At 36.1% G+C, this 144179-nt stretch overlaps 4 protein-coding genes across 6 annotated transcripts; 1 reads left to right on the top strand and 3 right to left on the bottom strand.

Annotated features, from left to right (window-relative positions):
• Positions 1–20298: 20298 nt before the first annotated feature.
• On the bottom strand, positions 20299–54997 carry NHLRC2 (NHL repeat containing 2). Of its 2 annotated transcripts, XM_081329546.1 has the most exons (11): positions 54605–54997; positions 50318–50470; positions 44188–44643; positions 43305–43426; positions 40182–40311; positions 31046–31139; positions 30033–30264; positions 28041–28163; positions 25188–25397; positions 21294–21519; positions 20299–20561 (listed from the first exon to the last, which is right to left on the bottom strand). In XM_081329546.1, exons 1-11 carry the CDS (start codon positions 54771–54773, stop codon positions 20305–20307), a joined length of 2172 nt encoding a protein of 723 aa, XP_081185672.1. In that variant the 5' UTR covers positions 54774–54997; the 3' UTR covers positions 20299–20304. The 2 variants fall into 2 exon arrangements, with proteins under 2 accessions (XP_081185672.1, XP_081185673.1); XM_081329547.1 differs by lacking the exons at positions 40182–40311; positions 43305–43426.
• A 255-nt stretch (positions 54998–55252) lies between these two features.
• Positions 55253–70353, top strand: DCLRE1A (DNA cross-link repair 1A). The gene is made up of 10 exons (XM_081328763.1): positions 55253–55357; positions 57233–57999; positions 58812–60356; positions 61575–61708; positions 62205–62323; positions 62457–62600; positions 63993–64138; positions 65107–65261; positions 68752–68893; positions 69849–70353. The coding sequence occupies exons 2-10, from the start codon at positions 57540–57542 to the stop codon at positions 70013–70015; spliced, it is 3012 nt and encodes a 1003-aa protein (XP_081184889.1). The 5' UTR covers positions 55253–55357; positions 57233–57539; the 3' UTR covers positions 70016–70353.
• Positions 70354–78110: 7757 nt separating this feature from the next.
• Positions 78111–116759, bottom strand: PLEKHS1 (pleckstrin homology domain containing S1). 2 transcript variants are annotated; one of them, XM_081328855.1, is made up of 16 exons: positions 116576–116759; positions 105775–105842; positions 102262–102308; positions 100050–100123; positions 99838–99944; positions 98026–98160; positions 94809–94863; positions 92803–92898; positions 91474–91584; positions 90529–90609; positions 88694–88794; positions 85646–85837; positions 84817–84918; positions 81649–81781; positions 80612–80698; positions 78111–80047 (listed from the first exon to the last, which is right to left on the bottom strand). In XM_081328855.1, the coding sequence occupies exons 3-15, from the start codon at positions 102287–102289 to the stop codon at positions 80630–80632; spliced, it is 1284 nt and encodes a 427-aa protein (XP_081184981.1). In that variant the 5' UTR covers positions 102290–102308; positions 105775–105842; positions 116576–116759; the 3' UTR covers positions 78111–80047; positions 80612–80629. The 2 variants fall into 2 exon arrangements, with proteins under 2 accessions (XP_081184981.1, XP_081184982.1); XM_081328856.1 differs by lacking the exon at positions 116576–116759 and adding an exon at positions 106258–106311.
• A 1773-nt stretch (positions 116760–118532) lies between these two features.
• On the bottom strand, positions 118533–139427 carry CASP7 (caspase 7; the record flags this gene model as incomplete). Its single annotated transcript, XM_081328865.1, has 6 exons — positions 139136–139427; positions 129735–129883; positions 127715–127843; positions 127082–127257; positions 125926–126064; positions 118533–118786 (listed from the first exon to the last, which is right to left on the bottom strand). The coding sequence occupies exons 1-6, from the start codon at positions 139300–139302 to the stop codon at positions 118533–118535; spliced, it is 1014 nt and encodes a 337-aa protein (XP_081184991.1). The 5' UTR covers positions 139303–139427.
• Between the last annotated feature and the right edge of the window lie 4752 nt (positions 139428–144179).

The raw sequence follows: 144179 nt of genomic DNA, 5'->3' as shown, positions 1-144179 counted from the left end.
CCCTGGGTTGGCAAGGCAAGGGAGCCCCTTGGCAGTTCACTCCCAGCACTGACACTGTTATATTATTATTTTTCTCCTAAGATATGTCACTTTGTTTTTCAGTTGAATTGTACAGCTTATATGTTATATTAAAGATGGAAAAAAATCAGAAGTGATTAATCTTAGTCTGATTTTTTTACATCTCAAAACCCTGACATTTTAATTATATTTTATATTTATATTTATATTTATTATATTTTTATACCGCCCTTCTCCCGAAGGACTCAGGGCAGTGTACAGGGCAATAAATATAAAAACAGAATACAAAAGTTAAAAAACGATTAAATATAATGCCCAAATTTAAAACAATAATTAAAAACATATTAAAACCCCTGCCCTAACCCATCAAACCAGGTCAGGGTTGTGTAGTAATAGGGGTGTGTAGAACTTTTTATATCCACTCTAGATTCGTAGATAGTCAATCTAACTATTATCTAGCCCTTCCTGAAGTTAATGTGACATTTCTTTATTACTGAAAAGTGAAGTATCTTACAAAGAAGGATCAGGGCATTACATTTATTTCTGTTTCTATGAGCAACCACTTAGGTTTTCCAGTGAGTGGGCGCTCTCTATATGACAAGAACATGCTAATATTTCATCTAGCAAAGAGAGACAATGATATGACAGATCTATTCCAAAATTATTCCTGGAACTCTTCCATATACTAATACTTGCCACATCATTAGAAAACAAGTATCACAGCTTTGAAGCATTCATAATTCTTGTCTGTATTAAAAGACAATTAATGTACTGTTCATAAGGTACTGGTCCCCAAATGTATGCTAAACCTGGTCATCAGAAACCCTGTATTTTTATGGTGTTTTGATTAATTTTAATGCACAATGTTACAATGCTGATTTTCCAATTTGTTGTGCGTAGGATTTTATCCTGCTTTTTATGTTATTACTCAGATATCTAACTATGATGTTTTTATATATTTGCTTCTGTGACCAGTCTTGTAAAACTGATTATAAAATATTAGAAGCTCACTGGTCTGTAAGAAAATAGAATAAAATATATTCCAGTTAAGCAATCAAAATTGTCTGTCTCTGGATTGTAGTCTTGCAGGATTCTTCACTAGGCTAAGTCGGTGTTCCTCAGCCTTGCCACTCTGATGCCATGCCTGCTGGGGAATCCTGGAGTTGAAGTCTATGCATCTTAAATGTGAGAAGGCTGAGAAACACTGGGATAGGTGGTATAAGAAGTGAAAATGGGAGGGGAAAAAACTCCTCAAGTTAGGGCAGATCTCTAAGTCTTTTCTCTTCCCCTCTTTTTCTTAATAAATTTGAACCTTGAACCCTTTTCTATGATCTTTAGTCATAGATCTTTAGTCATTACAAAAATCAGTAATAAAGGAATTTATTAAATTTTTTCTTTTGCATTATGAGTTGAAACTGAAAAGCAAGTGTAGTAATACTGAGACCTCTCCATCTAGTCCAGGGGTGTCAAACTCAATTTCATTGAGGGCCGCATCAGCATTGCGGTTGCCCTCAGGGGGCCGGGTGGGTGTGGCCTGGGTGGGCGTGGCCTACTGGGTGGGCGTGGCTAAAGTGCGTATGGCCTACGGGGTGGGCATGGCCAGCTTTACATCGTTCGCATTTAGGGTGCCTATGGGGGCCTGGGCAGGAGTGGGACAGATCTGAGGGTCTCTGGCAGGAGGAGGGTCTCTGGGCCAGGGCCAAGGCAGTGGGGGCCGTTCCCTCACTGTTTCCAGGATGGCTTCGTGGGCCGCATGAAACCACTTCACGGGCCGGATCTGGCCCCCGGGCCTTGTGTTTGACATATCTGATCTAGTCCATCCTTGAATTAGCTTTTATAGGATAAATTATGTAGAACATATCAAAACAACCACTTTAATGGGCTTTCCTCTAGTCTTTAAAGTGGCACAGAATTGTGCTAGCACAGTTTGTTCTGTCTAAGTTGTTGGTCTCTAGTCTATTCCCATAAAAGACAGGGTATGATATTTTTGTGTTTATTGCAAATGAAGACAGGTTTCTGTATCAGGAAGCGTACCTTGAAGTGATATTTTGTTATTCAAGCTCCCCAAAATATTACAATGAAATTAAAATCCAAAACATACAATATAAACACTTCAAGAATTTAATATTTAACAAAAATTTAAATATTTAATTAATATTTAAAATTAAATATTTAATTTCCCAAACTCTTTTTTTCCTGGTTTATACTCTCAAATGATAAAGGTTTAACACAAAAGATGGGTTAGGAACACCTAAAATATCCTGTTGCCAGCATTTCCAAATAGCAAGAAGATTGTCCTTTCCAAGTAACCCAGCTGATTATAACTAACACAAACTGTAAATCTTCTTCTGATCATTTAAATGAACATTTCAGTCTATCCTGGAGTAGGTAGTTCCCATGTAGAACTGGGTAATCTGGAGTAAATTTATTTACAGCTTTATACATTTACATTAATACTTTGAACCGCATTCAAAAATTAAAGAATGAGTTAGTTGCTTTGAGTATATAATGTTTGCATAAACATCTGCCCTGTTTAGGATCCTGCTAATTTCTGAATCATTTACAAGAAGTAGCATTCTGGCACACGCCTGAGAATTTTATCTAGTAAATATCTAGCCTTCTTATTATCAATGGGGTGAAGTAGAGTTTTCAGGCTATCTTTGACCTACAAATGCTTAGAAGAGAAAACTCTGACCGCAGAAGTCAGCTATGTTTCTAATGATGATGCATCAGGAGTAGTAAACTAGCACACTTTTTCTATATTATTTGAATGTGTTGTTGGTAGTGGCTCATCTTTTTATCAAAATCTTACATAATACAAAGCTGTTCTTAAAAATTATTTCAGCAGCAGCTAGTCATTCAGTATTTCCTCTGAAAAGCATGAAAATGTAACTATTATTTATATTTCATCAGTTTGAGAGTAGGCACAAGTGGATACAGCTTTGTACATTCAAAAGTATGCCCAGCTGCAAATATACAAAAACAAAAAACCTTATTCAAACTTGTGATGAAGTGGGCAATCTTCCATCTTCACAATTTGTCCAGCGAGCTGGGAAAATATGTTCAACATTAGATCTGCTGTGAAAAGTGCTAATGGAAACCCATTGTGCTTGAGTGAAAGAGAAGATGATAATTTATAAATATAATTGCTCTGGGGAATTTTTTTTACTGCAGCAGCATCATATTAAATAACACTATTAATTTATTTCCTTTGGGAAATTTATGTTTAAAGTGAGGACAAATGGGAGAAACATATTAAGCGATACAGATTCAGTGTCTCAAAACTGAGAAGCCTGTTTATTTAATATACGCCATACTATCTAATATGTATTTATGGCTTTATTGATTTCCAACAATAATCTGAGCATTTTTTCACATTTTCTGTATTTATACGTCAATTTTAAAAAATGAAACCCCTTGTCAAAATGCAGTGCCTTCTTTATATTTAACATGAAGATATGTACTACAGATACAAGAAAAGATGAAATACAGGTAGTCCTTGATTTAAAACAGTTCATTTACTGACTGTTTAAAGTTACAATGGCAATGAAAAAAGTGACTTATGACCATTTTTCAAACTTATGACCAATGCAGCTGTCCCATGGCCATGCGATTTACATTTGGATGCTTGACGACTGGCTCACATTTATAACAGTTGCAGTGGGACACTGGGCTCAATTATGGTCTTAAGTTGAGGACTACCTGTACCAATCCTGGGTGCTCAATACTGAGGCCATGAATTGTGGCTCTACAGATCAGGGCCAATGCCTCTGCCTTTAACCAAAATGGTCACTAAGTGGGAAATCACATGACCATGACTGTCCTTCCCCTTGTCCACACACACATCTCGTTTTTTTGAATTCTCACACTGGTACTGGTACAATTAGCAAGAAGGAATGATTGATTGTAAGTAATAGTTGTAACGGAGAATATACACCAAAAAGTAGGCAGCGGTACAGCTGTCCTGACTGCTATTCAAACATCCCGGTGTATTCTGCTTTCTATGCCATTTGCAAATAAGTTGTTGGCAACAGACTAGCAGGGCAGAAATGAGCTATGGCATTCACTCTTCTTCCTTTTTTTAAAAAAATGAATTGCTCAATTAAGTTGAAATACGTCAAGGAATCACCACCACAGAGATCTGCTTAATGGGACACATGCTACTTTACAGGGCATTTCCAACAAAACCTATGGTAAGGGATTTAGAAATGTGTTTGTTTTTCAATATCAAACCCACTTATTTATATTTACTGAAAGCTAATTTGGAGGCATTATTAAACTGAAAGGTAGAATATAAAAAAATTCTGCATAACAAAAAACTGAATAGCAAGCAAGTAGTGAGAAGAAATTAATTTATGCAAGTTGTCAGAACAATTTTAATTGTGTGAACAGAACAGAAAAGAACAGAACACAAAAACAGAGAGTTGAAAGAGACCTTGGAGGTCTTCTAGTCTTCTAGTCACCCCCTGCTCAGGCAGGAAATCCTATACCATTTCAGACAATGATTGTCCAATCTCTTCTTAAAAATGCCCAGTGTTGGAGTATCCACAACTACTGGAGGCAAGTTGTTCCACTGATTAATTGTTCTAACTGTCAGGAAATTTCTCTTTACTTCTAGGTTGCTTCTCTCCTTGATTAGTTTTCACCCATTGCTTCTTGTTCTGTCCTCAGGTGCTTTGGAGAATAACTTGACCTCCCTGTTCTTTGTGGTAACCCCTGAGATATTGGAACACTGCTATCATGTCATTCTTAGTCCTTCTCTTCATTAAACTAGGCATAACCAATTCCAGCAACCGTTCTTTATATGTTTGAGCTTCCAGTCCCCTAATAATCTTTGTTGCTTTTCTCTGCATTCTTTCTAGAGTCTGAACATCTTTTTGTATGCCTTTTTAAAGGAATTTTACTGAAGTTTATTATTATTAGTTAAACAATAACTTTGAAGGTCAAAATGAATGAATAATTCAAAGTATAATCCTAGTTAAAGAAATATTACTACTAAGGTTTAATGCAGAGAAAGAGTATTGGATTAATCTTACAGATTGCATAAAATTCTTACTGTGTTACTTTATGAAGACATAGAAAACTAGTAGGTTCTAAGACCCAGTTATTATAGGTTTACATGTTTAGGTTGTGATCCCATGCATTCTGTTTGTGGGATTAACTCTATTAAACATTATGTTTGACTATGATATATACATTGCACCTATTCAAAGTGATAAAATCTATTTGAAGAAATGAACTGGTGTATATTCTTTAGGGATTGACCAAGACATTATGCATTTCTGATCATGAAAATAATCTGATATGGAGATTTTGTGTTGCCTTAATATCTCATAGCATTTTGCCCTATTGAAGCTAATATTAATTCGGAAATGTGACTTAAAAAGAACACTAGTGTGTAGGAAAACAAAAAAATGCTAAATTATACATCTCTCCCCCCTCCCCCCATACACACACTTTTTTTTTGCTTGACAGTAAGGTGTAACATCTATTTTTTCAAGCATATTTTATTGTGATTAGTCAAGATTCAATTTATTGGGTCATAAAACAGAAGACCAATGACCAAATTATTTTTAGCATCTGCTATTTCATTGACATAATGTTTATTTTCAGCTATTGTGCGATATTAAGCATTTGGTTTATTGAAAGGTTGCGCTGAAATAGACATAAACAGCTTTGCTGCAAAGTATACACCTGGGGATTTTTGGTATAACTGTTGAAAACAAAGAACTGCTAAAAAGCTGTCAGGTACAAGCTCTATAGTTCATTGTTTTTATTTACTACATAAGCAGAAAATAGCCGTGTTTTTCCCAAGAGACTTCAAAGTCCTCTATGTTAGGGGAAAAAAACTACTACTATGCTAGATAAGGGTGAGCCAAAATACTGAAGTTCTTTCCAAAATTAATAAATTAACACATCAATTTTGCATAAATTGAAAGCAGATGGAAGACAGGAGAAAATGCTCTAGAGAGTAAAATCATCTGTTTATTCTCAAACCATATTTTGAATCTTATCAATGCTTCTCTAGCAATAATGTACTGATGTTGCAGATAGAACAACATTTTAAAGTTTACTCATACCTCAATTAAGGTGGAAATCCAGTGCATATCATAATTAATTATGCTTTGCATAATTACATATGAATGCAAAATGTGGAAATGTGCAAGAAAAATGTTACCAATATTTATTACAATTTTTACTAATCTTAGGGAAAGCTGATATAATTTCTTTATGTCACTGAATGTCAGAGACCACAACATAGAGTTCATCTTCAATCTTCTTCTGAAGTGTCTTCTAGTTATTTGGAGGACTAACCCAAAAGTGCACCTTAGATTTAATAGCCAGTTGCTAAACTTTTAAGAATAATTTTTTGCTCTACATAATTATCAGACTCTGTTTTATGAACACAGCTTGTATTGTGAGGAATCCTGAGACTTCACAAACAAGCCAATAGAGATAAGAAGGTCATTTGCTTGTATGAAAGCAGTAAACATTTTATTTTCTCTGTCATATTACTTTTCAATACAAATTGAAAGACAAGAGCATGCTTTAAGCAGGTCCTTATTGTTAAGAAGTATAATTATAACAAGTATTTGAGCTGTATCTCAAATACTTGTGCACCTAAGTATTTCTTCATTCCAGGGTTAAGAGGGACCTTGTTAGCTATTGCCACAAAAGGCTCTAGGAAGGTGTACTAGAAACTGACTCAATACTCCTGATGGGTAATGTGCAAAAAGAGAAATAGTTTTAATCAGCCTGCTCAATATAACGCATTCTTGGTAACTAAAACTGTATGTCATAAACACTAGATATTTTGTTTGATATAATAGTTCCCTCCTAAAGAATTGATAAATTATTCCAGTGCCATAGATCTGAATGAATGAAATGCATTGTTAAGACGTATCTAAAGGTCCGCTGAAGGAAAAAAAGTACTGTATGTCCCATTTTTCTTGGTTGGCCAGTCAAGTCCAAATCGAACTGAAAATAAGAATATAAGAAATGAGACTACTGGGGTGATTTTGGAATTGTCCATAAATTGCCCAAGCACAGTGTTCTCAATTTTTTTCAGACTAGAAAGACACATGCTCTTTTAATCCAAATTTAACTAACCACTTCTAATTTACGCACACATATGCAAGCATCTGTGCATGCCCGCAGGGGAACAAACACACTCATACACGTGTTTTATGCAGAAATCTGTTCTTTTTAAAATAGTTTATTTATTTATTTAATAAATTTATATGATGGCCCAACTCATTCTCAGTGATACAGCTTACAACAATAAAAAACCAATATAAAAACAATAAAAAAACCAGTAACCTCCACCCCACTCTCACTTTGGCTGAGAAATAGTTAAGGATCAGAATTTATAGGCATTGGTAATGTTTGTAATTATTTCCATTGACCGCTGTGTGTTTAGCACTGGTATAGGTTTGTCCGTGTGAGTGGAAGTAAAGAAGGGTAACATCAGGGCTTTTTTTGTCATAGAACGCTCAGAACGGAGTTCCGGCACCTTTTTTGGATGGAACCTTGTAGGGTAGGCAAGGCGGGTTGTATGACATGTGTGAGTGGAAGTAAAGAGGGGTAACATCAGGGCTTTTTTTGTCATAGAACGCTCAGAACGGAGTTCCGGCACCTTTTTTGGATGGAACCTTGTGGCACCTTTTTCATTTACAAAAAAAGCACTGGGTAACATAATCTGGAAAATTTTACAAGTTTACTCTTGTTTTACCTCCACTTCACATCAGAAGCTGCCCTTGGAAAAGCTGACAGAAGATAACTGATCTTCAGTTTCTATAAATTAATACCAGCTCTGGAACTAAAAGCCTTTGTCCTTCACTTTCCATTTTCCTCATGTTGGTATCCTTGACATTTATTACCATAGTTCCAAACCAAGTAGCCCTCTCAAGATTATTTTGGTGCCACACCATCTGTTCCATTTCTTCTGACTTTAATTTGGGGCCTGCAGAACTGCCTAAAACATTTTCAGTACAATATTGTAGGTCAAAGAAAATGGGTTTACATTACCAAAAGCAATTATCATGCATGGCTAAAGGGTAGCCAAATGGAAACATTGCAAATAGTTGGGAGCATGTAGAAAATCTGAATGCATAAGAAGAACTCTTAATAAGATGGGCCATCATGCTGAGATTTTTTAAAAAGAAAAACAGGTTCATAAAGTGACAAAAAATTTTAAACTCACATGTAAACTCAGTTCTTTTTGCATTGAAAAGTTTCCCTGCTGCTGTAAAAGGAATTATGAATCATCACTGTTCCACAAATCAGCTTCAAAATCATTAGGTCAAATTTTGGTGACTAATCAACAATCTAATTTATTGCATTGTTTCAGTAAAACATCATTTTCTTAAAGCTTTATTTTTTGGGGAGGCGGAGGGATATAATTTCTCTGGATAAGCTAAGAAGGAATCAATCACATTATTAGTGAAATGTTGACCTTGAACATGTGTCAGTATATGCTTATCAAGGCAAATGCATTTAAAAAATGTGTATTGTCCTATTTTATATCACTGTGGCATTTACAATATTGTGTGGTGAAAAAAAATATTTGTAAGGTTCAACAAATGTGTAGATAGTCCTTGACTTACGACCACAGTAGAGCCCAAGATTTCTGTTGTTAAATGAGACATTTCTTAAGTGACTTGGTCCCATTTTACAACCTTCCTTGCCACTGCAGTTGTTAAAGTAGCAACTCAGTTGTTAAGTGAATCTGGCTTCCCCATTGATTTGCTTGTCAGATGGTCGCAAAAGCTGATCACATGACCCCGGGACACTGCAACTGTCATAATATGAGTCAAATTTCCAAGCATCCAAATTTTGATCACATGACCATGGGCATGCTGCAATGACCATAAGTGTGAAAAATGGTCATGAGTCATTTTTTTCAGTGCTGTTGTAATTTTGAACGGTCACTAAATTAACTGTTGTAAATTGAGGATTACCTGTAATTGTAAGGTTCATTTGTTATCCTTCTTCATGTTACCATTAAGTCTGTATGTGTGTATACATATATAAATATCCCAGAAGGAAATGGCTACTAAATCCCATATTACACCCCTCCTGCGTGAGCTGCATTGGCTACTGGTTGCCCTCCGGGTGAAATTTAAGGTGCTGGTACTTACCTTTAAAGCCCTACATGGCTTAGGCCCAGGATACTTGCAGGACCATCTGCTGCCGGGAACGAATTCCCATCGCCTAGTACGCTCACACAGAGAAGGCCTCCTCAGGGTACCGTCAGCTAGGCAATGTCGGATGGCGAACCCCAGGGGAAGGGCCTTCTCTGTGGGAGCGCCAGTCCTATGGAATCAGCTCCCCCCTGAGCTTCGGATGGCCCAAGATCTCCAGTCCTTTCGCCGCGGCCTCAAAACACTCCTTTTCCACCTGGCTGACCTGGACTGACAGGCATTTTAATTATATTTACAATTTTTAATTTATTTTTAATTTTTAATTTTAATTTATTGCACAGATGATTTTAATTTTATTCTTATCTTAATTTCTGTACTTATTATATGTTTTGTTGTTAGCCGCCCTGAGTCCTTCGGGAGATAGGGCGGGATATAAATCCCATAAATAAATAAATAAATAAATAAATAAATAAATAAATAAATAAATAAATAAATAAATAAATAAATATATAAATAAAATCCTGGAATTAGTTTAATTATTTTACATCCTATTTTACATCAAAAAGGGCCAGCACTGTAGTTAGTGAAAAGAGTATTAAGTAGAAAGCAAGACTATCTCATAAGATTTATGTCTTTATTTATTCTGCATCTGTACATGTAGCAAAGCAGGCTTCATTCTCTTACTACATCTACAGACATCTGTAGAATGTCAACCCACTACATTATCTAGAATATCCCATATCATATTAAGGAAGGGTGGACTGTGTAGTTATACTGTAATAATCCCATCGAACATTTCATGGATAAAATCACTAGGTAATAACTGACCTACCTCCAGTACAGGATACTTTAGAGGATATGGAGCAATGGAGCTCATATCAATCTGCATTCAGGTCTGGAAAATATATAAGCCACATTGGTCATTCTAAAGGATAACCTGTGGAAAGACTTGGATGATGGAATCATGATTACCCTTAATTGTTAAGTGTCAACCACAATACCCCTCTATGAAGGTTAGGAATTGGAGGTGCTGTTCTGCTATGATTCTTACCTGAATGATGAGTCAGTAGTAGTCTCAGAAAGAGAGGATTGGTCCCTGGTCATTCCATTCTGGAATACTCAAAGGCTTTTTTTATTATTATTATTCTGGTTAGTTATTTTCATGTAGCCACTGGGACAGATTATTGACAGTTTGGGATGAGTTATCAGCCACATACAGATGATGCCCCTTATATATATCAGCTGGCCCACTGAAAATGCAGACATCTGTATGCCTACTTGGCAGTCTTGGTACGCTATATTATATTACTGCTGCAAGAAATATATTGATTACCAATGTGCTTCCGAGTGTAATTCAAAATGTTTGTCACTACAAGAGCTTGGGCCTCAGCCCGTCATTGAAACATTCTGCCCACCCAGTCTAGATGACTAGGCCATGTTGAGAAATCCTTTTTATCAAAAAGTCCAACAGGAAGTGACTCGAAGTGAGTATTCGTTACGGGAGCTGCCCTCCTTTGGAATAGTCCAAGGCAAGGGGAGCTCCCATTCTCAATGTGTTCTGTAAAAACATGGAGAATGATTACTGTGGAACTACTTACAAGGACACTACATTATTAATTTTGGATGACAGACGAAGCTTAATCAGAATTGACAGTGAGTATATCAATGTGGTGAGTATTTTCTGCCTTTTAGGATCAACCATCAACAGTTAAGGGACCAGCAGTCAAGAAATTTGCTGCAGACTAGCACAAATGCCTTGAAAAAGGTATTCAAATGCCATGATGTGTCTATAACTGTAAAGATCAGAACTGGGCAAGCCACAATAATACTTCTGACACTCTATGGAAATGAATATTGGACTTGAAGAATCAAGTTAGGAAGAATACTAGTGCTTTTCAACTTTGGTGTTAGAGAAGACTCCTGAAAATACTATCCATAGCCAAGAAAACAAACAAATCGATCATTGAACAAATCAACCTGAGGCACAAATTATTCTACTTTGGACACAAAGTAGAAAACCCAGCTTTCTGGATATGGATATAATGCTGAAAAGGTGAAAAGAAAGAGAGAAAATGGATGACCAGCAGCACGGTGGATGGATTCAGTTATAGTGGTACCGAGTGCACCATTTGAGAACCTGAAAAACCAGCTTAGGGTAGACCATCATGGAGAAAATCTACGTGGTTGCTAGGGATAGAAAATGACTGCTTAATGTCCTAATTAATACCTCCTGAAATAAATAAAGAACCTTAAAAAATCAGATGGAGACCATGCAGGAGAGTATTTTGTGTGTAAATTTTAGTACGCTTTTTCCTTTCCCGTACTTCAAGTGGCTAAGAATTTTTTTACTAGGTCTAGATACGGTCATGTTTAAGGCCTGTCAAAGAATTAAACTGCTCATATTTAGTTAGTCTGCAATAAATTGTTTGGGAATCAATAGCCTGAAACTGAAAAGTTAAATTGAAATTCACTGTACACAAATTATTATTTTTTTTATTTTAATTCCATTTATATCCCGCCCTTCTCCGAAGACTCAGGGCGGCTTACAAGCTTAGCAGTAGCCTTCATTCTATGTATATGCCTGCTTATTAGGGCTTTCATACACACCCCCAGCGGCATTATTACAAAGGCAGCTTAATTGCCCCCGACAATCTGGGTCCTCATTTTACCTACCTCGGAAGGATGGAAGGCTGAGTCAACCTTGAGCCTGGTGGGACTCGAACCTGCACTAATTGCAGGCAGCTGGTGTTACTTAAGGAGGCATTAGCCCACTGCTCCACCAAGGCTCTTTTAATCTATTAATCTATTAAATTAATCTATTATTAATGCCATTCATTTTATTTCTATTGTAATTGCATCTTAAAAGCTTACTTCTTTAGACTGAGTGGCATAAATTGTCATTAAATAAATATATTTTACCAGACCCCAATTGTATTGCTTTCTTTTTATTGAATAGTGTGATATTATAATGGGAAGGCAAATTGGATAGATATAAAATGGGTATGATCTGGTGTGCTGCTACTACATATTTTAATAATAACTACAAATTGATCCTCTCCTGTAATTCTTTATCCAAAACATTTACTGCATACAGAATCCTTCTACAGAATGGACTGCTGTGATGATTTTCCCAGGTGTAGCTATGCTATTTTTTATCAACAATTAATGGATCAAGAGCTGAGCACACGCCAGCTTAAAGGGAACCTTGGTGGCTGAATGGCAGGGTCAGGTCATGAACATCATGATCTGACCCTGTCATGATATATTAGGCACTCTTAGAGCAAACCACAACTTTGCCTACTTAAATTTATGTAACACATATTTTGAGCTGGAAGGTGTGGGGCAATGCTGCAGCCAATATTTAGAGCAATGTTTTTCAAGCTTGGCAACTTTAATATGCCTGGACTTCCAAGTCCCAGAATTCTCCATCCATCCATCCATCCATCCATCCATCCATCCATCCATCCATCCATCCATCCAGTAATACTAGTATGATCTGGTGTGCTGCTACTAAATATTTTAATAATAACTACAAATTGATCATCTCCTGTAATTCTTTATCCAAAACATTTACTGCATACAGAATCCTTCTAAAGAATGGACTGCTGCGATGATTTTCCCAGGTGTAGCTATGCTATTTTTTTATCAACAATTAATGGATCAAGAGCTGAGCACACACCAGCTTAAAGGAAACCTTGGTGGCTGAATGGCAGGGTCAGGTCATGAACATCATGATCTGACCGTGTCATGATATATTAGGCACTCTTAGAGCAAACCACAACTTTGCCTACATAAATTTATGTAACATCATATTTTGAGCTGGAATGTGTGGGGCAATGCTGCAGCCAATATTTAGAGCAATGTTTTTCAAGCTTGGCAACTTTAATATGCCTGGACTTCCAAGTCCCAGAATTCTCCATCCATCCATCCATCCATCCATCCATCCATCCATCCATCCATCCATCCATCCATCCATCCAGTAATACTAGTATAATATGTATTGTATAAAATATGGCAGTTAGGCTGCTAATCAATGGTAGTGCATTATGATTAGTATGCCCATGTTAAGATTTGCATTGCTTGCTGATAGCTTATTGCATACAATTTAAAATGTTTATGTTGGCATCTTAGGGCCTGAGAAACATATCCCCTGCTACAAAACTAGCCCAGGTACTTGGATCATTAGGAAATGTTCTGTGGGAGATGTTCCTGCTGCCAGCTATGGTTTATTTTCAGGATATCTAATGCTATTTTGGCACCCAGTCTCCAGTATTAAGAAAATGATAAATATCTTTTTCCAAACTTTATCTTAATTGGCTTTAAGAATGGTTATTTTAATCTTGATTTGGATTGTATTGATTTTATTGTTTTCTCTCTTTTTTTGTAATAAGCTTTTTATTGTTTCCCCCCCCTCTACATATATATGTTAATTTTTCAATCAGCGTGTGGTCTGGGTTCGTAAAATGCTAATACATAATCAAATCCTACTCTTTGGTTCTCTCCTCTAGCCATTTGTAAAATAAATTCCAGCTTTGGTAATATTCTGTTTCTTCTTTGTCTTTCAGTCTCATAGTTAATCTGTCCATCTCAGCACATTCCAATATTTTTTTAATTACTTCTTCCTCTGAAGGTATTCGTTCATTCTTCCAACATTGCGCATAGCTTATTCTTGCTGCTGTTGTAATATGTAGAACCAAATATAAGTTTTGCTTATTAATCTTTTCTGGTACTATACCTAATAAAAAAAATTCAGGATTAAATACTACATGTTCTCCTAATATTTTTTCTAACCAAGCATGTATTTTTTCCCAATAGGCCTTTACTTTGTCACATGTCCACCGAATATGATAATACGTACCTAAATTATGTTTACATTTCCAACATTTACCTGACACATTTTTAAACATTTTTGCTAATCTTGATGGTGGCTGATTTTATTGTTTTATTTTATATTTAGTTGGATTGCTATGAATCATCTTTAGTGCTTATATAAGATGGGCTGTACATTTAATATAAATAAATCTAATGGAAAATAAGAAACATTACAGGAAGCCTTGGCTATGAGTTACACATTTTTAAATGATTTGGTTTTCATACAGGAACAGATTTTAAACTAACCAGCCAAAAATAGTTATGCAAATTAAAAACTCATGAAATATTTTTGTTTGGTGAAGTGAGATAGAAATGAATAATGGGAAGAAATGAATAATCTTTATATTGCACTGGCATATAAAACACTAGCTCCAAGAACAGCATATCCCTGTCCATCAATTTAGCAAATTGATTCTATTTTGTACTGCCCTAGAAATTATAACTTATAAATAATATTCTGTATTTCATGCAGTTTCAAATTCTCTGCCTGTGAAATTCTCCTTGAGAATTTTAAGGTTCAGGACAAAGATACACATAAGCAGCCACTTTGCATTGGAAACACTGTCCTTCAGAAAAAGGGCATGAAGATAAAATGATTAACAAATGACAACACTGGAAAAAAATACAGTTGCTTAAGTATAGTGAACATCACTCAAATCTATTATGATAGATCTGTCTTTCATGTTTACCTCGGTAAATAGTTACCACTGCCAGATTTACTGTTTTTCTTTTAAATTTGTTTTAGAGCTTTTTGAAATTTATTCTAAATGATATTGAAATACAAAGCACATGGATATTTCTCCACTGATTTCTAATTCCATATTACATCACTTCAGAGTGATGTATGCAGTCTGGTTGTTTTTCCTAAGGTCATCCAGTATTTGTGTGGGCATGCCACGATTTTAACCCATGATTTTAGAATTCCAAGGTATAGCTTGAAATTAAATGCATATCTTCAAAATGGAAGTACCTATCCATGATAACTGAATTAGGACTATAATCCTTTACATTTAGTAGACATTTCTGGTTAAGAATGCTTAACAGTGCAAGGATAAAAATTAATTGGATTGCACACTGATGCCAAATTTGCAATGTAGTTTAAAAGTGGAGATTTTGTTGCCACACATTTCTTGATATAACAGACTACGGTAGCATTGTCTGATACAAACTGGACAATTTGATATAGGAATAGGTCCTGCAAGATGCAAAGTGCTTCCCAAACTGGTAATAGCTCCAGTCTATTTATATGTTATGAATGCCTCCAATATGAATCAAGCATAGAGGACTAAGAGCATTCCTCATCTGCAAAAGAATCAAAGATGCAGTTTCAATTCAAACCATGGGCACGTCAATAGTTAGGGAAAAAAACTGTGGAAGAAAAATAAAAGCAGCCTCTGGAGAGGTTTCCAGCAGTGATTTTTCAGCAGAAGAACCCACAGATATGCAGCGAGATAATGATGCAGAACTAAAGGATCTGAACATGTTGGATAAAGTGAAATGGAATAAACTTAAGAAAAAGGATAACTTCCACAGAAATTGAAGAGTTCCAAGAACAAATGTTTGATCTGTGTGAAGGAATTCATGCCAGTGATTTTGCTATTCTTGGGGAAGGTCTCTTTAGAAAATTTAGAATGAGCTTTGTATACAACTCATATGTATAAACTACAGAAAGCATGATTATCTTTATTTACAAAGACAACAGGTTTTAAACAAACATAAGAATAGAATGAAGATCTAAGTTTAGATAAAATACGTATTTGATAAAACACCACCAAAAATATGAAGTAACAGATAATAACAATAAGAACAACAATAATAAAGTTGGAAGGGTCTCGGAGGTTATCTAGTCCAGCCCCCTGCTCAGGCAGGAAACCCAATACCATTTCAAATGGCTGTCCAATCTCTTCTTAAAGACTTCCAGTGTTGGAGCATTCACCACTTCTGGAGGCAGGTTGTTCCACTGATTAATTGTTCTAACTGTCAGGAAGTTTCTCCTTAGTTCTAGGTTGCTTCTCTCCTTGATTAGTTTCCATTGGTTGCTTCTTGTCCTGCTTTCAGGTGCTTTGGAGAATAGCTTGACTCCCTCTTCTTTGTGGCAGCCCCTGAGATATTGGAACGCTGCTATCATGTCACCCCTCATCCTTCTCTTTATTAAATTAGACGTACCCAATTCCAGCAACCGTTCCTTGTAAGTTTTAGCCTCCAGTCCCCTAATCAAAGGCAACTGAGCAAAATTTGATTACCTTTTGGGAAGCTAGGAAAGAGCTGCTATTTAAAAGGGAGTATTTTCTTCTGAAATATCATGGTAAGTGCAGTAGAATGATCATGAAGTCTGTGAAATCTATGAACATGTTAACTGAATACGGTAATTATCCTATAAAAAAGAACATGCACTTTGATCTGCTTAGAGATTATTGTCAAAGATCCATTGCTATAGTTCCAGCAAGTCCTTTTTGAGGCCAAGTGGATATTTTGGGTCAAATCTATGTGCACTAATATGTAGTTATCCTGTAAGATCAAGGAAGCTACAGTTTTCAGTAAAGACTAAGACTAATGTAAACCAGAATTTGAGGTGCCCGAGATTCATGTAAGCCCTTGAGTCCAGTTACTAGATATGAGGAAAAAAAGGGAGACATTATTCCTGGATTCACAACATCATAATGAGAATTGCCTGTAACAGTTTTATAAACTAGCCTATAATTTAGAAACAAATGATTGTGAAATATCTAAGAAAGTAGGCTAAGTTACTGAAAACATTGTGCATCCAGATTAAGTACACTAACCTAGTAGACAAAGACCATGTCTTACAAGTAAAAATAATTACCGGATCCAAATACTTATGTATCATTTATTCAGTTTTATAAAGTGAAGAATAGAAGAGAGAGCAAGTGACAAAATGTAGTTTCACCTTTGCTTTCTCATTATTTTGAGGCACAATTTATTCACTTCTAATTCTGGCATAACAAAAACATTGAAAGAAACCACCTAAACTCTGTATACATAGTATTCATTAAAAAGCTTTGTCTTTGAATATGTGTTTAAAGTTTTCCTATCTTGGACCTGAGCCTATATTATCCTGTCTTGGAAAAGTTTCCAAGATAACATCATTAAACATTTAAAAGATTTCCAAGCTGCTTCGTCAGTGTCTAAATACAGATGTTATAACAATAATATATATATAGTGTGTTGACATCAAATATAAAATCTAACTTTAACTTTTAAAGGTTATCATGTAGTAACTTCCATTCTGCTCGACAGTCAGTGAAACATTTTAAAATGAATTCAAAGCATAGGTTAAATCAACATCTTTATCCTCAGTCTGGTGGGAATGGAGAAAGACTATTAATTTCCTTACCTAAAAGAGTGGAAGAGTGCAAAATAAGTTTTTTTTTTAAAAAGTCAGTGATTGATAATGTATGAGTTCCTGGTTTTTATCCAAGGTGACATTAAAAATAATCTTAAAGAGCATTATTTGAAGAGATGCCATTGATTACTTGGATGTTATATTATACTGGAATTTTTCTTTTTAACTGTATAAAACATCTATGAGGGGAAAACACTGGAGAATATTGATGCTGGCATCAAAGTAAACTGTGTTTGAATCAACAATTTAAGATATGCTGATGATACAGTTCTACTTGCCAACAGCTCCTCATCAACAGTCACAGAAATATCTGAAAGATACGGCTTGAAGCTTAACACCTCAAAAACCAAGATCATCGTCATCAGCAAACAACCCATTAATTTACCACCAATAAATTCAGAAGGAATATTTTTTATTTTATTTATTTATTTTTATTTTAATTCCATTTATATCCCGCCCTTCTCCAAAGACTCAGGGCGGCTTACAAGCTTAGCAGTAGCCTTCATTCTATGTATATGCCTGCTTATTAGGGCTTTCACACACACCCCCCAAGCGGCATTATTACAAAGTCAGCTTAATTTCCCCCAACAATCTGGGTCCTCATTTTACCTACCTCGGAAGGATGGAAGGCTGAGTCAACCTTGAGCCTGGTGGGATGCGAACCTGCACTAATTGCAGGCAGCTGGTGTTACTTAAGGAGGCATTAGCCCACTGCTCCACCAAGGCTCTTTTTGCTCCACCAAGGCTCCACCAAGAATACCATTAGAAAAAGTTGAAAGGATCACGCACCTCGGTTCTAACTTACATGAAAGCTGGGACATGACAATTGAAGTAAAGACAAGGATAGAGAAAGCTTGAACAGCTTTCTTCAAAATGAAAAAGGTCTTCTGCAGTCATGACATAAGCCTAAGATTGAAAATCAGGCTTGTCAGATGTTATACTTTTTCTGTCCTGCTCTATGGAGGCCATCTGAAGAGACCAGAAGCATTTGAAATGTGCATTTACAGGCGGCTGTTGCATATAAGCTGGGTTGACAAGATCAGAAATGAGGAGGTTATAAGCCACTTGGGAAAGCCAAGGGAAATCATCAAAACAATTAAAAAAACGAAAGTTAGAATATTTTGGACATGTGATGTGACACCCAGAAAAATACGGCATATTCCATTTAATCCTCCAGGGAAGGATTGAAGGCAAACGAGGTCCAGGCAGAAGAAAAACATCATGGCTTCAAAATCTAAGGCACTGATTTGGACAAAACTCAGCAGCACTTTTTTGTGTGGCTGCTGATAAAAACAGGATCGCCAACATAATCACCAACATCTGATAACAGATATGTCACAAGAAGAAGAGGGGAATAAATCTTTCAAAAAACAAAGAATAAGACCATGCCTATTTCTTTATCCCACGCACAAATGCACTTAAAAGTGTTCTTAAAATAGTTTGCATGATAGGACAGATTGCTGGTGAAATATTAAATTCTAGATAATGTTGATGAGAATAGTATTTTTTTGGAAAGTGATCTGTTTTGTATCTTTTCCTTATGCTGATAAATATTATTTATACCATACCCCACATACCATACCACATACCACACCATACCCTACACCCCGAATACCATTCTCTCCTTCAAAACAAGTCTTGACAAGCAGTTTAAGGTTGTAGATAATTTAAAAAAAACTAATTATTTCAGACTTTTAATTTTTCAGATTTTATTAAAAATGCTATATCAAATCACTTAGCTTTTGCATAGACGTTGTATACGTCATTAACAAATATATGTAGAATGAGCTGTTTAAATATCATTTATATTTAAAAAAGTAATTTAGTTTCTGTTAAAAACTATTTTTCACCGCCTATTTTACTTTTCATTATTTTGCTTTTATTTGAAACAAAAGATTGATGTTTTATTTATAAAGTGTATAAGGCCATCTTTCTTACGCATAAAAATTCTAGGTGACTCACAGTAATATTTAATACAACATAAAAAAAACCAACCATTCCCCACACCACCATATAGTCCAAGCACAAGGCTGCAATATGTCACAAACCTACATTTGCTGGGCTCACTTCTATCCTAGCCCGAAGTCTGAATGAAGAGTAGGTCTTCACTGCCCTTCAGAAGTCAAAGTGTGGGCTAGGGGCAGGCTGTTCCAAAGGGTCAGGGCAGCTACTGGAAAAGCGTGTCTTAAAGGTCCCACCAGAAGTAACATTTAAGGAAAGGGATCTAGACCGACCATGTTATCTGATCTGGCAGGATGGACAGAAACCTTGAGGTGGTCCTGCAGCCATTTAAGGCTGGAAAGTAGTAACCAACATTGAATTGCACCTAGAAAACAAGTAAAAGCTAGTACAGCTTGCGCAGCAATGGTTGAACACAGGCAAACCTTGAAGCACACACTGATGCATGCTGGACCAGTTGTAACTTTGGGGTTATCTTCAAGGACAGGCCCATGTAGAGCACACTGCAGTAATCCAACAGATAGGTGATCAAGACATGAGTGACAGTGAGCAAGGCCTCCTGGTCCAGAAAACATGTGATGACAAATGTTTATATACTGTAACACAGGGAAAAAAATCAAACAAATACCAATTTCCAACATTAAGATTGTGCTCCGAAGATAGAAATTGATCTTTTCTATATTTAGCTTTGTTTTGTTTATTCACAGTGATCCCAATCCTTTAGTCTTTATTGCTTATACAACAGGTTAATAAGGAACTAAGATTTAGATACATGTTCATGATTTCTCACATTTCATTTATGCAAACATATATTTTTGCAAGTTTGCTTTAAGTTCAAACATGAAGTAACATATATAATAATACAAAAGTTCAGTTAGCTTTGTGACAAAAATTAGGCAGAAGTAAATAAGACTATATACATGGTTTTCTGCTTTGCTGTGCTTAAAATTAAAATGTATACATGAGCTCGATTGGAGCTATGTTTTTTTGGTTTACATTTGCTATATGGAAAGGCTGGTTGAATGAGATTCCTTTCATCATGCAGGCATTACTGTCCTTACTACAGTAATAGAGGCACACATTGATTGACAATAAAGCTTCAGATGCCAGGCAGCTAGTGGGTAACTGAAATGGGATTATAGGCTGTTCAAATAAGTCTGCAATTGTCCCAGATCTATGTGGATGACAAAGTAGCCATTCATTACCTAGAAAAGAAAAGGTGTTCTATTACAATTTGATGATTTTATCTAATGATAAAACATTATTATTATGGCTTGTACTCAGTGCTTTTTTTGTAAAAGAAAAAGGTGCCGGAACTCACACATGTCATACAACCACCTTGCCTATCCTACAAGGTTCCATCCAAAAAAGGTGCCGGAACTCCGTTCTGAGCGTTCTATGACAAAAAAAGCCCTGCTTGTACTAAAATAACTATGGAAGAATTAGTAGAAGACTTTCACAGGGCAGAATCAGATTAATGCAAGAACTAAATCACAATATAGGAAATGCAAACTGAAGTATATAATTATCCAAGTGCTCTAAAGTTTTATAGAAAAGTATATGTAAATGAAAGAACTCAGTATTTATGTACAGGTCATGTTTTTTTTACTTAACCCTTTTCTATTACCCTAGAAGGAGCCTCTTTGTGAATGAGATAAACATTTCACTAGTTTAACCAGCTCCATTATTTCCAGTTGAGTAAAGGATTATAGTGAAATGTAGGCCATATAAATTGTTATAATAAAATGTGATTTAATAATTATGGGTTGTATATTTAATTTGAAATTGCTATTAGAAACTCAGGAATAGGTTTAAATGAAAACTCTGTAAAATAATAAGGATATATCTGCTCTACCATCTAAATCAATGTATTTTGATAACAGAGAAACAGAGATTTAGCATATATCCCCTATAAACAGAAACATGGACTCATTTACCTTCTGCAGTAAAAAACCAGGAGCTAGGTGCTTCTTCAGTCAGGTTAGTATTTGGAGGCAACTTGAGCATCAGCACAAACTGAAGTGCTTGGCCTGGACTTACAGTCAACGAAGGTAGCTGAAAATGTGGAGCCGATTTAGGGAGCTTTGGTAGTTCTGCTTGATCACTCATTTTAATACTCCCTCTATTTATAGAATCTACTGTGTCAACATGCTGAAGAGGAAGCTATCAAAGGAATAGAAAGCATGTAAATTTTTGAGATATAATTTCATATTCTAAAGCAGACATGTCAAACACAAGGCCCGGGGGCCAGATCTGGCCCGCGAAGTGGTTTCATGTGGCCCCCGAAGCCATCCTGGAAACAGTGAGGAAACGGCCCCCACTGCCTTGGCCCTGGCCCAAAGACCCTCCTCCTGCCAGGGAACCTCAGATCTGTCCCACTCCTGCCCAGGCCCCCATAGGCACCCTTGATGCAAACGATGTAGAGCTGGCCACGCCCACCCAGTAGGCCAGACACACTCGACACGCCCACCCAGTAAGCCACGCCCACCCTGGCCATACCCACCCAGCCCTTGAGGGCAACCACAATGCTGATACGGCCCTCAATGAAATTGAGTTTGACACCCCTGTTCTAAAGTTTGAAAAAACAAATGTCATTTTCAGACTGATTGAGATGGATTTCCAGGGCAAGTATTGCAAACTCAATTACAGCAAAGACCAAGGAATTGATGCATAGGCTGGTTCCGTGGAACCTTTACAGATAAAGAAAGGAAGGGAAATCCCCCACAGGTGTTCCAAATGGCTGCTCCTCGTGAGGCAATGCAGGACAGTGGTGATGGTTGTGATCTGATCCTCCCCACTATGGTGATACATTTTAGACCCCTGTTGATAAGTCTCCAATTCCTGAAGGCCTTCTTGGTATGAATGATGAAAAAAAAAGCTTCCCCCCACTTTCCTCACATTTTTTAATGAATATATTTTGTGTTGAATAAAATTTACTGTATGTATGTATATTAGTTTATGCTGTTGTAATATAGAATTTTATTATGTACTCATTTATGTTTTTATTGTAAATTGCTTCAAGATGCTTTGGCACTGCAAGCCCTATTCAAATACATTTAAGTAAATTTCTTTTAAAAATTGATTTCAATACAAAACTCATTAAATTCAATGCTGGTTAGTCCAGATCACATGAACAGGAAATTGTGGTGTTATAAATATTAAGCTTATACAGAACGATAATGTACATCCAACTCCTTTTGAACAGGTGGGGCTGTTGCCTTTTATTGTCACTTGAGTTAATTTGCTCAATTCTTGTAAAACAGAATTTAAATCAAGTATAAACACTCCTTTTTTGTGGGAAGGAGAACAAACTCCCTACATACACAGTGGTATTATATTCAAAACTGGATGCCTAATGTATCACTGGATGCAGAAGAAACTCCCTATTGAAAAGAAGTATGCCTGGAATTAGGCTGTTTATTTGTTCAGTAAGCATTATGATCATTCCCTCTACTTTTGCAAATTCAAATTTTAAATTGTCTGAATAACTGTATAGAAACATACAAAAGTAAAACAATTTGTGTTATTTATGGTTTATTACAATGAAAGGTTATTAATTTTTACAACTGCTCCTCTCCCAATATCACCAAGACATGGTATTTCTCTCAAGTTGTGAAAACTGTGGATTTCCAATTTAATAACCGAATGAATATATTGTGTCAATTAATTTTATATGATGAATTGTAAAACATGTTTGATTAAAAAAATTACTTGAGTTTATTGAGAAAGCAGCAGACATATCCTTTGACAAATACATTTCTTTAAGTAATTATACATTCCTTTAAGTAATTTTGCAATGTGTGTTAAGACAAAACCAAGATCTGAAGACAAGTATAGAATTAATTGTACTTCTACCTTTGAAGTAAAAGGAACAGAATGGTTTGCTCACACTATGTTAAAATAACCTTTAAATTTTTTTTACATACATACATGCACATACACTTTGCCCATGTATCTTTATAAACCAGGCATGTCAAATTCACGATGTCACATGATGTTGCACGACTTCTTCGGACTTTTTCCCCATTGCCGGCAATGAGGTGGGTGCGGTTTTGGCATGATGCATCTGGCCCATGGGCCAGCAGTTTGACATGCCTGATATAAAGTTTTCAACACATTCAAAGCTATAAAGGAAAATCTGATCCTGATTTATTTTCTTCAGGGTATAACACTAATCTGCCCAATCTGGCCTTCATTGTTGATGTTGCAGATATAGATACAATATAGACAATACTTGATCAGTGGGAATCTTTGTAAGAAGGACCTGAGTGTCCTGGTAAACCACAGATTAAGCATCTGCCAAAACAGCCAGTACAATCTTGACCTATATCTCCAGAGGCATAAGTGTTAGATCATAGGAGTGATTGTTACACTCCATGTTGCACTGGTGAGACTGCACTAGAATATTATGTTCCATTTTGGGCTACCAAATTATAAGAAAGATGCTGACAAATTGGATAGTGTGAGCTAACAACTAAAAGAGGACGATAGGGTTGGAGTCCAAATACTATGAACAACTAGTCCAGAGTGCAGTGCAATAGGCCCTCATAACATTTGTGCCTCACAAGCACTGGTTAAAATCAAGTAGCGCCTAAACTAAAATTATTAAATTATTAAAAAACTGGGGATGTTTGGTCTGAAAAAAGCCAATAGCTGTCTTTTCAATACTTGAAAGTGTGTCACAGAAGAGAATATGGATTTATTCTTCAAAGCACTGAATAGTACAATAAGAATGAGACGGAGATCCAAACACAAATAAGAAGGAATTTCTTTGCTGTGAGAATTCAAATAAAGATTGCAGAGCCATTTGCTTGAGATGGTATGAAAATTCCTGCCTGGCCAAATAGTAGGACTAGAGGATGTCCAAGAGTCTTTCCAACAATAGGAGTCTATGATAAAACAGACTCTGAGTATGATATTGTAGCTTCTAATTTCATATGATAAATAAAAGAATATTTTATCATTTTTTTATTCTTTTATAAGTCAAATGTGTGATTTTATGACATTTTAATGCATAACTATTTGTTTATGAATTTATTATATTGACAGTTTTATTGTCTGGCCTGAGTACAGCAAAGGGAAATAATGTTGTTCATGATAATGAAGTACTTTTGTTTCTAAATGCCATGAAAGGTGGCTTCCATGACAGGGCCAAAGCTACAGAAGCAACACTGTAGAACATTCTTTGAAGTACACTGGGAATATGCAGTGCTGTAATACTTTCTGAACACCATACAAGCAAGTCTTAGAGGTGGTATTGATAATATGACTTGAAATAGTTATATCTACTGAATAACATTGTCTGCTCCACCCCTTCTCATTTTTTTCTAATGGTCTATTTCAGCTCCAGAGGTTCTTAATTTAGTAAAGATGTGATCCAAGGAACCTTTTTAATAAGTCCAGACTGATTTTAATAAGTCCAAATATTTACTTCATTTGTCTCCAAATGATTCAATAATATGGACCTTATTTCCAGTTTATGGGAAAATGGACTGAAGAAACACATGGTTCTTAAAGCAGCTCATTACAGCAAGATGAGATTAAATCATATCCCCAATATCTATGTCAAAATGTGTTCTGAAGGCTGAGGTTCTTCTATCTCAGCTTATTCTAATGGCGCTAGTGTCCTTTCTAACCTCTTAAAACAGATGGAACATTTATTTTAAGCTTAACAGGATATCCTTAATACAAAAGCAATTCTGTTTGCCAGGCCATTATAAACATGGCAATAATGCATGTATAATGCAATAAAGGTAGTAGAATTAAATTTAGCTCTAATTATTTATCTCAAATAGAAAGATCTATCCATACTTTTTTATATAGTAACTTACCAGTGAAACAGTACGGGTTTCTAAATCTATCACTTTAATTTGATGATTGTTGGTATCTGCAATATAAAGGAATCGCCCTCCATCTTCAACACATAGGCCTCCTGGTTCATTAAAAGTTGATGTGGTAATGCTGGAACCAATTACATTGCTTGCTTCTCCTGTACCTGCTAAAGTGGCACAATTCTTCATTTTGGGATCTACAAATTTAATCTAAAACAAAACAAACAAGACACCTTGTAGAACATGTTGAACTATTTCTTGAATTTTATGAAGAATGTCCTAATAAATCATATTCCTATTCCTATTTAAAATGACAATAAAGAAGTTATATTGTTAGTTTGATCTAGAAATTTACAATTTAAAAAGAACATATAAGAACAAAGATTGATGAATATCAAAATAATTATCAATGGCAATGCAGTGATATTAACCTTAGTGCTGCTTCATGACAAATTAATAACAGCTCCCACTTTTTTTGTACAAACATAATCACCACACTACTGTATTCTGTTTTGGGATAAGTAACTTTATAATATACAGAAAAATAGTAAAAAGTAGTGAATAAAATAAAGGCACAGAACAATAAAAAATAAAAGGAAATTTAAACTCAGTTTTCACCAACAATATTCATTATCCTGTTTAGCATATTCCTGTTCTTAAAAACCACGCTAATTTCCATATCCATGCACTGATTCATACATTGCTTCAGTATTTTACTTTTAAATATTTCTATTACTTATCATTTAAGTTCTACTTTAAATATCCTGCTATATGAACTTACTCTACTATAGAAAATGTCATAGCATTACTATGATATCTTAGAAATTGTTTAGAGTTTAAGGTGTTTTATTGTCCTTTCCAGATAATGTATTTCCTTTCCTTCCTATGCTTTATCCTTTTATTCTTTTTATGAAGCTGATTGTTTTTTTCAAGGTCAGTGATCACAGTAAAGATCGTCAACCAACTATCAATCATATATGCTTTTGTTTTTTAATGATAGGCAAGATAGGCTGTGGGAGATGGGGATGAAGAGATGCTATCTAGGAAACCATCAGATAAGAGAGTGCATAGCCCACAGCTGGACAATGGAGGGTAAGAGGTTTAGAAGAGATCCTCCCTAGTTTCTTGCCTGCAAAGGAAGATCTGTACTTTCATGCTTGTAAGATTCTGTTAAGGTGGCCTTACAAGTAGAATTGCCTCATCAAGTAGTGTTTCCTGTCTGGTCTACCTGGTAAGGCTGGTATAATCCTCTCTTTTTAAGGATTCCATCAATTCTATTCAAAAATAATTTTCTCAGTTTCATCCTTTCTCTTAACTATTGTTTTTCTGTCATATATATTTTGAGATTCCAATAAAGGAGAATATTTGCAGTTCCGGGCTAAAATGAAGGATTTTTTTCCTTGCAGACATCTCATTGCCCAAATTAGGTAACATTATTAGTCCTAGTGCTGATGATGTTACCTAGTTTGGATAATGAAATGTCTGCAAGAAAAGAACTAAGGTCAGAGAGCTCTAAGGACCCTTCAGTTCTGAGACTGCATCATATCAGTTTAACATGTTCCTTTGGTGGAAGTCTCATTTCTATGGTCAATCCACACTGATTCAGCACCTACACATTAACTATCTTATCCTTTCTTGTTTTACCACACATGCTTCTTAAATAACTCATTCCCATTGTATTCAGCGTTTATTTCTTCTCATACCAAACTCTCACTTCTGTATTATAAAGTAGGCAGAAGAACATCCTTATGTACAGTCTTTTTGCTTATTTTGGATAAACATATATTTCTTTTGACAGATCACATATTATCCTCTTTTTTTCTAGCATTATTTTGACATCTTAAAGTATCTCCATCTATTTCCATAAATTTAATATACATTTTAGCAAGGAACACGAATTCATCAACTTGCTGTAATGTTTATGGATTATATTCATAAACATGACTAGTATAAAATTTACAAAGCGGGGATTAAATCATATAGTAATGGTGACTTTAACCTCTAAGGGTAGGAGCTAGGTTTAGGAGGCTAGATTTTTGCAAGTCAGAAAATGGTGGCTATTTCAACAATCAGCAGCTGCCAAGATCCAAGGCTGCAAAAAACAAGGTTGCAGGAAAGGTGGAAAAAAGAAACACAGACATTAACCATTGTGGTATAAGAACAGTCTTCGTCTCAAGCTGATCAACTATTTATAGTCATTCCATCCTAGTACGCAATAAAGATTCTTGTCTAGATTCATGTTTACCTGATATTGAGTAATTGCTAGAACTCATTTGTTCAATTTTAATCTAAGAAACTCTCCTGAGGTACTTTATACAAGTTCAAAACTTGCCTAAAACATAATTTGAAATATGAAATATAAAAAACAACTGCAATAATACATGCAAATATACAAAGAGATGTACCTTTGTGTTCTGCAATACAGGTAGTCCTCAAGTGACAATTATAATTAAGTCCAAAATTTATGATGCTAAGTGAAACATTTATTGAGTTTTGCCCCATTTTACGACTTTTCTTGCCACAGTTAACTGAATCATTGCATTTGTAAAGTTATTAACATGCTTGTTAAGTGAATCTAATTTTCCATTGACCTTGCTTGTCAGGACACAAGCCCAGGACACTGCAACTGTCATAAATATGAACCGGTTGCCAAGCATCTGAATTTTGATTCTGTGACCACGGGGATGCTACAATGGTCATGTGAAAAATGATGACGTCACGTTTTTTTAGTGCTGTTGTAACTCTGAATGGTCACTAAGTGAATTGTTGTAAGTTGAGGACTACCTGCACAAAATTTTGTGTTACTGAACAATCAACTAGATTTTGTAGTGAAAATGGAGCCTGTAACCTCACCTTATGATTATAGGAATCTGCAACATAAAGGAGACTTCTTTTCTTGTCCCAAGTTAGTCCTAATGGGTGCTGTAGTTTTGCATTCATCCCAGCTCCATCAACATCACCAAAAGCAAATAAATTCTTTTAAAAAATATTTGGAAAGTAACATGATGATTAAATTACATTTTTAAATTAAAGTTAGCAATAATGAGTATGACTTGCTAAAACATTAACTTGAATTCAAAGTAGATTCATAAAAACAATTATTGACAAGAAGTGATAATTTGGCATTAATCTCAGAACTAACGTATGTATAACTATTGGGTTATCACCAGGGCTTTTTTTCTCATAGAACGCTCAGAACGGAGTTCCGGCACCTTTTTTTGGATGGAACCTTGTAGCATAGGCAAGGTGGGTTGTATGACATGTGTGAGTTCCGGCACCTTTTTCTTTTACAAAAAAAGCACTGGTTATCACTCTAACCATGAAAAGTGTTACTATTTTGGACCGGAAGGCTGTGCACTGTGTGGTGAGGATGGCAGAAAAGATTACTGGAAATTCATTTTGTTCTATCCGGGACATAGGACATAAGTGCTGCTTGACCAGGTCTGCAGTATTGTCAGAGATTCTACATATCTCTCCATGACTGGTTTTTCTTTTTAGCTACTGGGAGGCTTTGTGGTATCTGAAGCAGAACCACCAGATTCTGTAATAGCTTTGCACCATATAGTATCAACCTTGTGAACTCTCACGACAGACTCTTTTTTCCTCTATGTATTCAAAATCGACTGTGATTTACATATACACACACAGACACACTTACGTTTTGGTGTTATTTTTGTATAATTTGGCATTTTTTGATGCTGCTATTATATTATTTTTTTCGAGACCAGTGCATAGGAATTTTATTTTAATGTTTATCATTGTGTATACAGGAAAATGAAAATAAAGGTATTTCAACTCACTTCAATTCAAAATTTGTCTCCTGCCATTTCATAGTATCAGTTCAGATATCTAAAATAAGAATTCTTACATAGACTGAATTCTGTTTCAAAGGTTTTTTTTGTTGATCTTAAAATTTGGAATATTCCTTAGCTATCTATAAATGGTAATGTATCTGTTTTTATGCAACAGAATTATAAAAGTGGGGAACTCTTTCAATACCTGTGTTTTTTATTGATGTAGTGAGTTGTGCCCTTAATCATGGTTTTCTGTTTTTTAAATTATTGTGATTAGTTTGTAAGGTTTTTATATTCATAATAATAATGATGATGACGATGATGATGATGGAAGGGACCTTGAAAGTCATCTAGTCCTACCACCTGCTCAGACAGGAAGCCCTATGTGTTTCCATTGGATTGTTTTTACCTGTTATGAGCTGCCCAGAATCTTTTAGATAAGATGGGCATCCAATCAAATCAAAACAAATAAAATCAATCAAATCTCAAAGAAATAATGAGAATTAGTAAGTGATGCAATGACATAAGGTTATGTATTAAACACTCTGATGAAGCATTCAGACTGGCCTTTTGGTTCATCTTCATGATTACAAAACATTGAGACTATTTTTTTGATTAAGTTTATTTTTTTTACTTATGCCTGCCTTTTTATTTAAAAATGTTAACGGCTATTTTAAAATATTGTGCTTCAAGATATGAATGGCAAAATCCAACTTTTTGTTAACCATTAATAAGAGAAGATTGTTTATTATTTAATATAGCAACTATTTTTCCTAAGACAAAATTTGAAAACAAATCTTCATTGTCCCTTCTGGTTTCACAGCAGATATATCTGCTTGCTGGCATGAATCTGGTGATTATTAGCAGACTAATACAATTGTACTGAAAGTTAATCTTTTTTTAATGATCTCAATTAAATATTGTAATAACTAACAAATAAAATGTGACCAATTGGCATTTAAAATAAGCTTTCATCCATAGGGATCAGAGATGCTCTAATCTGGATGCATAAGATCAATGGGAAACAGAGAGAGATATAGATTTAGTTTACCATTGGATCTCTCTCGCCTCCTACCAGGTGTTTCACAGCGCCATCTTTTAGAGAAATTGTTCGCACAGTACTACTCTCACTATCTGCCACAAAAAGGCAACTCCAGGGATCTTCAGCAGCAACAGAGAGACCAGAAGGCTGAGCAAAGCCAGCTTTGTGGGGATATGCATTGTTTCGGTTTTCTTCGTTTCCACTTCCAGCAAATCGAAGACAAGTTCCTTTCTTTAAATCACTTTAAAAAAAGGAGGGGTGGTGAGATTTACATAGGCTCTACGTGCACTTGAACTTATAATTTGTACAATGTTACATTCATTTTTTTCATGCTGTGATCAAAAATAAGCTTTCTTTTCCATACGTTTTAAACTATGAAACAATTCAAAACGTATTTTATGCAGAGTTCAGTGAGTATAATATAGGGAGAGAGAGAAAGAGAGGAAGATGGAAAGATGGGAGGAGGAGTAGGGAGAGATTTCTATAGTGTATGTAACGCTAATTTTTTAAAAAGTTATTTCTTTTATATCCTATTTTTCTCCAAGAACTCAGCTTACAAAATAGATTTAGTTCATTTTATCTCCATAATAGCAGCCCTTTCCTTGCAACCCTAATCAAGAAGACAACTTGATTACAGCAATGATAGATGTACTGTTGGAAGATCTGAAGACACAGGTCAGGGCACAACATCCAGGATAATATGGTCCACGTATGTGGTCATTAAGAGTTGACACCAAGTTGTTGGTGCATCGTCATCAATGAATCAATCAACCATTGTTTTAATGAAAACAGAATGTGCCCATTCAAATACTCATTATCCCAAATAGTTTGCATTTCTTCCTGAATATACTAAACTAAACTAAATCTAGACTGAGAAAGTATGTATAACAATATTTAGTAGGGCTGTACAATCAAATTATTATCACTTATTTCTAGGCGGCAAACAAATCTAATAAATAAATAGCGTAAACAACTAATATGATCATAGGGTGCTGGCAAAGCAGTTTAATATTCTAACTTACCTTCCTTTAGGTAGTTTTCCACTTTCCAACAGGAGTGCCCAGATTTGATGTATACCTGCCATGGCAATCCAGAGAACACTATCTTCATGTGTTGCTGAAGCAATAAGAACACATAGTAAAAATGATAATAAATGATCTTTTGGTAGCAAATTGCTTCATTATTTATATATAAAAATAATTTCAAATTGCTCTGTAGACATGTTTTCATTTTCAATTTGGATAATTAACATGTTCAACGAATATAATTCCATTTTTATTATACTGTATAAAATGTATACCCACCAATTGTGCATGCATATTGTAATCTAAATTAATCTAGGCTTTAAATACTTGCTAGGTGCTTACGAAACTACTGCATTCTAAGTATTTTTGAAAAATAAAATCTAGAGCAATCAATGCCATAAAATATGTACCATTTCCTAAAATAGGAAATGTCTATAATAACTGTGTAATAAATGATAGATCAGTGGTGACTCGACAGGAACTGAAGCTCGTTAACAATCTCAACTGATACGAAAGCTAGCAAAGGACTAATATTAATTTTAACTATGATCTGATACATTTTGTGGCACTGGACTGCTTAACATTGTAGCAGTTTACAATAGTACATAATTGTATTTACTGTTCTTCTGAGGATCTAATTCAGCAAAGGATTCTATACTGGAAAAATAAAAACGTTTTATTTCTACCTCGTTGATTCAGAATTTTGTGGAAATCTCAGAAAAAATTAAGGATCACTTTGAGCTCCAAGATGGGTTGCAAATAAATCTGTTATCAACATCATCATAATCAAACATCAACATCTACCTATCCTAGGTCCTTGAGAATTATTCACGATATAGATAAAAATGTCAAGTCCAGTCCAGTTTGACTGCAACAAATAACAACAACAACTACAACAACAACAACAACAACAGAGTTAGCATGGGGACATAGAAAAGAATAAAAAAATAGCAAAAATCGATTTCATCTAGTACCGTAGGGTATCTCCAGTGGAGGAAGTTGTTTGTTATGAGGAGAAAACTCCAACTCTACAAAAGTGGTTTAATGAGAAATGTACTTCGGTCTCTTCTTGTTTAAACAAAGATGGTTATCAAGAAACTGTTAATATCAATAAATAAAAGCAAAAAGAGGAAGATATGGCAAGGAGAGCCTTGACCAATTTTGACTGGTAATTGTTATGCCCCTACCTGAACAAGGATGACTTGGGCACAATAATTCATACTTTCATTACTAACTGGTTGGATTACTGCACAGTTAGACTGCACTTAAGGACTGTCCTGTTTAGCAACCATTCAAAGTTACAATAATCTTGAAAAAGTAACTTTATGATCAGTGCTTGTGTTTAGAACTATTCATATGATCAACTTTCAGACACTTTGCAACTGGTGGGCATTTACAACTGTTGAAGTGTCCCATGGTCAAGTGATCACCATTTGCACTCTACACTGGCTTTCAAAGAGTCAATGGAGACGCTGGCAGTAAAATTGCAAGTTGCTATCTCATTATGTCTCGCTTAATGCATCACTATGACTCATTTAACAACCGAATGGAAGTTTTGCTTAGCAATCACATTACTTAGCAACAAAACTGCTGATCCCAATTATGGTCCCTAAATGAGGACTACCTGTAATGACCACCACATAATGCAGCTCTTGGATTCAACCCAGAAGCTTCAGCTGGGGCAAAATGCAGTGGATAGATTATTAATACTGGAATTCCATTTTAATAGAATCATATACGTAAGTACTAATGTCATTGTAAAGAGTACCCAAATCAAAGAGCTAGTGAGGCCTATATTATGAAGTATTAGGTTACACTAGACACTTCCTTGAATTAGTTCAATCCAGTAAGAAGGTCATGAGAAGGCCTGCTTAGACTTCTCACTCTTGAGATGAGAGGTAAAGATCAACAGACATTCTCTGCTGTTTCTCCTGTATTTCAGAACATCTTGCTTCCAGAGGTTTGTGAAGACCCTCCCTCTAGGCATTTTATGAAGGTGTTAAAGTACAATTCCACCTTGTTTTTAACTACTATAAATAATTCTCAATTTATGGCCACAATTGGGACCAGAACTTCCATAGCTAAACAGTTGTTAAAGGAGTCACTCCTGATTTTATCTTTTTGCCATAGTCATTAAGTGAATAACCATGGTCATTAATTGAATCATGTAGCTGTTAAGTGAACCTGGCTTCTCCCAGTGACTTTGCTTGTTGGAAGCTCAATTGGTAATCATGTGATCTTAGGATGCTGTAACCATCAAAAATACTTCCTGGTTGCCAAATGCTTGAATTTTGAACATGTGACTACAGAGATGCTGTGATAGTTATTAAGTGTGAAGACCAGTCATAAAATCACCTTTTTCAGTGCATTGTAACTTTGAACAGTCATTAAAGAAATGATTACTGAACATGGTTGCTATTTTGATGATTTCTATAACTGTATGCTTTTATTTTGATTCAGAAATCCTTGCTGTCCTGCAGTACATTTCAGCAACTTAAGTTTTTGATTATATCTTATCAATTCCAAAAAATTCCAAAAAGATAAAAAACAACTTTGATCAGAAATGGCCTACTCTATTGAGGTGGCCAAGTTTGTGTTTTTAAAATCAGAATAAAGTATATTTCTAAGCAGAAAGCTAGTTCTTAGAAATACAATTTCCTATTTGCTTTTCCCATGTGATGAGTACAGCAAAGGAAAGGAAAGAAATCATTGTAATTTCTTTTGTGGAAATAGCCTTAATTTCCAAAGGCTTTGTTGTCCAATAAAAGCAACAAGATTAAGAGTGTGGATGGGAAATGATACTGTATTGACGCAATACCATTGTGTGCGTGACTTGAATCTTTTAAGAGTTGATAGGTTTCCCTTGTTCGTCCTAAATTATTATAGAGGAAAATATGTATTAATTATATAACACCACACATATGAGCTTCTAAGTTTCCTTTTGGAATTTATTTACACTGTACAATTAATAGCTCTGAAAAACCTTTATGACCTCAGTGCTTCCCAAGGGATTCATCATTTCCTGAAAAATAATAATTCCTTTTCTGGGAAAATATTTTAATACATTTAATATATATAGCAAAAAGTAGAGCGCATCCTGGTGGACACTATTACAAACTGGTACTTGGTCATATAGCTAAAAACTATAATGAAAAGTCCTTACTATGATACAAACATTGTGGATTTTCAAGTTAGCTGGTGAATTTTTGTCATTAACAGAGGCATTCCTTAAAGACAAAACAAAATACACGAACTAATCAATAATGAAATAATAAAATGGCGATTCTAACAGAAATGCCATTATCATCCAATCCAGCCTCCAACACATCACATATCATGACCCAAAGCTCAAGGAAAGAGCCATATCCTGAAAGGCTTTCTGAAACCTATCAGAAAAGTCAGGGTTACCTTTGTGGTCATAAGAACTATCACTGAAAATGCATGGCTGCTGGAAAGACCTGGAATATACCTTCCCTCTCAGAATATGTGGGACAGGCAGATACCATAGGGAGAAGGCAATCCTATAAGTCAGAGGTCCTCAACCTTTGGGGCACCAGGGACCAGTTCCATGGAGAGAGGTTTTCCCACGGACTGGAAGGTGCGTGGTTTTGTATGCTGCCTGCATCCCACAGATGGGGCTTTGCTTATCTGTGCGGACCAGCTGCTGACGTGTTGCGGCCCGGTACCAGTCCATGGACCAGGGGTTGGGGAACCCTGCTATAAGTAACCCAGTTGTGTGCCATGTAAGGCTTTTAAAGATGATATATAGTCCTCAATTAACAACTGTGTGGTCCTGAAGTTACAACAGCAAATAGGACTGCTGGGCTTGCCATTGCTACTTGATGAGGTCATGTGGTGTCACACTTTATGAACGCATCGTTTATCAATAGAAATTAGACTCCGAATTGCCATTATAACCTGAGAATTATGAAATGGTACCGTCAGAGAAGAAAAAAAATATTGCTACTGGATTCCTCTGGGTATTCAAAGGAAGTGGCAGTGTATGTCCCTTTCAGAAATATTACTGCATAATCCCAGTTAAGGAAGTAGGAACCTGCTGTATTTTTTAAAATTCTTCACAAAATATATTACCATAGCTAGCTTGTAATGAGCTTTTCTTACCGTTCTAAAACCAATTACAGTTTGCAATAATATTACCACATTATCTGCAGAATAAGAGCCAGTTTGGTATAATGGAAAAGGCATCATTAGAAACTGTGAGACTGTGAGCCTTAGGCACAAAACCAATTTAGTGATTTGGGCCAGTCATTTTCTCTGAGTCCTAAGAAGGAAGCAATGGCACTTGTGAAAAACCTTGCCAAGAACAGACAGCAAGAACTGAATATATGGAATATAATATATACCGGTCCACTGGCCAATGTTGGTTGCTAGAAGTCTTCCTACTTTAAATAATACTAATACATTAGCTTGAACAATCACTTACCTAAGATATATCTATATTAAACTCCTTAATGGTTTGTACTGTATCTGATGGTTTCTACTATGGAACATCTTCATTATCAAGCTATCATATTTTTAAATAAAAATGAGAAACTCATGCCAATAAACCACTGTTATAAGCAATCGTAAAAGATTCTACAATAATATCTATTTATTTTCGGAGAATAAGAAGCAGAAAATTATAGAAAGTAAAAAAGCATTTATTAGGAAAGCACAAGAAGAAGCAAAATTTTTGTGGTGGCTGAACAGCTTTCTTATCTAAGAAGCAAAAGGGCCAAATAATGATTAACAAATGAAGCTGCAGCTTTGGAAATTTTACAGAACAATATATTCCTCAATTCTGAGCCCAATCTATTTTAACAATATAATTGCTTGTACAACTTGAGTAAACAATAGATTCAATGTGTTCACGAGCCTCAACAAGACAATGAAAGAATGTTTTCTCAAAATTAACTATCTCATATTCTGGAAAAATAAAATTTTTGCAATGGTAGCCTCTAAGTAATAGTTCAGGTTGATTAGACAAGTTCTCACTGAAATCTCAAACCTGGCTTTGAACTCTTATCACATCAAACTATTATATATAACGGAGTGTGTCAAAATGTCTTGATGCCAAAACCATAAAATGCCTTTTATTCGGGACCTAGCTTGCCCCATTGCAAATAACTGTACCATGCCATAGATTAATAACTCAATACTGTAATGTCTAATAATCTATGTCTGTAAATAAGATAGATCCACCAATACCTTAGTCCTAAATAATGATCTCCATAATGATTTAGGTTTATCTGCTGTTCAAACACATATGAAAAAAATGAAATCTACTTCATTTCTACTTCAAACAAACAAACCACATTACGGCAGAGCATTATTTGTGAGTGAAGCACACGATCTTTTTATTGAAAATTATACATTAAAAAACTGAGCCAAAACTTTCTAGAAATTATTTTGATGGGTGGATTGGAGAAATTCATTTTATTACGCAATTTTGAAAATTGGAAAATTAAGAAGAGAATTTAAAGAATTTAAGAATTTAAACATGAAATTTCCTGTGGAATTTGTTTAGAATCCAGAATATATTTAATTTATTATATAATAGTGTGTATAAATATGTTATACATCATTTAAATTTTGAAAACCATATGCCACTGATAATCTTTTTATTTTAGTAATGTCAATACCAAAGATATAACTTTTAATATATCAAATAATAATAAAATAACCATTTTCATTTAACTGCAGTATTTAATTATAGAAAGACCATAAAAAAACACAGGCACAAGAAAATTGATGTTAATCCATCCATTTATAATGTTTTAAAATGCATGGGAAAGAAGAGTCAAATCCTAAAAGATATTGTCAAATAGCAGGGTCTGCCAAAACTGCTGAGGAAATGACTTTTGTCTGTTCTTTAAGTCATTTTTCAGTTTACACAGAATAAACCCTCGATAAACAATCAGCCTAAACCTGATTTTTAAAAATTTAATTTTATTTTCCTTCAAAACCTCACTCTAAAGCTGCAGAAGTGCAGAGTTGCAGAATCAGGCATATTATGCATCAAAGTCCATGAACGTGAAGAGTGATGCTTTCAATCACAAACTGTCTTTTAAAGACACTTATCTACATTAAAGACAAATTTACATTAATTTTTTTTACAAAGCATTTAAATACTGTCATATGTTGTGTATTATATACACTTGCCCCTTTACCAGGATGTTTCCTCATATACAGTATGCATATATGCTGCATATTTCAATATTGTTTATTTAAAATCCTGCATGTTTTGTAGCATTATAGTAACTTTTGCTAGCTATGCACACAAAAGCTTGAATCATAGCTACACTTATAGATCGTAACACCAAGGTCTTAGATCTGTGTCTTTCAGAAAGAATGCAGCTATCAAGAACACTTCACACTTCAACCAAAAATGCGTTTAGCACTGCTTGATTTCAATAGCACTGAATAAAAATAGATGAGAATGGAAAGAACATCCTCTGCATGTACATGTTGAAAACCCCATGGTCCTTAATAAAGTGGTAAGATGCCAATGCTATTCAAAAGCACTAAAGCTGGAATATTTATTATTTTAAAAATTAAAATATAAGTATTATTAAATTCAGAAAAATATTAAACTGTATACTATATATGTTTAAATTGTCTTTGTTGTTACAAAATGAATGCATGTTCCTAAGAAACATATGCTTGTCTTAATGTCTTAAATGAATATACACGTTGTGATGTCCTAATATAATTGGAGGTAGACTTTTGGCCTTATGACCATGTACTTTATAGTTTGTACTACCATTCTGTTTAATCTTGCTGAAAAATGCAATGTAAATATATATATTTGATTGACGGCAATTCTGCCATTCAGGTTTTACATATTTACTATTGAAAAGAGCTGTTTTCTATATACAATACTTCCAAATCCAGAAAACACCCTCCTAAAAGTTTCCTTGATTTTGGAACAGCGACTATCAATATACTTAGTCTACTATGTTTCTTCCTTAACTAAAAATACAAATTAAAAATATAATTTTTCTAAATTTAATATGCATAATCACATTTAATTTATCACTTGTTAAAACTTAGTTTTTTTCATAACATGAAAATCTACAGGTAAATTTTATGTTACCTAAAACAACTATAAAAGGATAGAAGAGGATATCTATGGAGGATTTCAGTCCTCCAGGCCATAGTTATATCTGAAAGATGCTTTTTCACGAGGCAACTGTCTGAAGAGCTGAAGAAGCTTCTTGGATGACAAGCAAAACGTCTTCAAAGAAATACAAGAAAAAGATGCCTGGTGAAAAAGCATCTTTGAGACAGAAGATTTACTTCTCCAATAAAATAGTTTGTAAGGAAGATATGTAAGTTATTTACTCACTACTTACATACACTTAACCACATTGTTGAAAATTAGATTAAAATATTAATTAGGGAAAATTAGTTTTTGTAATTATACAAATAGTTGTGAAAATAATTTAGTTCCCATTTATTTATTCTCTGTACTTCTAAACAGCCCCAATACAGTTCTTTTGACAATAGAACAATTAAATATATGAAAATATGAAAACATAGAAAAATATTACTATTGTAACCTGTATTTCTTAAAACTAATAACTAAAAAGACTCTTGATCATACTGGTAAATATATAAACCATACATGCAATAAGCACAAGATTATTACAGGGGAAGTTGGATGGAAGTATGAGAATAAATAAAGATATTTTGTAAAGTGTTGCCTTTTTTCCTAGACTCCTTAAAGAAACACTGTTCATTGTGTCTATTTTTGTTGTGTTTTAGCAGCTATAAATCATACTGGGTTTTATTCTTAAATAAGTAAATAAACATTCCTAAATGTTTTGAAAAAAAATTATAAATATAAAGCATTTAACAGCATTTTATTCTTTAGGATTAAGTTCTATTAAATAAAATGGGTCTGTAACCTTTCTCAAACTTTTCTCCCCTTTCACTTATATATCTGATAAAAAATATTTTGCATTAATATACATGAATCAAATGAGTAGTAAACCATTTTAGAACAGTAATCTTAAACAGCAACCCTCATGACTATACTTTATTAGTATTAAAACATGAAAAAATATTCCACATTTTTAACTTTATAATAAATGTAGCAAAATTACTTTAGAATCCAATCTGAATTGGTTACTGGGACCAAAGGTTCTTCCAAGCTTTTGGACTCGTGTTGGAGCCCATCTTCGGGGAACTTCTCAATCTCCAGGATGTGTGCACTGGGCTGTTCTATGTGTAGTATTTGTGTGTGCCTGTGTGATACAAAGATCGTCTGGAGGTAAGAGAAATTACTAATGTAATTTACCAGATTCCCTGCATGGATTGCCCCTGTGACTATGTAGGACAGACGGGGAGAAAGGTAACCATCAAATCACAAGCATATGAGTGAGCGATTAGACAAGAAGAACTCAATGGTAGCCTTACATTGCTATGAACAAGGACATGCATTCAATTTCACAGCTACTAAGATTGTTGGCTAAGCAGGAACAAAAATAGCCAAAGAAATGATTGAAGCCTGGGAAACAAGCCTCTTGTCTGTCAACAGAAGTGCTGATTTACCACCAGTTTACCAGGTACTTAGAAGCTGAGACCCCAGCAGCACAAGGAAACAACAATGAATGACTTAATAGCCGGCCATCAACACCCCAATCAATAACTAAAAGCCATATAAACAACTAGGGTACCATATAAATACTATGCATAGAACAGCCTATTGCACACATCCTGGAGATTGACAAGTTCCCTGAAGATGGGCTCCAATGTGAGTCCAAAAGCTGGGAAGAACAAACCTCTGGTCCCGGTGACCAACTCAGATTGGATCCTGCAACATTATCCAGGGACATGTATATTTGCCTTCATTCGCAAAATTATTTCACTACAAGATACAAAATTCTATTTTCCATACGCAGGTTTTATATCTGGGCAAATAAGTGAACACATGAATAAAAAAGAATTGCAATTACCTTCAACATATACAAATTATTGTAAATGCTGATCAGTCATAATCTTTTGTGCTCATGAGATAAGGGAAGGGATAAGTAGAAGAGACAAATTAGATAACTGGCAATGGCATTAAGACTACAATCTTTGAAAAAGCATCATAAGTAAAAAGTAAATAAAAACATCATAAAAATACCTAAGCTTCCCAAAGTTATATCCCATGGTGAACTAATAGGCTGCTCATCTCCTTTGGCTCCTCCTTCCTTATCAGTGCCTTGTATTCCAACTCCTGCAACAGTGCTCACTAACTCCAACCGCAGGTCAATCTAGAATCAATTGTTGATTTATTTTAATAAAAGAGAATATGTGTAACTCAGGGTTGATCTGTGGAATTCCTGGCACTCCCTCAGCTTGGTTGTTACTAATTACAAACGAACAAGCTCATAGAGCACCAAGGATTCACATTTATTTTTGCAGTAAACTTTTAGAATGGCACATCTTTTTATACTGTTAACCGTTTTTAGCAAAATATATTTAGTACTGTAATATTTATTTTGAATATACTACAATTGTGCAAACAGGGAGAGCTTGTTTGTGCCCTGCTTTATAGTTAGCTACCCGAGTATCACATATCTTTAATTTTGAAATATTTTGTATCTTTGGTGAAGACTTTATATCTGTCTGCTAGGGATAACAATAGTTTTCTTCAGTTACAACATTGGTTTTGTTCATTAATTGAAATAAAATTTATCTTGCTAATTCACTATCTATACGACTAATCCACAATATAAATTAATGACAAAAAAAGTTAATGTAAAAAAAAGGAGAGCAGTATAAATGAAAACCTGTTTTTTTAAATCTTAACTCTAAGACTAGTGAGTAGACATGGCAACCATTTCAGGTCTTACAACTCAATAACAAATACTAACATGGAAAGTTTGGATGTTATTACTAACACTACATGACAATTAGGATGATTTCATATATGCAGGATCTAAGTTGGTGGGAGATGATTATTAGCACCAAAATACCAATATTTTGCGATGCTAATGAACTAAGGTTTGATATGCAAATGTTTACCAAATGGTTTCCAATGGACAGAATATGAATGAGGTACAATGCATATACCGTATTTTCCGGCGTATAAGACGACTGGGCATATAAGACGACCCCCCAACTTTTGAGATGATTTTCAAGATTTTTCGTCTTATACGCCGGAAAATCAGCGAGCCCGGGAAGGCACGCCCTCCCCTCTCACTGTGGAGGAAGCAGGGCAGGCTGGCGTCTGGCGGGAACCGGCAGTCCTGCGCACGCGCGCACTCCCCGGCTGCTAAGGAGTCCTCGGGGAGCCATGGCAGGCGCCTCACGCTCTTCCCTCTTGAGGCAGCATCGGCGGAGCCGTCCGGCGTCGGGCGTGAGCCGGCAGGGCAGTCCTGCGCGCACGCGCGCTCCCCGGCTGTTAAGGAGCACTTCTTAGCAGCTGGGGAGTGTGCGCGTGTGCAGGACTGCCCTGCCGGCTCCCGCCTGACACCAGCCTGCCCTGCTTCCTCCACAGTGAGAGGGGAGGGCGTGCCTTCCCGGGCTCGCTGACTTGCAGCCAAGCCAGAGCCAAAAGGGGCTTTTCCTTCCACCCACCCTTTGGAATAGACGCAAGAGCTCCTGGGGTCTGGCGTTTGCAAGGGGGAGGGGAAGGGGCTGAGAGGCTCTTGGGGGTGGGAAGGGAGAGTCACGTTGGAGGGGGGACTGGACTATGGAGGCTTGAAGTTGTTTTGCAAGAATGGGGGCGCTCGATTGATTTATGTACTATTTTCCGGCGTATAAGACGACTGGGCGTATAAGAGGACCCCCCCAACTTTTGAGATGATTTTCATGGGTTAAAAAGTCGTCTTATACGCCGGAAAATACGGTATGTTCTATGCAGAGAACAACTGGTTTCTAATGACCTTGTTTAACAACTGCCTCAGACAGTAACTGTTCAGTTATGACAGTGATAAAAAAGTAACTTTGTGACCAATGTCTTCATCTATGAACAAAAATATATGAAAAAGAGACTTTGCAGCATCCATGATGTGTTTGTCATTAAAATTGGCTCAGATGTGTTGTCCTATGCCTGACCTGTTTTCTTTCCCCATCCCACCACTTCGAAGAGATTGCCTAAAAATGCTCCTTCTTCTTATGTTGTTTTTCTCTGCAGTGCAGCTCTTTCCTGAAAAGTGCTAACTGCAAATTAATAAACTCAGCTCTGTTACCTTAATTAGTTGATTAGAACCCTCCTGCTGCCTGTCTCTAACAAGAATGTAATCAATTTCACAATGAAGGCTTTTTGGCTCCTAAGCAGCTCACAGTCGCAAGTGTGCAGCAGGCGCTTACTCACTAATAATTTTTTCTTCTCCACTGAATGTAAATGTAAACATTAATTTCCTTCTTGCTAATTATTCTAGCACTGGAATATTCCAAAGGGTGGAGGATTGGAAAAAAAACCCTATTAGATTTGCCATTTTACTCAGCTTCTTTGTGTGTGAACATTGTTCACTATTGGGACTTGCCCCATCATTTGGAGCCATATCCGTCTGATGCCGTAAAGCAGGGGTGTCAAACTCAATTTCATTGAGGGCCGCATCAGCATTGCGGTTGCCCTCAGGAGGCCGGGTGGGTATGGTCAGGGTGGGCGTGGCCTACTGGGTAGGCGTGGCTAGAGTGCATATGGCCTACTGGGTGGGCATGGCCAGCTCTACATCGTTCCCATCAAGGGTGCCTATGGGGGCCTGGGCAGGAGTGGGACAGATCTGAGGGTCTCTGGCAGAAGGAGGATCTCTGGGTCAGGGCCAAGGCAGTGGGGGCCGTTCCCTGTTTCCAGGATGGCTTTGCGGGCCACATGAAACCACTTCGTGGTCCGGATCCGGCCCCCAGGCCTTGTGTTTGACATGTCTGCCGTAAAGCAACAGAAAGCTGGAGTAATATCATAAGCACAGTTGCAGTCATGTGATTTTTCATTTAGTGAGCACTTTGTGTAATGGACAAGTTGTTTATCCCAACTGCAATTGCTAAATGAGGATTACTTGCATTTGATAAATTGCTTTAAAAGTTTATAGAAAAAGAAAAAATAATACTTTTTTTCTATATACTTGGAATATTTTTAGGAATACTTTAGGAATATTTAGGAATACTACTGCTGATCACATTGCTTAGCCCTTGAATAATTGTGTCAGCATTGTTTTCTATCATTTAAAAAATCAAGGTAAGGACCAGGTTAGGGCCAGATTGTCTACGTTGTTGCTAAATTGGTACTGACATGATAGAACATAATGAATCAATTTACCTTTCTGATTAGATGGTTTTCTGTATCTGCTACATAAATAATATTGTCCTTTATGGCAACTCCTTGTGGAGAATTGAATGATGCTTCTGAAAAATTTCCATCATTTCTTCCTCTGTCTGATCCTTGAGCAAAAATAACATCAAACAAGAGTATAACTTTTGCTAGAGGTCGACAATGGATACACAGTCATGTCAGATATAGGATGCAAAGGATTTTATATTATATTAATAAAAATAGCAGTACAGGTGTGGGTCTAATCAAATCAAATTTAATAAATGTATTTAATATGTTTCCACAGAAAACTGTGGAGATTGTCTTACAAAAGTAGAATGTTTAAATTTATACAATGCCTGGTAATATAATCTGTTAATCTTTAAACATTAATAGACAAACACATTCATTTTATCTACAATAATTTCCTTTAAAGATTCAGCTTTCAAAACAAGGAATTGTATAAATGCAATGCAAAATGGAATGGAATGCCTAGGAAAACATGCAGCTAGCTCTGTGCTAGAAGAAGTAATTGAATTTCATAGATTCTATTGTTCATATTATTTGCAGTATACCAGCTTCAAGTCTGAAAAATGTGGTATCATTTCCATGATTTTGTGGGGTTATTAGATCTCAGAATTAGACAATCATTTATTTGGAGCTCGATCCATATACATTCAAAGAAGCACTTTGTAGGACAGGAAACTAATTTTAAAATAGTTTATTATGCAATATTAAAGAGTTGTAGAAGACAGAATTCAGGATTTGCCATGAGAGCTGTCAAGATGAAATGCAAGGTTTTAAAATAATTATTTTATTTCAATCCAATCATTAATCAACAGAACAAAACAATAAAGTGTGAGATTTTAAAATATATTTAGATGACCCTTACCTCCAATGATGTGCAGAATGTGACCATTTTTTTTCACAACTAAAATCCTATGATGTCCAGTATCTGCTATTACCAATGTATTTTCAGAACTATCTACTGCAATTTTCCCAGGGAACAGCAAAGGTGAAGAAGACAAAGAGTCTCTATACAGCTGTGTTCTAATTCTATTACTATTAATTTGTCCTTGTTCCTTGTAGTATTTTAAGGCTATAGTTGTAAATAGAAATAGCTTGTCCTTGTGCCCTTCGCCAACCAGACTGAACAAGATATTGCCACGAGGTCCAACAATTACCAAGGTTGGCCAGCAGGACACTTCTAGCTCATGCCAGAGGGTTGCATTAACATCATTTACCACAGGATGAGTGATGTTATATCTAAGAACAGCACTTTTGATGTTATCCAAAACTTTTTCGTTTGGAAATTTTGCTGAGTGAACACCTATAATAAGGACACCATCTGAAAGCATAGATAAGAAACAAACAATGAGATTTATGGCATTAACAATGAAACATTTAAACATCATATATACAAAGCCACATTCAATAAACCTAGTTGGAATGCTGTTCTGTTCTGGGATAAGCTAAATAGTTATACTATGCATGTGGTCTTCAGCAAGAGTGAACATGTAGAACTTCACTGTAAAAAAATATAAGACTGTAATGCCAAGGTATAAAATATGGTAGATCAAAATGGATCAAAATGCAGTTCTTCCCTGTTGGACTGACTCCTCTAATTCTAATAGATAACTCTTCCTCACCCTCCAAACAAGGTGATATACCATAAGCTGACTTCATATTGGTTGTCTCTACTACAGTATTCTTAATATGTTATAATCAAAGTAAGCAATTAATTATTCAAAGAATAAGGGACATGGAATTCCAGATGGAAGTTAATAGGCTATTCCATCATAACAGAATTTAAAGCGAGACTCAACATACTTACATCTGCATTTGTATAAGACAGGTACAGTAAAATCCCTGTAGCTAACTAAGCGTATTTGCCCATGTGGGGATGGTGACTGTAATTTTCTCATTATTACATTGTAAATTGTATAGGATCAACATATATTTGTAAATGGAAAGACAAAACTGTCCATTTTTTCATAGAAGAATATGAAAACGTTCTTTAAAATACTTTAGAATATTTAGGAGAGGCAAGTACCACTTTGATATTTTCATATGAACTGTCAAGAAAGGCATCCAATACTTTAGAATAAATTTCTTGAGTTAAATTGACTTATAACACCATTTTATCCAGCTCAATGCTGTCTATCTTGAAGGCAATGAAAACTTTAAGTTTCATACAAAGGTTTTTTCTACTCATACTCAGGAATTAAACATGGTGTTTTTGCATGTAAAACAAAGAGCTTACCAATGGTATTCACAGAGGTTGGTGGTGTCAAAAGAGTGAGATGAAAGCATTCTCTTCAAAGTGCTGCCTTTGTTGTATATTTTGATGTTGCATACACATACCAAGGAATAGGGCCGTAACTTTGATGCCTCAGCTGCCACTCTGCCCCATCCTGCCTCTCAAACCCATTGCTCTATTACTGAGCTATCACTTTTCCCTTCATCACAGAAACAGTACTGTAGTGATGTTCTGTGAGATGAACAATGAAATCTATAGAGACAGATTTTTGTAATGGAAACAAAAGACAAATTGACTTAGCCAAGATTTAGCGCCTATAATTGTTTTGGTTCTGTTTAATTATGATTCTGGGTTTTTTAAATCTTTATTTTTATTATTGCTAGCTGCCTCGAATAATTTGGAAGAAAAACCTGGATGTTCCTCTAACAAACAAATGTTGTCAAAGCATTGAAAGTTCTTTGAAGTGTTTTGTTAGTCAGAACCATGACATCTGTATCTTTTCCTGGTTTTTCTTTAAATATGTAACAGCACTTAGGGTCGGATTGCCCCCCCTCCCCCGGCATATTCTGCAGGTAATACAGAAGAGATAAAGGACTGTTGTAACAGATTTCTAAAATTCATAATAAAGCATTAAAATGAGAAAGCCCAAACCTACCGCATCAAAATCAAGAAAGGAAGCAGCCTCAATCAGGAAAAAGCAACGAATAAAACTTGGAGTCTGGCTTAAACACTGAACATATTATAACACACCTTTATGGTGATTAACACACTGGACAGCTTATGCAATCAACTTCAAAATGACCCCCTACTGTACTTTTTTAAATTAAATTTTGCAAACCAGAAGACTGGATAGCAAAACTGGACAATTCAGCAGGACGTCTGAGGCTATGGTTCTTTGTCTTGTCTCTCAAGGTTATTTTCGCAGCCCACTTTACAAGACAGGATAAGACAGATACAGAGAGGAACTATTATAATGCCCTTCTGAGAAAAAGAAGTCACAAAAATCTTGTTCATCTTTCTATTATGCAGAGTTGACACAATATCACCATAAATAGCTTTGTGTTCTGTTAAGAGACAGAATCCTAGATCAAAAGAACTGAGGAAATAATAGGTCTGATTTCAGTATCCTTTCCCACATACTTAAGTGACTTTTATATTGTATTTAATTTAATTTATTACCCAGTAGAACAAATGCTTTTAATAGTTTATTTGGTTTGAATTCAATTGCATTTTTCTGCTATAAAAATGATCTGATAAAGAGAGCATCAAGGGTACTGCAATAAGTAATAAAACATTCATTCAATATCTTTACATTTAAGTTCAAAAAGTTATACAAGGATTTAATAGGAATAAGGATAATGTTGCACTCTGCTTATCATTTTGAAGACATGCAGAAGTCTGCAAGAGTTTCTAAATTATTCTTCCTTCCTCTCCCTATTTTAAGAATTGAAGATAAGTAGCATAATTAATGCAGAGACTGGACTCCTAGAACTGCTACTATCTGTACTGTATAAGTAGAATTTAGTCTTACTGCACAAGTGAGAGTTGTTATTATATTAGTTTCCTTTTGCTTGTTGTTGTTAGTTGTGAAGTCGTATCCGACCCATTGCGCCCACATGGACAACGTTCCTCCAGGTCTTCCTGTCCTCTACCATCTTCTGCAGTCCATTTAAGCTCACGCCTACTGCTTCAGTGACTCCATCCAGCCACCTCATTCTCTGTCGTCCCCTTCTTCTATTGCCCTCAATCTTTCCCAGCATTAGGCTCTTCTCCAGTGAGTCCTTCCTTCTCATTAGGTGGCCAAAATATTTGAGTTTTAGCTTCAGGATCTGGCCTTCTAAAGAGCAGTCAGGATTGATTCAACTGGTGCAGAATGCAGCCGCGCGAGTTGTGTTGGGAGTCTCCCGATACTCCCATGTTACACCTTTGCTCCGCGAGCTGCATTGGCTGCCGGTTGCCCTCCGGGTGAGATTCAAGGTGCTGGTAATGACCTACAAAGCCCTACACGGCATGGGTCCGGATTACCTACGGCAGCACCTGCGGCCGGCGTCGACTTCCCTCCATCCAGTGCGCTCCCACAGAGAGGGCCTCCTCAGGGTGCCTCCGATCAGAGAATGTCGACTGGTGGCCCCCAGGGGCAGGGCGTTCTCTGTGGGCACGCCAGACCTGTGGAACCGCTTGCCGGTTGAGCTCCGGATTGCCCCTGACCTTCGCTCCTTCCGGCGGGATCTAAAAACCTATTTATTTGAGCAAGCTGGCCTGGTCTGATGGGTTTGGGGTTGGGTTTTAATATGGTTTTAACTATTGTATATATCGGGCATAAATCATTTAATTGTTTTTAACTTTTGTACTTTGTTTTTTAATGTTTATTGCCCTGTACACCGCCCTGAGTCCTTCGGGAGAAGGGTGGTATAAAAATTTAATAAATATATAAATATAAATATATATCTCCTCTAGGACTGACCGGTTTGATCGCCTTGCAGTCCAAGGGACTCGCAGGAGTCTTCTCCAGCACCATAGTTCAAAGGCTTCAATTCTTTGGCGCTCAGCCTTTCTTATGGTCCAACTTTCACAACCATACATTGCAAGTGGGAAGACCACAGCCTTGACTATACGCACTTTTGTTGGCAGGGTGATGATGTCCTTGCTTTTTAGTGTGCTGTCTAGATTTGCCATGGCTTTCCTCCCTAGGAGCAAGCATCTTTTAATGTCTTGGCTGTAGTCCCTGTCTGCGGTGATCTTGGAGCCCAGGAAAATAAAATCTGTCACTACCCCCATTTCTTCCCCATCTATTTGCCAGGAATTGAGAGGGCCGGATGCCATGATCTTGGTTTTCTTAATGTTTAGTTTCAACCCAACTTTTGCACTCTACTTCTTCACTCATAACATGAGGCTCTTTAGTTTCTCTTCACTTTCTGCCATTAGAGTGGTATCATCTGCATATCTTAGGTTGTTGATATTTCTCCTGGCAATTTCAATTCCAACTTTTGATTCATCTAGCCCTGCCTTTCTCATGATGTGCTCTGCATATAAGTTAAACAGGCAGGGTGACAGTATACAGCCTTGCCGGACTCCTTTCCCAATTTTGAACCAATCCTTTTGCTAAAAATAGCCAAAATTGATGCTATTTGATTATGAGTACATATGCACTGAAATGAAGAAATAATAGCAATAGCACTTAAGACTTATATATTGCTTCATAAATATTTACAGCCCTCTGTTAAGAGGTTTACAGAGTCAGCATATTGTCTCCAACAATCTGGCTCCTCATTTTATCAACCTCGGAAGGACGAAAGGCTGAGTCAACCATGAGCAGGTCAGAATTGAACTGCTGGCAGTCGGCAGTTAGCCTGAAATACTGCATTGTAATCACTGCACCACCATAATAACATAATAACAATGACACTAAATTTATCAATTAAAATCTGCAACAGAAATGGCAATATCACAAAACACCAAATTTTATCATTTCTATGAAGAAGAATGCAACAGAAAACACAGCATGACATTAATCAATATGCAATACATTCATGTCTTAAACTGCTACCATATTAATATAATTTTGCTACTGAAATGTAATCTGTTAGATCTATCCCTTTTTTTCCTGCTCATAATTTCATCTGAAAGGTAAGGAAAACTTCACAATTGTTTTAATGCATAGTGAAGCAATAGACCAAAAAAGAGAATGAAGGAAAAATCATGTAGTGTGTTCTGATTTTGTATAGGCAATAATCCAGACACTAACAAGTTGTATTTAGGCAAATCAATTTGAGTAAAATAATATGTTTTCTATTTAAAAAGAAAAGTAAGCTATACTTTAAGACAATTTCATTGACAACAGAGAGAAAAGAATAAAATACTACGCAGTAAAATTCTAGGATCAAGCTAGATTTAAAACTGCATTGAAAAAGAACTGGCTCTATCCCAAAGTATTTCTGTCAAGAAGCATTTCTTCATACAGCAGTCCAACAGGTCATTTCCAGACTATCAATGTGATAAGAATGTGCATTAGGTTTTAAAATAACCTTGTGAATACCATTATGAACACAGAAATAGCCCTAGCAAGGATAAGACAGGAAAGCATTAGACAAATGTTGTTGGCATTAATTCCTGTGGATTTGATGCATATATCAATATAGACTTACAGTTTTTAGGTATGCATAATAGTTAAAAAATATGCACTAACGTTGACAATGCCATGAAACAATTCTTTGCATTTTTTAATCATCTTCTATAATATTGGTATTGAATTTGAAAAGAACTATATTTGGAAAAACAATGTGTCATTTTGTAAAATGTGTACTTCAGGGCATTGTAATTTGTGCTTGTTCTCTTAAGACATTTTTCAAACTTTCTGCAATAACAAAGTGCTAGATAATAGTAGAATAGTAGAATGCACAAGCCACCCAATGAAATTTCCATGTACTGCCTAATTTTTCATCTTTAAAAGGAAAGGATTTTTTTTTGCAAATAGAATACTATTATGTTTATGTATAGTTCCCATCTTCATTGTTAAAGGATTTAGAAAGGAAGGACCGGCTAAGGAAGGAAGGATAAATTTTCACTAGCTGATTGTTGGTACATGAAGGAAGATAAGGTTGAGGCATCAAGCAGGCTCTAGCTCATGAATGTAGTGTAGTAAAATGAGAGGCAGAGCCTAAAGAAGGGAATCAGCCTAGAGTTGTTTTGTTCCCACTGTCAAAGTCCAACCCCTCTTGAAATCTGTTATCGATCTTTGAACAAAGTATTGACTGGTTAATACCTTTATCAGAGTACTTCTCCTCTAAATCATGAAGATCAGGCAAAATATGGATGCAATTGATGCAGCAGTAGGTGAAGAAATCTAATACCACTACTTTTCCACAAAGATGTTTGTGTAAAGAAAGCGAACCTTCAGTATTCAGCCATTGTAAATCTGAAATCAAAGCTCTAATTAATACATTGTTTTAAGACATTAAAATAATTAAGCATATTCTGAAATAACAATTGATGATCGTATTTCTTTTTAAAAAAACCATGATTTCCAACACAAAAATATTCTTAATATTCAAAACCTGTAATTCTTCATAACTCTCAAACAGTTAATCTAAAAATATACTGTTTATCATTCTGTCCATTTACTAGATAACAAAGGATAAAATAAAACTATTCAATTTAATGTTAAAATAGTATAATTTTTTGAAGAGAAACAAGAATCCACTTACAAAGTTTATAATTACCAAATTTCTAATTATAAAGCATAGCAGAGATGACATATGTTACAACAATATCAATGTTTTGTTTTCCTATCTGCTTCATCAACTATTATTCAGTATTTGAGATTAGGCACAGAACTATTATTAGCACCTTTGTTGAAACAACAAAAGAAGTCTCAAGCGTTTTCAAAAACATTTTTTTTGAAATACATGCAATAAGCTCTTTTCAATACAAAGGAAATACACTGAAATGATTTTAATGTTTAGGGGGAAAATTGAGGAGTGAATTACAAAACAATATATGAAAGAAGAGTAAATGATTGAGATGAAGGGGGAGACTTTAAAAAAAGGTGTCTTGATGGAGTTGATGCATTATTCAGAGAAATATAGTAGAAAAATTTAAAGCACAGGTAATGTGTAAAGCAATAAAACAGAAGCAAGGATGGTCTGTGAGTAGAAATTTTTATGCAAATAGTAAATTACATCTCCTTTGCTTGACCCTTTCCTACTGCTGAAACTATTGCTTTGCTCTCAATGTGTAGAAGATCAAACAGCTAACTCTCTTGAAATTTCCTTTCTCTCCAATCTCTCCATCCGGTAATGGGGGTGGGGAGAAAAAAACCAAGCAATTTCTGTAGGCAATCTCTCCTTTGCTTGACCCTTTCCTGCTGCAGGTGCAATTACATTACTCTTGATGTATAGAAAATCAAACATCTTACACATAATTCTTAATTTATGACAGCCATTATGATTGCCTTTACTAAGTGATGTGATCAAAAAGCGGAACATTACATGACTGCATTGCTTACTGATGGCAATCCAGGCAGTTGCAGTTATCATAATATCAAAACATCAAGACTAGCTTACCCCCTGACTTTGCTTGAGAGAAACCAGACCAAATGTAAGTGTAAGCTGCTTGCCAACACCCAATTTTTTTTCACATGACTGCAGGGTGCTGCTACAGCTGCAACTTTGAGGAACGGTCATAAGTCTCTTCATTCAGTACCGTCAAAATTTCAAACAGTCATTGAATGCATGGTCATAACTTGAGCACTACTTGTACTCTCTTAAAATCTCTTCCTCTCTAATCTCTCCTTTCTGGGGAAGGGGACAAGGATGGGCCAGGCAAAGAATAAATTTTCTACACAAATTGCTTTGTTTCTGCCTCTTCTTGCAGAGTGAAGAGATTAAAGAGATTTCAAGAGAGTACTATAATCTATTTCCATAATGCACCTGTGGGTCTCAGGGTGATGGTGCGATTGCATTGATTTCACTATGTATAAAAGCAAACATTTTACTCTCTTGAAATCTCTTTCTCTCCTATCTCTGCTTGGTGTGTGTGTCAAAAGTGATTTCAATAAGAAATCTCTCCTTTACCTGACCTTTACCCCATCCAAGAAGAGCAGAGAGATTGGAGAGGAAGAGAATAGGTATCTGAAATGGTATAGGGTTTCCTATGGTATAGGGTTGGACTAGATGACCTCCAAGGTCCCTCCCAATTATTATTACTATTATTATTATTATTATTATTATTATTATTATTATTATTATTATTATTATTATTATTATTATTATTGCCAGTGGGCTAATGCCTCCTTAAGTAACACCAGCTGCCTGCAATTAGTGCAGGTTCGCATCCCACCAGGCTCAAGGTTGACTCAGCCTTCCATCCTTCCGAGGTAGGTAAAATGAGGACCCAGATTGTTGGGGGCAATTAAGCTGACTTTGTAATAATAATGCCGCTTGGGGTGTGTGTGAAAGCCCTAATAAGCAGGCATATACATAGAATGAAGGCTATTGCTAAGCTTGTAAGCCGCCCTGAGTCTTCGGAGAAGGGCGGGATATAAATGGAATTAAAATAAAAAATAAAAAAATAAGATTACAAGAGAGAAAGTTGTTTGCTCACACACACATTTGAAGCAATCAAGAAATAACATTCCCCCCCCTCACCTGCAGAGCTTAGAAATTAAAAAGAAAGGGATATCAAAGAATATGATGTCTGTGAGCCCTTGGCTCCCAGCCCAGGCTGCTAACTTGATCGCATTGCTTTTTATGTGCACAAGACACTAAACAGGTACTCAATATTCCAAAGGGTGGGGGAATGGTTAGGAGGCAACAAAAGACAAAGGTGTAAAACTCAGTAGTCTTTTCTCTTTCCAGCCCATAAAACATAGTTTGTCAAATCATCTATGGCAGAGGTCCCCAACCTTTTGGGCACCAGGGACTGGTTCCACGAAGGGAGGTTTTTCCGCAGACCAGAGGGGGCATGGTTTTGTGTGCTGCTTGCATCTCGCGGATGGGGCTTTGATGGTTTGTGCGGACTGGTTGTTGGCATACTGCAGCCCAGTACTGGTCCACGGACCGGGGGTTTAGGACCTCTGATCTATGGCATAGATCAGTAGTTCTCAACCTGTGGTCTGCAGACCCCTGGAGGGGGGCGTGCAATGTCATCACATAGGGTCTGTGAAGACTTGAAGAAATTTATGATTTAACTCTTGGTTAAATCTTGGGGGTCAAGCCCATGGTCTGTGGCCAAAAAAGGTATTTAAAAGGGGTCCGTAGTGAAGAAAAGGTTGAGAACCACTAGGATGGATGATATGATAAAAGGGTCACATACATGGATCCTACATGTAAAATGTTAAATTTATTTGATCACATTTTTCTCTTTTTTTGTACAGTTTTTTCTTTTTGTTGTTGTTGCTAGTGTTGAATGTATATTTGTTTTGTTTCATTTTGTTTTTTCTGTTTTGTATTTTACTTTTTATGATAAAACAATAAATATATAAAAACATTTTATTAATCATTTGTATGATGAAACTGAGAGAATGCTTATGATACACATTGTGTATAAGACCACCAGTGCTGTAGAAGAAGAAAAAAACTGAAATTCAAAACAGTAGTCATAGGCTGCCAAAATAGGCTTAAAAATAACTCAACGAAAATTAATAAGAGAACAAGCTAATACACTATATGAAGGAAACATACACCAAACGCCAAAGTACAATTTTGAGGCCTTGTGTAAAAGTATAGCAATGGTAGATCATTACAAAGCAAATATGAGCCAATGGTGAGATATGACTGAATAAAAAAAAAGCATATACAATTTCAGACTACACCAACAGACGACGTTTCCAAATTGTGGTAAATAACACTTTTATGCTGCTTAGTAAACATAATTCTGAAGGATCCATGGTACTCTCTGAGTTGGTTGCTTTCTTGTAGACATTTCATTACCCAAACTAGATAACATCATCAGTGCTAGTAAGAAATAGGGTTTGCTTTTTATTTATATTCTACCTAGTCAGTGGCTAAGATGGTAGAGGACAGGAAGGCCTGGAGGAACATTGTCCATAGGGTCGCGATGGGTCGGACACGACTTCGCAGCTAACAACAACAGTCAGTGGCTTGCCCTGTCAAGTGTTGGTGGGGTTGGTCTTAGAGGTTCTTTGGTTGAGCTGTTTACTGTTGCTTGGATACTGTTTACTTCTTGATTATTGGGACCATTCCTTACTAGCACTGATGTTACCTAATTTGGGTAATGAAACGTCTGCAAGAAAACAACCAAGCTGCTCAGCTGCCCTCCTTTCAACCCTGACCTACGAATATTCTCCTTTGACAAACACAATTCTTTAAAAAGGATTCAGAGAAATCAGAATGAGAGCAACCAGAAGATCAGGGGATATGACGCCGACTACAAAACATGCTTTTTAAAAATCATAATAAACTCGCCCAGGAGGAGAGCAAAGCTATAAGTTGACAAACCAGGAGCAAACTAAAGACTGGGAAAAAAGTTCGACGGCTCCCGCCAAAGAGATCAAACACCAGTGGACGCCGGTTTAAAAGCTCTGGCTCACCTGCTCCAAACTCGGGAACTTTCAAATCCCGCTCCCATCCGTCCACCTTCTTCACGTGCTGATACACCAAGTTCTCCTTCTCCTGAAGCGTGTTCGCATCCTCCAGCGCGTAGTCCAGCTGGCTCTGCGAAGGCGAAAGACCGGGCAAGCCGCCCGTCATCGCCGCCATCGCTCTCCCCTCCCTACCCTGCAGAGGACACAAGAAAGCGGGCGTGATTTTTACCACCCTTCCCTTTGGCTCCCGGCACTTTCCAAACTCAAGTCTGTCCAGCCATGTTGCAAAACCAAACCAAACCAAACCAAACCAAACCCCCCACACCCTGAATGTTTATATCCTGTCGCCCTCGTGCCAAATAAAACTTTGGACCAAAGATGGGTTATTACTCCCTTTCCAAAAACAACGCTTTCCAAAAAGTACAAGAAATCGCATATTCGACAACAGACACCCAGCGGTCTGTGGGGGGGGGGTTGTTTCACTTTCGCAGATTCGCCAGAAACAAATCTGAATCTGCTGGCTAAATGAGTGTAGGACTGTTTTTCTGTTTCTGAAAGATATTAAAACAGTATTTTTTTAAAAAAATATTTTGGCGAAAAGGCAGGGGGGGGTGTTATTTGTGGTGAAAGTGCGGAACTTATCGGAACGATACAGGAGAAGGAAGGGAAAGGGCCGCCAAGAAGGAATGAGATCGGTGGTGGCGGCGGCTGAGAGATTTGGGAATGGGGCTGCTTCATAAGTGGAAGAAACCTGCTGAGGTAACGTGGGTGCCGTTATTACTCTGATTTCGGGGAGGATAGCTCTTCTTGGATGGAGAGGCCATTCATTTCTATGCCAGTATAGTCCAAAGGTCATGACCATACACCGATTACCGAAATGTGACCCATCTAATCCTTGAGACTGAAATTTTGCCCACATATCCTGGGGTCAAAACTAAACAGACTAAACTAATGACTTATGGGAACACACCGCAGGGCTAAACGTTTTGCTGAATGCAATGCGATTTAGTTACAAGTTAAGATTTGCAGGGAACTCCGAGAAACTTGGGAGACGGCCGCCTTTGCTCTAGTATGGCCTGGTAAGCAGTCGCCAAAGACATGTCCTCACACCAGAATCTGGATCAAAGAGATTGAGCAGGAAAGTAGTGTTTGCCCGTGCAAAAATGTAAGTTTCTTCCATATAAATCATCTGATCAGTATGGAGGCAGAGCTGGAGACAGGTCGGCACTGCAGGAATTTAGCTGCTCCACTGCAGGACTAACCACTGCCCTTCCAGCCACAGGGATTGTTACATCTCTTTTCCCTGCTGGAGAGCAGAGAGATTTATTTGGCAGTGAACTGATTCTTTTCTCCACGCACTGAAGTATTCCACATAGTTCTTCTTACTAAGGCTTTATTAGTATCACTTTATAAAGCCTTAGTAAGACCACACCCAGAATACTGCATCCAGTTTTGGTCACCAGATTACAAAAAAGATGCTGAGACTTCGGAAAAAGTGCAAAGAAGAGCAAGTAAGATGATTAAAAGTCTGGAGACTAAAACATATGAAGAACGGTTGCCGGATTTGGGTTTGGCTAGTGTAGAGCCAAAGGGGAACATGATAGCAGTATTCCAGTATTTAAGAGGTTGTTGCAAAGAGAAGGGCATCAACTTATTTACCAAAGCACCTGTAGGCAGGACAAGAAACAATGGATGGAAACTAATCAAGGAGAGAAGCAACCTGGAATTGAGAAACTTCCTAACAGGATAATTAACCATGGAACAGCTTGCCATCCGAAGTTGTAGGTGCTTCATCACTAGAGGTTTTTAAGAAAAGACTGGACAGTCACTTGTCTGAAATGGTATTCGGTCTCCTGCTTGAGCAGGGGGTTTCCATTGTAACATCTGACATCTTCCACAATGGCAACTGGATGTGCCAGTGCAGGGATTCCTATGGCGAAGCATGAAAGAGGCAAGCAGCAGAAAAGGGGAAGATTTCACTCCTTTCCTGCATCTTATTTCCCCAGCACAACAGAGGAAACTTTTCCCTTGCAGCAACATGTGCAGCCTTGTTTTCAAGGCAAGACAAGGCAGAACCGTTGGGATATCAGCTGTTTTCCACTTTCTTTCTGCCTTTAAGGGAGGGGAAGAGCCCTTGGTGTTCTCCCCAGCACGAAGAAGTTTTTCAAAGCAAAGATACTGTAGACCAGGTGTGTCAAACTGCCGGCCCGCGGGCCAGATGTGTCACGCTGAAACCGCACCCACCCCATTGCCGGTAATGGCACAACAGTCACGATACCTTGCGTGACATCACGTGACATCGCAAGTTTGACATGTCTGCTGTAGGTATTAACATTTATGACATGGCTTGTATTGAGAATATGGAGAGAAAGCAGAGAAGAGGGAAAATACTGTTTTGCTTTTCTGAGACCAACCCTTAAAGCTTAAAGTGTGCTTGGAGATATTATCTGTTGGAAGATGTTATAAAATGAAGTAACAATGCAGTTTTTATTGAAAAGCATTTGAAATTTAGCTACTGTTTTTCAGTTTGGAGAATCAATAGGAAACATGATTCTTTGTGATTTTAGAATATTTAGAATATTTTTTAAATGAACTGTTGAAGGAATTTTGTTTTATTTATTATTTGTATTTCAGGACCACAGAGGAAGAAGAGAAGTCAGTGGAACACTTCTAAGTTTTTCTAGTCAAATTTCTCAAAAATAAGACAGTTAAAAACTGGCCTCATAGCTAGAATTGTAGATTCTTATCTAAGTGCACTTTAATATTTGAAATGTCAATCATTGCACTTGAACGTTAAACTGTATCTGCTTTTGTAACATTTATATGAAAGGAACAGCATGATGTTTAATATGGCAATTGATACTTGTATAGTAAAATAATACAACTGAATTAAAGGAAGTATTTTTCCTAAAGAAGGTATTTCCTTCATAGATGGATTGTCATGTCTGAAGATGACCTTTTGGAGAAAGACATTTGGAAATATAAATCTATTAGGAAGCAAAAGCCCACAAGCCAACATTCAGAAGTAATTGCTACCAAAGTACAAAAAGCAACGATTGAAAATGGTAAATCACAAAGAAATGACAATAGAAATGGTGGGAAACCACCCAAAGGAAAAGGTGTCCCTAAGAAGAAAAAGCAAAGTCCAAGACAAAGAGGTAACCAGACCCCCTTAAAGCCAGGGGTTTCCATTGATGATCCTATTGAACCATCACAGGAAGGTCTGTCAACAACTTTGGCAAAAGAAACAAAAATCTGCGAGAGGCAAAACACTGCAAAAGCTAGACCAATTTTCGAAGGGTACTGCCCAAGTTGCCAAATGCCATTTTCTTTATTGTTGATACAGACACCTCAGTGGCATGTTACAGAATGTTTGGATGCCTCAGGGACTGCGGAGAAAGGTACAGTTTTAATGGGAAGCAAGGACTCTTCTGCTTTAATTTTGAAAACAGACTATGTTCCTTTAAGAATTGTAAATAATACATTCTTGTCTTGCAATTCAGTATCTGAAAAACATTAATTAGCTAGTTTTCAGTCTTTTGATTAACCAGAGGCTGGGGCTAAGAAATGGCAACCATATACAAACAAATCTTGCTAGTCTTTGAATTAATTCTAAAAACAAGCTAGATTTTTGAAATTGTAGTTAAACTATATAGTTTTAAGGCATGAATTAAAAAACTACCAAACTTTAAAGAATGAAATCCTGTACAAGAGATCTGGTGAGTAAAGAAAGGCTATGATGCAATTATTATTGTTTTTTTAAAGAGAATAGCTTACCAAATTAAAAATAATTGCAGATAATTTTCAGTAAAATAAAACTATTTGGTTCCAACTGCCTTATTTGAATTTGAAAACTTTCATTTAACACCCCCTCCCCTCCCCTAGCCTATTGAAGTTTATTAGCAAAGACTGGCTAAACATGATGTTTGTATCTGGTCAAGTAATTCAGAAAAAGTAAACATACCTATACTGAACTCTTTTTTTTGCTACAAATCGTGTTATGTTTCTGTCAGACATTGTATTAGAAGTTTTGCATTCTAATATATAAATTCAATTTGAGGAAATACAGGTACAATATAAAAAGTTGTCTGCATTAGCCATGTTTTTTTAAAGTATAACTGTCAGGATTTCAATGTTTTTTCAGTAAATCTTGTTTTTGCGTTCATGCTATATTCAAAACATTTTCCTAATACTTTTTTTCCTCTTTTGTTAGAATGTCCTGACGGCATTTTGTGCTCTTCAATCATTCCTTCTCATTACAAATGCTATAGCCATTTCCAACTTGCAGCAAGCAGAGCACAGGAATCTATCTTTGCATACTCCTTATCTAGTGCAGAAAATAATTCCCTTACACCTGGTGCTGCTTTACATAATGAATTCAGTTGTAGAGTATTACAAGATGTGAAGGTTCTTCAGCATATGGAAAAATCAAAACAGTTTCTTCTGTCACCACAGTTGAGTTCAATGACTATGGATTCCATAAATATAACCAATATCATGTCTTCATTTTTGGGAAATATTAACGAATCTGAACATACAATACAGCATATAGATGAAACAAAGCAATCTGAACACTTTAATCCTTTTTCTGAAGAAACTGAAATAACTGAGAAGTTAAACAGTCAACTTTGCTCTTTTCAACAGAATACCTCTCTCTCAGATGCTGATATGAATGATAGTGACATTTCCTATTCCCCACTTTATACTGATGAAAATGCAGAATTAGGTGCAGATACGGAAGAAGTGGAGAGAAAGGTAGAGAGAACATGTAAAAAAAATCTATTTGATACCAGAAATTTGGAAAGCCAAAGTAGAATTGTTGGAAGCTTATCTAATAGATCACAGCAGATACAATTTCAACATAAGAGTGTTAAAATGGTGCAAGCTGGAACAACGATCAACGAATCCTCTAAAATTTTACCAGCAAGTGTGAATGGAATATCTAAGGCTCTCCCACAAGAAAGCGTGCATAATAGCATTGACTGTTCAGCAAGGTTTCTTGATCAGACGAAATGTCCCATGGGAGATTTCAATTCAAGAGAAACTAAGGATAAGCTTGACTGGCTTAAAGTGAACTCTTCTCATTTTAATGCAGATGACTGTGCGCAGGGCAATTCTAATGATAGTTACTGGTTTTCTGCAGATTCTGCTATTAAGGATCTCACGCTTTCTTCAAAATCTGAAAAAGAGCCTCTGCAATCATTCCAGTTAGGTCAAAGTGAAGTAGTAGGAAAGTTCAATAACTTAGATGTTAAAGCTAGGACTATTATTAACACATGCGGAAATAGAGCACTTCAGAACAATTGGTGTTCAATGAAAGAAAAAAAGGAAATAGTTTGTAAGAGTACAGCTATGCCTGTTTTACCCAGCACAGGGTCTAAAACAGAGTCGGTTCCTGCTACAAACACTAAGATCCAAATCACTCCTCCCAAACGCCTAAAACAAATGGACATTGGTGTTTTCTTTGGGTTGCAACCCAAAGCAAAAAGCGAGACTACCCCAAAGAAAAATATTTCTGAAGAAAGGGGGATTGTGAATCCATCAGCTGCAAATGGGAGCAAGCTCGTATCTCGAAAGAGGAAGGCTGAAGGATCAATAGGAGATTTTGATACAATCACAAAAAGTTCAAGCATTAAGTATGACACCAGAGCAGATAATATTTCTGGTGGTCAGAGAAGATATAAAAAAAGACACAGAGAGTCATATCCTGGTGAAGATGGGAAAAAAAAGCAGTGTCCTTTTTATAAGAAGATACCAGGTAGTGCTCTATTTATTTTGTAAGAAAACAATTTAGGATTGTTGGGGTTTATTTTTATTTTATTTTATTTTATTTTAATTCCATTTATATCCCGCCCTTCTCCGAAGACTCAGGGCGGCTTACAAGCTTAGCAGTAGCCTTCATTCTATGTATATGCCTGCTTATTAGGGCTTTCATACACCCCCCCAAGCGGCATTATTATAAAGTCAGCTTAATTGCCCCCAACAATCTGGGTCCTCATTTTACCTACCTCGGAAGGATGGAAGGCTGAGTCAACCTTGAGCCTGGTGGGATGCGAACCTGCACTAATTGCAGGCAGCTGGTGTTACTTAAGGAGGCATTAGCCCACTGCTCCACCAAGGCTCTGTTTATTCCCTTGCGTTGTTAGTTTCTCCTAAAGAATGTGAAAATACTCTTTCAATATATAAGTAAAATAACATTTTTTTTACTCAAAGCCCTGAAGTTGTTCTTTATTTAGCTCTCCAATGAAATGATCTTGTACAAAAGTATTCACAAGTAAATTATATTGCATTCAGTAGGAATTATTCATTGTTAGGGTACTTCGCAATCTATTCATTAAAATATGATCAATATAAATCTTACTTGTAAAGAAATATGTAACTAAACAGTAGAAAGGAACAATTATTATATTTTTGGCAGACAGGTCTAAAATTACAGAAAAATGTTTAAAGATGTAGGAAGATATTTAGGTTGTGCTAGCATCAGTGAAATTTATTAAGGCTGCAATCCTGCACGTACTTTGGAGTGAGTTCCACTAAATTCAATGAAGGTTGCTTCTGAGACAACAAGCATAAGACTGGTGTAAGTTCTTTGATTATTTATTTCTAGTAATTATAGCTTTAAAAAAAGCATTTCCATATTTTTGGCTGTTCAGATAAGTATAATTACAATTTTCTGAATGCCCATTAAGTGTATTAGGTAACCCTCCTTTTTTTTTCTTCACTAAAACTTAAGGAAACAAACATGGTTAGTACTACTTTTATGAGTGTAAACTCAAGAAAGAATCCTCAGGTAACTAAAGATTTAACATTTATTCTGGAATGAGCTTTTGTGATTAACACAGATGCATTGGCACTTAGTTCACAAAAGCTTATGCCCTAATGAGTCTTTAAGAGGATTCTATTATTCTAATTGTACTAGTCAGCTTTGGCAGTTGCATTAAGTAAAAAATGACTGTTTTTTATTAATTTGTTTCAGGCACAGGTTTTGTAGTAGATGCATTCCAGTATGGAAAGATTGAAGATTGCAGTGCTTATTTCCTTACCCACTTCCATTCTGATCATTATGGTGGCCTAACTAAAAAGTTTACATTTCCAATATACTGCAATAAGGTATGCCTGTTGTGGATTCATTAGTGACATACAAAACGAGTAAAATACATCTTGTATATGCATATAATAATAATCCTATGGAATTTTGGAACTAATTCCAATTAATTTTGAAATTTATCAAACATATCTAACAATTCTAAAGCATATCAATTAAATTATGGATTGCATAAGTGTATTAGTTTTGTGTTATTCCTTGTAAAGTTATTACTGCCACTGCTAAATTACTATACTTTTTTCTCCATCTGACCAATGCTTTGTACTTCAGGATCTGAATATAATAATGAAGTAGAGACTCCAAGTGTGGAAACTATTATCTGTCTTCAGTCCCTATAGACTGCAACTAAATGCAAATTATATGTTCAATAACTACTTTCCCCTTTTTTTTCTTCTCTCGTGTGTTCATTTACCATCTTGCCTAATTAAGACATTGTAATTAGGTCCAAATGAAAATGGTGCATCAGGTGTAAGTAGCTGCAAAACATTTTTTGTATTTTAGATAACTGGAAACTTGGTAAAGAATAAACTGGGAGTGCAAGAACAATATGTCCATATCCTGCCAATGGATAGAGAATGTATAATAGATGGCATCAAAGTAGTGTTGGTTGATGCTAATCAGTAAGTATTTTTGATAAATGTACTGTAAATTAAAATTATATGACTAATTTATGTTAATTTTATTTTGGATTTGAATTCAAAATGCGTTTTTTCCTTCCCTTTCTCTCTTCCACTCTGCTCATTCTTCTGGCAGTTGTCCTGGTGCTGCAATGATTCTTTTCTGTCTTCCAAATGGGACTGTAATATTGCATACAGGCGACTTTAGGGCAGATCCTTCTATGGAACGCTGTCCTTTCCTAAATGGTTGGAGAGTTCATACTGTTTACTTGGACACAACGTAAGTTTTTGCTTAAACATTTAGAATATTGGAAAAGGGGGAGAGCATTTTTTAAACTACCAAAATGTGCCAGGGTAGAATCATGGAATTGGAAGGGATTATCAAAGTTATCTAAATCAAACTCCTGCTCACTACTAGGTTATGTCTAACATACAACCATCTCCCTCTTAAGTAAAAACCTCATGTAGCAGTCTGTTCTGCTAGTCAGAGCATTCTTCATGTCTAGCCTGAACATCTAGCCTTTGGCACTGGACCTTTCTATTGTGGGACAATAGAATACAAGTCCATGTTTTCTTCTGTGTGACAATCCTTGAGATAACAACAACAACCACATTAATAATAATAAGTTGGATGGGACCTTGAGGTTTTCTAGTCCAACCCTGTCTTAGGCAGGAAACCCTATACCATTTCAGACAAACGGTTGTCCAGTCTCTTCTTAAAAACTTCCAGTGTTGGAGCATTCACCACTTCTGGAGGCAGGTTGTTCCACTGATTAATTGTTCTAACTGTCAGGAAATTTCTCCTTAGTTCTAGGTTGTTGTTGATGATGATTGTTTAAGATCCCTTTGACATTGCAAGTCAAATTTCCGCTGAGCTAATCAGTACCAATAGGATTGAGTGATAAGGTTTAAAATTAAGAAAATATCCTCAATGAGCTTACCTTACATTTTCATTAGACTATATTGTGTTTAATAGTATTGTACCAGAGCATATGGTTGCTTTGTTAAGAAAAAAAGATATTTATGATCTTTATTTCCTAAATCTGCATGATTGGTCACCATACAGATAAGTTCTGCTCATCTCCCTCTAATCACAGGGAGTGAGGTATAAGGAACAATTGTTACTTGTCTATGTATTTTTCATTCATCCTGAGATGTGAGCTTTATTATCTCTCTATTCATTTTAGATTACAAAATACAGGGCCATAATTCTGTAGGATAACAAAATATAGAGGTTTATATACACAGCCTCCCCTATCACTCTTGATATTCCTGGATCATCGTATGATTAGTTGTCATCCTTCTAATTGTTTGCAGTGTTCCTAACATTTTTTTTGCTGCAGATTACGTCACTGAAAGCAGTATCATCCTGCTTTGTCAATTATATAAAGAAATACCTTTCATTTCTTATGCATAAATCAATCGCGTCCTACTAATTGAGACAACAGCATATTTTTGTCAACAGATGTGGCAAAAAAAGAGACATTGAACGAATTATGGACTGATTTAAATTTTTCACTTTTGAGTTTGATACTTTTCACTGAATTATACTTGAGATACTGTACATCTGTTCCTGTAAATAGAACAAACATAAATTATTGACTAAAGGTGTCGCTTCCTTTTTTCCATCAAAGCTGAATTTTCTAACATGTATTTTTTTACTGTTTCTTAGGTATTGTAGTCCTGAATATACTTTTCCTTCCCAGCAAGAAGTGATTCAGTTTGCTGTCAATACTGCATTTGAACGAGTGACTTTAAATCCACGAACATTAGTTGTTTGTGGAACATATTCTGTTGGAAAAGAAAAAGTCTTTCTAGGTAAGGGAGGGACTCTTCTGGTAAAAGCAACAGAGATACTATATTCTAGATATTTGAGCTAAACCTAATACTCAGCACAATCTAATTCGATGTTTCTACTGCTAATGTTACTTTCACAAAAATATCACAGCTCTAAAATAGTTAAAACCATGTCCTACTGGACTCCTTGGCAAATACTTCAGAGACAAGTCAGTGTGTGTCATGAACGATTGGTGATGCCCCATTTTAGTAATGCTATAGTTTACAAAAGCTTTGGAGATATTAATAGCGTTGTAAATGTAAGGGATTTTTTCAACTTTTAACTCAGCTTCTTGGTATGTGGGATAACTTTCCAAATGCAATGTAATTTATTTCAATGCTAAGTTGGAAAGTGTTGAAACACGCATGTCGGCCTTCCAAAAAATGATTATCTGGACCCAAATGAATCTTTTATCCACTTTTGGAACTCTTCATAGTCTATCATATTACTATTTTTAAGCTGGCAAGCAGATACAAATGCTTATTGTTAAACAAGAAAAAATAAATTTGAATGGTTTTTTTAAAAATACTTTAATGAAAAATTTGGTTTCTTTGTTAAAAATAACATAAATGGTACCAGCTTCTATCTGAACCTTTCACTTATATTTGAGCTATTTTTTCTTAAAAACATGAAGGTGAATCCTGAAACCTCAATATGAAAAAAAAACCTGATTTTGTTTCATAGTTTGTGTATTGCCCATCTTCAAAGAATTAGATGGACTGGCAGGCAAGAAGAGAAGATTGTCAGACTGGAGGAAGATTTTACTAGATTAGTCAAATTCCCTGTGAATCCTCTATATCTCTATTGTATTGTTTTTATGAGTAATCAGCAGATGTATTCAAAACAAACATAGGCAAATACTACTTTTAGGGAATTATCCATGAAAGCAATACAAAAAGTGACCTTACATTTTTTCCCCAATTCCATTTTCATGGTGTTACTCCTGCAGCTATCGCTGAAGTTCTGTGCTCGAAAGTAAGCATGTCTCAAGAGAAATACAAAACACTTCAGTGCTTAGAATCGGCAATGATAAATTCCCTCATCACTTTGAACTGGAATAATACTTTCCTGCATCTTCTGCCCATGATGCAGATTAATTTTAAGGTAAGATTGAAAGCCGAATCCCAGAGTAAGAAAAGTCACAGTCTTCTACTTAAGATACTAATTCTTCCTTATAATTACAGTAAATAAGATCCAGTTGTAAATTAATAGCTGAAAGCATAATTTATACGATCTACATAATATCTATATAATAAAGCTTTATGGTGCAAGTAAGATGGCATTTGTCCAAAGACTTTGGGGTCAATGTAATTATTTCTTCTATTATTACGTATGCTGTTACTATGTTCATTTTGGTTCTTTTGCTTCCAAGGAATTTCATATCTTCCAGAAGCTAAATTGTGAATTTATTTAAAGCAAAGTTTTCACTATATCATTAGATTTATATAAAATATACCATTAATAACTTTCAGAAGCTTGGTGGTTGCAAGATCCCAGCTGATGATCTTTTAATTGATTATGCCAGTTTATTATTAGGTTATTATTTTTTATCTTTCCCAAATCTGCTACACTGAAAATACTGTTTTGCTATATCTATAATGGAAGATACAATTTTACTTTATTGTCATAGGCCCTGCAGCAGCCCAGAATGGAAATGGTTAAAGCAAAAGAAAGGCTCCCAGTTGCTTTTTGTTCTATATCCCAGCAACATGTTAGATGCAAAACGTAATTTGGGGAAAAAGAAAAAAAATGATTTATTATGTTTTGCTGTTTAACTTTTGTCATGGTTTAAGAAGTTGCATAGAACGTCTTACTTTTATCATGTAAATCTAAAGCAAACCACGACTGTTCTGAAACAGTGTATCCCTCAGATTTTTGCAATTTGATATCTTTTTTTGGTATCCTTTTGCCCTCTGATTGAGAAATGTCCTGTTGCCTTTAAAACAAATATCAGTGGAATCTGTTGTGACCTCTAGATTGGAAGTGTTGAACTTCAGCTCTCATAATCTCTAAACAAATGGCTGTTGGACATAAAGATTGAGAATTTTGAGACTTAAAAGTCAAATATATTTACAAAGCACCAGAGTGGGAAGGCTGCTATAGACAAACATTAATTCCATTGCCATACTGTACTGAAGTTTTAAAAAAATGTAGTTAAGAATATATCTTTTTAAAGAACTAAGATATGTCTCTATTGAAGCTACTTTCAGAGACTAAAAATAAAGAAAAGATGGGTTAAATTAAAAAGCCATCTTTGTGTTTTTAAGATTGTTACAAAAGAAGTTTGATTTATATCACTTGCATCTAAAATATTTTGATAGTTAATATGCATTGATTCTTGTCTTTCCCACTTTGGTATTTTCCTGATATTTGTTCCCAGAATTCTCAACCAGCCTGAGAATTAAAATCTACCTCATCTGGAGTATATCAGATTGGTTGAAATTGGAATTAATGAAATGGCAACAGTTTAGGGATGTGGAAAATTTGGCAGTTCAGGAACAGAACACTCTGGAGAACTCTAGAATTTTCCGCTTTCTGTCTGAACCATGCTGTTTCAAGAGCAGTATCTGGAAGATGGAAGGAGGCTAAAAAAGTATTGGGTGAAGCAGAAGGAGAACAGAATGTTTTGGAGTTCTCCAAAATGTTACAAAATCACATTTTGTATACTCCCATAAAACTTTAGGGTTTCAGGGGTCTTTACAAATGCTATCTAGCGATGCCAATGTTTAAGTTGTGAATCTTACATTCAGAACATTTATTTAATTGTACAATAATCTTCCCAATGTATCAAAGAACACATAGTATGTTGAGATCTATTGAATATCTGACTTGGATTATTTGTGGCAATGTACTCCAAAATTCTCCATTTATTTGGAATATTTTTCCAAAATTTCTTTGAGTTTAATGATTTTCAGATTATTTTGAGCAGTCCTATATCTATTAACTCTGCTTTTTTGGAGTTGGGGAGGTGGGGGAATCCATATGTTTTCTATTGCTAAGCAAGACAGTTAAGTGACTTTTGCTCCATTTTGTGACTTTTCTTGCCATAGTTGTTAAGTCAATCACTGCAGTTACATCCCAATTCTTAAGTGAATCTGGTTGCTCCATTGACTTTACCTTCAGAAGGTCACAAAAGGTGATCTGATCATATGAACCTGGGACACAGCAACCATTATAAACATATGCCAGTTGCCAAGTATCCAAATTTTGATCGTGTGACTTTGGGGTGCTGCAATGATCATAAGTGTGAAAAATGATCCTAAGTCACTTTTTTAATGCTATTGTAACTTTGAATGGTCACTAAACAAATAGTTGTAAATCAACAACTACCTGTACTTTTTTCCATTTCAGTAGTTTCATGTGGAATGAATAATTATAGCCAATTAAAATTTTTCCAAAAAAAGTATTTGTCACAGAAGCATTTTTAGGATTGAATCATTTTACATATGTTTATTCCGAAGGCTCAGTAGTCTCACTAATTTAAGTGGTAAAATCAAAGTTAAATATATTGCAGTTTGAACAGTTTAATCATGTAGAGTTTGTTCTTTATAAGTTAAAACAGACATGTCAAACCTGCGACGTCATGTGACTTCATGCAACGTATCGGAGCTTTTTCCTCATTGCAGGCAATGGGGTGGGCGCAGTTTCATCGGGAAGCGTCCAGTCACAGGACGGCCGTTTGACACCCCTGAGTTAAAGTGTATCGATAAGCATGGCATAAAACAGTAATAAAATTACAGGTAGTCCTCTACTTACAATCACAGTTGAAGCCAGAATCTCGGACATTGAACAAAATAGTAATTAAGCTATACATCGTGTGACTGCTTTGCTTAATGATCACAAGCTGAGCACTCCAGTTATGGTTGTTAAGTAGAAGGAGATAAAGAATGTGGGGTGCCTTGGGGAAAGGAGACCCTGGGAAGCTCTGTTAAGGAGTGACAATCTTCCCTGCTGAAATTCAAACCAGATTTTTAGGCTCTGTGAAGAAAAAAAATTCTTTCTGAGGCCATTTTGTCTTCCAACACTCATTAAACAACCAATCTTGAGTTGAAGACTACCTTTAAACATTGCAGCTAAATAGCAAATGTATTGCTTTGTATTGGCTTAATAAATATTTCGAATAGCAGTGAAGTCTCTGTACTAAATACCATAATCTGGTTTCCTTTTTATCCTTCTTCATGGATATTGCTGTTTTAATAGTATTTACTGGTCAATTAGTGTCACTGTAGGGTTTTTTTTATTGCTGCATATTTTTTTGCAACTTGTTTCACCATTTTCAAACTGTCTTAATAATTGAACTAATAATAGGAAAGTCCTGAATTAATATTCTGACCCTTTATCATGAATTTCCTCCAAATGGTAACTGAGAATAAATAGATAAAACTTTGACCATTATTTGGAATTTATGTGCATAGCAGGGATGCTGAAAATTTATAAAATTATAAAATTTATAAAACTGTAATAACCTTTTCTTGTAAATATTTTTATCTCTGCATATTAACAAAATCCACAACATGTGTTGCCATTATCTAATAATCTGTTATCTAAAAACTATTTTCAGTTGAAATAACCAGGTATTATTTTTTGTCTATAGAATTTGCAGAATCATTTGAATAAGTTCTCTGAGCAATTTGATCATATTTTGGCTTTTAAGCCCACCGGGTGGACATATTCAGATGGATGTTGTTCTTTGACTGATATCCAACCTCAGACAAGAGGAAATATCACTATATATGGTAACATAATTTCAAATTATTAATATGCTTAATTATCTTCTCTCAAGTTTTCCATTACAGGTTGGAACCAAATAAGCCATGAGCTGGAGGGATACAAAATAAATAGCGGGTGTTGTATTTGACCTTTAAAAAGACAACTTACATTTGTCAGGCATTGTTGTAAAATGTTTAGAAGCCATATACATTTTTGGAAGGAAGAGCCCTTTTTTCTTTTCCAGCTATATGCTTGCATTCAGACTTTTGTAACAGCCGTACCAACAGGCTGAAAAATAGCTTTTATCCGTGGGCTGTTAGGCTTTTAAATGGGACATAATCTTATGCAGAATTGACTTGGGAGGCCGGTGTGTGGTGTAGTTGGTTCACATAGTGTGGTGGGATGGAGGGTTTGTGGTCACTGTGTGTTGGGGGGAGAGAGCACGGGGGGAGGCTCAGCTAATCTCAATGTACACATGTTGTACTTTGACAATAAAGGTTTATTATTATTATTACATGCTTGCATTCAGACTTTTGTAACAGGATTAAATGTATGTAATCCAGAACATCTCTTTACATTGATCAGAGACAGACCCATGTTACTTCTAATACATATTTTGATAATGGAGTAGATAGGCAAATGTTTTGAATTTTCCACATTAAATAACCAATAACCTTTCTTGAGGAAACAGTATTTCTTTCATGGCTTCACTATTTATGCTTTTGGCATTTTCAGTCATTCTCTTTCAGCATTTTGTAGGGGCATTAAGTTATTAAACCACAAAATAATTTAATGGGAGCAGCTTAATGAATGAACAGTGAGGATAGAAGCTATGTAATTTTGTCCAGAATTTAGCTGGATACTCAGTATTTGAATTACATTGAAATTTAGTTAAAACATCAGTTTCAGGTTTTATAAAGCATGTTATGCTAAATGTCAGCTATTAATATTGACTATTGGTTTTTGTTGTTTTATATGCAGGGATTCCTTACAGTGAGCACAGCAGTTTCCTTGAAATGAAACGATTTATTCAGTGGCTGAAACCTCAGAAAATCATTCCTACTGTAAATGTAGGAAATTGGAAAGTTAGACATGAAATGGAAAGGTATTTCAGGGCCTGGAAGATGGAAGTTGCAGAATGGAATTAGGAAAGTAGGATTTTTATTACAATAATTATATGCCTTAACTTCTGATCAATTTTTCTGCATTGTTCTTTGACTCTGATTTACATAGAAACAAACATCTTCTATGTTAACAGAAGATGCTGTATTTCCAGAATGTACAGCATCCAGAAGAAATGAAAAATGAAATTAAGTAATATAAAGTTATTAATGTTTTTACATTTTTATTTATTGTACTTAAAACTAAATAAACAACCTGAAACATAATTCTAGATAAGTGTTTCAGTCTTTTAATAATTTACAAAGCAAGCATTAATATTTTCAAGATGCCATATTGCCTTTGGTCTCATATGTCTCCTGTTGAAGTACTGGTATAATGTTTTTATCTGTGTGTTGATCTAAATTTTGCCAGCTGGCATCAGTAGTTGTATCATTCACATAATTACTAATAACTGATGTCTCATTCCTGTAAGGTTAATGGCCATCAACCTTTCTCAGTGCATACCAACACCAACTTTCATCTTTTAATCAATTTTAGTTCTCCTTTTCTGCAACTTTTTGATTTCTGGAGTAGGAGAATCTGATCACAGGACAGTATTAAATGCATTTATAAATAATACATATATTTATAAATGTGCACAACATTTTATTTTAAATCCCTTTCATAGGTTCTAACCATGGATCAGACAAAATGCACTATGCAAGATCCTTCTTATGAATCATTTCAATTTTTTTCCATTATTTTTAGCGTGAAGATAGAGAGACATCATTCTTACTTTTGCATTCAGAATTTAAGCAACCAGAATTTAGCTAATGCGTACAAAAACATAGATAAGCTTCTACCATTTGGATCTACTTTTTAAGGTGGTTGAAATTTAATAAATGATTACCTCTTCTGCAATTCAGAAATTAATTCTCTCTCTGATAACAGGACTAATAATAATTGTTATTAGTAATAATAATTATTGTATGCTGCCAAAATTACAATAATCCTGGGTGGGTTACAAATTGTTAAAGACTTAAAAACAGGGAACGATACAAAAAAATACAAAAACAACATAAAAGAAAAATGATGAGACAACAAAACGAAATGGGAACAAAGAAAACAGAAATGGGTTTCAATGCATTCTTGTCAAAGAACTGGGTGAAGAACCACATCTTCAGGAACCTTTAAAATACATGGAATCATGAGAAATATTCCGGAGATTCCCATTTTGCCCAACCTAGAAGGTAGCTGCAATTAATTCCCCAAAATTAAATAAAATATCTTGTTAGAATTTAGCTGGAAACATTAACTAGCAGTATTTGGATCTTCTTTCTTTACTGTTTATACACTTCTCTTGGATATTTGTATTGAATAGACAGGATCCCACACTGCATTCTCCTCTGCATATTGACTCATGCCAACTCCTCTGTATTGATCTAGTGCAGGGGTGTCAAACTTCATTGAGGACCGCATCAGCATTGCGGTTGCCCTCAGGGGGCCGGGTGGGTATGGCCAGAGTGGGCGTGGCCTACTGGGTGGGTGTGGCTAGAGTGCGTATGGCCTACTGGGTGGGCGTGGCCAGCTCTACATGGTTCGCATCAAGGGTGCCTATGGGGTCTGGGCAGGAGTGGGACAGATCTGAGGGTCTCTGGGCCAGGGCCAAGGCAGTGGGGGCCGTTCCCTCACTGTTTCCAGGATGGCTTCGCGGGCCACATGAAACCACTTCGCGGGCCGGATCCGGCCCCCGGGCCTTGTGTTTGACATGTCTGATCTAGTGTCACCATGAAATGTAGACTTCTTCAAAAGCCCAAGACAACGTACATTGTTACACCTTAGCTTATAAACCAAATTTCTTATTTCCCTGCCAGCTTCTTAACTTGCTCTCCTCTGTAAACTGTATTGTGTGTATGAAAATCTTGATTCTTTTGCACTCAGATTGTCACCCACAAACAAGAATTTGTAAGTCTGGAATGACAAGATGGCTAGCTATGTTTACTTCTGATGGAATTCCTTTTCCCTAATAAAACCCTAAATGGGCTTGTCTATTCACAGTTAACTATTTTTAAAAAAAACATTTTATGGGTATGGGTGAGGCGCCATTATTTTTCTTTCCCAGTTAACTTTTTGTATGAGAGAGAATGCTTACTCTAGTTGTTTTCAATCAGACTACTACCATCAATCAGACTACTACCACAAGTTAGACTAAATGGGTCCATCAAATAGCTAACCACCTATAAATCTTGGAAAACTTAGCAAGAATAAGACCACTCAATCTTTTCCTTCCTTCCTTCCTTCCTTCCTTCCTTCCTTCCTTCCTTCCTTCCTTCCTTCCTTCCTTCCTTCCTTCCATCCATCCATCCCTCTAATTAGGAAGTCACAAAAGCTGTAAGAGGATCATTATTCACGCATTAGGGGAGTTCAGTTTTTATTTCAAGTGCTCCAGGTATGAATTACCGTATTTTTCGGACCATAAGACGCACCTGACCATAAGACGCACCCAGTTTTTAGAGCAGGAAAACAAGAAAAAAATATTCTGAACCAAATAGTACCAGTATACTAAAACAGGGCTTTTCAACCTTGTCATCCATTGTACCACTTTTAGGACAAGGCAATGCACCCAGCAACATGTCAAAAACTTGACACCCCCCCTAAAAAAGGAAAAAAATGATAAAGTACAGGTAGTCCTCGACTTACAATGATTCACTTAGTGACCGTTCAAAGTAACAACACTGAAAAAAGGGACTTATGACCATTTTTCACACTTATGACCGTTGCAGCATCCCCAGGGTCATGTGATTTACATTCGGATGCTTGGCAATCGATTCATATTTATGATGGTCACATTGTTCCAGGTTCATGTGATTGCCTTTTGCAACCTTCTGACAAAGTTAGTGGGAAACCAGATTCACTTAACAATCATGTTACTAATTTAATTTCTCTCCCTCCTTCTCTTTCTCTCCCTCTCTCCCCCTCCCTCTTTTTTTCTCCTCTCCTTTTCTCTCTCTCCCTTTCCTTCTTTCCCTATTTTTCTCTTTCCCTCTATTTCTCCCTGTTTCCCTCCCTTTCTTTCTCCTTCTCCCTCTCTATTTTTCTCTTTCCCTCTATTTCTCCCTCTTCCTCTATTTCCCTCCCTCTTTCTTTCTCCTTGTCTCTCCCTTTCTTTCTCTCCCTCTTTCTCTCCCTCTATTTCCCTCCCTTTCTCCTTCTCTCTCCCTTTCTCTCCCTCTTTTTCTCTTTCCCTCTATTTCTCCCTTCCTCTATTTCCCTCCCTTTTTTTCTCCTTGTCTCTCTCCCTTTCTTTCTCTCCCTCTTTCCCTCTCCCTCTTTCTCTCTCTCCCTCTATTTCCCTCCCTTTCTTTCTGCTTCTTTCTCTCCCTCTCTATTTTTCTCTTTCCCTCTATTTCTCCCTCTTCCTGTTTCCCTCCCTCTTTCTTTCTCCTTCTCTCTCCCTCTTTTTCTCTATTTTTCTCTTTCTCCCTCCCTCTCTCCCTCCCTCTCCCATTGTCCCTTCCTTCTTTCCTTCCTTCCTTTCTTCCTTCCCTCCCTCTTTGTCCTTCCCTCTCCGCGTTAGAGCAGTACCTACGTAGGCAGCCCTGCGGCCCGGCTTTCTCTTGCAGAAGGCAGGCTGAAATGGAGCAAGGAATGCGAATCGGCCGATCTCGCGCTCCTGCAATCTCTTCCGCTCGGTTTCAGCTTCTCTTGCTACAAGAGAAAGCAGGCTGAAACGGAGCGAGGGAATCTCCCTTGCTTTGTTTCAGCCTGCTTTCTCTTGTAGCAAGAGAAGCTGAAACCGAGCGAAGGAGATTGCAGGAGTGATTCGCATTCCTTGCTCCGTTTCAGCTTGCCTTCTGCAAGAGAAAGCCGGGCCGCAGGGAGATTGCAGGAGCCAATTGCAATCTCCCTTGCTTTCACTTGCGGAGGTTGGGGCTGGCCATACGGATCACCTTCGGACCATAAGATGCACCCTTGTTTTTCCCCCCACTTTGGGGGGGGAAAGTGCGTCATGGTCCGAAAAATACGGTACATGTTATCTGTTTTTAATCCCTAATTCCATTGAGTAGGTAGGTTAGTTGTCATATTTCAGGCCATCTTCTGTCTATTTAGTTCACAGTTTTCTTTTTAATTTGGGTACATACTTCAGGAAAGAAATAGTTCTTATGATGAAATCTGAGTAAGATGTTGCATGTTATTTGGAATGTGAAAACTGATTAATAACAGAAATCATACGTTTGATTACTCAACAGGAATTGTCAAAATTATGGAAAACAATATTATTACTAAGACAATTCTACTTATAATTATTATAATTATAATTGAACATTCACATGAATGGGACTATAAAATACATGTTTACAAAAGTATTGAAATATTGGAAAATTGAAATAGAACATACAGTATTATGAATAGAACACATATACTGTGAGATATATGAAATCATATTTAATCATCTGTCCCTTATATCAAAAGAAGTTTGAGTCTCGGTTTCTTTGTTTGTTTTTTAAAAAACAGGGTAGTAATTCCCTCCCTCTTTTCCAGAAGTAATCTTTTTGTTTTAAAGCTAAAAAATACAGAATAAAAATCATCAGTCAGAGCTGAAGAACCTTCTTGAATGAGAAGCAAAACATCAAAGAAAAACAAAGTCCAGTTGCCTCTTGAAAAAGCACCTTTGGGACAACCATGATCTGGATGACTGAGAATCTCCATAGACAACAGAATACAAAAATACAATTTGATGCACTATTAAAGTTTTCATTTTGAACATATAATTTGGATTTTAGCACAAAGGCAGCTCTCTTTAACTGGATCAAGACTAAATACATGCTAAAGTCTTATTTATTCACCAGGCTTTTTTTTTTAACTAGGCTTGGAAGGTGCCAAGAATTTAATTGGCAGAATGACATGATTCTTACATAACTTAACTAAGCACGCTGCAGGTCCAAGGTTTTAGCTGTTAGCTATTTCACTGAAAGCTCAAAATTAGAAACATTTGAAATCTCTTTGAATCTATTTTTTTTTTCTTTTAAGCTCACTTTATTAATTATAGATATGGTTCAAAATACATATTACAAATGTGTAAATGCCAATTTGTAAAGAAGTAAGACTACAGTGCTTCTCTTGATTTAATGATCAGATAAGACTGTGTCAGCCTGATACCTTTAAGGTGGGCTGGACAATTCTAGTGGCCATGTTGGCTAAAAATGAATGTTCAACACATCTAGAAGATGTCAGATTATAGAAGATTGCTGGGGTAATGGGGCAAATGTTCTTATCCCTTAGTTAAATTTGTGAGCTGAATATTTTCTAGAAAGCTTTATAAAACATTCTTTAAAATCTCAGTATTTTGGAAGTAAATCCTCTTGCCTGAAAGTGGCTATAAAGGTTATTCTTTCAATAAAATAGTATAATAAGATGACATGAAGTCATATCTTAGCATTTTTTTTAATTTCTGCATTGAACCTTTGATAGATTTGCAAATAGCCATCTCTGGAAATATAATAAGTAATTAAATATTTATATAAGAATTCCAAACTATACACAGAAGAAATTATACAATTTTTTAGAGTACTTTGGACAAACTTGGATTTTCTATTCATAATTATTTGATCTTGGTTACATTTTGACAGCAGCAGTCTGTATTTACGGACCATTACAGGCTAGGTAACATGGATTAACTTTGCATTTTACATCAAAATAGCTTATAATATTTTCCTATAGTATGAAGATAAGAGTGCAAAGCAATATGTGAATATGCTGAAGAGGAAATAATTGTATTTGATAAGCACTTATCTACTCATCCAAATCATTAATAAAAAAAATTGAAGACTGACTGTGGAATCCCACTTCTTAGATCATGCAGACCATACTGTCACAACTTCCAATTTGTGTTTGAGATGTCAGTTAAACTGAAATTGTAGTTGTGTGAAAACATCCTTCTACATAATTCTGTTAAAGGCAGTAATAAATAAAATAATGTCTTTAACAACTGTTAGTAACTGCTGTTCCACCTACTAATGCTAATTAAAAGAAAATGTAGCATACTTGTCCATCAAAAGAGTACATATTTTTTTTAACAAAAAAATTCTTTGAGGGCAGTTTATAAGGGTTCCTGAAAATGCATTCATGGTTGAAAATCTTCAATAAATTATATTGAAAAATCACGATTCAGCAAATGCACCTGAAAAGGCTTTTCTATTTTACATGCTTTGATCTTTTGTTTTTTATATACTGTCATCTTTTTATCAGGTTCTTGATGAATACCTTGACATGAACAAATACTTTTCCCTCTTGTGAACAATTTTGTCCCTTTTACGTGAGTGGCGGTATAATTGTGTTGATGCAGCAGCTCTAAAATAAGTACCCGTGTAAAAAAAAATACAAGGCAATTATTATGCCTCTATACTTGCTTCTAGCACATATCTTACAGAATCCCACAAATCTCAGGAGAAAGGATTACTTTGGCTTCCCAGCTAGCAAAAGATAGCATAGAAAGTGAAATGATATTAAAAGTTAATTTAGATGGCAAATCAATTTTATTTTCTAATTTTATTTTAAATTTTATTTTAAATTATTTTAAAACTTGGGTTTGTTTTTTTTAAAATGAAGTACTTTAAATGAAGTAAGGAGAGGGATTCTTCTGTATTAGATATAATTATGGAATTATATTTTTTGCTTGCTTCCTTGTAAAATGGGAGTGAATAGTGTCTTGATTTACATTCTAAACATATAGAAAGCGCAGCTGCTTTCTAATCCATTGCTGATTTTTTTATTTAACCCCCTAATAACACTGAGATTAAAGAGGGAGGGGGCATTAGGAGGTTCCAAAGAGCAATTTTTGAGGACAGTTGTAGCATCCATGCATTCCTAGAAAGGACAAAACAAAACTATTTTTAATTCTGTTATCAATGAAACAATTGAAAAAATTTCTCACACTGGTAGAGTATAAGATATGAAGCAGAGAACACAAAAGGTATTTTGAAAGAATGAAAGCAGAAAGACAACTTGGAGAGAAAGAAGTCATGATCTAATGTGTGTTTAAAATTAAATCTGCAACTCCTCATATTTCTAAGCAGGAGGGATTTGAAAAAGGTGACTGGTGCAACAGTTAAATAATAATGAGACTTACCGTAATTAGTTAGGAAGATGTCAGGATAGAACATTTGCCAAGCAACAGAACAAAAAAAATTCTGACATTTACGTTCCTAATTAGCAGGTGTTAATAATATCTCATTTTCCACTAAACCGTATTTCACTTAGGCTGCATTAAAATTCAGACAACTTTTATCTAAGAAGCTTAAACAATCCCATGTACAGGAATATAAATTCACACAGAGAGAAAACTCAATAGGTTCAAAAAATGATAGCAATATACTTCAAGGATCAGAAGCAGCATGCCACTAAATTATATCTGCTATGTTATTGCCCTCCTATTCCTAGGGTGTCAGTGGGAAGCAAGATGGTATATATGCTTCATGTTTGACCTGATTTAAAGCAACTTGTTTTTAATAAATAAAGACTTATTATAAATACAGTCCTTATAGATGTCACTAACAAACATTTGACAAACATCTATGTGACATAGAATTAGATCATAGTATTCTAAATTGGAGTTGACAATGGTCCCCCCTTCTTTTTGTGGGAATGTAATCCCATTCAAGATCACACCTGGAGAATTTCCAAAAGCTAGCGCACCCTATCTTGACAAAGTTAAGCCAAAACCTTCCATATTTTTCATTTATCACTGGAAACGATTGCTGCCTTATTTTTAACATGCTGCTCTTATTGACCATTCCCTACTCCCAAGTCAGTTCTCATATTTTTGGTGGTAGACTGTGCTGTGACTGAAATATTGATGCTCCCTTCTCCTTAGTCTGCTGCCCTCAAAGGCAACAAAGCAGAAATCTCACACAATTTTAAAATAAAATTTACCTTGACATAATCTTGGCAAGCCGATGGATTAATCAGAAATGTTCTTGGGACATGCAGTTCATGAGGACACTGATTGGCATACAGATACTTCTGCCCCCATTCCAGGATCCTCACTGACCACAAAGTCAGTGAAAGAATGAATTTAGCTATCTATATCTTATAGTTCTAGGTATGCATTACTAATAGTGCTCTGCTATTAGTAGTTTTGCCCAGATTGTTAATGCAGTGTGTTCTGATATGTTGGTCCCCGTTCAGACCACAGGTTGAAAAATCAAGACTTCTCAGATTAATACTTGGAATACCATGTGTCAATTTGTCTGTTATTTTATCATGAACTTCTCTGGCTAAAATGAAGCAATTCTCATACTAAAGCATAGCTTACAAATTTGGGAAAAACAGTAAAAAGGAAGATGAAGACAAAGTTAGCCATAGATTTATATTTCTATTTAAAAATAAATTTTATTTTGTAAACAATATAAATAATGACATGTAAGAACAAAACTTTGAATTCTCATTTAAAACTATGAAATAAAAAAGCTATATACTGTACTAAAAAATTAAACAATATACACTAAAAAGGAAAAGAAACTCAGAAAAACAGATCTAGAAAAAGGTAAATAATAGAAATAAAAGAAAACCATTATACAAGATACACTGTCTGATATCAAACTAGAAATAGATATGTACACACAGTTACAATTCAGTTTTTAAAACATTAATTAATCCTATACCATATCAAATCATACTATTTGATCCTATATTATGATCAATACAAAACCAGTTCAAAGGCTGAGAACTATCATATTTCTTTTCAAAACTGGATACATGTGAATTCTTCCTGACATACATAATTGCCTTTTTGGCAATAGACTAAGGCACAATTCAGCTAAAGCTCATCATATATTAAAATAATTCCATATTTTTGGAGTATAATTAATAATACATGGAGATCTTTTTACTTTTATTTCCTTACAAGAATCTGATTCACATTTATCTGTAGCATAAAAAGATAACAATGGTTTTTGAACATCTGGTGAAGTGTCCAATATACCAGAGAAACAATTAGATGAATAAAATGAATCACACTTAACATTTCTTAGAATCAAAGACCATGCAGTATAGGATATTTAAGTTCCCCATTCAATATTTTTTGCATATTGTCTAAATTTATGTATTTAATATTTTAAAATTTTGATCATATTGAATTATTGATTTTGTTTTTATAAAGTCTTCAATACACTTAACTCAATCTTAATATCAGACACTGCTATGGTATTATGTTTCAACAAGGAACACAACAAGTAAGTTAGCTGTTCATATTGCCACCTAGTTAATTGTACTATTTTCATAATTTTTTAAAAGTTCCAAAATGGTTAAAAGTTATTATTATCTTCAAAATATGTTTATTCTGTATTTTTTAAATACGTTTTGTTCCAAAACATTGATTTCTTATCAGAACCAACATGGAACTTTAATGTTTTTTCCAGTAACATCCAAATATATCTGACTGCTTTACACAATGGAAATGGATTTCTGTTTGAACCTAATTTAATATAATTAAATAAAAAGATATGACTAGTTTATTCTGGAGAAGAAACACTTCCCTAACTAGGATGACCCTTGTTATAGGAAATGTCAGCAAATGTGCATTTCAATCCTTGTTTTTAAACTCTACTGAATTTAATCATACAATCAAAGGTAAATTTAGTTTAGTACCACAGCCTGGTATTATTGAAATCTAACTTTCTATTTTAAACTGGATGCTGATATGTATCACATCTGCCATAATTCATATTATATTTTAGTCCCTATCATAATGCTCTTAGCAGCTACAGCATGTTCTTTGTTTAAACTTTGGTAAGATATCCTACTGTTTATGAATATATTTTGACTGCCACTAGTTGTTAGCAACTTAGTTAATTATTGAAATATAAGTAGAAATCATAACTACATTTAGAAAATTCCAATTTCCCTAATGTCCATTTGCAAAGTTCATTCACTTTCCATTTCTTCTTCAACTCATTTTGTTTCATTGATTTGTAATAACCAGGATCATCATTTCATTCACAAAGATTGCAAGGAGATCTAAAGTCTGATATATATAGAGGCAAATCTCTTATCAAACAGAAAATAACATGGAAAGAACTCTGTAAGAGAAAAATGAGAAGAAAATAAAAGAAAATTATATCCTGATATTATATCACAAAGTGAAATGATTGAACAGTTTTGACACCTGTAACTTTTAGTGCCTATAATCAGAAGAAATAAAGGGGAAAAAAGATGAATCCTTCCTACATGTTTATAATCAAATAAATGATGGCTTGGGAAGCTACATCCATGAGATTAGAGCAAAACCATATCTTCCCAAAGTTGTTTCTGTTTTTATTTTTTAAATTCCCTGAAAATTTTCACTGAGTTAACTTCTTGAAGTTGGAAAACTATGTAATGATATAACATGGTTGTATTATTATTATTTTTATTAAATCATTTAAAATATTGTCATCAAAAACAATGATCAGAAAAGGAGAATGATCTTGTGGGGATAAATTGGCAGATGGGTGAACTGAACAATTGTTACTGAGCTCATCTTTTTATTGATTTCCTTCTGCAGATAGGATAATAAGCTAGTGAAACCACAACAAACTAAATATGATTGTGTCTTGGCTGATTGATAAGTGCATGAAAAAGATACAGTTTTATGATATACTTACACTGTTCTTTTTACGCCATTATGGACATTTGCATCCTGGAACATGCAAAATCTCTGAATCTGGGAGTCGATTTATTGTCAGTTTTACCTTTTGGGGGGGTGGAATTAGGAACAGTGATTATAGTATTATATCTTACAGTTTATCTTGTACATTTTGTGTTAGTAAGATAATAAGCAATTGTTCAAATCCAAACTACGAATCAGCATGAATTTCTATAATAAACACTGGATATGAGAAATGTATACAATTCAGATGATTTAGGCCTGCAGCAGCAATGAATTTTCTTGCCAGACAGTTTTATGAAGTTGGGTATCATTAGCATCTTGATGGAATCCATGAAAAATCTATTGGCAACAAAGTCCTGAAGTGAATAATTTCTAATGTTAGACACTGAGAAGTAGATGAAGAAAAGCCAGGAATTACCACTACCATAATAATGAAATCATCTGTCAGCGTGATTTTAAAGCAGTGATAAATTTGTCTTACAACTTGCAGGATGACAGGGGATATAAAAGAATGTTAGCTTTTTCCTTGCTACAAATAGAAACAAATCATAGGCCAGCTTGAGATGCATTTCTAGTTTTAAAAAAATAACAATCCATTTAAGTTTGCTGATTCTCCTTACCAGGAGTTAGAATATTCTGAATATTTCACAAAATCAGTTGATGTGTCATTGCTGATAATAGTGGTGGTATTTAAAAAGATTTAAGTTATTGAAAGAAACTAGTTTGACCAAAACAAAAAAAACACTCCCCCCCGCCCCCCATCTTCTAGTCTTTACTACGCTTGCTCATTTTCACTTTATTTCTAAGGTCAGGCTTAAGTTTAAAAAGGGATCATATGGCTAATGAAACCAATTCGGAGAGGTGAATAGGGAGTGAAGGATGATACATGATCACTTATCATCTGGCTGGAAATTTCTAATTGTGGATTAGCAATTTATAAGCGGATAGGTGGGGCAAAATATCTAGTGATAATTTTCCATTAAAATTTTCTATTCCTTAGTGCTAAGCTTTACCTCAATTGTTATGTCTTACCTTCTTTCTTGATCTACTTATGAACCAAAATATTTCATCCATATCTTTGATATTCAAATCATTCACAGCCACTATATAATCTCCCTGATGAAATATGCATCCTAAATGACATGGGTCTTTCCACTGAGAAATGCTGCAGTAAATTAGAAAAGGGACAAACACAAGACATTTTAGACTTCTTATGTAACCTGATCTGGAAATGAACAGAAAACACCATCATAGATCACAGTTTTAAGGCTGCATTCCCTTATTGTTGGCAATGTTTGCTAAAATTGGTAGGATCTGATCATGCTGAATTTTCATTGCACAGCACAGCTGGCTGGCTGGCATTAAAATGTTAGAAAATGGAATGAATTTGAGAGCTGTTCATTTATTAGGACCAGGAAGAGCAATTAATTAGAAGTAAAATTGTTTGCAAGTGGGCAGTGGAAGGCTCTTACTATATTAAAATATTCAATACCAAGTTTTTATACAGTCATATAAAATCTCTTGTGACTTTAATATCTTGCAGCACACTATACTTCAAAAGGTTCCAAAAAGTAGCAACAGAAAAGAGAACTAGTTGCTCAATGAATGAACTGTGAGCAGCATTTGCTATTGTGTGTATGTGTGTGTGTGTGCGTGTGTGTGTGTGTGTGTGTGTGTGTGCATGTGTTAACAAAAGAAGTTTGTCAGCCCAAGAACAAATGGAAGATTTGTTATGCGAAGATTTAAAATGATTATAGATCCAGAGGACAGGAAGGCCTGGAGGAACGTTGTCCATTTGGGTTGCGATGGGTCGGACACGACTTCGCAACCAACAACAACATGGATCCAGAAATTGATTTATGTTATATATCAGATATTAAACCTCATATTAGCACTTTGAGGTAGACCAAGTGCTATATTTATATGTATATACACATATACATCTTCATATATACATCTTGTTATTAACTGCTGGCTGGAGGAATTCTGGGAGTTGAAGTCCATGCATCTTAAAGTTCCTGAGGCTGAGAAATAGTGATTGAACGTCTGACAGTGTTTTTTCTTTCCTACTTTTTATACCCAAGAAAATTAACGCAGGGTCACTTTCAATTTCTTTATAACAGCTTCCTTTTTCTGTGCTTAATTCACATTATGTTAACTACCACAATCCTAATGGAGAGCTTTGGCTATTGCTAATCTCCTTTCCACTTTATTTTTTTGTATCCTTCCTCCTTTTGCCAGTCCCTGATATTATAGGCCAGTCATTGATACTGATAGGCCTCTTTGCCTGTCAACACCACAAAGTGGGTGGGGAAAGGGATATTCTTCAGTGTCCAAGCCTTCAATACCAAACGTACAATTTCCCATTTGTTTTGAGAAGAAAAGAAAATAGGTAAAACATGTGACACTAGAAGCTGGCTATCCTAATCAAATTTCCTATTTCATCTTGTTATTAACTGAAATCTGGAGGGGGCTGCTGGACTGATGGCAGACTCCACCTCCCCCCCCCCGCTCTCCTCTCCACCTGTCCATCTTTTTTGGTTATCATATTGATGCATTCTCCTTGCGTTATTTTCCATTGTTTATTTTATTTTTCTGTTATCTTATTTCTGTTCTGTTTACATTCCATTCATTTTCTTCCTTTTTGTAAGCTGACTAGAGGATCCCTGTGGCAAGATGGGCAGCAAATAAATGTAACAAATAAATAAATGACCCAAAAATTATTAGTTATTAATCAGGAGTAGCATGACAGTCTATGAATGATAAGAAGCTAAAGCTATAGGATCTTGATACTTTTATTAATATTGTTTTTTCCTACAGTCTTCTACTTGCAATGCAAGGTTAAGCAAGCAATGCAATGTTGTTAAGAAGAAACTTCTTTGTTGCTTTATTTAATGTCTTCATTATTTGAAGAAAGATAGTGGTAGACAAAGTGTGACACCTTGTGGTTTACCAAGGCAGTAGAATTTTAAAATTTTAAAAACTTTCCAGGTTTTCTATTTGTTTTTTAAAATTTCACCCTGGATGTCTATTGTGCGAATAATGACTAACCCTACATGAGGCCTCTGGCATTATTTTCTGCCAACTGAATTTGCTTTGATATTGATGATAAGATACTCAACAGCAACTGTGCAGTTCAAGCAAACCTGGACTGTACAGCTTTGTTCACTAATTTGGTCTCTTCATACATATGTTCTCCCTGAGGCAAACACTTCAATTTCCTTTTATTAGTATCTATTCTGACATTAGGAGATATAAATACAAACACTGTTTACTATTGTATTGTTTTCAAAATTTAAAGCGAAGCTGTTTTGCACTTCAACAACTTTTCTCACCACGTTTTTACAAGTTAATTTTTGATCGCTAGAAAGATCTGTGAAATGTATTATAGATTTCTAAGATTCATCAAATGGTAGCTGGAGACACAAAATTAACTTATAAATAGCTGCTCAAATTAAAAGTGTTAAGAATTAATTAAGAAAGAATTAAAATTAAAAGAGCTACTTCATGACTTTAAAAAGAATTTTTATAAAGTCCTTTGGCAAAAGTCTATGGAAAAATCTGACAGATTTTTGATAGTGTTGGAACTATCTAATCCAATTAATTGACTTTTGTTAATGGAGTTAACAATCCCAGCAGATGGTGAGCACATGATTGGCCTTTTCTGGATTTGAAAGTTAAATTAGGGGGTTTTTGTTCCAGGAAAAGAGATCTCAAATGAATATCAGTGATGTATGGTTGAGAAGCTGAGGGAAAAATACCTTGGAAGATTGCAGTCATAAACTGTTTCCATAATACTGACAAAAAACAGCAGTGTGGACTCACTTTGAAAGTGACTTTGCTACTTTTAATAGTTAACCAACTGCACATTAATTAGTTGAAGCTGTCTCTTATGAAAGAATATTCAGTGATGAGAAGATGGCAGTACTAAAAATAACCCATGCATTTATTTTGGCCTAACAGCATATTAATTATGATAAAGCAATATATTTAGTTAAGGCAGCAGGAGTCTTATCAAAGTCCCTTCAACATAATCTTTGTTGAAAAACTGTAATTTGATCATTTAGTTAGCTGATTCTTTTAAGAAGGTAAGTAGTTAACCCATTCCCCACCTCCCAAAACAATTCAGCTGATTGTTTTCCAGAAGTTCAAACAATAAATGCAGTAAATAATTAATAAAATATAAATAAAAGACTTTACCATATGCATCCAGAAGCTTTTACAAGTGTTAAGTAGCATTTAAGATTATTCTGGGGAAGGAGAATATCCACCTGCTCCAACTGGTTTTCATCTGTGATTTTACTGAAAGAGAGAATGAAATCCAGAATGTAGGACTGTTGGATGTAAACCATTGCAAGCTATTGTTATTCATGCTAATTCTTAAGATAGAAAACATACACTGTAAGCAATAGCAAGCTATACAGTTTTCTAGACTGGGCTGGGAAACACTCAGCCAGATATGATTCAAATCTGCAGCAAACAGATTCGAATATTTTTTTAATTTTGCATATAGTTGAATTTCTGCCTCCTCTTCCATATAATTATATTTTTATTTAGAATTCTGTCTTTCCAAATTTTAAACAGTATTAATATCGCTTTCTCCTCTTGGCTAGGGCAGGAGTACAGGATGCTGTCAAACCAAATACAGATATGTCACAACAAAAGAAAAGGCATCCAGTAATGGTAGCAGAAGTTTCAAAATCAAACTATTTTAGAGGGGAAAAATTGGACCATTTCATTTCTCTTGTATCTATGCTTAATATGCAAATAAAGGAACAAATTTATGCTTTGGTGAATTCAATCAATAAGATGATGGAGAGATAAAGTTAAACATTACTTCCTGGTTCACATAATGGAACAACAAACTTAAAATTTTTGTTCATTAACTACCAGTGCGATCTTTATCTATTTAGAACTGGAACGATTTGACAAGGTTGTATTTATCTCCAATTTAAACAAAACATTTCCTTTTAGATCTCAGCATTTTACAATAATGAAGGAAATGACTGTATTCAAAAGACATTCTTACCTGAGAATTATGGACAATTGAACCACAGATAAAAAGAAGAGTTTGGGTGTTTTCCCCAATATTCTTGGTAATGGCTTTGGTTGGTGTTGGCTGTCTTCTGCCATTTGTACATCCATTTGATTTTGGGGAAGGGTCACTAATTGATTATTGGCACCTTTTGGTTTTATTTTATCTTCTACCATTTCTGGAATTCTGAGGGGCAGATTATATTAACCTTAAAAGACGTTCATCAATCAGATCCCCAAAAATCTTACCTCTGCACAATCAAATCAAGGGCAACACTTGAATGAAAGGAGATCATGTAAAATTAAGAACAAATTTAGGATAATTCAGGTAAAATTTAGCAAGAAAATGTGATAATTTATTCACTGACCTCATGGCCGTGAGTCATAGATTTCTAAAGTCAGTCTTTTGACATATGTTGAAACTACATTGAGTACACTTTGCATTTTGAAGACCCTGAAGTGTTTGGAAATAAACTTACTTATGTTGTGCTGTTCTACTTTCTGTTTGGCCTTATAATTTTTTTCCAAAATGGATAATTCTTTCTGAATTTCACACATTTAGTGATCCAGCTTTTTATTTGCTTCTTCTTATAGCTCAAATAAACATGGGTGATTCCATGTTTTGAACAGTCATTTATGCCTTTAAGTCAATGTTGACTCCTGGCAATTGCTTGGACAAGTCCCTGCAGTTTTCTTGGCAACATTTTTGTAAGTGGTTTGCCATTGCATGTTTCCTAAGGCTGAGAAAATGAGACTGGCCCCAGGCCACCCAGCAAACCTGTTCTCAGTTTGTCCTCTAAGACCTCACTAAAGTGATTCCTGTATACCAGGGGTGTCAAACTGCCAGCCCACAGGCCAGATGCATCATAGAGAAACTGCGCCCACCCCATTGCCACCAATGGCAAAAAGGTCACAATATGTTGTGACACGTCATGTGACATTGCAAGCTTGACACCCCTGCTGTATACCCTATGCTGCTTGCTAAGGCTGGAAGACTGAAATCAGCTCAAATTGAAAAAATGGAACAAATAGATATTGACAATGAATTAGATCTTCTACAATTTTGCCATGTTGGCTGGGAACTCTTGGAAATGTACTTGCATTACCTTTGAAGAGCTTCAGAATGGAGAACCCTTGTTTAGTCTATAGAAAATTTGGGGAAACTATCCAATGCGGAATTTCCTAAAAGTGTATTAACTGCTTATAGCAAAACCAGCAAAACAAAACAATGGATTGTCTTGTTCCAGATTACTTCAAATATTGTTATTAATAAATTTTAAATGCTATGTTAGGCCATAATTCAATGAGGTAAGAATGAACTACAGCAAACATCAAGGTCACATACTTCTCTTCTTATTTGACCAAAGGGAAAAACTATTTTTTATTAGCAGTTTTTGGAGAGGCACATCTTGCTATGTCATTCTCATCAACAAAATGTAGTCAGTGTTAAATAGAGATTGTTTAAAACAAGCTGACCTGAAATCCACTGGTAGCATCAGAATTGAAAATAAGAAATGTGTGGGCCTTAAGCTGTTTTGGCCATGTTAAACTCTGATTTGGCCACTTGAATTTGAATATGGCCACTGCATTATTTATAATTGGTTCATTTAGAGATATAGCAAAAGAAAACAAAGTGTGTAACCAGCACAAAAAGAAAATGGCAGTATACTTCTTTAGAAACTTATGAGTTAATATGTGATAAGTATACAATTAAAATTATTGGTAATAATTACCATCATTCTGACTGCTAGTATTAATATCTGAAGTTAGATTTTATTTTTAGTACTGATTTCCAATCTTACTCCAATTTGAACTCAGGTGATACAATTAATCAAATGTTTACATGCTGATGGTCCTTTGGAAATAAAGTTGGATATCAGCCAGATTGAATGTACATTTTCTGATACAATAAAGATTAACTTAAAATAGAAAGAACAGACAAGAGGAACCTCTAGCACAGGAGCCTAAGATGACCCCTGTAGTTTTCCCCTATAGTCCTAAACTTCATCCTCCTCTAAATCTTTGACCTATCTCCCCAGCCCTCATGTTTTCAGAATTCTCATTCTCTCTCCCCTCCTGATTATTCACAACGATCAGTTAACCAACAGGTGAATGCTAAGAGCAAATCATTCACAAATAATTTCTGAGTAGGGAGGGGGATTTATTTCGGTACAAGAAGAGAACCCAGAAGGAAGTGCTTTGTACCATTTTTTTTCAGGGAGAAAAGACCAGAATGGGACACCTCTGCATGGTCAACTCGGGACAACCAGCGCTGGGTTTACCACCACTTACTACCACTATGTCGCCTCTGCCAACTCATTCTGCCAAATCATTGCAGAATAAGTCAACATGGGCAATTTGCTGTGGGGACAACTCGCTGTAGGCACCTGGGACAACTTGCTGGGTTGCCCAGATGGGTGAGCAGTCAGGTGAGCAAGTGAGTGAGGAGAGCTGGGTGGGTGGGCAGGCGAGTGGGTGGGCAGAGCACATAATGGTGGTGGCAACTGAGGGCTTCCCATTCTCCTATCCCATGCTGCTGCCACCACTGTTTACTGTGCACACCTGCTCACTCACTCACTTGCCCACCCAGCTCTCCATTGGGGTGCCCCCAGTGAGTTTTCCCCACAGTGAAAGGCCCATGTTGAGTTGTCCTGCAACGACCTGGCAGCAGTGAGTTGGCAGAGGTGATTGGGCAGTGGTGAAGGGGCTGCCCCTAACTGGCCATCCACAACAGGCCTGTCAGTTGTTCCAGACCCAAAAAGAGGGTATTGTCCATATAGAGGACAACAGGTGCCAAGCACTTCTAATAGAACTACTAGAGACGGAATGCCAAATAAAGGATTGGAATTTCTGCCTTCTATTGCCATTCTGGTTTTGAAGCCAACTCTGGTGGTCTTGCCTGCAACATGCACAATAAGGAAAAGTTTTAAAGTATTGTACTTATTGTTGACTTTGACTTTGCTACTCACATGAAAAAAAATTGTAAAAGAAATGCATAAATATTTGTTTCAGCAGAGAAATATCTAGTAGCTAGTATACTTACAAATCTTTCATGGACATATATTCTTTACTGCTACTGAACTTTTCATTTTCTGAGATGCTATATTCTCCCAGTGTGTTAGATTCATCAATCACCTCATCCAGCTTTGAAAATAAATTACATAAACAATTAATAAATGTTATCTTATACACTATTTGTATACAAATGTCATCAGCTAAACTTAACAGTTTCTAGATTTGGATTCCACTATTGATACACTCTATCTGGCTAAAGCTAAAACTGTATCTTAGTAGTGAAGCAAAATAAAATAGTTGTTGCTGAGTAGTTAATTTAGTTTCTATAAAAATCTCAGTAACTAGGACTGCTGAAAATGTTAGAATATGTTCAAATTGATCAAGACAAAAAAGATGGCAAAAGGGAAAATAGGCTCATTTCACCTGCCCTGCTCAAATCAATTTTCTTTCTGAAAGTAGTCCCTAGAGAATCAACATTATTTTGTACAGTAGAATCAACCTATTTTTTCTCATTTCTGGCTTCCTTCCTAGTGTGGTGCAGGTAATGCTTAAATTATCTGGAATCACGCTAAAGATAAAAAAATGGAAGGTTTTGTTCTTTTAGATCAGGGGTAGGCAACCTTGGCTCTTTTATGACTCGTGGACTTCAACTCCCAGAATTCCTGAGCCAGCCATGCTGAGGGGAAAGGGAGAGGTTTCCAAGCTGAGCCATGCTGGCTCAGGAATTCTGGGAGTTGAAGTCCACAAGTCATAAAAGAGCCAAGGTTGCCCACCCGTTTTAGATCTTAGCTGCACTCAGCAAAATTAATCAAGACTTTCTTTTGGACTATCTATAAGATAGTGATATGGAGCATTGTGTTATCATGGTTATTCTAATTGGTGACAATGGGGGAAGAGAAATTGGAGATTTGGGCATTATAATATAGGATGAAGGCTTTTCTCCTAATCTTTTTCAATCTGTTTGATGTTATCATTAGTATGCTAATGATCTCTACCTATATCTCTCTACCCAAGGCTGACCAGAAGATGAAATGGACTTGCAAGCTGTAAGGGACTAGATGGGATTGAACAGACTCAGACTAAATCCCATAAAGGTGGAATTAGTTCCTCTGCATCAAGGAAGTTCCAACTTTAGTCTTGGATGGAATGTTGTCAATGGTGTGCTGGACCACACTGGCTTACAAGAGGTGATGGTTAAACGTTCTGCAATTTAGTGAGCCAATTGAAGACAGAGCCGAAACACTAAGCTTAATACACCAATTAGCAATGTTCCATGACTAACGGTGCAGACCCAATTCTTAAACATTCAGGATGTTTAAGGATATTAGTCTCTTGAAGGATTTGATACACAATTTAGGCTTCTCCTGGGCTCCTGCTAGAGTGTCTTTGGCCAGCTCAGACTAGGGAAGAGTAGGGTAGAATGTCCCTGTCAAATACATGTAAATTGAGAGGGAAATGTTATGGGCTCCCAACCCTGAATGTTAGGGGCAGGACCTGATGAAAGATGTTTTTGGACATCATTCTCTTGCTTTGGAACAGCTTACCTCCTAAGGTCAGAATGGCCCATTTCTTTATACTCTTCAGGACAGCAGTTAAAACTGCTGATGGCAAAAACTTAGAAATTTGATGTTTCTATGTTGATTATATTTCTGTGATGTTTTCAGATGCTTATTGCTTATGATAACTTATCGCTTATAACCCTCGTAAATTGTTTAAGCAGCATGGAAATAATTACATAAATAATGTATAAATAAATAACATGTTAAAAATGAATGATTGTATTTGTTTATGCAAACATCCGGATTGTGCTTACTCCACGGCTTGCCTAATTGATGACATGGGAGATCAAGCCATTCTGCTTACCTCAGCTAAAATACTTGATGGATAAGCATAATATTCCTCTTTTTCTTCCCTTTCTTCAAATGAAGTATTTGTCAGTTGCCTCTAAAACAATAATTTAATTATTTTTTTACTCAAAAATATTTGAGAAGATAAAAATAAATGTCAGCTATAAAAATCACTGCAAAACAGTGAGGTACCTATTGCTTCCTTATTAGATCAGAAATGAAGTTCAGAAATGGAGGTCACTGATTAAAATATATATGTTATAATGTGGGGGAAAAGCCAAATTAAGACTCATCTCTGCCAATTGGTATATAGCTATATACTAAGTACAGTAACAAGAGCTAATGTTATAATTTTAAAAGGTAAATGGTAAATGGTAAAATGCTTAGATAACTATTGAACATTATCATGCTAATGCATAGATCCCATACACATTTATCTTGTATAAATATTCTGACCAAATAGCAAAACATCTACATACTTCATTGTATTACTAAACATTCATTCATTAATACTAACTCCTTTGTCAAACATAACCATATTTGGAGCCTCATAAGCGTAAAAAGAGGCAGAAATAAAGTAACAATTGGCAAGAGGAAAGGACGGAAGGAAAGAAAGAAGGAAGGAAGGAAAGAAGGAAGGTAGGTTGTAAATTTTTTTTTAAAAAATCCCATTTACATCCCGCCCTTCTCCGAAGACTCAGGGCGCCTTACAATCTAAGAAGCACAAATCAATGTGCTTAGCAATAGCCTTCATTCTATGTATATGCCTGCTTATTAGGGCTTTCGGGGCCCCCCAAGCGGCATTTTACAAAGTCAGCTTATTGCCCCCAACAAGCTGGGTCCTCATTTTACCTACCTCGGAAGGATGGAATTGTTCCCCTTACTGCAAATAATCAAATATTAATAAATATTTCATATAATTCTGATGGACAACATATCCAGGATCAGTTTCTGAACTCACCAGGCGGTATAGGAGTTTTCCCGGAGACTCATAAATATGTCGTTCTTTCTCGATTTCTTGAGGAGTAGGATCTGAGTTTGGCCTTTGTTTGTGAGCTGATGCTGCTATGTCCTATACCCCAAAGAAAATAATTAGTCACTGAATGGTTAGTGATAGTCATTTATTGAGTATAGAACACAGGTGGGCTTCTCACAGCTGTGAGAAGCCCAGCTGTGTTCTATACTCAGTGACAAAATTATTTTCATTCTCTGATTGTAAAGCTTTTAACTGATAGTAATTTATTATCAATGATAGCTGAAAATCTGAGATAGAGTTTCTGATAAGAATTAATATAAACAGACACTTTAGCGTTAATTTACTTTTGATATGTTACAATTGTTGAAGAAGAAAAGGGTAAAAAAAAACTATACTTAATCACTAAGGGGATATTAGTCAATGGCACAGCTAGGATATGCTGTTAATATTGAGCATACTGTGAAAGAAGAGACAGGAAATTTTCTGAAAACAATGTTTCTCAACCCTGGGGACTTTAAGAAGTGTGGACTTTGAACTGCTACCCAATTGATGATTTTGGATCAATTGGATGCTACCCAATTGATGATTTTGGTCCATCTCAGATAAGTAGTAAGAATTGTTGAAGGAAAAGAGAACAATTATGCTGTCCTTGTTTTATTGTCATGCCACCTCAAGTATTTAATAAAAAAATTATATATATCTAGAGCAGACATGTCAAACAGAAGGCCCGGGGGCCAGATCAGGCCCGCGAAGTGGTTTCATGTGGCCCGCGAAGCCATCCTGGAAACAGTGAGGGAACGGCCCCCACTGCCTTGGCCCTGGCCCAGAGACCCTCCTTCTGCCAGAGACCCTCAGATCTGTCCCACTCCTGCCCAGGCCCCCATAGGCACCCTTGATGCGAACGATGTAGAGCTGGCCACACCCAACCAGTAGGCCATATGCACTCTAGCCACGCCTACCCAGTAGGCCACGCCCACCCTGGCCTTACCCACCTGGCCCCCTGAGAGCAACCGCAATGCTGATGCGGCCCTCAATGAAATTGAGTTTGACACCCCTGATCTAGAGTTATCATGGAAGAAAGTCTGTTTAAGTACATCCCTCTCCAAAACCTCTAAAAAAATAGTAACGACTAAATATGCTTACTGGGAATATAAGAGTAACTAATGGAAGAAAGAATGAAGAATGAAATCCAATTTCTTAGGAGAGGGTATTTTCTTGACTTCTTAATATTTTGCCCCTTGCCACATAATATTATATAACTGGTTTGTAATTAAAGTGGATGTGTGTCTATAAAATTAAACATGTAACACTTACTTCATATTTAGTGCCATCCATTTTGGTGACAGAGGTAATATCCAATTCATCAAGACAGGCTGGGACAGATTTGGACCGACTTCTGACTTTCTGTTTCTGATTCAAAATTTAGGCAGCAAATTTTATATACTTTACATAAATCATAACAATTGTTTATCATAACAGCTGAAGACATGTTTCTGCAAGCATTTGGGGGCAAGTAGTGTGCAGGCTCTCTTTTAGGCAGATTATTAGTTGTTGCTTGCTCCTGTTTATTTTACACATTTCCTTATTTTGTAAACTACTTTACTTGAGATCCACAAAAATGGGCAGTGTGTAAACTGTGTAATAAATAAATGGCTATATTCTTTCTTTGAATCTTCAGATGCCCATAAATAAGATTCACTTTATATTCCATTCATCTAGGGTGGCAAATATATTCCGAAAGTTATGCAAAAGATAGCGAGGCTCTACTTGCTTGTTGTATTGTATTCATTGTCATTTAATCCTCAAGCATTTTGCTGTATTGAAAACTTCCACATTGTCTTTTCTAGGTGAAGAGGCATTACTTTGGGATATAAAATTACATTATTATATTATGAGCTCTTGCTGTTAAACATTCTGCTGCAGGGGTCATTCTGGCTTTCGATTCAAGAGGTTGATCAAATAAGCCTTTTTCTGTTCTGGTGCTGCTGTGCAAACAATGCAACAGGTGTGTTGCAAGGTTACAATAGTCCCAGGTGAGCTGCCCTTTCATTGAAGCTCTTTCCCAGTATGTGTCATGGAGAGAAATTGATTAATACTTCAATATGTTAGTTCTTGGGTTTTTACTTTTTATTTTGCTTTTTACTGCATTGTATGTTGTTTTAAAACTGAACATCACCCACAGCACTTATATAAACATAATTTATAAATAAATAAAAAAGAAACAAATGTTTTCCCTTAATAGCAAATACCAGTAATCTGTTTTATGATTGTTAATAACATGGGACATTGATGATTAGGTTAAGCTGTCTCAAAACTTCATATAACACTTAAGAAGGTTGCTAAATTTTAACAATAGCCACGATCTGCATAAACCATCTGGTGTTTTCCTTATATTATTATTTAGTTCATGCCTTTTCTGTATAAGTTTAATTTATTGTTTTACTGTTTTTATGATTGTTACAGTTATTACCTTTGATTGTTTTTTAGTTATTGCTTAAGCAGAGATGCTTAAGATGGGTATAAATCTTTTTAAAAAATATAGTACATGGCTGATGTGTTGTAATCCTGTCTTTTAAAATTGGACTTGGATCACAAATAAAAATCAAGAATTATGTAAATATTATCTTGTCAACATTCAGCAGATTAAGGAGATTAAGCAAGTGTTAGTGAAAGTGAATAGGTGGAGGAAAATTGATTCACATTCTTAAGTAAAGGGGAAGAACTTTAAGTAAACCTGTCTTTAATGAAGGCAAATAAGAAAAGAATGGGCTTATCATTATCAACATCAAAGATTTACAATATTGCTTGTAAAAGTGACATTTCTTGAGCTAATAATTTTGTTAGATCGTGAGTTCTGGACCGCATGGCCAAGATGGACGATTCAGGACAACAGGGTTCACATAGCACACTTTATTGATTCAGCAGAGACTGGGAGAACAAAGGCAACTACCCTTTTATATACCTAGCCAGGTATACATTGCACCAATCCCAATATCTGGATTTCCCGCCAGAGGATGCCCTGCCAATCCTGACAGGGCACCCTGCCACCTGGTGGTGATAGTGGCTTATCTGTGTGTGACATCCCCTCTGTACATAACAAATTTGAAACCTGGCTTCTTTAATCTGATTGCCTTATTAAAGCTTTTGGCAACAATTGCTAGTAAAATCCTATGTGGTTTTCTTGTGAACTAGAATGTGGTTGGAAAAGAAGGAAGGCAAATGAAAATGAACAGTTTTGTCTTTTTTTCTCCAGAAACATTAAATATGGTACTTTAATAACATAAACTCTTGGTGTAACTCAAAAGAAAACATTAATTTACCTGTTGCTCTGAGCACAATGTAAATAGGAAGGTGGCCCATTCCTCAACTTTCTTGCTAGAATTTTAAATGTTTTAAAACAGACAAAAGAGAAATAGACACATGAGAAATGAAAGTGAATAGACATTGTCTGGTGAGTAACAGAAGTTAAAAAATATATAAGTCCAGATGATGCTCACAAGTTTTAGACATTCCACCAGATGATGACTCTGTCATTTTTTGCCATTGCCTATGACTTTCAGAATTAATCAAGAAGCATGCAGCAAGCTGCAGCACCTATTTGGACTTCAGAATTAAGCACAATGGCTTGGAAGAGTGAAATTCCCTTGGATTTGGATGCTTGATTTGCAGGCTAGAATTGAAAATTGAAAAAAAAAAATCCCAGAAACATAAACAGGAAAACCACTTCAATATTGTTGTCCAGTAAAATTCAGCCTTTCTATGGAGAGTCAAGCTTGATTTAAAAGAAATTTTACTTGCCCACACTCTTTTAAAAAAAGAAGGGAAACTGTTTTGTTGTTTTGTTTTGTATGCCACTCAGGCAGTGGTGGGATTCAAATATGTGAACAACTAATTCTCTGTGTGGATGCCATTTCCAGAAGTCCATTCTGGGTCTGGGCAACAAAAAATTAGCTACTGGATCTGCCGAAGTGGTGCGAACTGGCTGAATCCCACCACTGCACTCCGGGTCATTTTTTGTGTGAGATCGGAAGCTATGTAAATTAGATAATAAATAAAACGTTGTTGTTTATGTAAGTGTTATCTTTTCATTTTTACAGGAATAGGTCATTTCAAAAGCTATAAGACTACAGATATTTGGAGACAACACCAAGGATTCTTCAAATATGAAATGACAGGGCCCAAGATGCTTTTAAAAAATAAACTTGTTGAGTGATTCCATTATTTTATGCATGAATTATTTTGAGGATGGCTCGAGTTCAATTCTTCTATTTGGCCAATTATTCTAATGGTGTCTTTTTTCTTGCTGAAGAATGATAAGAGAAGAAAAGATGATATTTTAATTGGTGGGCTGGATGTCAACCCTCAGACAGTTTCTGTTAATTAAAAACTGATATCAGACTAAGGATGGCAAAAGAAATTATGCTTTTCAAATGACTCCTACACAGGTAGTCCTCAATTTACAATTTATAGCCAGAATCAAGGTCAAAATTGTAAGTTAGCCGATTTAATGACCATTTTTATGAGAGTGAATCACCATACTAACTAAGCAAATCCATGGAGCTTTACACATTTGCATAGTATCCAAATTTGATTCATAGTCTTTCTTGAAATAATTTGGAGTTTAATCCTTAAGACGTCAATCTGTAAACTGCACTTTTGGCCTGTTACCACATGCTACTTATTTTACAACAACCCCTCGTATATGAATTTTTAAAAAAAATATGTTATTATTATTCAAAGAGACATTTCCATTCATAACAGTTCTCTCCCTCCCTCCCTCTCTCTCTCTTCCTCCTCTTTCCTCTCTCTCCCACCTCTCACTATTTTAACAAAATATACATTATCCTTTTGTTTGAATTGATATCAAAACACCAAAGTAGTAAGGGTATGCAATAATTCTGATGTTGCACAGAAATTCTGAAAAAACAACTTTCTTCTATGGAGCCAGTGATATTATCCAATAGAGATTTCTTCACCAATTCCTCCTATAAGCAAACTAGGCATGTGGGTGCAGGAATGGGAACCAGTTTGCTGCTCCAATTTCTCTGCATTCATAGCCTCTCTTTGCTTGCAGTTACTCTATCTCCAGCCAAAGATGTAATGAGAATATATGGTCATGGTAGGTATGACATGCCCTCTTTCATACTTTTGGATGATTGCTTAGATGAATTGCAGAGAGACTGATATCATGCATGCTTGCTCTTCCTGTACATGGGCGAATGTATGCTCAACTCTACATGCAGCAATCCATTTAATGGTGGATTTAATGGGGATTAGGAATGTAGGAGATTCTTGAGACTTCATTGCAAAAACCCCTTCATTTACCATAACCAATCGATCTCCACAGGGACTATTTTTGATGAAGGCAACTGAACTCTAATAACTTGTTTTCCTTTCTGACGTATAAAAACTTATAAAAACATTACAAGTAACATTATGTTTCAAAAGAACGATATAATTCCATTGTTTAAAGAAAACTCTGTTCTAGATGACCAAATTATCAAAAATAATTCTAAACAAATGTTCTTTGTACCATACCTTTTGTTTACAAGATCTTACTAGAAACAGGCAGAAATTTTAATTCTTTCAGAGTAGCTGAAAGGAAATTAAATTCTTTCAGAGTAGCTGAAAGGAAATTGGTAGGGTTTTTTTTAATCTGAGAAGAATTATAATTATAAGATATAAGAATTTATTGAATTCTGGGAAAAAGGAAGAAAAGGTTTAATTATAGGATGTATCAAAAAGAATATGCATTTTTAAAGTATAATTAATTTTTCTCCCATAGCGAAAGTGCAGTGCAAGTCTGAATTTCAGATAGTTTTCAAATTAGCCACATAAAATATTCCACTAGAATTGATTTCACTTAAGAATTAGCTCATATTTCCCTTCTCACGATAGAGCTTCCACTATTCTAGAATAGTGGAAAATAGTTTCCTCTTAAAATAATTTTATTTAATTATGAAAAAGATATATTCTCTTCTTTCTTTCTTTCTTTCTTTCTTTCTTTCTTTCTTTCTTTCTTTCTTTCTTTCTTTCTTTTTCTTTCTTTCTTTCTTTCTTTCTTTTTCTTTCTTTCTCTTTCTTTCTTTCTTTCTTCTTTCTTTCTTTCTTCTTTCTTTCTGTCTCCTTCTCTATTTCCTTCTCCTTCTCTCCCTCCCTCCCATAACTGGGAGCAAGTGTTTGCCACACTTTGCTCTTCTCTTTTGCAGTCTTATGCCATAAATGTTGAGAAACTAATTCTGTCATAAACAGTATTGAACTATGACTGCAGTTAATATCTCTCCTCTATGCAAACTGAAAATTCAGAATAATGATATGAAATTATAGGGGGCAGATTATAGCTGAATGCTAGAAGAAACATCTTATCAATAAGAGCAGTTTCATAGTAGATGCAGTTTTACCTCCTTGTTGGATGTGTTTAAACAGATAGTCATACCCCAGGAATGTTTTAGTCTAAGGATCTATTTTCAAAGTTTTGGTGTGCTTGTTTTCTAACATTGTAATGAAACCATGTCCATAAAAGGATTGTGAACTTACCTATCTCTTCCAATAAGGTAAAATATTCTGTTCTCTGTAGTGATACTCATCACTTCGGTGGACTGGCACTTGAACATCTTTTTCACAACAGACATTTTCTCAGAGTCACCTATGCCAATTTCTATTTTTGAAGCCCTGTCAAGTAATATAGGTAAACAAATAAATGTTATTAATTGATATCAAAACACCAAAGTAGTAAGGGTATGCAATAATTCTGATGTTGCACAGAAATTCTGAAAAAACAACTTTCTTCTATGGAGCCAGTGATATTATCCAATAGAGATTTCTTCACCAATTCCTCCTATAAGCAAACTAGGCATGTGGGTGCAGGAATGGGAACCATACAAGCTAACCTTGTAAGCCGCCCTGAGTCTTCGGAGAAGGGCGGGATATAAATGGAATTAAAATAAAAAATAAAATAAATAAATAAAATTTGTGACTATCTAAAAACAAATTCTTACAATAAAAAGTACATTTTTTTCCTAAGAATTCCTGCGTTGCATTTGAAACAACAGTTTTGCTAGCTGGGTTAGTTGGGATTTGGTTTTGGAAACTTCTGGATGGTCGCAGATTGTGGAAGACTAGATTTGGGACACAATTGTTTCTCAAATCCTTATCCTGTTCCATGAGTTTAAAAACTGAATGTGAATCAAAGATATCAGATGCTTAATAAATGTTTAGGAACATTTCAGGATTTAATTCTATCAAGGACTGTTCATTAAGTTTTACAGATATGAGAAGAGAAAGTTTGTAGACTATATCTGGTATAGAAAAATCCTGCCAAAAGAAGTTCTTAGGCAATCAGTAGACCTATCAAACCCAGGTGACAAAAACCCAGGCAACTATTAGATGGCAGATAATAGTTCCTCACTCTTTGCCTATGATCATCTGGGGTTTTCAAGCCCAGGTACAGTAATTGTAGGATCAGAATTATGCCTTCATAAAAAGTACCCCTTTATGCATAGTTGCATAGGGTCTCTTTTCACAAATCCATACAGTCAGAATTTGACTAAACTCATGCAACTCTGTTATTCTCATTTATTTTAATGCATGAGGATGTTATTTGGCTCTCCCTTTACAACTTGCTCTCTAATATTTATTTACTTACAAGTAGCCTTAGACCTACGACCACAATTGAGCCCAAACAATTTTTTTGTTGTTAAGTGAAACATTTGTTAAGTGAATTTTGCCCCATTTTACGACCTTTCTTGTCACAGTTTTTAAGTTAGTAACAAGGTTCTTAAGTGAATCTGGCTTCCCCATTGACTTTGCTTGTCAGAAGGTCACAAAAGATGAGTCTGGGACAGTGCAATTGTCTTAAATATGAGTCAGGTGCCAATTGTCTGAATTTTGAACACATGACTAGGGATTCTACAACAGTCATAAGTGTGAAAAACTTTTTCCAGTGCTGCTGTAATGTTGAATGGTCACTAAATGAACTGTTGTTAGTTGAGAACTACCTGTACTTACAGTACTTATTGTATGCTAACTCGATCAAACAGCAAATTGAGATAAACTAGATATTAGGACTAAAAAATACAAGATGATAATGATGATCTCACAGCATAAAACAAAACATAGCCACACTTATTAAACATAGATTCAATATTATCATAATGCATCATGTGCCAGAATCTTTTGAAAGAGCTGTTCCATAGGGAAGTTGTAGCCACATATCATATAATCTAGACAAAAATGTATTATAGAACCAGGGGAAATTGCAGCATCCTTTATTATTTAAGCATCAGAAGTTTTGTATTTAATTAGTAACTCTGTTAAAATAAACTGTGATAGATTTGTTCAAATACTTACTCATTAATTTCAATGTGGCCCTTTATTTGCTGGTCTTTATGATAGCTCAAGATGTAACCATTTTGGGCAGAATGAGAAAGAATAAAATATCTCCTTTTCCAGGAACCCTACAGTAAGGGGAAAAATCAAGTTCATGCATTAGTAGAAAACCGACACATTAGGAATGTATTTTGATAATGATGATAGTAAAGCTATCATTTTCTTAACTGTACCTGATTATTAAAAAGGTGAGGTGGTGGTGATTTTATGAAGAAATCATGCCTGTAGACTCTGTCATCACTATTTCCTAAGAAAGAAAAACAAAAAATCATGTTTTATAAAAAGAGATTACTCTCCATGCACAAAAACTAATGCTAAATGCTGGGCAACCAAATTTTAGCCCTGAAGTATCATCAAGACATCTCTATTTTTCTCACTCACTGTCCAACTCTGTTTTAAAAATGCATGAAACAAAATAGTACGGTAAGTGCAATAAACAAGGAATGGTATTGTGTATTTTTTAAAAAAATAAACAGCTACATAATATCCTGAACATGTCACTATATTGCAAAAAGTTCCTAGAAGATGGGAAGTAGGCAAAATGTATATTGGAACAAGAAACAAAGAAGGATAAAAGAAACACAGAAAATAAAGAGTGATTTTGGAGAAAATAAAAATGAGGTTCTAATATGGTGTTTTTGAGTTTCAGCATCTTTCAGATGTATAAACTTCAAACTCCACAATTCCCACAGCCAGAATTTTCTACAGTCCAAAGTTGTAGTGTGGAACAAGAATAGAATAAGAAGATTAATTTGTGTAGCTTGGTATAATATTTCCTTAAAATGAGGAAATGAATGACAAAATTTTCAGATATGCAAATGCTGGAATGAAGGAATGAAGATTTTTTAAAAAGTAAAAAATAGTTATATATACATGTTAAACTGATTCTGTCCATTGCATTAAAGTTGAAAATTTCACAAAAGGAAATTGAAGCCACAAGAAAATGGTTACTGTACTTAAGAAGCCAGAGTGGTAAGAGATAAGATTATGAATGGGTGATAAAAATATGTGGACTGAATATAAAGATGAATGAATGAATATAAAAACTTATTGAGAAGCTTTGGTCATTCAGAGACAAAGGATAAAGATATAATCCCAAATATATGAAAGGAGACTGAATTCATTGAGAGGAAGGTGAAAACCAAAAAAGTTGTTTTTTGGAATGTAAAGGACAAAGTACAAATATGAATTTGTTTGCCAGGACAGAAATATACAGAAAAGTACAGAAGATGATGTTTATGCGAAATAGCTGAATTAGGTTTCCTTTTATTTTATCTCTTGATTTTAATTTGTGTTCCCTACTATTGCTTACACTTGCATTTGCAAAATGTTGCTTACTCTGAAAGAGTAATGTTATGTCTATATATGTTTGTAACAACACTCCAAACACATTGTATGATTGTATCTCTATTGTATGATTTCCAGTTGACTATATATGTCAAAAGGAAAAAAGGGCATTAAATGTATACCATGATAAACCATATTAAAATACTTTGGAAAAAACACATTTGGAAGGATAATGTATTATCTAATCCCAATATGAGTAATGTTATATAGTTAAGCAATGAAGGTGGTGAAAAAAGATAGATACCATGATCTGAAGATAGATACAAATGAAAGCATAAGGAAGCATTTCTTGTATAAGTTCCTTTCATCCTATGCATTATACATTTTATTGATTATTACGATACTTTTGCATATTATCAAGGCACATGAACAAGGACAGGAAGTGGCCCATTAATTCTTGAAAATCGGATAATAGCCTAAAGCATTTGAGTTAAAATGGCAGGCTACAGATACAAGCAGAATTTCTCTTTGTTCTTAACAAAATTTTAGCAAATTGACCTTTTGCTTCACAAAAATGGTTAAACGTGTTGAAATGTGCTTGTTATTCACAGAAAACTCAGAGCAGCATTTGAAAAATGATGTCAAAAATAAAATATATACGTGAATAGCTTTTTAATTAATAAGAAGCAGAGCTCAGTTTGAATCAAATTCAGCTAGATCACATCTCTGAACTGTGTAATGAATATAAAGGGTAAAATATAAAGCTTGGACAGTGGGCATTTTCTGTTTCATTGAGTAACAACTTAATGAAAGCAGGACTTTAGATACGAAAATCTGATTCTAGGGTGGCTTAAGCATGTCCATGGCCAAATTCTTCATTAGGTTTCAGATGCGGATCAAATGTTACCCTGATACTGAAAAAAGAGTGGGAATATAGCATGGCGGCTGTAATAAATTGTTATGACTTTAATAGAAACTTGTTCTGACTGCATTTATTGAACAAGGCAAATAGAATAAGACATATATTGACAAATATCAAGTATCAAAAATGCTGTGAAAAGGGGAATCAGTCAAAAACATTAAAAATTAGTTGTGTACCAATACTAGTTCTTCTTGTAGAATCCATATTTGTTTATTAGGTCAACCTGAAAAATAAACAAAGAATGAATGTTAAAGGGTACTTGAATAAGATGAGTTTCACTGTTTCTCAAGGCTATCATAATCAAATGATTTCTAGAAGGCAGACCTTTTCTTTTCAGGATTCACTAATTCACTATTCCTATTCATCAAACAGAAACTATTACCAAACAAAATATTATCAAATAGTAACCAATATTGTTTGTCAATCTTATTTAAATTTAAGTTGCTCATATACCTGCAATAAAATAAAATGCTTTCATATGCCAAAACAAACAAAAAACCTCATATAGTTCTCAGTTTTCCCCAAAGGATGTGGTCTTTTCCAGAATAAAAATGTGATATTTTATTTCTATAGTTTTTTTTGCTAAGTAAGAAGAGTTGCTCCTTGGAGTGTTGTGGGGGAAAAAAAACCTGGAAGAAAGAATCAATTACCATCCTGGAAATTCAACAAAATAACAAAATCCAACAAAAAGTCCCTTGAGATTTGAATTGTAAGAATTGCATTGATAAAAGATTTGTAAGAAGGAAAAGAGATTTAGGAACTGATATATATTACTGTTTAGCAATTATGAAATTCCGACTTTTTTTTCACCTTGCAGATAAAAATCTTAGTAGTAACAAAATGAACAATTCAAAGGACTTAGTATTATGCAAACAGATTTATTTATGAAAAGGACTTCCTTTCCCCCTAGTTTTGTCTTTTTCCTGCGGAAAGATCCTTTAATCTGCTTAAGCTATTTTGGAAAGCCCGTCTAGATGCAAAGGAGAGAAAAAAATACAGTAGGTCTGCTAGTAAATGCCACTTTACTAGCAGAATTACAGTCAAAATGAAGATTTTCAAAAGTGATTCTAACTTCTATGCTGAAGAGAATTCACCATATTTTAGAAATAAATTAGATTTGTCTGAAGAAAGGAACCATGGCTTTTGAATGCTAATGCCAAGGTAAAAAAAAAGAGGACAATGTGTTAAATTTGAAATATAGTCCATAATCATTGGAAGGCAACTCATGTGCATTTTCTCCCCCTTTCATTTCTAAGTACTTAGAAAACACAGTGCTTTTAGTGAAGAGTACCAGCCAGGCACTGATCTCTATATCAGTTTTGTTTCAGGACAAGAATAATTTCCTACTCATTTCATTAGAGATGAGAATTTTGTGGATACACAAAGTTGCTACATTGGAGTGAACTTTCTCTGTTTTTCTCTAGAAATAAATTCAGAACACCAAGTGTTCACTAAAAGTTCCATTTCTGCAAGGAATTAAATGAAGAGAACTGCAGAGTGTTTTTTTTTAAAAAAAAGCCTATTTTGGCATGAGAATAATCATTCACTGCCCTGAAACCCTATTCTTCTTCCTCCTTCTATTCCATCACATTTGTGTCAAAATCCAAATGTACGTATAGTATATAACAATTATTTATTTGCAAGGATTGAAAGGGACTCATTTCCACTGTATGAAGAATACATTTTACATTAACACCAGCCTACAAGAAAGGGTACCCAGAACTCAACTTATAATTGGGGGTACATGAAACCATACTTTTCAGCTGATCGGCACTTCTTCTGGGCTCAGCAGAAGAGCCAGGATCAGTGCCGAGCTCCAGCTGGAGCCTGGCGCTGATCCTGGGGCTTCCGCTGAGCCCTGACAGCCCTGCAGCTCCAGCCATCTCTCGCTCAGGCTTGTGCGGTGCTGCCACTGGTTCAGCTCATTCCCCTCCCTTGCTACCACTTTTCTAGGTGCCAATGTACCACAGGTGGTACCCGTACCACTGGTTGAAAAGCCCTGGTTTAGAGGGTAACCAGTATAAGCACAGGGCAGGTACCTATTAAGGGTGCAGTGCTGAAAGCTCCTTTATTACTAAATATTTTGTTTCAGCTTTGTTGGGCAACTGCAACATTCAAGATAATCAAGTGACATACATTCCTTATTCTTCAAAATGTTGGTTTTAAAATTTAAAATTAATGTTTTTTTAAGTTCATGTTTCATTCTTTTTATTTAATAGATAAAATACAAAGAAAAAATAGAAATGCTTGATGGCATACTCCTCTTGGGGATGGAGGGATAGCTTCAGTCACAGAAGCCATGATGTTCTTATTATTTCCGCACCTAATATTTTTATTTATTATTTATTAATTGAATTGATATCCCACAAAAACAACCAAGAAATACAGCAAGCCTAGCAGAGGTGCTTTAGAATCAATCATTCAATGTGGATCAAAATATACTTGAAAGAGCCAAAAACAAGAAATTAGTAGTCATCCTCCAACAAGAAAGAAGACAAAACTAAAATGCAAACCACTGTTAATATATTATTTAAAAGAGGATTCCAATCAAATCAAATATTTGTTTAAAGAAGTGAAACAGAACTTGAAGTGAGAATGGGGGATGATTTGCCTTGATAAAAACATTTATCAGATATTTCTGAAAGAATTAACAAACAGACAAACATCAGACTTTGCTCACAGAATATTCAAGTTTATCATTGCCTAAAAATGCCTTCTGCTATGAAAAATATGAAGAAAATAATATAGATGTTAAAATATCTCAGGTAGGTGTTGAAGATTGTAACATATGAAGCAGCATCTACATCAGACATGTTAACAAAAAAGTTGAGAATGACAATGTGATAGATTACATCATAATGTAATAAGACTTTATGATCTCTCCCAAAATTGCATGTATCTGAAAAGAACATGGTATAAGTTCTTCAAATTCAAAATTAAGACTTTTGAAGTTTAACAAACCAAGACAAAAAGAATTTATTGAAGACTTTTAATGCAAAAGATTCTTCCCAATTTATTAAAAGAACTTCAAAAAAGAATTCATTCATGAATGAAATTATTCAAATATTTGCTTGCTTCAAATATGTCATATATAAACAGAAGATTTTTTTGCTCCACTTAAGAATTATTATACATGTACAGTAAGCAGAATAAAATACTGTTAAGAAAATATTTTTATTTTTACTAGCTAAGCTAATTATTGCTGAACAATGAATTATTTTTACAATATAATATCTCTAAATTTAAATGGTTTGATATGATCTAGTTTATATCCTTGCTTGAGAACGTTTCTCATAAAAGCCATTATTTCACCATGAAAAATAGCAAATCATTATTTTATAAAGAATGGGGGTATATTATTGCTTATATAAGAAAAAAATCATCCATGCAATAGTTTATAACAGAAATTATGGAAATGTTAAATTTTACCAACATCATGTGAATATAATTTAACTCTAAATATAATTTTGGTTGTTCCATGTCTCCTAGTAATAAATTATTATGCACTTTATTCCTGGTACAATAATCTAATAGACATTGTATAAAAATTATTTTCAAAATACAAAATTGTAGATCTAAATAATTCTGCTGCTATAAAGGTTTATTATAAATAATGTTTGTTTTACTTAAAAATAATATTTTTTTTAAAAAAACAAGACTGTAGATAAGCTAAAGAAAACATAAGGTACCTTTGAATCTGGACAGTTAGTCTTCTTCCATATGGTAAAACTTCCAAATTAAGTGCAAACTCTTAGTCCTATAGGGCATACATCGAACAATATTACAGCAAGCTAGTGTCATTTGTTTTGCTCATGCCCTTTATATATCAAATTTGCTTGAGGTTGAGGATGGTAAAACACTTTTAAAATTAAAGGATGTTATGTTATGTATGTACATACTTGTGAATTTACAAGAGGGGCTATGTCCATGTCCAATTAAAGAAAATTGCAATAGCACAACTCTTCCAAAGGTGAAAAAAGATAATTCTAAGTTTATTCCTGTTTTAAATTTTATTTACAGTATTTATGAGGGTTTTACCCTAATTTTGTGACAATAAAATGTAGTGAGGCACTTTGCACTTTAACTACTGTACACAGAACAAGAGAATAAAATTAAATTGTACACATTAATGTCAGCTATAAATAAATGTTATGATTTTTAGCAATACTTACAGGATAGGATGTTTGCCATGCTGGAGATCAGCAATGCCCAAACATGTCACTGAGACATTTATTGAAAATTGGATTAGTTAGTTGCAGAGCGACTTTTTATATCAGTATTAATTACATCCCTAACTGTGACTCATAAGGAAATACCCAACTTTTTCATATGAGAAATATTCCCTTTTACTGTCAAAACTGAAAGTTGTTTTAATGAGGAAATACGGGAAATGGCAGTGTTTTTAAAGACCTTTTGACAGGGCACAAAACAGGTGCAATAATAATACTAAATCCAGGTTGACACTTCTTTTGCTTTTTTAAAAAAATCATTTCCTCATAGCAATCTTTTAAAAATGTAACACTGTCTCAACAGTAAGTAGAGGACAGATATGAATTGCTATGAGGATATAGTTGGGTTGTTGTGGTTAGTTGTGAAGTCGTGTCCGACCCATCGTGACCCCATGGACAATGTTCCTCCAGGCCTTCCTGTCCTCTACCATCTTCTGGAGTCCATTTAAGCTCACACCTGCTGCTTCAGTGACTCCATCCAGCCACCTCATTTTCTGTCGTCCCCTTCTTCTCTTGCCTTCAACCTTTCCCAGCATTACGCTCTTCTCCAGTAAGTCCTTCCTTCTCATTAGGTGGCCAAAGTGTTTGAGCTTCAACTTCAGGATCTGGCCTTCTAAAGAGCAGTCAGGATTGATCTCCTCTAGGACTGACCAGTTTGATCGCCTTACAGTCCAAGGGACTTGCAGGAGTCTTCTCCAGCACCATAGTTCAAAGGCCTCAATTCTTTGGCACTCAGCCTTTCTTATGGTCCAACTTTCACATCCATACATTGTAACTGGGAAAACCATGGCGTTGACTATACACACTTTTGTTGGCAGGGTGATGTATCTGCTTTTTAATATGCTGTCTAGATTTGCCCTAGCTTTCCTCCCCAGGAGCAAGCATCTTTTAATTTGTTGGCTTTAGTCCCCATCTGCGGTGATCTTGGAGCACAGGAAAATAAAATCTCTCACTACCTCCATTTCTTCCCCATCTGGATGCCATGATCTTGGTTTTCTTAATGTTTAGTTTCAAGCCCACTTTTGCACTCTCCTTCTTCACCCGCATCAAGAGGCTCTTCAGTTCCTCTTCACTTTCTGCCATTAGAGTGTTATCATCTGCATATCTTAGGTTGCTGATATTCTCCCGGCAATCTTAATTCCAACTTTTGATTCATCTAGCCCTGCCTTTCTCATGATGTGCTCTGCACATAAATAGGCAGGGCGACAGTATACAGCCTTGCTGGACTCCTTTCCCAATTTTGCAATTATTACAATCTAACAAAATACTTTATTTAATGAATAACATAGGCAGGGAAACTCTCAGAAAACAAATTCATAGACTTTTCCTTATGTAGATCTAATAACTGGAAAAAAATGCTTTATTGTTTGCTTAGAATTCCTGGTATTCCAACTAATACCAGAAGCAGCCTTAACCCACGCTATTCTGATGTTACTGAAACATGTTAAGAAAAATCTAAAATGTATAAAATCTGGTGTATATCCCTGCCAACTGTGTTCTCAGTGCAGCTGACTGACTGCTAATGCAGAAGATTAACTGCAACTGATACCTGTTGGCAATTTCAGGCTGGTATAGGCAAAGCTCACCGTGCCTCCATTCTTTCATAGTTTTCTCCTGGTAGCACAAACTTGGTGCAAATGTAATGAGAGATGATGGACTGCACAATTAACAGGAGGAACTGGATTTTTCAAAATGCAGATACTGCCTAGTTTTCGATAAGATAGCATTTTACAGCAGAGCTCTATCAGCCTACAAAGCCTGTTTGTCAAGCTTGTGTACGTTCTGGTTGTCCTGAATTGGCCCAGCAACACAGCAATCATTCATGATAGAAAGAGAAGTATGAGACACAAATATTAAGAAAGCTTTTGAAACAATTTCCCTTTATCTCCCTTCTGCTGAGAGATAATACTCCCCACCTCTCTTTGGAGGTATCCTGATTAGATTTGCTAATGATGGATTGTGCAGCAGGTTAAGACATTGGCATAGGAACAATAAAGGTGACTGCAATGGAGAAACGATTCTCAGTATTTCAGAGGAAAACCTGAGCTGCAAATTAGGAATAACTTCAGTGTCTCTCCTCAAAGGACCCAGAGCTGAGAAAAAACCAAGGAGAAGGGAAAGGTGAAAGAAACCTCTGATTTCTTTCTTTTCTTTTTTTTAAAGTTTTATTGATTTTCTAGTTTTACATTTAAATATTTAAAAAGCAACGTGGCAGCTGAGTTAATCCATAATTCAATAACATACAAGTTTCTTTAATAATAATAATAATAATAATAATAATAATAATAATAATAATAATAATAATAATAATAATAGTAGTAGTAGTAGTAGTAGTAGTAGTTGGAAGTGACCTTGGAGGTCATCTAGTCCAACCCCTTGCTGTCCAGCCTCTTCTTAAAAACTTCCAGTGTTGGAGCATTCACAGCTTCTGGAGACAGGTTTTTCCACTGGTTAATTGTTCTGTCAGGAAGTTTCTCCTTAGTTCTAGGTTGCTTCTCTCTTTGATTACTTTCCTTCCATTGCTTCTTGTCTTGACTTCAGGCGCTTTGGAAAATAGCCTGACTCCCTCTTCTTTGTGGCAGCCCCTGAGATATTGGAACACTGCTATCATGTCCCCCCTCGTCCTTCTCTTTATTAAACTAGACATACCCAATTCCAGCAGCTGTTCCTTATGTTTTAGCCTCCAGTCCCCTAATCATCTTTATTGCTCTTCTCTGTACTCTTTCTAGAGTCTCAACATCTTTTTTACATTGTGGTGACCAAAACTGGATGCAGTTTCAGACTACATTAAATATTTCCTCTCTTTTCCCCTTAGTCTCATGTTTAAACTAATACAATTCTTATTATATCAATTAAATAAAAATACACGTATCAATAATTTTTAGTTTATACATATCCTGGTTATTTTAACATTCAATTTCTATAGACTATTAATGTCTAATTAGCTTTCCCAATTTTAGTTTCCCATTAATATTTAAATTTAACATTTAATATTTATAATTTCTAAGTTTTAACCCTGTCATCACCCTGTCAACAAAAGTGCGTATAGTCAAGGCTATGGTCTTCCCAGTTGCAACGTATGGCAGTGAAAGTTGGACCATAAGAAAGGCTGAGCGCCAAAGAATTGAGGCCTTTGAACTGTGGTGCTGGAGAAGACTCCTGCGAGTCCCTTGGACCGCAAGGCGATCAAACCGGTCAGTCCTAGAGGAGATCAATCCTGACTGCTCTTTAGAAGGCCAGATCCTGAAGCTAAAACTCAAGTACTTTGGCCACCTAATGAGAAGGAAGGACTCACTGGAGAAGAGCCTAATGCTGGGAAAGATCGAGGGCAATAGAAGAAGGGGACGACAGAGAATGAGGTGGCTGGATGGAGTCACTGAAGCAGTAGGCGTGAGCTTAAATGGACTCCAGAAGATGGTAGAGGACAGGAAGGCCTGGAGGAATGTTGTCCATAGGGTCGCGATGGGTCGGACACGACTTCGCAGCTAACAACAACAACAAAGTTTTAAATAACCACAGTTCCCTTTATCCCAATTCATCACAAAATCTAATGTTCAGGATACTAACTATTTGAATATATTCTATTTCTCACCAACTTATATCAACTAATTAGTAATACAGTATAACATTCTTATTTTCTATTAATTTCCAAATGTATTAAATTTAGTAACAAAAATTTCTTATTTCAACATTAAATACTTCCTCTCTTTTTCTCTTGATGTCTACCATCTCATATTTAAGCTAGTAATTTTTCATATTTATTACATTTATCAATAGATTTTAGCTTATATATATCTTAATTACTTTTACATTCAACCTTTAAAAGCAAATCAATATTCAGTTTTAACTTTTAATATTTATACTTCCAAGTTTTAAATAACCAAAGTTTTCTTTATCTCAGCTCATGACAAAATGTAATATTTAAAGTACACATCTTGTCTACTTGAGTATGTTCTATTTTAATTTTCATTAATAAGTCAAAACCCCAATTTTCTTCAGCCTTATTCTAGCTTTCTTTCTTTGCCAACTTGCCTTCCATGTCCATGCTTTTAAGTCATGAAATAGATCTCCCTGTGTTATTATATATATTGTTTGGAGTAGAAAAGGCCATCCGGTCGCCATTTTTTTTTGAAGGATTAGCAGATCGTCTATTTTTCCATCTCCACATAGTTGTTCTGAAATGTTTGTCTTCCCTTCAGTCTGTTCTTCTTGATCCTCAGGCTTCTTCTGGTTTAGATAAAAAGTCTTTTCCCTTTTCCATGTTGTCAGTCTCTTTTCTGGGTTTTCCATTAACTGTGTTTGTTGATCAATTGAAGCTTCTATCTTAGTATTTAATTGTTCCACTTCTTCTATTGATTCTTTAGTTGTAATCAAAGTTTGGGTTTGTATATCTAGGCTGACATCTTGTTCTTTTCTGTAGCTTCTTATTTCATCAGTAGCTGTAACAATAGTTTCATAAATTGCTTTCAACATAAAGAAAATCTGTTTTGATCTTCATCCATGTTCTCTTAATAGAGTGTTAAGTTAAAAGCTTTACAATCAGAGAATGAAAATAATTTTTTCACTGAGGTAGAACAAGAGCTGGGCTTTTCACATCTGGTATTTTTTAAACTTGCAGTCTTATCTATAGTCTGGACTTCAAGCCAAGTCTCTTTTAGACCATACCAAATTGTAATATCATGTTTAGCCACAAGATGTCGACCACACGATTTAGGGTTTTTTTGTTTTTTTTTTAAGTCCAAAATTTTTATAATCCTTTATCCAATTTTACTTCTTTTTGTAAGTAAAAACTCAAATCTTCAATAAGAATAAGAAGTCTTTTAGTTCACAGATTTTAGAAAAATAAAGATCCAATCAGAATCAGGGTATTCTTATAACGTTTTAAACTTCCCTGGATAGTCAATTGCTGCTGTTTTTAGAGGGTGGGATAGAATCTCCCTTCCCTCTCTCCACAGGGAGAAAATACTTTGGGTAGCTTATGCAGGTAAGAAAAATAGTTAGGATTGAAGAGAGATAGATTTCACTCAGTCTCATCCGTGCTGCTTTGTAGGTGCTTGGTGGTAAATTTGACTTTGGCTGTCTGCAGCCTAGTGACGAACCATATTGCTATGGCCGGTCCTTCATCCGCTGGTTTGGAGGGCTGCCCCAGATCGACCGGAAGGGCTACTGCCTCCCATGATCAAGCAGGGATTCTCTTCTTGCTGGTTGCCTCTAGAGAGTGAATTTCAACCCTTTCCAGGGTCCCCCAGCAGTGCAAAATTGGACGTGGAAGACCGAGCTCGCCTTCCAAATATCTGTGGCAGCTGCCTTCGGCAAACTGGAAGTCAGGAACCTCTGATCTCTATTTTCTCTCTCCCAGGATATCTGTCTGACTGACATATTGTGGAACTTGAAATGGAATCTTGCTCTCTTTGCTGTGTCTCTTCAGCTGATCAGGAAAAGACACTTGTGTCAGGAGTGCGGTTTTCTTTTTTCAGAAAGACAAGGGACAAAATAACTGAACAAAATTTGTGTGTGTGTGTGTGTGAGAGAGAGAGACAGAGAGAGAGAAACAGAGTGAGACAGAGAGACAGAGAGAGAGAGAAGAGGGAGACTTGCAGAGGATAATATGTAGATATGTTTCTAAAAGAAAGAGGGGGAAAAAGCAAGAGAAAAAGAATGTTTATGGAAATTAAACAAATGGACAAAACGTTATCTCTCATCCACTGTTTTTCATGACTTTCCATTCATTCTTCAACTCATTTTGTTTCACTGATTTGTAATAACCAGGATCACTTCATTCACAAAGATTGCAAGGAGATCTAAAGTCCCGATATATATATATATATATATATATATATATATATATATATATATATATATATATATATATATATATATATATATATATATATATATATATATATATATATATATATATATATATATATATATATATATATATATATATATATATATATATATATATATATATATATATATATATATATATATATATATATATATATATATATATATATATATATACACAAGCAAATCTCTTATCAAACAGAAAATAACATGGAAGAAACTCCGTAAGAGAAAAATGAGAAGAAAATCAAAGAAAATTATGTCCTGATAATTGATTGAAGAGTTTTGACACCTGTAACTTTTAGTGACTATAATCAGAAGAAATAATGGGGGGAAAAGATGAATCCTTCCTATATGTTTATAATCAAATAAATGATGGTTTGGGAAGCTACAACTATGAGATTAGAGCAAAACCATATCTTCCCAAAGTTGTTTCTGTTTTTATTTTTTCAATTCCCTGCAAATCTTTACAGTTAACTTCTTGTTATGTGAAGTTGGAAAATTATGTAATGATTTAACATGGTATTATCATTATTATTATTATTATTATTATTATTATTATTATTATTATTATTATTTATTAAATCATTTAAAATATTGTCATCAAAAACAATGATCAGAAAAGGAGAATGACCTTGTAGGGATATATTGGAAGATGGGTGAACTGAACAACTGTCACTGAGCTCATCGTTTTATTGATTTCCTTCTGCAGATAGGATAACAAGCTAGTGAAACCACAACAAACTAAACATGATTGTGTCCTGGCTGATTAATAAGTACATGAAAAAGATACCGTTGACTTCCAGTTTGCCGGCGTGACTGCCACGGACATTATGAAGGCGAGCTCCATCTTTCACTTCCAATTTCGCACTGCTGGGGGCTCCTAGAAAAGGTCGAAAGTCACCCTGTAGGGGCAAACAGCAAGGAGATGATCCCTGCTTGATCATGGGAAGGTGGTAGCTCTTCCGCTGGATCTGGAGCAGCCATCCAAACTGGCAGACAAAAGACCGGCCATAGCAATATGGCTCACTAAGTTGCAGACAGCCAAAGTCAAATTTACCATCAGGCAGCTACAAAGCAGCGCGGATGAGACTGGGTAAGATATACCTCTCTTTAATCCTATTTTTTTTTATTCTTATTGAAGACTTGGGTTTTTACTTACAAAAAGAAGTAAAATTGGATAAAGGATTATAAAGGATTATAAAAATTTTGGACTTAAAAAAGGTGACATCTTGTGGCTAAACCTGATATTACAATTTGTTATGGCCTAAAAGAGACTTGGCTTGAAACCAGATTATAGATAAGACTGTAACCTTGACAGATATCAGCTGTGAGAAGCCCAGCTGTGTTTTACACTCAGTGACAAAATTATTTCCATTCTCTGATTGTAAAGCTTTTAACTTAACACTCTATTAAGAGAACATAGATGAAGATCAGGAACAGATTCTCTTTATGTTGAAAGCAATTTATGAGACTATTCTTACAGCTACTGATGAAATAAGAAGCTACAGAAAAGAACAAGATGTCAGCCTAGATCAGGGGTGTCAAACTGCCAGCCCACGGGCCATATACGTCATGGGGAAGCCAGGCCCACCCCATTGCCGGCAATGGCAAAACAGTCCTGATACATTGCACATCACGTGACATTGCGGGTTTGACATGTCTGGCCTAGATATACAAACCCAAACTTTTATTACAACTAAAGTTGCCATTGTTTTTATAGGGTGGGATAGAATCTTCCTTCCCTCTCTCCACAGGGGGAAAATACTTTGGGCAGTTTATGCAGGTAAAAAAAATAGTTAGGATTGAAGAGAGGTAAACCTCACCCAGTCTCATCTGTGCTGCTTTGTAGGTGCCTAATGGTAAATTTGACTTCGGTTGTCTGCAGCCTAGTGACGAGCCATATTGCTATGGCCGGTCTTTTGTCCGCTGGTTTGGAGGGCTGCCACAGATCGAAAGGGCTACTGCCCTCCCACAATCAAGCAGGGATCCCCTCCTTGCTGGCTGCCCCTACAGGGTGATTTTCGACCCTTTCCAGGGTCCCCCAGTGGTGCGATATCGGATGTGGAAGACAAAGCTTGCCTTCCAAACATCTGTGGCGGCCGCATCGGAAACCTCTGATTTCTATTTTCTCTCTCCCAGGATATGTCTGACTGACATGTTGTGGAACCTGAAATGGAATCTTGCTCTCCTTGCTGTGTCTCTTCAGCTGATCTGGAAAAGACACTTGTGTATGGAGTGGGGTTTTCTGCTTCACAGTAAATGCCGTTTTTGGCTGCGAGACAAAATAACTGAACAAAATGTGTGTGTACATGTGTCTGTTTGTGTGTGTGTGTGAGAGAGAGAGAAAGAGAAGAGGGAAACTTGCAGAGGATAACATGTAGATGTTTCTAAAAGAAAGAGAAAAAAGCAAGAGAAAAAGAATGTTTATAGAAATTAAACAAATGGACAAAATGTTATCTCATCCAGTGTTTTTGATATTTTTAGAATTCAGATCTTAATTCTGTCCAAATCTTCCCACACTCAGCCATTATTTTTCCAGACTTTAAACCCAAATGCACCTGTCCATGTTTGCAAAAGTTCTGTGGTTCAAGTAGTACTGGTTCCTATCTTGTCAATTTTAGCTGATATGACCCTGGTGCTGACCACGTCTGTTTTGCATATTGCAGCAGCCCACCTTGCCTCCTTCTACCACCTGCCTTAGCTTGTCAATGTCCAGTATGGCAGTACTTACCAATGAAGATGCCACAGGTGCTCTCCTTATTACTCCTTTCCAGGCCACCTTATGAAATGTGACTTTGCCCTATTCATATCTTTGAGCAAATGCATTTCAGTCCATCTCAAGAATAAAATAGATGTTTTATGCCAAGACCAGACTTACCCACACCATGAAGGCATTCAAAATGTGGCTTTGTCATCTCACCTACGGTTTTGATAGTATGGTTGAGTGGGATCTATGAATGTTTTCAGTTACTGTTTTATGCTGTTTATATTGGTTTTAAATTTTTTGTTGTTCGTTGCCCAATTTATGTGAAATGGGCAGCCATATATTTATTTAGTTAATTAAATAAGCCATCCAAACGTGATACTTGTTCAAAAGGTCCAAGTGTCAGGCCTTTTCAGTGGTGATTCATTGTAGTTTGCTCCAGAAGTATGATTGGCTGTTAGTTTGGACAGACCAAAGTAGCATTGTTCCACTTAGCATTTGGTCCTTAAGATGTACTGTTTTTATTTCTGTTGGTATTGTGTGATTTTTAGACTTTTTTAAACTTCACCAGGAGCCAACCTGATTAAGGTGGTAACAAATATTGCAAAATGAGTAAATCAGTAGCTAAACTAGTCGTTATATACAAAGAATTGGTGCACATAATTTATTTTCATTTACCAAGTTTTTCCTTCTTTTCTTCTATCATGCTTCAGTCGGGAGTCTGAGCTGCACTTATCACTTATGCTTATTTGACATCTCACTGACCATATGAGAATCAATTTTCACAGTATTTCCTTTTTCATGTCTCTCCAGCATTTAACAGACCTTGGAGCTTCTTTCTCCCATGCTTCCCTGATGATTGGCTTAAAATAAAGACTTTTTTCTCAGATGTACTCCACACGTTTGTGGAGATAATGAAACTCTATATCATCTCTCCTCCTTTTCCCCAAATCACAGGACTGGCTCAAGGAAATTTCTAACTCACAAGGTGTGGTGTATTTGGAACCTAGGCAGCAAAATAATTTTACAGAAGTTGGACAGTAGCTCTGTTTTCCTGTGCCTATTATGCCACGTCTAACCCGGAAGTCTCTTTTCATGTTCCTGTTTATTGAAGGAGCTGTGGTGGCACAGTGATTAAATGCAATATTGCAGGCTATGGAGCCATATTGCTATTATTAACGAAAAATACTTGAAATATTATTTACCATTTGCCTGTCTACTCCACAGCAATCATGTTAACTGTATATAACCTTCAGATCATGCAAATTGTTTAATTTTTTCCTGTAAGGAGTCCTACTTATGTTCTAATGCAAATGTGTCCTTCAAATATTTAGGACCACTACTATAGCAGTTGGCCAACTGCTGCCCAACACAATTGTTATGACTTTCTTTTTGAGCACTAAATATAGATTACATATTTGGAAGATAGAAAGCAAACCTAGAGAAGCACATATTGTAATGACAGCTTGATTATAATACAGCATAATGCCAACAATTTCTCCAGATGTGAGGTGCTGAATATGTCTTCTTCCAAAACTCAAAACAAAAACACTTTAACAAGCAGATTTGTTCTATTGTATATGTTTATCCCATCAGTTTTTTCCTTCTTGGAATTCATTAACATATTTTCAAAGAAACATGGTTTTTGCTTATATAGATTGGTTTTATGTGACTAATTATATAACTTAAAAAATATAACCTCACCATAACTGATCAACTGGGTAGGGAAGGGGTGTTAAACTGCCGGCCTGCGGGCTGGACGCATCATCAAGAATCTACGCCCACCTCATTGCTGGCAATGGCAAAACTGTCCTGATACGTTGCACGTCACATGACATCATGAGTTTGACATTTCTGGTATACGGTGTCTGTTATTGTTGAATAACCACTAAATCAGAAATTACATAATCCACAATTCATTATTCAAATGACATAAACACAGTGGAAAATTTCTGTTTTACTGAATTTGTGAAAATTTGGTGACAAACTAAGGAATTTTTCTATATTAGTTTCTTATGTTAACTGCTGGTTAACGTAAGCATTTCAAAGTATTTGACATTCTTATGAAGTGAATGGAGATAGCTGTTTCCATGCTATGATAAATAACTTATTAATACACCTTCATAAAGCAGAAACATAAACTCCTAAGAAGTCTTCAAGTTACTGAGTCACTGAGAATGTTTTAGTTGCAGTACCCATTACTAATGCTATTCCATAGTTACATTTTATTTTCTATGCAAAATGTTGGAAAAAAGTACAGAACTGTAATCACTCTCTATCCCAAAATAGCATTTACTTTGATTGGTTGTCATGTATTTCATCAAGGTCATCACAACCCAGTTCTTCTCTTCTGTGGCAAAAACAAAAACAACATGCCTGATCCCAAAGGTTAAATTTCAGGAACTTTCATCAGTCCGTGTGTGTGTGTGTGTGTACATTTGAAAACTAGATCAGCCAAAAGTTACTTGAAAAGGGGCACATCCCTTTATTGAAAAGTCCTTAAACTATCAAGTAGCTACTCTAGTTGTATAATAAATTTGCAAATCTATAAAGTGAATCTACTGTAAATATGTAGTAACAATATAGATGTTTTGTAAAAAAAAGTTATTTTAAAAAACATTGTGTTACATAATATTGATTGTATATTAAGAAAATAAGTAACCAACAATTACCAAGAGATGAAGACATTACAAGAGAATTTTTTGGGGGGCAAAGACTATGATTATGCATAGAGAAAGAGAACAAAATAATGGTTTGTTGAGAGAGGCAAATAATACAAGAAAATAGAAACTTAGAAATAATTTTCTTTTCTTTACTTGCTTTGTAGAATTATGCATTGAACAAATCAACAACCTATAATTTTGTTCTATTTATACACTACACTACATAACTATACTACCAAATGTCTTTGATACAAAATTATTTTTGTGTAAAATAGATTGTAAATTGTGTTTATTGTTCATTGATCTAAGAAAAGGATCAGGAACATTTTTTTCATTTTGGATAAAAATAAGAAATTTATATGTATCTTAGAATTAGAATTGGTTGCTAAAAAAGGAGAACAGAGAAACTAACAGTTGAACTACTGTGAATAGACTGGACCTTAGAGCAGACTCATTGAAATTATGGAGTTTAAATTAATAATAATGAAATCAAATAATACACAAAATAATGGATTTATAATAGACTAAATATGGATCCCACCTTGTGATTTTACATGTAGATTGGGATGAAAAAGAGCATTTAAGCATCCTTAGATGATTTCTCAAACCATTTTATCACTGATCATCAAATGAACATTGATAATACTTTTTTCCTATTCCAGATGGAAATATTTAACAAATATATACAATTATTCTTATAAATTAATGATGAATCTAAAAAAGTAATTAATAGAGGAAAAATGAGCTATTTCTGAGGGAAAGGAAGACGCCAGAGAAATATTGTGATTGTGCCTGGTGAAATAGAAAGAAGCAATAGGCACCTCTAACAACACAGAAACAAGTGGCACTGTGAAAATCAATATATTAATTGACTGAGGTAATCTTGGCATTGTATATTTTAAATGTCATGTATCAATTTTAACTCTAGATCTATGACTGCCTTCTGCTGGAAAAGCTTGGATTAAAAATATATTGCAAGTTATAATGCATTATGTATTTTAAATGTGCTGTGCTGGTGGCACCAATTTACAGAAATAAAGTTCTTTGGTTAGCATGGATACCACACAAGGAACCTGCTTCTTCCTGCAGAAGCGTGGGTCATCAGACTGAGATTCATAGTTTCTTGCTACTCTGTAATTAACCAAGGTCAGAATCTGCAGGATCTCCAAATTTTTGCCATACTCATTCAGCACTGAGCAAAGGGACTGCACAAACCAGGAGCCTTTCCCTGGATTCCTCCAGGAATAATAACCTAGAAGTAAGAATAGAGAAATGTCCTTTAATGACAGAATTAAGATGTTTTTTAAAGTCAGAAAGGGTAAAATACAGAATTTATCACACCGTGCAAATTTATATTGTAAATTTAGCTATCTAAATCCAACAATCCATAGGCAGAATAATACTAAACTGGCAGGCAGAAATATTGATTCCAAGTGCCTTTCAAGCTTCTGGTTAGTACAGTGAGCGCTCATTTACAGACCACAACTTCGACTGGCAACTCGGTTATTATGTAAAGTGGTCACTAAGTGAAACTACAATTGTGCTTGCGATTTTACTTCAACTTTCCTTTGCTTTATAAACCTGCAAGTCATAAGTGCAGAGTGGTAATGGGTTGCAATGACTATCTGTACATGTTTCATAGCCCATACGTGTGAAACCACCTTTTGCTGCATAGATTCAGTGGGACTGGTGTGCTCCATGTCCCATTCAATACTATCATTTATTTAATCCCATTTATTTATTTAACCCCATTTATATCCTGCCCTTCTCCGAAGACTCAGGGCGGCTTACAATCTAAGCACAAATCAAATGTGCTTAGCAATAGCCTTCATTCTATGTATATGCCTGCTTATTAGGGCTTTCGCCCCCCCCCCAGCAGCATTATTACAAAGTCAGCTTATTGCCCCCAACAATCTGGGTCCTCATTTTACCTACCTCGGAAGGATGGAAGGCTGAGTCAACCTTGAGCCTGGTGGGATGCGAACCTGCACTAATTGCAGGCAGCTGGTGTTACTTAAGGAGGCATTAGCCCACTGCTCCACCAAGATCATCTTGGGACATGACATTCAGATCTTTGACTTTTCTATTGCCCCCCTCCCACCCGCCCTCTGCTGTTTGGAACAAAGTCTGCATGCTTCTGACCTATCTATTAGAAAAGTCTTTTTTTTTATTAAAGTGTTTTACAAAAACAAAATTTTACAATATATCCCCAAATCCCTCCCACCCCAAACCCCCCCACTTCCCAGAGCTAAATACAGGATTATAGTTACAATAATCATATTCTAAATAAAAATTATGCATAATATACAATTAACCAAATTCATAATGCGCTTTAACTCTCTTTTAACATAACTACAAACAACGTACCAATAACAATATCCCACTAAAATCTACTCATAAGCTAAATGATACTTTTTAGTCCCATATTTGTTTTGAATATAATTTATCCATCTCCTCCAAACTGAAATATATCTTTCCTGTGAATGATCCTTCAGATAAGCAGAAATCTTAGACATTTCTGCAAGATTCGAAACTTTAAACACCCATTCTTCTACAGTGGGCAAACTATCCTTCTTCCAATATTGTCCCACCAGTAACCGTGCTGCCGTTATCATGTTCAACATCAAGTTAGTTTCTTTAACATCACAATCTACAACAATGCCCAATAAAAACAATTGCGGGGAGAACTTTATCTTTCTCTTAAAAATCTTTTGAATGTTCCACCAAATTTTAATCCAAAAAGCTTTTATATTTCTACAAGTCCACCACATGTGAAAATAGGTAGCTTCTAAACTACCACACCTCCAACATTTAGACTGTAAATTAGGATACATGTTGGACAGCTTCTTGGGATCCAGATGCCATCTATAAAACATTTTATAAAAATTTTCTCTTAAATTTTGAGCCTGGGTAAATTTAACATTTCTGACCCAAATTATCTCCCAGGTGTCCAACGAAATTGGTTCCTGAATATTTTGTGCCCACTTTATCATGCAGTCTTTAACCAGTTCCGTTTCTGAATCCAATTCAATTAAAGCATTATATATCCTCTTTATATGTGCACAATTAGAAAAGTCTTAAAACTGGATTTACAGTACGCCCTGCCACAGTGTTTTGTGACTCCTTACAGACACTGATACTGGACATTTCAATCCCTTTTTATAGTATTTTCTTCCCTGTTGCTCTGCATTTGTTATAGATTTCTGTTTTCTTTTGCCTTATTCTAAAATATTTATGATATTCACTTTTTTGATTGAGGCAGCTTATAAATTTATTAAACAAATAAATAAAAAAGCAAAGAACAAGGAAAAATTCTATCCCCTCTATATGTAATAAAACCTTATGGCTGTGGGAAATAAATTGTCTCTGGGATATATCTCTCATAGAAAGGGAATTTAAAAATTTTGAATAGGCTAGAATGTTTTCTAAAATAAAAAATGGGAAGGTTAAGTTATGAAAGATATTTTGAAAGAGAATGTTTTTCTTGTATGATGAATATCATGATTTTTAATTTCATGACATTCATATTTCATGATATATGACAATTAATTTGTGGAATAGATTGTTACAATGTGATAAAAAATATCAGCATTTTTACAGCCTGAGAGAAAATCAATACTTAAAAATAATTCAGTTAATGGGTATGAGCCATGTTAACCAAAAACAGAATTTGCACTTCTGTATGAGATGGTTTCTTAGAATAGAGGTCCCCAACCTTATGGGCACCAGGGACTGGTTCCGTGGAGAGAGGTTTTTCTGCAGACCGGAAGGTGTGTGATTTTGTGTGCTGCCTGCATCTTGCAGATGGGCTTTGCTTGTTTGTGCGGCCCAGCTGCTGGCATGCTGTGGCCCACTACTGGTCCACGGACCAGGGGTTGGGGACTCCTGCATTAGAACATGCTTCTGAGTTCATCAACGACACTTGAGGCACCATTGATGAAGTTATACTAATCAATCATGGCAATCCTCAATTTATTTTTTTATTCCAGGTAGTTCTTGACTTATGACCATTCATCTATCATGTTTCCCCAAAAATAAGACCCAACCAGAAAATAAGTTCTAGCATGATTTTTAGAATGTTCTTAATATAAGCCCTACCCCGAAAATAAGCTCCAGGTAAGATCGTCAGTCCCCTTCATGGATTACTGCCTTGTCGTGGCGAAGGGGCTTGCGTAATTCAATGAAGCTATGAGCTATGTCGTGCAGGGCCACCCAAGACGGACAGGTCATAGCAGAGAGTTCTGACAAAATGTGATCCACTGGAGAAGGAAATGGCAACCCACTCCAGTATCTTTGCCATGAAAACCCTATGGACAGTACCAAAAGGCAAAACGATATGACGCTGGAAGATGAGCCCCTCAGGTCGGAAGGCGTCCAATATGCTACTGGGGAAGAGCAGAGGGCTAGTACTAGTAGCGCCAGAAAGAATGAAGCGACTGGGCCAAAGCCGAAAGGACGCTCAGCTGTGGATATGTCTGGTGGTGAAAGGAAAGTCCGATGCTGTAAAGATTTTTTCTCCATAGGAACCTGGAATGTAAGATCCATGAATCAAGGAAAGCTGGACGTGGTCAAACAAGAGATGACAAGACTAAACATTGACATCTTAAGTATCAGCGAACTAAAATGGACAGGAATGGGTGAATTTAATTCAGATGACCATCAGGTATACTACTGCGGGCAAGAATCCCTCAGAAGAAATGGAGTAGCCTTCATAGTCAATAAAAAAATAGGAAAAGCAATACTGGGATACAATCCTCAAAATGACAGAATGATCTCAGTTCGAATCCAAGGCAAACCATTCAATATCACAGTAGTCCAAGTCTATGCCCCAACCACCGGTGCTGAAGAGGATGAAATTGACCGGTTCTATGAAGCCCTACAGCACCTTATAGAACTAACACCCAGAAATGATGTCCTTATCATCATGGGGGATTGGAATGCTGAAGTAGGAAGCCAAAAGATAACTGGAATAACAGGCAAGTTTGGCCTTGGAGTACAAAATGAAGCAGGGCACAGGCTGATAGAATTTTGTCAAGAGAATACGATGGTCATAGCAAACACTCTTTTCCAACAACCCAAGAGACGGCTTTACACATGGACATCACCAGACGGTCAACACAGAAATCAGATTGACTATATGCTCTGCAGCCAAAGATGGAGAAGCTCTATACAGTCAGTAAAAACAAGACCAGGAGCTGACTGTGGCTCAGACCATGAGCTTCTTGTTGCAAAGTTTAGGCTTAAATTAAAGAAAGTAGGGAAAAGCGCTAGGCCAGTCAGGTATGAATTAAATCATATCCCTGTTGAATATACAGTAGAGGTGACAAATAGATTTAAGGAATTAGATCTGATAGACAGAGTGCCTGAAGAACTATGGACAGAGGTTCGCAACATTGTACAACAGGTAGCAACCAAAACCATCCCAAAGAAAAAGAAATGCAAGAAAGCAAAATGGCTCTCTGAGGAAGCTTTGCAAATAGCTGAGGAAAGGAGGGAAGCGAAAGGCAAGGGAGAAAAAGAAAGATATGCCCAATTAAATGCAGAATTCCAAAGAATAGCTAGAAGAGATAAGAATGCATTCTTAAATGAACAATGCAAAGAAATAGAAGAAAACAATAGAATAGGGAGGACCAGAGATCTTTTCAAGAAAATTGGAGAGATGAAAGGAACGTTTCATGCAAAAATGGGCATGATAAAGGACCAAAATGGCAGGGACCTAACAGAGGCTGAAGAGATTAAGAAGAGGTGGCAAAATTACACAGAAGAACTATACAAGAATGAGCTTAACGTCCCTGATAATCACAATAAGGTGGTCGCTGGCCTCGAACCAGACATCCTAGAATGTGAAGTGAAGTGGGCCTTAGAAAAGCTGAGCAACAACAAAGCTAGTGGAGGTGACAGTATTCCAGCTGAGCTATTCAAAATCTTAAAAGACGATGCAGTAAAAGTGCTACACTCAATTTGCCAGCAAATTTGGAAAACTCAACAGTGGCCACAGGATTGGAAAAGATCAGTTTACATTCCAATTCCAAAGAAAGGCAGTGCCAAAGAATGTTCAAACTATCGCACCATTGCACTCATTTCTCATGCTAGTAAAGTTATGCTTAAAATTCTACAAGCTAGACTCCAGCAGTATGTGGATTGAGAACTACCAGAAGTACAGGCAGGATTTCGAAGAGGCAGAGGAACTAGAGATCAAATTGCTAACATACGCTGGATCATGGAGAAAGCTAGAGAGTTCCAGAAAAACATCTACTTCTGCTTCATTGACTATGCTAAAGCCTTTGATTGTGTGGATCATAACAAACTCTGGCAAGTCCTTAAAGAGATGGGCTTACCAGACCATCTTATTTGTCTCTTGAGAAATCTATATGCGGGCCAAGAAGCAACAGTGAGAACTGGACACGGAACCACTGATTGGTTCAAAATTGGGAAAGGAGTCCGGCAAGGCTGTATACTGTCGCCTTGCCTATTTAACTTATATGCAGAGCACATCATGAGAAAGGCAGGGCTAGATGAATCAAAAGTTGGAATTAAGATTGCCGGAAGAAACATCAACAACCTAAGATATGCAGATGATACCACTCTAATGGCAGAAAGTGAAGAAGAACTAAAGAGCCTCTTGTTGCGGGTGAAGAAGGAGAGTGCAAAAGTTGGGTTGAAACTAAACATTAAGAAAACCAAGATCATGGCATCTGGCCCTCTCAATTCCTGGCAAATAGATGGGGAAGAAATGGAGGTAGTGACAGATTTTATTTTCCTGGGCTCCAAGATCACTGCAGATGGGGACTGTAGCCAAGAAATTAAAAGACGCTTGCTCCTCGGGAGGAAAGCCATGACAAATCTAGACAGCACACTAAAAAGCAGAGACATCACCCTGTCAACAAAAGTGTGTATAGTCAAGGCTATGGTCTTCCCAGTTGCAATGTATGGCAGTGAAAGCTGGACCATAAGAAAGGCTGAGCGCCAAAGAATTGAAGCCTTTGAACTATGGTGCTGGAGAAGACTCCTGCGAGTTCCTTGGACTGCAAGGCGATCAAACCGGTCAGTCCTAGAGGAGATCAACCCTGACTGCTCTTTAGAAGGCCAGATCCTGAAGCTAAAACTCAAATACTTTGGCCACCTAATGAGAAGGAAGGACTCACTGGAGAAGAGCCTAATGCTGGGAAAGATTGAGGGCAATAGAAGAAGGGGACGACAGAGAATGAGGTGGCTGGATGGAGTCATTGAAGCAGTAGGCGTGAGCTTAGATGGACTCCAGAAGATGGTAGAGGACAGGAAGGCCTGGAGGAACATTGTCCATAGGGTCGCGATGGGTCGGACACGACTTCGCAACTAACAACAACAACAACAAGATCGTCAGTATCGCACATCCGTTGCAACACAGAAAGCGCCCAGTGCACAGGAGCTGACGCTGTCCGAGTTGCCAGCTCCTTGGCCTGCACACTCTGCGGCTGAGCAGCCTGTGCAGCACAGGTGAATCTGAGTGCTGTGACTGCCGGCCTAGCCCTCCAAGCAGCAGGTGGAGGCAGAGGGCTAGCGGGCTGTGGCTGCTGACAGACATTGGCTCCTGTGCACTTACCACCTCCTGTACGTGTGCTAGGAGGATGCCCAGCTGGGCTGGGCCTGGATGACAGAGGCCAGTTTCTCACCATCTCTGGGGCAGCCCTGCAGGCCAGATATGGACCTATCGTGGGCCAGATCCAGCCCACAGGCCTTATGATGAAAAAAATAAGTGACTTATGACCAGTTCTTGTTCTCATGACCATCACCTGACTCGCTGAACAGACATGAATCAGCAATGGAAACTTAGCAATGGAAATCCCAGTCCTAAATGCAGTCGTAAGTTGAGAAGTACATGAATTCTATTTGGTAGAGGTATACATCCCTACTGAAATGAGCATGGATGAGGTTGCTGTACTTGCCAACAGTTTGGTAAAGGAGGTGTGCATTTTGCTGGACTTGAATAGAAGATCCAAGACATGAGGGGAAAAATAGGTGTTGGAATTAAGGAGGAATTGAGGAATTTGCAACAGAGCACTTTTCACTACCCTACCATTATCTCTTTCACCCACGCGTGTATGTGCACACAAGTCTAGGAACAGGCATGTTTGTTTTACAGAACTGCCGATAAGCCTAGTTTTTCTATTTATATAGTTGTGAGATAACAAACTAGTCCCAATTAGATAATGATGTCCCATTACTGTTTTAGCATGCATCACCTAATACCTGCTAGATGCTTAGTCATCACCAACATTCACTGTAAAGAAAATTCCCCCAAAATAGCCTTTACTCAAATAATCACTTTTCAAATGCCTACATTTTCTCTCACATTTTATGCCTGACTCATCCTATATCAAACTGTTAAACCCCACCCACCCCAAAGTGTACCTGACACAGTGGAATATGCATACAAAAAATCTGCCTCAACTGGAATCTTGTATCTTGGATTGGCATCCATTTCCAGGGTGTCATTTGAAGAACCTGAATCTGTCTCAATCCCTTCATCAAATTCAGAACCTCGGCATGCCTGAAACCATAATATTAAACAGTAGGCGTAATTTGCATATGTATAAATGGCACATGGTAAACAAAAATCATAACATTTTATGATAGTTCTCTAGCAGATTCATTTGGTGAATGAAGAAATACTTACACTTTGTAAAATTAAATACTGTACATTAATGAATTTGACCAGGATAACCACTAAAGTGCACATTAATGACTTCTACTACTGATAAGCAGCAAAGAGTTCCATCAAAAATGCTTTAACTCTGAGGGCTGCAGCATAAATGTTCCGGCTGCATTTCATTTACTAGACTATGTGGAAAAGGTCAAGCTGTAGCTAGTGGGCATATGATTTATTATTCATAAAGTTTCCAAAATTATACTCATACCTAGTTTTGGGATATATATTTGCCCCTGGGCTATCCAAAAGACATAATAACGAAGAGAAAACCTTTGCCTCTTAGTCACAAAGGTAAACAATGAGAAGAGAAGGTCTGGAGAAATAAAGCTGCACAGAATTGACAACTGTGCTTGAGATATGAAGCTTCCTTATATTCAAAGCCAATCTAGCTTTGTACTGGGCCATCTAGCAAAATTCACATTGATAGGATTAGACCTCATATATGTCAACAAAATTAATCTCAGCCCAGCTATGCTTAGTATACCTTCCCTACACTGAAGAATGAAGTATTATAGAACAATGGGCCACGGCATCCCACAAAAGAGTAAAAGGAGAACAATCAAGTAGTTTCTGTGACCTGCTGTGGCATGCGTAGTACAAAAAGGAAAAGATTTAGACTTTTCAAGGAATGATAAAGACAGCCCAGATTTTCTTCAAAGATCACAAATGTAGTTATATGATCACAAATGTAGTTATATATGACATTTACAAGAAAATGTCTGTGAATTTTGTACCCTTTTTACTTGCAGTTTTTTGGTGGTGTTTTCAAATATATGGGTATGCCAGGCTATTTCTAGCTGTGTTTTGTTTTGATAAAACATTCCGTCCTTTAAGAACTAAAATCAGAAAACATCTTACCTGAATAAAGAACAGTTTGGGTTTTCCAATTAGGCTTTGGCATTTGTCTCCTCTGAAAAGTGTTGTCAAATCCTTGATTGCCATGAATGCATCTGTACCGTAGATGCGGCCTTCATCTCCATGGCTTAATAAAATGCAGGAAAAACAAGCAGCATCACTGTGATCTTCATTGGCAACTACAAATCAACCAGATCTCCCATCATTAAATGAACAGCTCTATTTAGTAATTACAACTAAAAAGGGCATTTTTTTCCAACTAGGTCTTTTGTCTTCCTGCTGCTTGAAGCTTATGATTTTTAAAGTACTGGTTTTAATTTAAAGAGTGTTGGGTTTTATAAAACATGAGATTCTGTGCATGAAAACAGGCACATAGTTTTAACAATAAATAATCTTAAAACATTACAGGTGCTGAAATTGGTTTACAATTTGAGGATCCTAAAGCTCCAGAGAATTGATATGTGATTTATTATTCTTTCTCTCAACCTTGCACTTGTGTTGAGCTTACAAATTTCGGGAATTCCCAGACACCTGGTTATGCATTTTTAGTACTTATCAGCTTGGCATCAACTTAGAAAAAGTTGTCCAAACTAGATTTCAAGATAATAGTTAAGTCAAGTTAAAAAAAATCAGTACCTTCACCAAGGATTTCCCTCATTTTCTTACAGCTGAGATCATTATAGATGTAAACATCAAAACCAACATCCCGAAAACTTTTCTGCAAGTCACCAGCATCTTTGTCAGTGCCATTTCGTATACACATTCCTAAGCCAAAACAAATGAATGTCACAACCGGCTGTGTGAAATAATATTTTATACAAGCAGTTTTATAAACTATAGCTCTGCATAATTTCCACATAATCATTTCTCTAATATTTGCTGAAGCTCAAAGTATGCTATTTTTACTTTTCTATAAGTGGCAAGTAACTGCACTATAAGGGAATGAGCCAGCAACTACAATTATGCTTGCATGGTAATTGAGACTAAACATGCATTCAAAATATTTAAATAAGTATTTCTTTAAAATGCAGTGAAGCAAAGAGAAGAACAAAAGCCTCCTTTTAAAAAAATAGAGGCAAATTAAGAACTAAATTTAAAATCAAAAAATTAAAACTCCTCCGAAAGAGGTACTTGATATTTAAAACAACTTTTCAAAACCAAAGACTTTTGTAAACAAAAGAAAAGTTTTAATTATGGCTACCACGCTGGGCTTCAGTCATCTGACTGTTAGATGGCTACAACAAAGTCATACATGTATTAATAGTATCTTCCCCCCCCCCCAAATCAATCCGTTATAGCCTATTTAACAGCTTGGTGGAGGCAAAACAATAATTCTAAAATCCACAATGAATAGAGTGTATTACAGTTAAACTCTGGCTTGGTAAATTTTGGATTTAGCAGACAATATGAATTTGAACTAACAACAACAACAAAAGATTTGTTTTTTGATAGACATAACTTCACCCACTCTGGAAAAGTGAAGCTTACTGTATTTTTTTTAATTAAAAAAGTCTACGTTAACAACCACAACAAACCAGTGAGCATTTGAAGTTACAGCTGCCCTCAACAATTTTTCCTCCCTAAGGAATCTGGCACTGAAGTAAATGTCCTGAGGATCCTATATCCCATAGTGCATGCCTATCTACAGCCTCTGGCTACAGATTTGTTCTGGGTATAATTCAAGATGCTGGCCGTCATCTTTAAAGCCCAAAACGACTTGGGATGAGATTATCTGAAGGACCGTCTCTACCCAGGTACATCCAGCTGACCAATCACAGTGAGGAGGCAGGGAATGTTGCAGTTCCCCCCTCTTAAGGAGGTACATCTTATGGGATTCAGAAGAAGGGTCTTTTGTGTGGTGGTTACCTTCCTTTCCATTGCCACGGAGGTTAGACTAGCCCCTACTTTGACATTCTTTCAAAAGGTCCTGAAGACCTGGGTTTGACAATGGGTCTGAGGAACCTGGAATGAGTTCAAGTGGCTTGTTTCACCAGATATGTGTGTGTGTGTGTGTGTGTGTGTGTGTGTGTGGTGTTGTTTTTACTATTTGTATGTTTTTTTATTTTTTGTAAGCCATCCACAATCATTGAAAGTGAGTGGGTGACCACATAAACTCTCTAAAAATAAAATAAATAAATCTATTGCTTGTGCCACATAGTTTATACCTATCTTGACTGGCACTGTGGCAGCCACTATGTACCCTTCTGCACCTGGCAGCAGCTCTACCCAGCGGTCACTTATCTGCCTGCCAGACTACTTTCAAGCCACCTGGTACTTGTGACTTCCTGCCGGTGTTATCCTTGAAGTGCCTGCTTGTTGGAAGCAGGCAGAAAGTCACAAGGAAGTTCTCACTTAATGAGCCACAATTCTAAATAACAAATAGGAACTGCTGTTGTTAAACGATGTGGTATATGACCTCACATCTTACTACCGCATTGTTAAGCGACAGAAATTACAGCTCCAATTACTGTTGTTAAGTGAGGTCTACATATACATTATTTTAACCTATGTCAGGTTTGTACTAAAACAAGAAGTCACTTAATATCAGCACATTGTGAAATATCACTCATTAAAAGTATTCACTTTAAAAAGTTCACACATCTTTTTAAAAGTTATAACAAGAAATTAGTGTGCAGGAAAAAGAATAAAGGAGTACCTGTATCTTTCGCAAAGTTCTTATTGTTTATAATAATGCATTTACCAAGCTTCTTAAAGGCTATATTATATTGGAACGTAGGGATAATAATTCGATACTGGTCACCAGAAGAATCCTCTGGTTGATCTTCCCATTCATTCTTCTTTTTTCTGTGGAAATAGAACTAAATGTTACTGTGAAAAGAATGCAAATGATCTCCGAACAATCCAATAACTACAGATCTGTCTAGTGAAATTAAAACACATATAATTAAAATGGCTTGTAAAAATAAGAGTGCATTACTCACAATATAGTGGGGTCCAGTGATGGCTTATTGAGGAGTTGGAAAACCAAAGCCTCCTTCAGAGGAAAAGTAACAGTCCCTTCACTCAAGAATTATGCTTCACTAAAGCCACTCATACAACATCCCCAGGCCACTTTAACCAGCCTGAGGGGCTCTGGATCTAAAGAGCACATGGCTGAGCTTACAGCCCTAAGGTCCCTGTCTACTTCCTGAGGATCACCAGTTCAAACCACTGATATATACTTGAGTACGTATGGGTTCAGAGAAGAGCAGGCAATGAAGATTATAAAAAAACTGGAAAATAAGTCTTACATGACTGTAATTTTATCTCCCCCCATGACTTCTAGAGTATATATTTTAGCTGTTAACTAAATATTCATCATAATTTTTGCTAGTTTGTTACCTTTGAAGGTTAACACTTGCCCGGTGTTGAACACAGTCATTGACCAATGCAGACTTTATTCCTTTATCTTTAAGTATATTTATCCTTATTTTGTTCCTTATGTATACTCTTTAATAAAATTGATCTCTTCACCATAAAATGTGTACTCTTTAACAATATTGGTCTCATCACCATAATAAAATGTGTGCAAGCAATTGAACAATGGAATTATAACACATGAAGATATATTCCAATTGAGTGATAGGAAAAAAAAGAGTAACAATTCAACAAAGTCTAATGCAAGAGGCTAGACAACTACAGTACTTGCTAAAGATGTTTTGAGTTTCATTTCTTAATGTCCTACATGGCCCTTTTCAACTCAAGGTTTCTAGGATATACCTAGTTATAGTCTCCCTGTTAGTCTTTTGGCAAAGGACATTCGCTAGGACAAACAGGATCCTATCTAATAAGCAGACCTCATCAATTTGGTACTCAGGAATATTTGAAGTTACATTTTATCTAATAGGTGTTATTAAGAACTCAGGGACTAGTCCTCAAAGATCTACATGTCACCTTATTTTAAAGTAACAGTATGTTTAGGATCATGTAAGTCTAGACTCAGATTACCGGAAATTACTCAAATTTTATGAGAAATGCTTGGCAGGACATTAAGGAAGTAAATCTGCAATGTACATGCCACGTTTTGGAAATTCCTGTATTTCTCTGACAAAGCAAATAATTAACTGCCTTGATAATAATGGAAGGGGATCACTGATTTAAGGAAATTTTTTTAAATTTATGGTCAGCTCAATTGCTTAAAGCAGAATCAAAGTTTCATTGTCCTCTAGAAGTCAATAAGCCCAGACCCTACAAATAGAAATATAAATGCAAATTTAAGGAAAGATATATCATCTATGTAATATTTCTGTTATTGATTACAGTGAACTACTGTTTCCTCTTTAAACACAACTAAAGCTATACTGGTCCTCTGCAATTATCATCAAAAACACAATTTGCTACTTCACAGAATGGGCTTTATCTACTTTACAGCCTTTTTTTGATCATCTATGCATGTTACAAATACAAAACGTAACATCAGACATATCCTGGCTACTGCTTTATTTTACACACGTTAATTTCTTTAATTATTCTAACAAATGTATGATTCTACACTCTACCTTTTTATTGTCAATCTTATTTAAAATGATTTTTCAAATTTTAATTTCACTAATATCTAACACTAGGTAGCCCCTAATATTATATATCTCTTCTTCCCTTGAATGAATAGGAAAAAGAAAGAACGGTACCTTGGTTCTTCATCAAGTGGTACACTACTCTGCATCTGAAAAATACGTCCACCTTATGCTGAGGGATAATTATCTTTTCTAATAATGCGAGCATCTCATCATGCTCACGCAACACCAGAAACTGAAACAAACTACAATGTGTTCACAGACTCAACAATTTGTCTGTGTCAGCAATAGGTCACGCTGGACTTTTCTATAAGGCTATTGAAAGGGCCATTACTATGGCCTAACACATAGCTGAGGTCATGTAAGCCTCTTCTGCTCCAGCTGAAAGGCAGAAACGATGTACTTGCATCAATGTTATTTTATTATTGCACTGTTGTTACAGTACAGAATGCAAGAATGCATACAAAAGGCAGGTGCAACATACTGCACATTCAAGCAGGAAGATATCCTTTAAAGCCAAGATCCAGCTTTGAATATTTACCCCCACAATTTACTAATTCAAAGGGGGAGAAAACCTTTCCACTGCATTTAAAGCAATACTATACATTTGTTTGTTTGTTTATCATATTTCTAAACCACCCAGCTCCCTCAAAGAGGAGTGTACAATATAATATAATCAGTAAACAACGTATAAAAGTTACCATTAAAAATTAAAACTTAGGGTTAAAATTTCAAAATGATAGAATAATGACAATTAAACATCAAAAGGGGGAGGAATCCTAAGATGGCCATTTAGCATTGGATTATTACAGGTGGGAAAGACGTCCTCAAGGAAATTATTGTAAAAATAGTTGTAAATTCATTCATGTCCTTATTAAATAAGTTTATGTCTTTCTGCCATGTGAAAATGTTACACTCATTACATTTTTTGATATATTTGCAACTGTTTACTTATAAACTTCAACCTCAACTGAAAAACAATTAAACTAATTAACTACAACAGAGACATGAATTTGATTGAAAGAGGTAAAAGAGAACTCATATAATCAAGTGTAGAGAAAATAAAAATTCCAGCAAAATATGGTGATGTAAATATCACAGGATGCAACAATTTAGGCCTTTTCCATAACATCTGAAGTAACAAAATGGTAAAAACACAAAATGTAAGAATTATCTCACAAACCTAGATGAGCTTTAATGAAGATGAAATAATTTAATTTTTGGATGTGACCATCTGTAGTTAAAGATTAAACTTTGAATGTTTTACTTCATTTAGACCTGTTGCATTTTCAAACAATTTTATATGAAAATTAAAATGAAAATACTAAGAAATGTGATATAAACCTTCCACCACCTTTTCTAAAAAATTTTAAGAAAAAGAAAAATAAATGCTAATTTTTCTTATTTATTTTTTTCTGAGTATTTGTATTTTATTTATTAGATTTTTATCCTGCTATTATTACTTGATAAGTAATTTAAGGCAGTTAACACAACATAATACTCATTATTCCTATTTTACCAACAACTGCAAACCTGTGAAGTGAGTTGGACTTAGAGTAACCAAAATCACCCAGTCAACTTTCATGCCTAAGGCAGAACAAGAATTCAGTCTTCTGGTTTCCCATCAAACAGAATTTTTGAACAGAATGAGCACCCAATAGAATTATGGATAAATTATTTATCTATTTCAAAATAGCAAAACTAGTGGACATACATATATATGTATGATATACAAACATGAATTTAGAGAACTGACACACAAAAATCTGATGTATGTGTAAACCCGTCCTAAACCTATTTGAAGATCTGTCATATCTCTTTAGCATATTTCATCAGCTGAGATTCTAGAGTAACATATATTGGTGAATTGCACATTTGAAAGAACAATAAAACACTGTGATACTATTTTTATCTCTTTATAAAACTATATGGAGATTCTTATAAAAAAAATTACATTGGCCTGCCACCTTGTGGGCAAACCATGCACTTTATCCTTTTAAGTTTTTTTTTAAATGAATGGCCTGTTATTTTTTTCATTTTAAAAAAAAGGAATCGGTTTAAGACTAATTGATTAGATTCAAATATTTTTTTAAAAAAAAATTAAATAGCTTATTAAAAAACCCAAAGTATTATAGTTTTATAATCTGTGCTAAAGTAAGGTTTTAAAAATGTTTTGTGAAGTGATCTGAAAGGGAAAATGTAATTTGGAGACCACATAATTGTATGCACACTCAGTTGTCAGTAATTGCTCCGTTGTCAGGCTCATGTGTGATTCTGGCAATAGGCTTCTTTGATTTAAGGAAACGAAGACAGGTGCAGCAATCATGCCCACCCAAGCTTCTAATCACCTTTCCCATCCCTGCTACAAGCCATATCTTGCATAGAGAAATCTGCTTTTGTGAAATGTTCAAATGGAAGGAATCAGGATAGGCTTCCAACTGAATTTTATCTCACTTGAATACATGTCTCTCACTAGAGACATTCTTATCAGAAACAAACAAAAACACGTCCCACTTCTCTTTTCTTCACTTCCCTCATCTCTTTATATTGTTAAGCCATGTTTTAGCAATGAAAACAAAAAAGGCGAAACGCCCCATACATGGGAAAAAATGCTCTCTATTTATTAGCAACAGAGTGCCTGTCTGTGCTTGTAATACTAAACATTGTTTTTCTTCTCCAACAAAAATGTTTTTCTTGCTTTTGGAAATACACATGTGACATGGAAGCAATGTACCTTGAAGTCAGTTTATTGAAAATTGTTTGTGTGAAAATATAAACTAAGTTAGAAAGAAAAATAATAATCCTGGCAAGAGAATCACTTAAGCCAACCTTACACCCTCCAGTTGTGATTGCTAGTGTACTTCCATACCTATATTATCTGGAAACTGCAACATCTAAACATGATGTGGTGGTTAGCAGTTGGGAAAGCTGTATTGTACAGTATGTATGACCCCAACAAAGCCTTTAACAACCTAATAAAACATGTCCCCAATTTTTCTCAGCCTGTTTTGAGGAACAGATTCAGGTTGCTTAAATGATTTGCACAGATAAACAAAACAGAGCCAGTTTGGTCCTATGCTAAAGGCAGCAGACTGGAAACTGATAAATTGGGAGTTCTAATTCTGCTTTAGGCATGAAATCTGGGTTATCTGAGACCAGACATGTTAAACTCAAGGCCTATGGGCCAGATCCGGCCCATAGTATGTTTAGATTTGGCCCATAAGCAGACTAGTAGGAGGAGGTGATTAAGTATGCAGTGAGGTGTGTGCATGGGTGTGTGCTGAAGCAGCGGCAGGGCCTGAGGGAGAGTCAGCTGGAGCTGAGGTCTTGCTGGGTCTCTGCTGAGGCCTCAGGATCAGCGTGTATGGCTCCAGCTGATCAGAGCTTCTGGTGGCCTCAGTGGTGGCCAGCAGCTGCACGTAGTCGGGGGGGGGGGGAAAGAGTCAGCTGGAGCTACGGGGCTGCTGGGGCTCCAGCTGACTCTTCCCCCCCAGACTGCGTGTGGCTGCACACCACCTTTGAGGCCACCGTAATCCCCAATCAGCTGGAGCTGTGCGCACTGGGTTGTCAGCTCCACTGGGGGAATGAGTGAATGCATGGGGGAGGAGAGAAGAGGTTGTAAAAGGAAGGAGAAATGAGGGGGGAGAGAAGGTGATAGAGAGGAGAGATGTTGGTGGAGCAAACCTGAGAAGGTCATAGACTAGAAAGGCTTCTGTGGGGCAAGCCTGAGGGAGAGAAGCCAGAAACAGCAACTGGCCTTTTGAGGACAATCATAATGTTGATGCAGCCCTCAGTGAAATTGAGTTTGACACTGCTGTCTTAGACAGTCTCTCTCTCTCTCTCTCAACCTTAGGAAGCAAGCAATGGTAAATTACTTCTGAAATCTGGCCAAGAAAACTGGACTAGGCAGTTGCCAGGAGTCAACATTGAGTTCAAAGCATGTCTCCCCGCAAGTAAACATCCCTATAGTATAAGACTAGGAAAAAAATTCTGAAAAGCTTTCATCTGTATAGATCATCAGGTTTTATAAGCATAGGAACAGATGTTGCAGAATGAGAAGCTGAAACCTTTATTGGCTTTCAACTCTTTGAGATTGCAGAATAGAAAACTATGATTAAGACCCAAAGAGGGGATAGACAATTAGCTATGCACAAGTGAATTTTTGTTTGGCCTTAGGCTTTCCTGAAGCCTCTCTCATGAAACCCTAGTTTGATATTCCATTATACTACTGTAAGCCCATCTTAAAGACAAGACTTGGACTATTGTGTAATAAACATAATAAAAAAAGTAAAATAAAAGGTTTCATATACTATGCCTGCCAAAAAAGTAAATCCATTTTACTCAAAAACTTGTTTAAGAATTTATAATCTGTTTTTAGAATAAACATTTTTTTCCAGGATAGCTTATAGTCAGTATCATAAAGTCCTGTTAGAAAGCATTTTAAAACCACTATCTAAAAACATTAAATAGGGATCTAAAAACATTAAATAGGGATATAAAACAATTCTTCATCCGTTAATAAAACTTTTGAAACAGAAATCAAGTGACAATTTAAAATCCAGTCTATTTCCTTAAATGTTTGAGGTGAATAGTCATATAAAACACATAAATAAAATAATTGGGGATGGTAATAAACATTTCCCCTTCATGGATTACTGCCTTGTCGTGGCGAAGGGGCTTGCATAATTCAATGAAGCTATGAGCTATGCCGTGCAGGGCCACCCAAGACGGAAAGGTCATAGCAGAGAGTTCTGACAAAACGTGATCCACTGGAGAAGGAAATAGCAACCCACTCCAGTATCTTTGCCATGAAAACCCTATGGACAGTACCAAAATGCCAAATGATATGACATTGGAAGCTGAGCCCCAATTCCAGAGAACAGCTAGAAGAGATAAGAATGCCTTCTTAAATGAACAGTGCAAAGAAATAGAAGAAAATGATAGAATAGGGAGGACCAGAGATCTTTTCAAGAAAATTGGAGAGATGAAGGGAACATTTCATGCAAAAATGGGCATGATAAAGGACCAAAATGGCAGGGACTTAAAAGAGGCATTAGAGATTAAGAAGAGGTGGCAAAATTACAGAGAAGAACTATACAAGAATGAGCTTAATGTCCCTGATAATCACAATGAGGTGGTCACTGACCTTGAGCCAGACTTCCTAGAATGTGAAGTGAAGTGGGCCTTAGAAAAGCTGAACAACAACAAAGCTAGAGGAGGTGACAGTATTCTAGTTGAGCTATTCAAAATCTTAAAAGACGATGCAGTAAAAGTGCTACACTCAATTTGCCAGCAAATTTGGAAAACTCAACAGTGGCCACAGGATTGGAAAAGATCAGTTTACATTCCAATTCCAAAAGAAAGGCAGTGTCAAAGAATGTTCAAACTATCGCACCATTGCACTCATTTCTCACACTAGTAAAGTTATGTTTAAAATCCTACAAGCTAGACTCCAGCAGTATGTGGACTGAGAACTACCAGAAGTAAAGGCAGGATTTCGAAGAGGCAGAGGAACTAGAGATCAAATTGCCAACATACACTGGATCATGGAGAAAGCTAGGGAGTTCCAGAAAAACATCTACTTCTGCTTCATTGACTATGCTAAAGCTTTTGATTGTATGGATCACAACAAACTGTGGCAAGTTCTTAAAGAGATGGGCGTACCAGACCATCTTATTTGTCTCTTGAGAAACCCTATATGTGGGCCAAGAAGCAACAGTGAGAACTGGACACGGAACCAGTGATTGGTTCAAAATTGGGAAAGGAGTCTGACAAGGATGTATACTGTCGCCCTGCCTATTTAACTTATATGCAGAGCACATCATGAGAAAGGCAGGGCTAGATGAATCAAAAGTTGGAATTAAGATTGCCGGGAGAAATATCAACAACCAATATCATGCAGATGATACCACTCTAATGGAAGAAAGTGAAGAAGAACTAAAGAGCCTCTTGTTGCGAATGTAGAAGGAGAGTGCAAAAGTTGGGTTGAAACTTAACATTAAGAAAACCAAGATCATGGCATCTGGCCTCTCAATTCCTGGCAAATAGATGGGGAAGAAATGGAGGTAGTGACAGATATTATTTTCCTGGGCTCCAAGATTACTGCAGATGGGGACTGTAGCCAAGAAATTAAAAGACGCTTGCTCCTCGAGAGGAAAACCATGGCAAATCTAGACAGCACACTAAAAAGCAGAGACATCACCCTGTCAACAAAAGTGCGTATAGTCAAGGCTATGGTCTTTTCAGTTGCAATGTATGGCAGTGAAAGTTGAACCATAAGAAAGGCTGAGCGCCAAAGAATTGAGGCCTTTGAACTATGGTGCTGGAGAAGACTCCTGCGAATCCCTTGGACTGCAAGGCGATCAAACCGGTCAGTCCTAGAGGAGATCAACCCTGACTGCTCTTTAGAAGGCCAGATCCTGAAGCTAAAACTCAAATACTTTGGCTACCTAATGAGAAGGAAGGACTCACTGGAGAAGAGCCTCATGTTGGGAAAGATTGAGGGCAATAGAAGAAGGGGACAACAGAGAATGAGGTGGCTGGGTGGAGTCACTGAAGCAGTAGGAGTGAGCTTAAATGGACTCCAGAAGATGGTAGAGGATGGGAAGTCCTGGAGGAACGTTGTCCATAGGGTCGCAATGGGTCGGACACGACTTCGCAGCTAACAACACCAACAACAATAAACATTTGTCTCTAAGTAGAGATTTTCATGGAGTCTGAAAAAATCAAACTTTTGAATGTCAAATGTTTTATTTCAAAGGGGAAATGGGTTGATTCAGTTTTAAAATGTTTCATGCTTCACACCTATTGAATGCTGAATCCCTAACTTTTGTTGCTAACTTTTTCTTCAATCAAGCATGACTGTCAGTAGCAGAAATAGTAGACCGGGGTCCCCAACCTGTGGTTCATGGCCTGTTGGCTACTGGACTGTATGAAGGGATAGCCAGTTCCTGTGTGCGTGCAACTCACACTCACCACACTTGCGCCAGCGCCACTCCAATATCCCACTGGTGCTAGCACCACCCCCGAACATTCTACCGACACTAGTGCTGCCTCAAGCATCCTACCAGCGCTAGCACCTCCCTGAATGTCCCTCCGGTGCTAGTTGCATTTGTAGCACTCGCACAGCCCCATTTGCACATGTGCAAGTGCACAGCCCGTTTGCCTGCCTCCCTTTCCGGGCTGCCAAACTAAAAAGGTTGGAGACCTCTGCAGTAGACTATATTATGAAAATACAACAGTAAACTATCAAACTCTTCAGAGTATGTTACCATTTGGACCCCATAATCATATGAATACACTTTAAAATATTTTCACAAATGACATATTGAGGTAAATATTCCCAACCGTTTTAATTTACAAAAAAAAGTCTTCAAAAAATTGAAAGTGGTTATTCTGTCAATATATCAAAAGATCATAAACATTCCTACGTCACAGAATTATTTGTTCACATTGTTCGCCACAGATGAACTGTAATCATAACTTTTTGTACACTTATTTTATACAGATTTAAGATTTCTAATTTAAAAATTAATTTTCTTACTTTCCAAAGATGGATAACCGATCAGTTCTTGAAGGTTTTGCATCCACTGCATCAGCATAATCATTTTTAGTATCTTCAGCCATCAGTGACCACACAGGAACAGATATCTTCTGCCAATACTTAGACTCTGCAATCAATATTCTTACAATTATCATTTTAGGTAGCATGATATATTTCTATTTTTAAAACAAATGAATCTAGAAGTTAGACATTTGCATTCAAATTTAGGTTGAAATATGTTTTACAAAACTATTCAAATCAGTTTCTTTGCTTCTTATTTTTAACACTACCAGAGAAATGGAAAACCACATACATGTGAAGAAAAAAACGCCTGCTCTAAGTTACATTTCATTGAATTGTCTACAGCTAAATTCCAAACATGCTGCCATGTTCCCAATAAAAGATACAGCTGCTTTAAGATCTGTGCTCAAGGGCTATATTTGTGCCCTCGAGCTTTGAACCATTTTGGGAAACTGAATGTGAAATACCATACAGGTCTCATAATGTTTAGCAGGTTTTTTTCCCCAGAATGTCATAGAAAGAAATCATTAAAAACAAAAAAGCAATTTAAAAATGGATGTCCATTCAAACAAATAATAATATTAGTTTTCCTGAACCAACTTCTTGTATATTTTTTCAGTAAGATAAAAAATTTTTCACTTCATTACTTCTCTAAAAGTAACAGTATTGAAACTTGCAGGATACAAGCTGATTTAAACATTGTTTACCACAGGGATTCCCAACACCTGGTCTGTGGATCAGCCCCAGGCCGCTGCACGCCAGAAATCTGGTCGTGCAAACAAGCAAAGCCCCATCCACAGGATGCAGGCAGCACGCAAAACCACGCCCCCTCCAGTCCGTGGAAAACCTCTCTCCAAGGAGCTGGTCCCTGTTGCCCAGAAGGTTGGGGGCTACTGTGTTTTTCAAAGTTGGCAAATTTAAGATGTGTGGATTCAACTCCCAAATTATTGGCTGTGAAATTATCGGAGTTAAAAGTCCACACATCTTAAAAGTTGCCAACTTTGAAAAACACTAAATTATCTAAATAAAAGGTAGGCAACTAAACAACTATCAGTCACTGTATTCATAAAGGACAGCAGTGAGAAGGAAAAATCTACAATACATAAATACGAGTTACAAGAATTTCTTTTCCAATTTCCATCTCAACTCAGATGATCCCATTTGAGTTTCTTTTAATAAATCAGCTGAAGTAATTACACAGATCTAATACTATTTTACTTAATTTAGATTGCTCCCTAGCTTTATGTCCTGGATATTTGTATTTTAATTAATGTTCTAAGCTCATTTAAAGAAACAAAGAACAGAGCTATTTCTTTCATACATCCTTAGTAGATCTAGACTTTACAGGTAGTCCCCGACTTATCACCACAATTGAGCCCAAAATTTTCATTGCTAAGCAAGACAGTTGTTAAGTGAATTGCGTCCCATTTTACGACCTTTCTTGTCACAGTTGTTAATTATAAGATCACTACAGCTAGTAATACAGTTAAGGGAAATCTAGCTTCTCCATTGACTTTGTCAAAAGGTCACAAAAGCTGATTGTATTGGCCCAGGACACTGTAAATATCATAAGTAACATGTTGCTTGCCAAGTATCTGAATTTTTACCCCCATGACCATGGGGATGCTGCAACAGTGATGTGAAAAACAGTTATAGGTCACTTTTTTAGTGCTGTTGTAACTCCAAATGGTCACTAAACGAATGGTTTTAGGTTGAAGACTACCTGTATTTTTTGAACTAAACCCACAAATTGAAGATGCCTGTAACACTCAGTAATTTATATGTTCAAAAATGAAAATAACTGGGTAAGTACAATGACCCCAGCTGATATGTGGCATGGCTGTCATAGCTATGCAAAAATGTTCCAAGGCTACTCCAACATTACTGTAAACGTCTTTCACTTTAAGTTCATGATATACTAGGGAAAACCTCTACTATATACCAGCTAATGAAGTGTATTACGATCCACAAAATACAATAACATATTGTTGACTGTACCAAGGGGAAAAACAACAACACCCAACCCATTTATTTGCTCTGCACAGTGAAGGCCACTGAATCTTAACTCCAAGCTTTTCAGAGGTTCACAAGACTTTCTAAGTGTTAAAAACAGACAAACTTTTTGTAAAGAATATGGGGATTATCCCAAGGGTGTGTTTTAAAAGGCAACTGGACTTTCCCTTGAAAAGATTTTGATTCTCATCCAAGAAGCTTCTTCATTTCTGACTAAATGGTGGGAAATGGAAGGATTTATATTCTTTGCAGTCACCCAAGTTGTTGAGGCCACTTGGGGGTTTACCTGTGTCCTCAAGGTCACCTTAATCAGAGTACAAATGGGTGTGAAACTTTCTTGGGACTGTTGAAAGGACTGTGTTGTAGACATGAGATAGGTGGTTGAGACAAGGCTGTTCAATTTTAATATACAGATGGCCTCTTTGACCCCTCTTTCAAATAAGTGGCCCTTTCTGTCCAGAATGTGAAATCTGCTATCTTCAAAAGAGTGACTTTTGTCTTTTAAATGCAGATGGATGCTGAATCTTCTCCTGATGGGTTTGTTCTCCTGTGTTGTGCCGTGAATTTGTGAAGTGGTTGTTTTTCCCCCCAATCAATAGGTGTGTCAGAAAACAAAGTTCACATTCTGGACAAAGTGCCATTGGTTTGAAAGAGGGGTCAAAGAGGCCATCTACGTTAAAACTGTACAGTTCTCTCTCAACAAAGGGGGAGGAATAGGACACTACCTATCTCCTGTCTACAACACAGTCCTTTCAGCAGTATCAAAAAGGTTCCACATCCATTTGCATTCTGATTCAGGTGATCTTGAGGGTAAAAATAAACCCCCAAGTGGCCTCAACAATCTTGGAGAGCAGTGGTAATGATCAGACTGCAAATAATATAAATTCAGTCAGACGTTTCTTGTATGAGAAGCAAAACATTTTCAAGGAAAAAAACCTAGAAAGAAGAGTTTTGAAAAACACCTTTGAGACAACCATGATCTGGATGATTAAGAATCTCCATTGACAATATGGAGATTTGCATATATCACTGGGATAGCTGCAGACACTTGAATAATTCCAGTCATACCTCTATAAGACAAAAGTCTACTAGACCAGTGGCCCCCAACTTTTGCGGCTTGACGGCCCAGAAGGGGAAGAGGGGAACGGGGCCATGTGAGCAGGTCGGCACGCGTGCACACGCAGCTCAAATGCAGAAGCCCGTGGCCCGATTGCGAATAGGCCACAGCCAAGTAGTGGTCTCTGGTTGAGGACCCCTGCACTAGATTTGCCCAACTTATCCATTTGGAAAGAAACATCTACCCTGAAAATCTCTGCATTATCCCAGCTTCTCTCTTATTTCTTAATGGAGTACTAAAGTACTAAGTAAAGTACAAAGTACTAAAGCAGCAGAGGCAATTCTCCCAGATTCTTATCTTATGTATTGCCCTACAGCTAAAAGGCAGCATGTTTTGGATTTTGCCACCAGGTGGCTCTGATTAGAAGACTGTGACAAGAGAAAACCCATCCCGATTCCATAACTGGTTGGGCACCATCCAATCCCTGGGGGGGGGGGGTCAGGGTGTGTGTGTCTCTTTCACCCAGAAAATCTTTTTGTTTCACTTCTGCTTCCAAGTTCTTTTCCTTTCATTTTAACCAGTAACCTTGAACATGTTATCCTGGATGATCTCATCAGCTTATCTTTATCAGGTTTTTTTTTCTACCAGAAAAATAGGCAAGAATGCTTCAGTTAATAAGATATAACAGAGCCCCCCCCTTTTTTCCCCTAGCAAGCACACCGTTTTGTGTCCATCAGTTGGAGACAAGCAAGAAGCTACAACTACAACACACTAAACCACAAAGCAGCAGGTCTAATTTTAGTTTCATTTCTTGTAAGAACCCAGACTGGAGGAACCTTATAGTTTTTCACGTTGTGCAATTCTAATCAGCTGAATGAACCATGGATTCATTAGTTAATCATAGGTAATAAGCTTATCAGATCAATACAACCCTAACAGCATGCTTGAAGAGCTGGTCCCAAGCATCTTAGCATGGAAAACTGAAACTAACTGCATTTAATCCCCATTTTCCTAGCTCCATGCCAAGCAGACATTTCCCAGATCGCGGTTCTGTAGCATGGAAAAGAAACACATTGCGGTTTTTTTCTGGAACGGAGATTTGATGCCGACCGAAGAACTGCATGAAACTAATCAGGCAGGTAGAATTCCAACCGGTGCTACTTTCACCATTAGTTTTAAAAGCAAAAATAGCAACCCTCGAAACGAATAAGTACATGGGAGGGAAACAAAAGATTGCAAGTCCATCACTTTTTGAAGGCTCCTACGAGCGACTCCGGGTCCCAAAATGTTAACAGCGAATTAAAGCACAATGAGGAGAGCACAAAGATTTGAAAAAGGCCCCTCGTCTACTAAGGAATGTCCGAAGTAGACAGAAGTCGGCATGGAGGTGGGAATCGAGCCTTGAGAAAAAATGAGTTTCTTTCTCGAAATAAACTATACTTGCCCGCGTGGAACTCACGACCAACAGGCTCTCCTCGCAAGTCCTCTCGCTCCGTCTGCTCTCCGCGACGCTACGTCGAAGGTAAAAGCGAAAGTTAAACGGTCAGAAAAATTTACTCCCTGCAGCAACCCAGGAAGTTGCCGCGGAGACTTGAATTGAGCATCCGCCTTCCCGGTCAGCCCAGCCAAGTCTTTATAGCGCCGCCTTTGGGCTGAGTGCGGAACAAGCGTTTGTTTTCACAATCCTCAGCCTGGCCAATGGCTTCGCCCTTTCCTTCTCCCTTCCTCCCAAGCAGCTGATTTTCAGTTTTCGCCGGCTCGATTTTCCCCCCTAGGAATAATTACTTTTTCGTCTCGTCATCAGCATGATCATTTCTGTCATCCTCACATGAGGATGGGGGGGAGTGGGGAGAAGCTAACTAAATCTACTTCATACCCGCGCCATTCACTATACCGTGCCGCACTTTTTTATGCTTGCAAATAAGTGGTATGTGCACCATGTCTGTCCATCAA

This window comes from Vipera berus (assembly GCF_964194415.1).
Source record: "Vipera berus genome assembly, chromosome: 5".
NCBI classification, from domain to species: Eukaryota; Metazoa; Chordata; class Lepidosauria; order Squamata; family Viperidae; genus Vipera; species Vipera berus.
This window is presented reverse-complemented; position numbering and strand designations above follow the sequence as displayed.

Bases quoted from the DNA above. Each gene is read 5' to 3' on its own strand.
- NHLRC2 (XM_081329546.1), bottom strand. From the start codon at position 54,773: ATGGCGGCGATGACGGGCGGCTTGCCCGGTCTTTCGCCTTCGCAGAGC. The intron at 44,644-50,317 runs GTATTAACCAGT...CTATGCTTTCAG, and splicing joins GGAGAAGTACTCTGATAAAG to ATGGTGTCCTTATTATAGGT. The intron at 31,140-40,181 runs GTATTTTTATGA...TTATTGCTTCAG, and splicing joins TATAACTTTGGGAAGCTTAG to CAACACATGAAGATAGTGTT.
- DCLRE1A (XM_081328763.1), top strand. From the start codon at position 57,540: ATGTCTGAAGATGACCTTTTGGAGAAAGACATTTGGAAATATAAATCT. The intron at 62,601-63,992 runs GTAAGTTTTTGC...ACTGTTTCTTAG, and splicing joins ACTGTTTACTTGGACACAAC to GTATTGTAGTCCTGAATATA. The intron at 64,139-65,106 runs GTAAGGGAGGGA...TTACTCCTGCAG, and splicing joins AAAAGAAAAAGTCTTTCTAG to CTATCGCTGAAGTTCTGTGC.
- PLEKHS1 (XM_081328855.1), bottom strand. From the start codon at position 102,289: ATGGATTCTACAAGAAGAACTAGTATTG. The intron at 99,945-100,049 runs GTACAGTTAAGA...CCCTTACTGTAG, and splicing joins CTCACCTTTTTAATAATCAG to GGTTCCTGGAAAAGGAGATA. The intron at 90,610-91,473 runs GTGAGTTCAGAA...TTATTGTTTTAG, and splicing joins GAAAACTCCTATACCGCCTG to AGGCAACTGACAAATACTTC.